The sequence below is a fragment of the Catharus ustulatus genome, chromosome 6 (assembly GCF_009819885.2).
Source record: "Catharus ustulatus isolate bCatUst1 chromosome 6, bCatUst1.pri.v2, whole genome shotgun sequence".
Classification (NCBI taxonomy): domain Eukaryota; kingdom Metazoa; phylum Chordata; class Aves; order Passeriformes; family Turdidae; genus Catharus; species Catharus ustulatus.
The window spans coordinates 1797677-1935004 of record NC_046226.1 but is presented as its reverse complement, the minus strand read 5'-3'; the positions used below and the strand labels follow the sequence as shown (position 1 = coordinate 1935004).

Genomic DNA, 137328 nt, shown 5'->3' with positions numbered 1-137328 from the left:
AGGAGCCCGGTGCTGAATAATGCATCAGGCTGCCGAGAATTGGCAAACACCGGAACCAGTTAATCCACAGATCCCTCTGCGATGCCAGCGCTCCTCCAGTGTCAACGTGATGAACCAGTTTCACTACTGGGAGCGTTTCCGGGAGCTGGAGAGCCTGGAGCTGTGGAGCCCCTTCTCCCCCATGGCAGAGCGGGGCTGAGGGGACACTGGGATGGTGAGGAGGAAAAAAGCAAGTGTGGCAGCAGAACAGGAGGTTCTGGCTTTGACCTGGAGACCTTGGGTCAGAGAAACCCACAGACAACTCCAAACAAGGTGGAAAAGCTGCAGCTCATCCTAGTGGGAAAATACATCCCCCTCCAAAAATCATAATAAGGGGCCATGATGAAATGAAAAGCTGGGAAGTTTTGGTGCTGTGGTTAAAAGTGTAACCTCACATCCAGGGGAAAATGCAGAGCAGGATTTCTCAGAGAGGCATCAGCCAAACAGGTACAGCAGGAGCTGGGATCCTGAGATTGCAGGCAGGGCTCCTTAAAGGAGAACACAGCCCTGCCCTGCTCCCTGCAATATTCCCAGCCCTCCCTAAAGAGGCCAGAACCTGCAGCCAGCGTGGCCAGGAGCAGATCCAGAGCAGAGCGGCAGGAGAGCAGCAGGAGCAGCCCGGGAGCGTGGCCAGCACCCAGAGCCCAGCCTGGACACTGACCCTGGCTCTCAAATGCCACATACTCAAAATGTTTGGAGGCAAGGGCTGGAGGACTTGGGATTCATTAACGAGTCCAAGGTTGTAAGATGAGCCAGAGATCCAGGGACAGCTCGTTGGCAGAGATTCAACTCCTTCCACAAGGCAGCGCCGGAGGCCAGCGGCTTCCACACCGGCCCTTGCTGAGCTTGGCTCTTCCTGCAGCGAGCAGATCCAGGGAAGCTCATCCCAAACCTTTGTGTCAGGCAGCAAGGAGTCACCAGCACCCCAGCAGTGTCTGTCCTGCTCCTGCCCCTCACCTCCCTACCCAAACACTTCCATTTTCAGTGCTGATGTGAAACCTGGTCCACTTAGCACAGCCCAAAAAACTCTTTATATTGAAAATAGGAGTAGCTCCAGAATATACAGGATGGAATTTGGACATTGAGCAGACATTCTTTGGAGGCAAAGGTAAAGCCAACTCCCTGCTGGCCTGCCAGAGCTCCCTCTCAGCCGTGTGAGGCAGGTGTGGGGTTGGTCACAGCCAGGGCAGCAGCCTGGAAGCCACAAGTCTGTGATAGGAAAAGCTTCCTGGAGAGCTGGGTGAGCTCCAGCCTGATCCAGCCCCTGTGGGGAAAGGCATCCTGGCAGGTTGAGCTAATGGGATAAGTGCATCCTGCTCCAGTGGTGCATGGTGGTGGGAACTCCCCAGCCTCGGGGTCGTGCTGCTCCACAGGAGCCCCCTGCTTCCTAAGGGAAAGTGTGCAAAGCTCCTCAGGGTAAAAATCACAAATATCAACAGCACAGGGACTTGGCAGTCCCACATTTCACTCACAAAGTGCAGAGTCTCCCTTGGAGCAAGCACACCAAGCCAGCAGGGCTGCTTGCTCCAGTTAGGAGCTGTCAGCACCAGGCACGGCAGAGCCTGGAACTCCCAGCCTGTGTGGAATGAGTTCCTTCCCCAATGGCAGCTTTGCAGGAATGGCAGAGGTATTTTGGGGCTGGATTGGCACTGGATGCTTCCCTCTGCTCCTCTCTGTCCCCTGCAGTGATGATCCAGGTGCCTTCCTCTGATGGACCCTCGTGGGATGAGAATTGGCTGAGCTCAGCCATAAAAAAAGCAATGTGGTCTTCTCAAAAATCCAGGATAATCCTGGGAAATGCTTCCCTTGCTTCTGAGGTCTCCCAGCCAGCCCACCCTGTGTCCTGCTCTCCTGTAACTACAGAGGCTACTTGAGGTTTTCCCCTTTTCCCCCCAAAATGTGAAATAAAAGTGCATTCTCATAAATAAAAGTGTATTCCCATAAAACAGCTGGACAGTCATTGGATGCAATGCAGCATTTGCTGCAGATTTCCACAGCTTTTCATGCCTTGCAATGATGAGAGAGAAAACCTCCCCTCCTGTTCCATCAGAAACTTCAGGATGAAGCCAGTTCCTGGTCTAGGCACTGGAAAATCAAACAAGGAATCCATTCTAGACAAGCATGGGGATAATTTTAGGAGTTCATAGAATCATAAAATTCCAGAATGGTTCGAGCAAATTCATTCAGTATCCTGGGCAGGGACACCTCCCACTGCCCCAGGCTGCTCCAAGCCCTGTCCAGCCTGGCCTTGGACATTTCCAGGGATCCAGGGGCAGCCACAGCTCCTCTGGACACCCTGTGCCAGGGCCTTCTCACCCTCACAGCCAGGAATTCAGGCTCTTTCCTACACCTTGGCTCCCTCCCCTTCTCTGTTTAACCACGAGGGAGTTTTCACTCACTGAAAGGCAGCTGGAGCTCAGATCCTGAACAGATTCAGGAGCTGGTGGTGGCACCCCTGGGGGTTGCTCTCACCTGAAAACCTCTAACAAAAACAAAGTGTTTTAAGTGTTACCAATTTCCAAGCATCACCAATTTCCATCTCACAGGACACCCATTAAACCCATTAAACTAAAGCTGTCTTGGAAGATGCAACTAAAAAAACCAGGAAGAGAGGAGTGAAGTGCAGCCTCTGGAAGGGAAAACTTGAGGCAAAGCAGGGACCAGAGCCTGTTAAACCACTGTGACACTCAGCAGTGACTCACATCTTGACTTTTTTCCCCTCCTTTCTTAAGGAGGCCAGAGATACCTGTTCTTAAGCAAGAGCTGAGCCACTTCCTGGACAACCCCCTGCACACCCCATTTCCCGCCTGTGAAAACCCTGCTGGGCTCTGACTCACCCTGCACCTTCCAGAGCTGACACAGGGTGAGAAATGACACCCTTCTGCTCTTGGGGTGCTCCCACTTTTGAAAGGGAGGTGGATTGTGGGGCTCCACCTCGGCCTGAAGCCCTGAGAGCTTTTGCTCAGACATAATTCCGAAACGCGAGCGGTGCCGGAGCGCAGGACCTCAGAAGAGGAACTGAGTCACTCAGCAGAGGTGACACTCACTCACCAACAGCCCCTGGGAGCTGATGCTTCCCCATGAGACGAGGGGAAAGTTTTTTTTTAACTTGCAGAAAGCACCAAAGCTGAGGGGATTTCAGATTCCCCACACTGAGCCCGTCAGGTTGGACAGATATTAGAAGTAAATGCAAGATAAAAAGCAAAGCTGTGTGTTAGAGGGAAGTGTGAGTCACACTGAGGCTGCTCCCACATGCACAGCAAGTTCTGTGCTCCTGAAAGTCCCTTTTTTCCCCTTCCCAAATCCCAGTGAGAGGGGAGATCACCTCAGCCCCACCAGGCTCTCACAGCCCTCGTGCCCAGCTGTTCTGACAACGCTTTTAAAGCGAGACACATTCCTTTGGAGGGACTTGCATGAGCAGGGATAATTTCCCATTAGGAATGGTGGGCACAGTTTTCCCAAGGCCTGGCTGTGAGGACAGGGCCCTGTGAGTGGGGGCAGAGCCCTGTGAGGCTGAGGCACGGCCCGGTCCCAGCTCGGGCTCAGCGCGCTCCGATGGGACGCGATAAGCGCCGGCATTTTGAAATGTGACTCAGTGCTCCAGCCAGAGAGACACCGGTTCCCCCTGCTTGCCTCCCAGCTCCGAGCAGTTTAATTAAGTCAGAGTAAGTTCATTTACACAGCCACACCCTGGACTGACAGCCAGGCAGAGCCTGAACACCCTGGAAGGGGAAGGCTCTGTGGAGAATGGTGGTTGTGGATGGATAATCATGGAATGGTTTGGGTGGGAAGGGACCACAGGCAAGGATGCTCCTGAGCATTCCCAAAGCTTTGCAGCAAGGAGACAGTTCCAGGGCTGTGCCTGGCCTGGCACCTGCAGCTGTGGGAGCAGCCTCAGAGCCCCGGCTGTGACCCTGCTGCCTGTCCCAGGGGGTGGCAGCTGTCACAGGATCCGCATCCCGCTGCTCCCCAGCCCCCCCGCAGCCCCAGCACCTGCCCAAGTCCTTTTATCGGCTCACTCGTGTCCTACTGAGGCAGCACAGAGTCCCAACGTCACATCTGTCACTCCACAAGCTCCCCTAGTCACTCATCAGCCCCTTTGTCCATCCCTGCATGTTCCATACCAGCCTCATGATTCCCTTTCCAGGGAATTCCCTCCCTAACAGGGCAGGCACAGTCCCTCCATGTCACCTTCCTGGCACTGAGGATGGAGAAACCTGGCAATAAAGTTTGCTCAAGTGGGAATATCAAAGCAGCATCCTCCTTTTCCACTTAGAGTCTCTCATCTAATTCTCCAAGGAATTCCAGCCAGGCTTCCAATCTGGGAGATCCAGACCAGAGCCCTCGTTATGGCAGCACCACATTGCCCCTCGCTGCTTCTCTCATAATTCAATATAAGCAACATACCAGGAGAGCTCCGCTGTATAATTGCTTTATTTTCTGCTTATTAGTTCTTTACCAACACTACAGCCATATTGAGAACACAAAATTCCTGGGTACTTCAGTCAGGGAGATCACAGGCCACAAACTCAGTCACTTGGTCGGACACGATTGAACGCCATTCAAAACTTACTCCATAAATTCACACGAACACAAATCGATGCACTTGCAACTCCAGACTGGTTTGTTTGGTACAGAATTCCCACTTGATCCTACTGCCAGCCCCCACCTCGTGCTGAGCTCCAGCTACAGCCTAGAAAGGACGTGTTGGATGTGAAACCTGTGGGGTTTTTTTTGGGTGGCCGCGGCTCCGCCACGCCTTCCAGTAATTTTTTCTCCCCCATCTCTTCCTCCCCACTCCCCCTCCCACCAAAAAGAAAAATTAAAAAAAAAAAAAATCCAGAAGCAGAAGCAATTTCCTTTCACCTACAAAACAGAATTACAAAGTTACTTCTAAGGGGATACAAAATTGCAAAGTCAACTTAATGCAAAGGCTGCCCCAGCGCTTGGAAACACAGGAAACCAATTCAGACAAAAACCAAGGTGTTGAAGTTTCCATGTTGACTGAGAAAACGCTTAAGAAAGTTCAAGAACCATTAATAGAGCTTCAAGTTTTCCAGTTTAGGCATTTACTTTGTGCTTGGCTATTTTATTGATGCTCCAGAAGAAAACAGTAATCATATTGTTGTAATTTGAAGTTTTTATACCACCACACCGTTCATTAAGTTACAGCAACAGGAAAAGAAAGAGAAAAGCTGGAAAATAGAGCAATGATATCCCAATGGCAAAAAGCCTTGGATTAAAATAAACTAATCTCACTTCCTCTTCTTTAGGGCTGAGATGGAAGAGTTATTTCTACATTAATTCTGCAGACTCTCTCTAATTCACAAAGTCCATCAATGCTCTATCTTCTAGCACCAAGGACCCATTCAGTCCCATTTGCAACCCACATCCAGAAAAGTCTCTTTTTTTTTTTTTTGGAACCATACTCTAAAAGGACTTTGAAGTGCTCCAAAGCATTGGATTTCAGGATTTTTATCTTCCCATACATCTTTGGTAAGAGCTCCATGTACAAGTACTCAGCATGCAGAGTCACCGCTGCAGCAATGTAGTGTAATGCCCCCAGTTCCATGTAAAACTTAGATTCTTGAAAAGAGAAAACAATTAAGGAAAAATTAAAAAAAAAAAAAGGAAAATAAAAGCCATTTTCTTCTGGTTTTGTAGCATACATTCCTAGAATTCCCCAACAGAGTTTTAACTCCTTGAGGAAATCTGAAGTTAATCCTTAAGGCTGAATAAGAACCAGCTGCTTTAACAGTTTGTGCACCCAGTGTTAATTAATACTTGATTGAGTTTTTATGCAAATACTCGCTCTGGGTGGGGTTTTTGATTGGCCAGTCCCAGCTACAGGCTGTGACATGGCTAACGAGCTGCTTTGCCCTTTAAGAACTAATTATGGAAGTTTACATTCAGCGTCGATTCTCTCTCTCTCCCCTCCCCGCTCTCATTAGCAGTTACTCAATGGGCCTCAGACATCCAACATAGTTCCCTTTCCTACAGGACTACAGCCACAGCCGGGACTCAGGGAGGCTCCAGCTGCTCGCAGGAGCTCAGGCCAGGCTTGGAAAACTAAAGCAAGGAGTGATTTCCTCAAAATGGCCATTCCTGATGTCAGAACCCCCGGGCTCGAGCACGGAACTCGCCCCTTTGCAGGCTCCAGCATGGAAAAAGAACAATAATAACAACAACAATTTCCTCCTTTCTGTTGGAAAGGATCAGGAATCCTTCCAAGGTTTAGGTGTCTCCAGCTGCCTCGAGATGGAAGTGAGAGGCAAGTCAGAGCTGGACTTTTGCCATAACATCTGATTTAAAGTCAAACTCGTTGCAACATTTTATTGCTGCATCTGCTGGAAAGAGCCTCGGCCCGGGGACCGACACCAAGTAGTCAAAAACTGCAACTAAACTTCATTTAAGACAAAAAAACTGCCCAGTGCCTACCCTGGAACTGCAGCATCGTTCATGCCTTGTTTGCTGTGTGGTGTGGGGAGCTGGTTTTGCATCCCTCCTCATGCATGATGTATGGGTCAGAACTTCCCAGCTGACATTCCAAAGCAGTTCTTACAATTCCCGGCGCCCGACACGCACTTTGAACACGTTACAGTGGAATTCCCACTCTCTGCCACTGCAGGCAAGAATTCCCCTCATTAGCCTGAGCCGTGGAGCCAGACTGAGTCACTGTTTAGTTACAGATTAACAGAACTTTAAAAAAAAAAAAAAAAAAAAAAAGTCCTTAATATAAAAAGACAGACTGCGGTTTGATTTTAAGCAACAATTTTCAGTTTACTAGATGAAGTCGACCTAGCAACATATCCTCCAGGAATGCAAAAAAGTAGCAATCTACAGCAAAGTGAGAGAAGAGAGAGAAAAAAAAATATATATAATCAAAAAAGTAGACCCAGAAAGCATACACTGAAAATGGACCCCCTCCCCCAACATCCCCCAAAATAATCAAACCAGCAAAGGGCTATCGAGAGGAAAAAGGAAAAAAAAAAAAAACAAAAAAAAAAAGTTACTTAGCAAGTCTATAATGTGTCCTTCCCCTGTTTGCTGGAAGTCTGCCATAGCATCTAGTGCCTGTGTTCGTGTCACATTCGGAGGTTAGAGCATCCTAACGCCAAGCAGGAGGAGTTAGAACAGGAATCCAGCCAAGGGTGCAGGAGGAAAGGGTGGCAACTGGAGAAAGGTGATCATAATCCTATGGATGCGGTTTTGTTTTCACTTTTCAGTAGAGAATCATTCTTCTGGAAAGCCACGTGGGTTATTTTTTTTTGTTTGTTTCTTTTATTATTTTTTTTTTGTTTAATTTTTTTTTTGTTTTGTTTCTTTAATTCTTTGTAGACTAAATAGTTCCTCTCCCATTAGGATTTATAATTGGACGTTAACCACGTCAGCCCTTCGTAGAGTCCATCCCCCGTCGTGGCACAGGAGGGCTGCACATACCAATTCCTATCCCTGATCCGGGTCAGGCCCAGTTTCTCCTGGATCTCGTGGGGTTTCATGGCGTCGGGCAGGTCCTGCTTGTTGGCGAAGATGAGGATGATGGCGTCCCGCATCTCCCGGTCGTTGATGATGCGGTGCAGCTCCTGCCGCGCCTCGTCGATGCGGTCGCGGTCGGCGCAGTCCACCACGAAGATGAGCCCCTGCGTGCCCGTGTAGTAGTGCCGCCACAGGGGCCGGATCTTGTCCTGGCCGCCCACGTCCCACACGTTGAACTTGACGTTCTTGTAGGTGACGGTCTCCACGTTGAAGCCCACGGTGGGGATCGTGGTCACCGACTGGCCCAGCTTCAGCTTGTACAGGATCGTGGTCTTGCCGGCCGCGTCCAGCCCCAGCATCAGGATCCGCATCTCCTTGTTCCCGAAGATCTTGGACAGCACCTTGCCCATCTCGGCGGCATCCAAGGGAGGGCGAGAGGGCGAGCGCCGGCCCGGCGGGGAAGGGCGGGCGGGGCTCAGCGCGGGCCGCGCATGGGGCGGCGGGGAGGCGGCTCCGCTGCTCCGCCGGGCCCGCGGCGGCGGCTCCGCCCGCTCCTGCCTCGGCTCCCGCCGCGGCGCCTCAGCTCATGGGTGCCGGCGCGGTGGCGGCGAGAGGATCCCGAGGGCCGGGGAAGCGCCGGGAAGTGCCGGGAGTGGCCGCGATGGCCCGGGAGCGTCCCGGCCGTACCTGAGGGCCCCGCGCGCCGCTCCCTCCGCCCGCGCCGCCGGAAAGGGGCCGCGCGCGCCCGCTCCCGCTTCCGCCCCGCCGCCGCCCCGCGCATGCGCCCGCGCGGCCCCGCCACGCCCCGCCGCGGCTCCGCCCTCTTTCCGCCCGCGCCTTCCCGCCCGCCCCGCGCGCCTGCGCGGACACCAAAGCCCCGCCCCCAGCACCCCCGTGGCGGGCGGGGCCTCGCCGCTGATTGGTCGGGGCGGGGCTGCGCGCGCGCGGTGCGGGGAAGGGGCGGGGCCGCGGTGGGGAGAGGCGCCACGCGATCGCGCGTCAGCGTCAGCGTCTTAAAGGGGCCGCACCCGGGGGGACGGGGTGGGAGCGGCCCCGGCAGTGAGCCCTGAGCGGAGACAAACCCGGCCTTGGGGTGGGCGGGGAGGGCCTGGCACAGGAGCCGTGGCTGCCCCTGGATCCCTGGCAGTGCCCGAGGCCAGGCTGGGCAGGGCGTGGAGCAGCCTGGGACAGGGCAAGGTGTCCGTGCCATGGCGGGGCGGGATGGGCCGGGCCGTTCGGTCCCTTCCAGCCCCGCCGTCCCGTGATTCAGCCATGCATCATCGGGTTTATGGCTGCACGTTGTCCTGGGTCACTCCCTGTGATTCCCGCGGGTGGAACTCCACGGATCAGCGCTCGGGACACGCAGCGTTCGGGGCACGTCCCTGCCCTGTGCCCGGAGCGCTGCCCCGGCACGCCCAGCGCGGCTCCTGCGCGCACAGGCCGGGCCGGGCCCGCACCCGCTCCCGGGGCTGTGCTGGGGACACGGGAGCGGTGCCAGGGCCATGGGATCGGTGCCAGAGCCATGGGGTCGGTGCCAGGGCCATGGGATAGGTGCCAGGCTGCTCCTCCGGCACGGGGTGCCCACCCAGTCACTGCTTAGAGCCTGTGCGAGTGAATGGGGGAAGCAGCACCTGGAACACAAATCCCGCAAAATCCTGGAATCACAGACTGGTTGGGGTTGGAAGGGACTGTAAAGTTCATCTCCTTCCACCCCTGCTGTGAGCAGGGACACCTCACACTGGGATGTGCTTGATGACTTTGGGATCGCCTCCTGTAGGATTGACTTCAATTCCCTTCAAAAATACCAAATTTGGGATTAGTTTATATGGCTGATGGCCTGGCCCATGGAAAGCAATCCCTCCTGGAGCTGCCAAAGGGAACACTTTGGTGTTTTAGGAGGTTTCCTACACTGCAGGATTATTAAGGGATCAAGCTGTTCTCTCTGGTGAGCAGGGCAGGAATGGCTGGAGCTGTGCAAGGAGGGTTTGGGTTGGAGATCAGGGAAAGGTTCCTCCCCCAGGGGTTGGATCCATGATCCCAGAGGGTCCCTTCCAGCTCAGGGTTTTCCACAATGCTGTGATGCCAGCAGGAGTTTTCCAGGAAGGCTTAGCTCTGCACCAGCCAGGAGGGAGGATGCCAAGGCCAACACTCCATCCACGGCCTCTCCTGGTGAGGCTGTGCCAGGGTAGGGCCTGCTGACCCCAGGGCACTGCCAGAGTTCACGCTCTGATGATTAAACCAGCAGATAATGCTGCTAATTATCATACTGGATTGGGATTTACAGCAAGCCCTGATCCTGCTGGATGCAGCTGGTTCAGTCTCCTCTCCCACTGGCATGGGATATTTATCTAAACAGAGAGCTGAATATTTGCAGGGCTAAAATTAACCTCAGGATGTGGATATTGGTGGGTTCTCACTTGGCTCTGCTCTGTGTGGCCATTTCCGTGCTGCTGAGTTCGTTAAATCAGGCAGCACGAGACCACAAGGGCTCAAAATAGCAGAGCAAGGTGATGTCAGGAGCTGTAAGGTCCTTCCCTTGGCCATGAGCTGGACTCAGTCGTTCTTCCCTCAGCCCCAGAGCAGCTCTTTGTGCTGTCAGGAAATGACTTTTGGTGCTTTTGTTCTGCCAGTGCAGAGCGTTGAGGGGAGGGTGTGACTGTGCTGAGCTTGTTCTGCTTTCCTTTTCAAGAGCTGAGAGGCTCCTCTGGGGCTTTCTCCCAGGACCCAGCAGGTGAGGAGCGAGGATCTCAGGGATTAAGTGGAAATAAAGCACAGGTGGGGGAATATGGGGCTGGGATTCTCAGCTCCTTGTGCTGTGTCACCTCTGGGTGCTGTGAAACTCCATGGAATGAGGAACTGCAGGGTGGGGAAGTGCCCTTTCCATCACCTGCTCCTTGGTTTTGTTCCTCAGGTCTCTCCTCTCAAATCTTGGCTTTGCCTTTGCCCTTTTCACCTTTCCTGAACTTTTCCTTCCTGGAAAAGTGATGGGACCTGTGCTGAGAGTTTCTCTGAGCTGTTCCTGCACTGGAGCCCTGTGGAGATCAGGGACTCAGTGACACTTTCTGCTCTGCTCCTCTCCCTCTGTAATATAGAAATGGACCAGATATTTGGGTTTTTTTATGTAGAAAGCTGCATTTTTATTTATATAGTTTATATATATAGGAATATTAGAAGGCATTTTTTAATCTAATTGGTTTATAATTGTTTTGGTTTAGTTTAGGTTTGCTAATTCTAATATATTTAATGTTTGTTGTGAGATAGGATTAGGAGCAAAAACAAGGCAGGCTTAAAAGTTAAAAGGGTATAAAGAAGAAATGTATTCACAATACAGAGAAAATGAGAAATTCAGAATAAGATTTTGTCTGTGAGGGGAAGCTTTGCCATGGCCTGGCTGTGCTTCTGAAGGAATGATTCCTGCTCTTTAGGAGGAGAGATAGCAACAAGACATTTGAGCACTCAGCACTTTGGGTAATTAAGATCTCCAATTAGTCACTAATAAACTCTGTGCACTCACTCCTGGCAGGGAATGGGGAGAAGCTGGAGAGAGAGCACCCCCTACTTTTGGAACATTTCACTGGAGAGTCCTGTTGGCTCCTGTGAGTGCACAGGAAGGAGGGTAAACAGGAAGCAAATGGAAATAACTTCAGCAAAGCAAGAAAAGGCTTTGATTTCTGAGGGATCCCACTGCTGGGTCCCTGCAGCTCAGCTGGGAGAGCCAGGACATCACACAGCCTTCAAATGGGGATTTGGTTGGGAAGACAGGTTCTTATTTTTAGGAGAGTGACTTGAGCTGCTGTGGGGTGGAAATGTGTGACCACAGATGAAGTCTGAGCAAAGCAGATTCTTCATCTCAGGATGGATATAAATCCACTCCCTGTAGAAAGAATTGGAAAGAATTGCACATCTGGGCATTACCTACTCCATACAGCTCAGTCTTACACTGCTGATTGATTTTCAAGGTAAAATATCCCCCAAAAAAACACATTTAAAATACCCTACTATGTTCTAAACTACCTGAAAAACGTGAGCTCTTAGAAAGAGTTCAGTTTCACACACCTGCTTGAGAATTAAAACTCTTCTCAGGTCCTTGGCAACCCCCAGTGGGTTACTGGGTAGCCTGCAGGAGTTAAATATTTTAAAAGTTGAGTTAAATATTTTAAAAGTGAGTTGAATGTTTTAAAAGTAAGTTGAATATTTTAAAAGTGAGGTAAATGTTTTCAAAGCGAGCGCTGGCTGCCGGGGTGTCCCATGCACCTGCTGGGATTTACAGCCCAGAGAGTAAAAAGCAATTTTGGCTGTGAAGTAATTGGGGGTTACAGCCTGGGGAGAAGGGCAGCAAATAGCTGTGGCACCTCGTGGTGGCTCAGCAGGGCCTGGCTGCTCCTTATCTTTCCTTATCTTTCCTTGTCCACGAGGAGCCTGCAGGAGGTGTAGGTACAAAGTTTGCATTTATTGTTTTCCATGGGTTTGTACAGCTGGGTTTCCATGTGCTGCCCTCCAGCAGAGGTCCAGGTGCTGTCACAGCAATGTGAAACACCAAATTAACCAGGCCTTGAGGAAGCTGATACTCATCAATCTGAGGATTTTTGATCTCTTAGAATATAAATCAAATTCCAATCGCTTTGGACCACCAGGCCAAACCTGTTTAGATGTGGTGCAGCCCATCTTCCCTTGCTTTCCTCTCGACAGAGTGGGAGAAGCCTTTGTTGCACTGATCCTTCAAAGACCTTTGTGGCTTTCCAAGGAAGGAAAAGGAATATAATAACACTCTGGGTTTAGTATCTGCGTTAGATAAATTCTCCTGTTGTGAAAACAAATGACATCCTCGATACAACAATGGCATTCCAGGGGTAGATTTGTCATGGAGATATGTGACACAATGGGCTGAGTGTGCTGTGCTGGGTGAGTCAGGGAGAGAGGCCTTTCCCAGAGCTCTTGGCTCTGGTCACTCCTGCCTGTGGGCAGGGAGGGGTGGGGATGGTTCCCAGGGATGGCTCAGCCCTTTTCCTGTGATTCTGGATGCAGCAGCAGCTGGGATTGGCAGGAAGCTGGAGCTGAAACCTCCCGAGGTGTGTGTGCTACAGGCAAAGGGAGATCAGAGATCCCTGGATCTTCCCATCCCATCACTGAAATGGAGGAGTGGAGGTGGGAGGGCAGCTGGAGAAGATCCTGGCTGCAGGAGGGCTCTGTGAGCCTCAATGTGCTGAAATGATGCCTTAAGAATTCTAAAGAATCAATAAAATCCCGCAGGGAGCATCAGGAGAAAGCCCTGTCCTGGTCTCCAGGTATTCATTCCTCCAGCTCCCTTTGGAAGTGAGGAAAGAGAATCCTCCAAAATTTTCCAGCAGGAAAACCAACCTGACAGCCTGGAGAGGAGAAGGCTCCAGGGAGAGCTGAGGGCACCTGAAGGGGCTCCAGGAGAGCTGGAGAGGGATTGGGGACAGGGATGGAGGGACAGGACACAGGGAATGGCTTCACTGCCAGAGGGCAGGGATGGATGGGAGATTGGGAAGGAATTTTTTTTATTCAGGGGGTGGTGAGGTGTTGGAACAGGTTTTCAGTACCTTTGGATGCCCCTGGCAGTGCCCAAAGCCAGGTTGGAGCAGCCTGGGACACTGAAGGTGTCCCTGCCATGGCAGGGGGTGGAGTGGGACAGGATTTAATGTCCCTTCCCACACAAACCATTCCAGAATATTTAGGGGTTTTAAATATATCTTAAGCACATCAAAATGTCTTTACAGCACTACTGGCAAACCAGCTGGGCCCTCCTTTCCCAGGGTGTTCTCAGGAGCAGAGAGAGGAAATGAAGAGGGGGGTTGAGACTGCCTGACCAAATCTCCACATGCCAAAATCCTGGATCACCACCATGGCAACACCAGCCTGAAAAATCCTGAAGCCTGAACAATAATAATCTGAGGCCCATGGTGGGATTTTGGGGTGCCAGGAGCTGGACTCGATGATCCTTCTGCATCCCTTCAGCTCAGGGTGTTCTGTGCTTCTCTTCTGGGGCTCTGCTGTGGCCTGGCCCTTGGCAGGAGGAGTTTTGGAGCTCAGTGGGGTGCAGGGCAGGATATTTGTTTTGGTTTATTTATTTTTAATGTAGAATAGTTGAATTTCTATTTATATAGTTTATATTTATAGGAATATTAGATGGTACTGTGTTAAATTTAATTGGATATTAATTTATTGAAACTTAAGTTTATGGGTTGGTAACTGTTAGTGTACCTGTTTATTAAACTTTTCTTTGTCTTGATAGTTTACATTCTTTGGTTTTTGGGAAATGAATTTTTTTATTTGGGTAGAATTTTCTTTTTTTGTAGGTGTGAGTTGTTTTTTAACAAGAATAGATTGTTATGTAAATTGATTTTTATTCTTTTTTTTTTCTCACAGAAACTTGATAGCTTAGCTTTGTTAGAATAGTAAGGTCTGAAGTATGTTCTATAAAGTTTTTTTTATTGTAAGGTTTTGCTTACATGTAACATCCACTGCCTGTGGGATGAGCTCCTGAGGGCAGGGCCCCCCTGGGCTCAGGGATGAGCTCCTGAGCTGTCCCCAGCTCATTTTCCACCTCAGCTCTGTCAGACCCTCTGTCTGCATCCTCACTGTGCCCCTCCTCAGCCTGCCAGGCCTGTTCCCATCAGATTTCCTCTGGGAAATCACAGTTTTGTGCCCCTGCTCCCTCAGATCCCTCCTGCTATGTTTTTTTCACAAGGAGGAACGTGTATGTTTGTGGCAGGGAGAAGAACCCCGTGTCAGTGGCAGCAGTGTGCTCAGGGTTATTTCTGGGGGGATGGTTTGCCTTTCTCCCCTGTCTGTGCATGCCTGGCCTCCCTCTCCTCATGCCTTGACCCCTAAATCATTATCCTAATGCCTTTAGCCAAAACTCCAGCTGTCACCAACTGCTCTTCCTTAAGGAGATAAAAAGAGCCCAGAACAAGATCTGGGATCTCTCCCATGCAGCCCTGACACCCTTAAGGCTTCAGCCTTGTGCAGCACTGGGGAAAATCTTATTTTCCTTCCCTGGGAGGGGATTGCCTGTGGACTTTAGCCATGGACTTTGCTGCAGTAGCTCGGGGCAGGCTGGAAGAAATGCTCAGACACCTCCTGAGTGCATCTGGCAGGGCAGGAGGTGCAGCCTTGCCTTGACCTCTGCACTGGAGAAACACAATTCCATGAGCCATCCATGGGGAGAGAGCAGCCTGTTCTTCCTGTGGGATACCTGGGGCAGAGACAGAGGCAAAACACCGAGTTAAGAGTTAAAATCCTCAGTGAAAGTGTCCCTAGGCAGCTGCCTGTCATGGCAGGGAATTGATAAAAGTAGGAAGGTCCCGAATTTTGCTCCTTGCCTTAGGTTTTTGTTATTTTTCTATCCTTTGCTGAGAATCATTCAGCTCATTACACCCGCAGGGAGCAAGCTGCCTCTCAGACATTCTACAAATCCTTCTGAGCTCTCTCTGGGCACAGAGCAAAACTCCAATTTTCAACTTACACCATAACCCGGCCTGCCTAAACCCCAAGCATTATGTTGGATGCTCACTTGAAGAGCTAAATTTTGCTTCCCGTGCCTGCTGCTGCAGCACTGAGGAATTCCCGAGGCTGAAGGAGCCGCTCCCGGAGTGCTGGGAGCAGCAGCCGGGCACGGTGGCTTGTGCCTGTAATCCAAGCTCCGGGGAGGCTGAGGCTGGCGGATCGCTGAGCCCGGGGGTTCTGGGCTGCGGGGCTGTGCCGAGCGGGCGTCCAGGCTAAGGGTCGGCACCGACATGGTGGCCCTGGGGGAGCCGGGGGCCACCAGGTCGCCTAAGGAGGGGTGAACCGGCCCAGGTCGGAGACGGAGCAGGTCAAAGCTCCCGTGCCGCTCGGTAGCGGGATCGCGCCTGTGAGCAGACCCTGCAGCGCAGCCCGGGTAACAGCACGGGACCCAGCCTCTTTTGGCATTTTGTCCCCAGCCCCCAGCCTCTTTTGGCATTCTGTCCCCTGCCCCCAGCCTCTTCTGGTGTCTTTTCCCCCCGCCTTTGTGAGCTCTCTCTGCCACAGCAGCAAGGAAAGGCAGAAGCGCTCCCAGGGATGCTCCTGCTGGAGATGCCGCTCCCAGCCAGGCGCGCTCAGGTTTTGGTGGGATGTGTTGGTGCTCAGGTTTTGGTGGGATGTGTTGGGATTGGGATGGGTTGTTGGGATTTGTTGGGTTTTGGTGGGATGTGTTGGGATTGGGATCCCAGCAGGTGTGATTGTTAAACTGGGAATTGCCGGGTTGGTGTGCCTGGCAGCGGGATTTCCCTGCGGGGCAGACCGAGGTGTTCCGGCTCCCAGGAATCTCTCGTTATTCTGCTCCGGTCTTTGCTGTCACAGCTCACTGGTGTCCTCGGCTCTGAGCTTTGCACTCTCAGGAAAACGCTGGCAAATCGGGAAGCTTTGTTCTAGGAGTTTTTCAAAGCAGGACATCCCTGATCCGCTCTGTCCGGAGCTGTCCCCGAGAGCTCCAGGCTGTGCCCCGCTGGAAATGGAAACAGCGTCAGGGTGCGGCTCCTCCGGCTCCAAATGAGGGCTCCGGGCTTCCTCAGCAGCTTAAACCTCCTCAAAAACCATTCTGCCTATCCAAGCGTTTTGAAACATAAACCAGAGGGAGCTCAAGGACGTTCCCTCAGTTCCCCAGTGCCACTGTGTGGCCAGGCAGAGCTCGCACAGGCAATCTGCAGAAGAGCTGGGTCTGGTGGATTGTGGGTGGGATCCGAGAGCTGGGAAAAGATTTTGGGCTGTGCTGGTGGAAGTTGAGTGTGGATATGGTGCCCTGATCCTAAATCCCACTGTTGATCTCTAGTAACAATGCCCAGATTGTGTAAGAAGTGAAGAATTTGGGTTTGTGCTAAGGATGGAGAAGGGGAGCGCTTTCCTTGGCCTGGCTGCTTCCTCAGCAGGAAAACTGAAGGGTGTGCTGGGGGTGAGACGGGCACGGAGGGAAAGGGGAAATGGGAAGGGAGGGAGACGGGGAGAGGAAAAAGGAAAAGAGAATGGGGAAGGGGAAAGGAAAAAAGAAAAGAGGATGGGGAAGGGGAAAAGGAAAAAGGAAAAGAGAATGGGGAAGGGGAAAGGAAAAAAGAAAAGAGGATGGGGAAGGGGAAGGGGAAAGAGAATGGGGAAGGGGAAAGTGAAAGAGAATGGGGAAGGGGAAAGGAAAAAGGAAAAGAGGATGGGGGAGGGGAAAGGAAAAAGTAAGAGAGAATGGGGAAGGGAAAAGGAAAAGAGAACGGGGAAGGGGAAAAGAAAAAGGAAAAGAGAATGGGGAAGGGGAAAGAGAATGGGGAAGGGGAAAGGAAAAAGGAAAAGAGAATGAGGAAAGGGAAAGAGAATGAGGAAGGGGAAAAGGAAAGAGAACGGGGAAGGAGAAGGGGTAAGGGAAAATGGGGAAGAAGGTGAAAGTGGCAAGGGGGAAAGGAGAACGAGGAAGGGGAATTGGAAGGGATAAGGAAAAGAAGGGGCAAGAAGGGGGATGGGAAGGGGAATTGGGAAAGGAGGAAAAGAAAGGGGAAAGGAGAAAAAGTGAGAGGGAGGGGAAGCAGGAATCAGAAGGGAGAAAGAAAATGGGAAAGAAAAAGGAGAAGGGTGAAAAGGATAAAGTGAAGGAAGGAGAAGAAGAAGAAGGAGGAGAAGAGGGAAAGGGAGAAGGAGAACAAGAGGGAGAAAGCGGAGGACGAGAAGGAGGAAGACGAGGAGCAGCAGATCGTGGAAGAGGAGGAGACGGAGGAGGAGCAGGGCAAACAGGAGGCGGGGCAGCAGCAGCAGGAGGAGGGCTCGGGGCGGTTCCACACGAAGCGGATCCGCTGCGGAGCGGGCAGGCAGCGCCGGGCGCGGTGGCGCGCGCCTGTAGTCCCAGCTACCGGGGAGGCTGAGCCCGACGGATCGCTTGAGCCCAGGAGTTCTGGGCTGCCGTGCGCTGTGCCGAGCGGGCGTCCAAGCTAAGGCCGCCATCAATATGGTGACCCGCGGGGAGCTGCGGGACACCAGGTTGACTAAGGAGGGGTGAACCGGCCCAGGTCGGAGACGGAGCAGGTCAAAGCTCCCGTGGCGGTCAGTAGCGGGATCGCGCCTGTGAATAGCCACGCCAGCGTAGCCTGGGCAACACAGAGACACGCGGGCTCCCCTTTTGCCAACACCAAACCCCACACGCCCCCAAACCCCCCTTTTACCCCGAAATACAACACCCCAACACCGCCTCCTACTGCACACACACCGCACCCGCACCCCGCACACTCCAACAAATCGCCAACACCACGCTGCCCACAAAGAATACCTGTTAACGTGTATTATTTACGTTGTTATTATGTATTATTAAACAAGCACGGCCGAAGGGGGTCCCGCGGGACCGACACAGACACGCGGGACCCTTCTGCCACACACCCGCCCCTTTTTGTCCTCCTCTCCTATTTTTACCTTCTTGCCGCCCTCTCCCGAGCCCCTTTGGTCATATACGGTCTCTTTTTTGTCACTCCGGAGTTTTTTTTTGTCACCCCCGGACGCTTTTCTGTCACCGCCGGGCCCCGCTCGCCGCCCGCTCCCTCAGCGCTCACAGCGCCTCCTGCTGGTCACGCGCGGCACCGCCCCGGCCCGGCCCGGCCCCTGTGCGGCCGCGGAACGCCGGGGATTGGCGCCGGGCGCGACCCGTAGCGCCTGTGTGCGCAGGCGCGGGGAGCTCTGAGGGACCGGGAATCGTGAGGGACCGGGAGCTGGGAGCCGGGATTACGGACAGGCCGGGGGCCGGGATCCCTGTGGGTCTCGGCGGGCGGTTCCGGCGCCATGAAGTCCCGCTTCAGCACCGTCGACATCCGCGCGGTGCTCGCCGAGCTGCGGCAGAGGTACCGGCACTGCCGGCCCGTGCGGCCTCGGGGAGCGGGGCCCGGCCCGGTGGGTCCTGGTTCTGTCCTGGGTCTGGTCCTGACCCTGGCTCTGGTTCTGTCCCTGCTTCTCCTTCTGGCCTGGTCCTGGTCCTGGTCCTGGCCCTGGTCCTGGTCCTGGTTCTGCCCTGGATCTGGTCCTGGTGCTGGTCCTGTTTCCCCGCCCCGCTGTTGTCTCAGTGCTGTGTGGGCTCTGCTCCTCCATCGTGTCCTGCTCTCCCAGCTCTGCCCCTCAGCACTGCCGTGTCTGGGCTCTGCAGAGCCCCCTCAGCCCCTCTCTCATCCCGTCCCACCCCTGCCATGGCAGGGACACCTCTCACTATCCCAGAGCGCTCCAAGTCCCTGTGTCCAGCCTGGCCTTGGACACTGCCAGGGATCCGCAGCTTATCCTGTGCCCGAGCCTCACCTCCCTCCCAGCCGGGAATTCCTTCCTAATATCCCATCTATCCTTTCCCTCTGAAAATGGGAAGCCATTCCCTGTGTCCTGTCCCCCCATCCCTTGTCCCCAGTCCCTCTCCAGCTCTCCTGGAGCCCCTTTAGCCCCTAGAAGGGTCTCTGAGCTCTCCCTGGAGCCTTCTCTCCTCCCATTTCCCTGGGAGAGCTCCTCCCATCCCTGTGGGGCTCTGACACATTCCTGGTGTCGAGCCCCGCTCTGCAGGGAGTGCCTGACACCCCCAGGCCAGTTCAGTGCCCATACTGGGATTACTGGTGCCCTGTGCTCCCGAGGAGCTCCGGTATAACCAGTACATTTTGCATCCCTGCCACACAGAGGAGCATGAGCAGGAGCTGGCAGCTTCCTGTATTTTATCCATTTATGAAAATTCCTCCATCTAATTTTTTTCCTGTCTTAATTGCTGTGTCTTAAGAGCAGTTTCTCCATCTCTCCATGGTTGTTGCTTTCGGATCATTCCATTACTTTTCCTTTGCTGCCCTTTTGGGTACTCCTTGGTCATTTATCATAACTTGGTAATTTATTGTATTTTACCCTTCTGTGTACTTTAATTGCCACTGGAATTTTTCCAGCCACTTGTGTTTTGGATTCTCCTTGTTTTCCTTTTGGCAGCTTGTTGGGAATGAGAGTGAACAACGTTTATGATGTGGATAACAAGACCTATCTCATTCGCCTGCAAAAGTAAGAGCTTTAAATATCTTTATTTAAAAATTCTTTAGGAATGCTGCATGAAAAATAGATTTTAAAAATTGTCTTCAATTAAAACTAAATTTAAAAAATTTTTGTCCACAGACCAGACTGCAAGGCCACACTGCTGCTGGAATCTGGGATACGGATCCACCTGACGGAGTTTGAGTGGCCAAAGAACATGATGCCATCCAGCTTTGCCATGAAGGTAAAACTCACCTGAGTCTGGTTTTTAATGAAGTGTCAGGATATCAGGAAGGAATGTTTGTGTTGTGTCCTTAGAGGCAAGAAAATAGGGAAGGATTATCCCAGTGAATCCTGATCCAACAGTGGCTGAAGACAGAGGGAAGAGCAAGTGTGGGCTTGGGGTCACATCACTGATGTTCAGTGCCTGAAAAGTGAATATTTAAATTTACAAAACCTACTGCCTGTGCCCTGGATGTCTTCTGGACCTCCCAGACCTTCTGGAGTGTTGCTCCAGCAAAATCCTTGTCATTCCAGTTGGATTGTCTGAATGTTTAGTTCTGGATGCAGCGCCTGTGGTACAGAGTCCTCTGTCCTCTGAGCTCTGGGGGTTCAGGCCTTGCTCCAGGCTCTCAGGCTGGGCTCCTGCAGGTGGATCCCTGGGTAGATCCATGGGATCCAGCCTGGGATGGCTCCCATGGATCTGTTTTATCATCTGGGTGCAGCCAGAAATGCAGCAGAGATTCCCCAGGGTGGCTTTCCACAGCAGAGATGGATGCAGGGATAATCCCAGTTTTATTTACAATAGAAACTCTCAGAATTGGAAACAGCTGCTCCAACAAACAAACAACACAGAAAAAATAAATCTAAATGTTGAGAATAGGCTCAATTATATTTATAATTTTGAAAATGAAGTCATTACTTTGGTGAGCACCAACACTTTTATTTCTGTGATATTTGAGTTAAATAGGAAGTGGTTGGTGCCAGAGGAGGCTCTATAGCCAAGCCATTCCCAGATGTTTTCAGGTGTTTCCCAGACTTTTTTCCCACCCCTCTGCTGCTTGGGCAGGGTGCCTAGAACAGAGGCTGGACTGAGTTAAAGGATAAAATGGGTGTTTATGGAAAGGCCACCAAAGGGCAGGGCAGCAGTCTTGCAGAGGCTACACCCAGGTGGGACAACAATCATGAATTTTTCAGACAGATGAGAGTTTGGTCTATTTGCATATCAGAGATTAATTGTCCAATTACAACTTCAGGTAATGAAGTCACTCCAAGTTTGCCCCCCAATTAATTCACTGTTGTTTACATTTTTCACAGCCTGAGACAGATTGAGTTTCAGGCCTAGAGAGAAAATTTTTTTTGTCTGAATAAAACAGGAGAGCAGTAGCTGACAGGCTGTGGAGCTTTAGCTTTCTACACTAAAGCAGCAGTGATTTGAAAGATAGAGCAGCTCAAACTTGAGGCCTGTCGTGCAGTGCCGGAAGCACCTGAAGACGCGGCGCCTGGCGAGCGTCAGCCAGCTGGGCATCGACCGCATCGTGGACCTGCAGTTCGGCAGCGAGCAGGCAGCCTACCACCTCATCCTGGAGCTCTATGACAGGGTGAGTGGTGCAGAGCAAAACCTGACACACTCCCAGAAATACAATTTGATAGGATTTAAAAAAGAGAGAAATAAAGTACAGGCAGTAATACAAAAGAAAAACGTTGTCAGAGTCACAATACAATCTGACACCCCGCTGGTTGGGGTGGTGGTAGCAGTCCAGATGAAGTTGTGATCTTGTAGGAAGGTTTGGTAGCTCTTGTCCTCTGGAAATCAGTGGGTAAGGGCAGCTTTGGTGTTCCAAATCTCAGATTTTATCTGGGTAGGAAATGTTTGGCTCCTCCCCCTGCTGGAGCATCTCCCAATGGGATGGTGGAATTTTATCAGTCATGCAGTGGGACTCAATGGCCATGAACAGGAGAGATCTCCTGGAGGGAGGATGGGCTGTGGAAAAGGTAAGTAACACTGCCCCACCTGGTCCACCACTGTCCACCACTGTCCACCACTGTCACTGCTGTTAAAGCCTATTTATTTACAGAATTTTTGAATGTTTACATATTCATAACAGCAGCACCTCCCATTCCCTGCTTCCTGTGGGAATTAGCTGGAATGGCTGTTAAGCATTCATGGTTTGCTCTCTTCATTGGGTCTGTGGTCTTTTTTATGGAGAGGGGCTGTGAGAAGAGGAAGGAAGGTGAGTCTTCCTCACCCTGAACTTTCAACCCCTCCCACAGATGACAACACAAATGATCTCTGGGAGAACTCCAGTTTCTTCCCTCTGTGACTCTGGAATTGGTTTTGAGATGTAAAAGATTTCCAGTTGTCTGTGTTCCTTTAGATCTATTTATCAGTTTCTCCTTTTCTCATTGCAAACCCAGCTGAGCAAACATAAAAATGACAAGCAGTTAGTTATTTAAATCTGAGATAACCATCTCAAATCCAGCTTCTTTTAATTATTATTTCCAGCAAGGCCTATCTATCTGCTTCAATCAATTCCAGCAAATCTATCTTTTAGCTAAAATCTTAACATTGTCTGAAATGAGTGTCTGACCTGTGCTGCCAGGGGAACATTGTCCTCACTGACCACGAGTACCTGATCCTGAACATCCTGAGGTTCCGCACGGACGAGGCCGACGACGTCAGGTTTGCGGTGCGGGAGCGCTACCCGGTGGACAGTGCCAAAGTTCCTGTGCCCCTGCCCACCCTGGACAGGTAACTTCGATTTTAGAGTTCATAAATTATCAGTTTATCATGGACAGTGCCAAAGTTCCTGTGCCTCTACACACCCTGGACAGGTAACTTCAGTTTTAGAGCTCATAAATTATCAATTTATCATGGACAGTGCCAAGGTTCCTGTGCCCCTGCCCACCCTGGACAGGTAATTGCAATTCCAGAACTCATAAATTATCAGTTTATCATGGGCAGTGCCAAAGTTCCTGTGTCTGTGCCCACCCTGGACAGGTAACTTCAGTTTTAGAGCTCACAAATTATCAGTTTACCATGGACAGTGCCAAAGTTCCTGTGCCTCTGCCAATCTTGGTCAGGTAATTTCAATTTTAGAGTTTATAAATTATCAATTTATCATGGACAGTGCCAAAACTCCTGTGCGTCTGCCCACCCTGGACAGGTAATTTCAGCTTTAGAGTTCATAAATTATCAATTTATCATGGACAGTGCCAAGGTTCCTGTGTCTGTGCCCACCCTGGACAGGTAATTTCAATTTTAGAGTTCATAAATTATCAATTTATCATGGACAGTGCCAAAGCTTCTGTGCCTCTGCCAATCTTGGTCAGGTAATTTCCATTTCAGAGCTCATAAATGGTGTATTTATTAAGCCACAGCTTCTCTGGGAATTCCATTTTATTGGGATAAACCCAAATTTGTCAGAGCTGTGAAAATCTTTGGTAGTTCCTCACGTATTACAGACCATTTTTAGATTCATGTTTTAAGGCTGGAAATGTTTTGTCGCTTCTGAGCAATGCAATGTTGATTTTGGAATTGCAGCTCTCCATTTTCTCTGCAGGTTAACTGAAATCATATCAAATGCACCCAAAGGGGAGCAGCTGAAGAGGGTTCTGAACCCCCTGCTTCGTGAGTACCTGGGCTTTGTCAGAGGGAAATGAGGTCATCAGTGTGTGCTCTGTCATGCTGGAAAACTTGAATAATTGATCACAGAATCCTGGAGTGCTTTGGGTTGGAGGGGAGCTTAAAGCTCCTCTCATTCCTCAAATCACACCTAAGCATTGCTTTCCCCATCTCTTGGTTCTCTTTTTCACCACCCTTTTCTCTCTCTACTCTGATCTCCTAAATAATTGCTATATAATAATGATAATATCACTGTCTAATTGCTAATTGTTGTCCCCCACTGATCCCAGTGCTGTGTCCATGCTGGAGTTTGGTGTTTCTGGTCCTGTCCTGTAGGAAACCTTGGCTGTTACTGATCCAATTACCAGGCACAGTTGCTCCACTCTAAAATCCCCACATTTTTTCATTTTGTGGGAATTTTGGCTGTTTCTCATCCCCTCCTCTTTACCCACCCATCCCCCTGCCCCTTCCCTGATTTATGGCATTTCTCACACTCTCATGTCCAGATTTGTTTGTTTAATGCAAACTGAATATTTTATGTGGATGATCCTTCTTTATTTCTTTTTTTGAAACAGCTTATGGAGCCACTCTCATTGAGCACTGCCTTATAGAAGCTGGATTTTCTGGAGCTGTCAAAATAGATCAACATCTGGAAAATAAAGGTGGAATATTTTAAAGGCTGGGCCACAAACTTGGGGATTTTTATGTCTGTGTAGAGTTTTTTTTCCCAAAGAGATGAGTGGTTCTGACCATGTGGTTTTATTTTTAATGTTTTTAACTTCAGGACCATCCTTGTTTGCATTAATACTTAATTGATTTGTGCATAAATTGGAGATAAAATATCAGATTGGTCCTGTAGTGTAAATGGTTTTATAGTGAGACACCACCTCACCCATGAGGTGAGCTCTGGTCATGCAAAGGATGTTTGACAAGAACAATTAACATCCAAGTCTTTATTTGCAGCAAACATTGGGGGTTTGATAAAGTGGCAGCTTTACATTTATTGGGAAATTAAAGATTTAGGTGAAATCAGAAAAAAAAAATTCTTCATATATTTTATATTTGCCATAGATCCAGAGGATTTTTTCCTTCCTCCTGCATTATGGTGCTGTAAAAAATAACTTCTCACAGCTTCTGGTTTATGCTTTGCCTTTGCATCTTTAGTTTCATCAAGTGCTGGTATTTGTGGGCTCTTTTTTCCTCTTGGAACTTGAATAATTATGTGCTAAAATCATCTAAGTAGATTTTTATATTAAAAATGTCCCAGATATAAACTTAGACTCCTGTTTAAAATGAGCAATAACTGCTGGACTGAAGCAGCAGGGATGAAATATTTCTGCTGTTTTCTCTTCAGAAAACCTTGAAAAGGTTCTCTCAGCTCTGGAGAAAGCAGAAGAATACATGGCCCTCACTGAGAACTTCAGTGGAAAGGTGAGTCTGCCCTGGCTTGTCAATAATTTGGAATTGCAGAGGGCAGGCAGGAATAAATAAACTGGCAAGCAGGAATTCCTCAGGATCTGCAATCCCTGCTGTTCCCAGCTGTGGATTTTATTCCTGCATGTCAGGAGCTGATGTGGAATAAAAATTGCTTCTTTCCACAGGCTGGGCAGCAATTAAATCATGCACATGCAGATTGTAGAAATGCTGGGAGATTTGCTCTTGGGTTTTAATAAGAAATTCTGCACATAAACTCTGCATTTCTGGGATGGTCCTGAGGCTTGGAAGAAGTTAATTTCTTTTTCCAGAAGAAATTGAAGTCAAGACAAGCCAGTGGGTCAGGCAAAGGCTTCCTGCTGGAATTATTTATTACTGATACCTAAACCTTTCCACAGAGTGATATTTTTGTGTTCTTTCAGGGTTATGTTATCCAGAAAAGGGAGAAAAAGCCAAGTCTGGAACCAGATAAACCAGCAGAAGATATCTACACGTAAATATTTCAAGTATTTCTTCCCTTTCTTTCTGCTAGTCTGCAGAACAGAAATCAGTTTTCAGGTGATAATATCAAATGTGTATTTTACAGATATGAGGAATTTCATCCTTTCTTGTTTTCTCAACATTCAAAATGCCCCTACTTGGAATTTGACTCATTCAATAAGGTACAGTGCTTTTGCTGATGCTGTACTTAAGTGCTTGAATTGACTGCTGCTACAAAGAGTAATTAAAACAGAGGGCAGGGGTTGTTAAAGAGGGCAGAGACCTTGGAAGGGATGATTCATTTTATGGATGAGGGTTTGATGAGAAGGCAGCTCAGGATTTTAGGCTGCAGCTGGGCAGTGCTGGCTCCTGAGCTCAGATCCTGGAGTGTGGAAGCTGGGAGGGAGGTGGAAGTTTCCAGTCAGAGGATCCCAAATGTTCTGAGCTGGGATCTCAGCTGTCTCTGGATTTATGAGTTGTGGCTGACATCACATTTACACTTTTCCTGGTACTGCTCTGAAAGCCTCAGGCCTCTTATTTGGTGTTTCCTTGGGCATTGGCCTTTCTAGTCCTCAGCTCATTAACATCTGGAGTCATTAATTGCCTCTTGTTCCTGACCTTGATCTCCAGAATTCCCATGCCATGCTGCTGCCCTGATTCCTGCCTGAATTTCTGTCACCTCCTTCTCTGATCACAGAATCCCAGACAGGTTTGGGTGGAAGGGACTCAAATCCCACCCAGTGCCAGCCCTGCCGTGGCAGGGACACCTCCCACTGTCCCAGGCTGCTCCAGCCCCAATGTCCAACCTGGCCTTGGACATTCCAGGGATCCAGGGGCAGCCACAGCTGCTCTGGGAATTCCATCCCAGCCAGGAATTCCCAGTTCCCAATATCCCTGTGGCAGTGGGAAGCCATTCCCTGTGTCCTGTCCTCCATCCCTTGTCCAGAGTCCCTCTGATGATCTGAACACCCCCAAACCTTCCTCATCTTTGCTTTAAGCACAGTTGGAACACCAGGGGCAGTTTTTAGACATTCTGGGTCTTTGTGGTTTTTTTACCTGACCCAGTGAAGCAGCAGGAATTCAGGGCAGATAAATCTGACTTTGCAACCATTTAATCTGAACCAAAGCAGCTTCTTTTCCATCATTTCTTACCAAAAAACAGGTGAGCCATTGCTTGGCATCACTTTTTATCTTCTGTGTCTGCAGTGAGACACAGCCCTGAGTGTCCTGCTGGGCTCATCCCATGGGAAGGGAAATGGAGAAAGCTCCTGGAGGTTGTTCCAGCCTCTGTCACCTCTTTTAGTACTTGGCAGCCCCTCCTCTGCAGGGAGCCTCCTGTGGCTGCTCTGGGTCAGGCCAGCCTGGCCATTCTCCAGCCTGATTCTCTCCTGCAGGCCACAGACGAGTTCTACTCCAAGCTGGAGGGGCAGAAGATTGACCTGAAGGCCTTGCAGCAGGTGTGTCCTGATCCTGGCTGGATCCTGGGCAGCTGGGATGCTCCCAGATTTCCAGAGGCTTCTCTTGCTTCTTGCACTGATTATCTGATGCCATTTGGGTTTATATTTTTTTTTTTTTTTGCCATCTTGTATTTAAAAGGAAAAACAAGCCTTGAAGAAACTTGAAAATGTCCGTAAGGACCACGAGCACAGACTGGAAGCTCTCCAGCAGGCTCAGGTAAGACAGATCTTGGGTTTTAATTAAAAAAAATGCAGAGGGGTGGTTTGGTTGGGAGGGAACTTCAATCCCAGGGACACCTTCCACTATCCCAGCTACTCCAGCCTGGCCTGGGACACTTTTCTCTGTGCCACGACTTCAATCCATTCTCAGATTTCTTCCCCACTCCTTCCATTTCTATAAAAACTCTTGCTGAGCTGTTCAGCTGCAGTGTCTCCACGCTCCTCCTTTCCCTAAGGAAGCTGATAAGCTGAAGGGGGAGCTGATAGAGATGAACCTGGAGGTGGTGGACAGGGCCATCCAGGTGGTGCGCAGCGCCTTGGCCAACCAGATCGACTGGACCGAGATCGGCGCCATCGTCAAGGAGGCCCAGGCCCAGGGGGACCCCGTGGCCACGGCAATCAAAGAGTTAAAGCTGCAGACCAACCACATCACCATGCTGCTGAGGTGAGAGCATGCTCAGTGCCTGGGAGAGCCTCATCTCACACTGCAGAGATGAAAAAATACCCCCAGATGTTTGTTTTTTATACCCAGAAGTTGTGGTGTAAAAGCTGGGATGTGGCAAAATTAATTTCTCTTTTAGAAATGTCAGTTTATAGAATAAACTTTTCAGTCAGTCCCTTGGGTTGGAAAAATTGGGCTCTTTATCTTCTGCTTTTGGTTTTTTTTTTCCCTCACTCCAAGAAAAGAGGGTTGGCACTTGCAGGCCTTCCTGTGTCTGCACAGTGAAAAGGGTTTAGAGGCTCCTTGGGCCATTCCCAGACTTCTGAGAGAATTCAATTAAGAGCACATTGCACCAAAGATTAAAAATTAATCAGTTCTCTTATCTTAATCATGTGTTTTTAGGAACCCCTATGTGTTATCTGAAGAGGAAGAGGAGGAGGATGATGCTGATGTAGAGAAGGAAGAAACAGAAGAACCAAAGGGCAAAAAGAAAAAGAATAAAACCAAACAGCTGAAGAAACCTCAGAAAAACAAACCCTTACTGGTTGATGTTGATCTCAATTTGTCTGCCTATGCCAATGCCAAAAAGTAAGATTTTTCAGTAAATGTGTCTTTTTGTAGGAGAAATTTCTCTGGGTGTGCAGTTGTTGGTGATAATATTGCAGGAGGAAGAGTTTTGGGATATCTTGTTAAAAATAAGAGTTAAAAATTGAAATAACAGCTTGTCCTGAGCTCTGGGATGGGAATTTCCCTGGTCCAGACCCACTGGTGCAGAGCAGCTGTGACTGATTGAATTTAGAGCCCAGTTCTGGGATGGAATGAAATGCAGAGGCCTGGGATGAGTGGGATTGGGATAAAGGAGTGGATTTCAGGGGTTTCAGGCATTTCAGGGATTTCAGGGGTTTCAAGGACAAACACTTGTGTCTCACAGGTACTATGATCACAAAAGACACGCAGCCAAGAAAACTCAGAAGACAGTGGAAGCTGCAGAAAAGGTAATTTTTTTTTCCCTTGGATTTTAGAAGATGTTTAAAAGGAAAATCCCTGCCAGTGTTCAGTGGGCAATCCTGACCTGCTCTGAGCAGCCCTGACAAAACATGAAAGGGAGGAACAATTCCAGAGTTGTTTTTTTTTCGTTCTTGACATTTTGAGCCCAGTGGAGGATTGCAGATCCCTGATGGATCCTCCTTTCCCACCAGTAGCATTGGGAATACTCAGAGCAGGTGGAGGTGCTGCCAGAGTGGAAAATCAGTGGAAATCCTTCCAGTGCAAGAGCTGAGCACTTCAGGGAGCAGCTCTCCAGGGTGGAGCCTGCTCTGTGATCAGATCCAGAGCTATTCCCACCAACTTTGCCAGTGTTCAGTTGGGAATTCTGTGATTCCTGGTGGTGATGGTGCTTTCTGTCCAAACAGGCTTTTAAATCAGCTGAGAAGAAGACAAAGCAAACCCTGAGGGAGGTTCAGACAGTCACCACCATCCAGAAAGCCAGGAAGGTTTATTGGCAAGTACAGCTCCTTTGTCTTTCCTGTCCCTGTCAGGATGGATCTTCCCTGGCTCAGCAGTGGAGCTATTTAGGATTTCTTTGTGTGGAGTCTCCTTAAAGGTGCTTCTCAAAGTCAGAGCATCCCAGAAGGGTTCCCAGGGAGTGTCCAAGGCCAGGCTGGAGCAGCCTGGGACAGTGGGAGGTGTGGGAGGTGTGATCCAGTGGGGCTGGATGATCTCTGAGGTCCTTTCCAACCCAAACCATTCTGGGCTTCTGTGCTTTAATCCTCAAAGCTTTTAATCACCTAATGGCTGAATTATTAAAATAAAAATAGATAGGAGGAGTGTGGTGATGGTGCTTCTTGTTCCATCTCCAAATCTCACTGCCAGTGATGCTGTCATTGTCCCATGCTTTGTTTTTATGTCCCTGTGGATCAAAGTAAAAATATTTTCAGTGTCATAAATTGTTGATGCTTGGATGGATGTTCAGAGTTTGGTATCAAAAACCACCTGTGCAATGTCCTGTTAGTTCCAGGTGTTTCTCACACCGTGGATTTGCTGGAATTTGGCAGGTTTGAGAAGTTCCTGTGGTTCATCAGCTCTGAGAATTACCTGGTGATTGCTGGCAGGGATCAGCAGCAGAACGAGCTGATCGTGAAGCGCTACCTCAGACCTGGTGAGTCCATGGAGCAATGTGTGAATTGTGGGAATTTCCCAGTTCTGGGAATGTCCAGGAGTCACATGGGAAGGTCTCTGCTTTGTCCTTGAGCTGGGCCTTGGATCAAAGGGGATTTTGGTGGTGGGAATTGCTCTGGTGCCATGAGGCGACAGCAGCTCAGGAGCAGAGGAGCTGATTCCCCTGGGACAAGGATGGATTTAAAGGCTTCTGTGTCCCCACCCTGCCCTTTGCAGCCAGAGCAGGCACTCCCAGCTAACATTAGAGACCTCCCTGGCCCCAGGGAGGCGTGGATGTGACACCTGTCCCATTTCCCAGGGGACATCTACGTGCACGCGGATCTGCACGGAGCCACCAGCTGCGTGATCAAGAACCCCTCAGGTACCTGTGGGGGACAGGAGCTGCCAGGGCCTCCCCTTGGGATGGGAATCAGCCCTTCCTGGGCAGCTCCTGGGCTGGGTTGGGGCAGGATGGAATGCATTGTGTTGCCCAGGTGAGCCCATCCCCCCGCGGACGCTGACCGAGGCCGGCACCATGGCCCTGTGCTACAGCGCTGCCTGGGACGCCCGCGTGGTCACCAGCGCCTGGTGGGTCTCCCACAGCCAGGTGAGCACCTCAGAAAGGAGCTTCCCAAGCACAGAATCCCTGTGCACACAGGGAACATCAGGGAGCTGGGATGTGAGCACAGACAGGAGCTGGTGGGTGCAGATCAGACTTGTGTGTGAGACTGTGGAGGTCACACCAAAGTCGTGCTGGGTTTATTCCCTGAATGCTCCTGGGTAAATCCTGAGGTTATTTCACCCAGCACTCCTCAAACACAGTGCTGGTAGTGGGTGATTGAATTGGAACATCCCTTAGGAAAACTCCCTGCAAAGGAGAGAAGAGCCCCTTGGATGTGGAGTCCTGCAGAGCTGCTCCCAGGAGTTCAGCTCTTGTTCAATCAATGTTTCTCTTGCTGTTGTTGTCACCTTCTGTCACAGAGATTTTTTTTACAGTTTATCCTGGTTTCCTTTTAGGTTTCTAAAACTGCCCCCACAGGAGAATATCTCACCACTGGGAGCTTCATGATCCGAGGTGAGCACAGGGAGCAGTGGGATGTGTTCCCAGAGTGCTGGGATGTGTTCCCAGGGTGCTGGGATGTGTTCCCAGAGTGCTGGGATGTGTTCCCAGAGTGCTGGGCTGTCCTGCAGTGGCAGCACATCCCTCTGTTCTCCAGAAATCTGCTGGGAATGGCTCAGTCTGAGTGTCAGGAAGCTGCAGAAGTTCATTAACTCAGCTGCTTTTGAGCTCTGCTGTTCTCATCCCAGAGATGAAATAAGCCCCAGTGTAATTTTTTAGTAGCCTAAAGCCTCTGTAAAAATGAACTTTGGGAGTACATGGCTGCTAAACCTCCCCATGAGACACTGCCTTTGTTTTTCAGGGAAAAAGAATTTCCTTCCACCTTCCTATCTGATGATGGGCTTCAGCTTCTTGTTTAAGGTACAACTTTTTCCGTGCAGCTCCTGCTGGCTTTTGTAATTTGCTTTGAGCTGCAGGAAGCTTATTTTCTGCATCTTGCTTATCAGTATATTCCCAATTAATTCTTTTCCCACTGGGACAAATCCCATAAAAGGCTTCTTGCTGATAATGACTCTGCTTTCATTTCCATCTCAGCCCAGTGTGCAGTGCCTGCATTTCAAACAGGCTCTGGAGCTTCCTGCCTCTGCAGGGTTCTTATCCCAGCTCTGTTTGGAGTTCAGGGAATGTGGGAGTGCAGCTCTGTGTGTCACCCTGACTTCTGAGGTTGGCACACTTGGCTCTGCTTTCATTTTCTTGCCTTCTGATGGCAAAAAGTGTTAAAAAGGGAAGAAGAAGCTGGGTGAGGTGTTCTGTGAGCATCAGCAGGATGACACAGAGGCTCCTGGTTTTCAGGTGGATGAAAGCTGTGTGTGGAGACACCGGGAGGAGAGGAAGGTCAAAGTCCAGGATGAGGATCTGGACACAGTTTCCAGCAGTGCCAGTGAGCTGGTGGCTGAGGAGGTGGAACTTCTAGGTACAGAGGGAGGGGCTGGGGGGATCCTCCAGGGTTTGGATCCCAGAGTTTGGATCACTGATGGGACAAAGGGGAATGGCAGGGTTAGATGGGACACTGGGAATTGGGAGTTCCTGGCTGGGATGGGATTGCCAGAGCAGCTGTGGCTGCCCCTGGATCCCTGGCAGTGCCCAAGGCCAGGTTGGACACTGGGGTTGGAGCAGCCTGGGACAATGGGAGGTGTCCCTGGGATGGCAGGGGTGGCACTGGGTGGGATTTAATGTCCCTTCCAACCCAAACCATCCTGGGCTGATGGATCAGTTTGTGTTCCTGTGTTTTCCTGCCCTGGGTGCCCCAGATGGAGGAGACAGCAGCAGTGAGGAGGAAAAAGCTGAGGCTGAGGAAGCTCCAGAGGCTGAGGAAGCTCCAGAGGCTGAGGAAGCCACAGCTGAGAGTGCCCATGAGGAGGGTGGTGCTGAGCTGGAGCAGGGAGGAGGGAACACTCCTGCTCCAGAGGCTGACTCTGAGGAGGAGGATGGAGAATCTGAGGAGGAACATCCAGAGCCAAAGAGGGAAGTGAAGGAGGAGGAGGAGGTGAATTATCCAGACACCACAATTGACCTGTCACACCTTCAGTCCCAGAGGTGAGAAAGCAGAGCTGGGGGTCCCTGAGGGTCTCCTAAAACACTGCCAGGACAAGGTGGGATGAGTTGCCATCCATGTTTCCATGCTCAGCCATGGGAATGCTGCCCCATTTTCCTTCCAGGGCTGCAGGAGGCTGTGGGATGAGCTGATCTCCCTGGTGTCCCTGACAGGGACTCCTTGGAGGGTGCAAGGAGCAGGGATTGGCTGGGTGCTGGTGGGGAGGGGAGCAGGCAGAGAGCTCAGATTGTTTTCTGAAGTGAATCTCAGCATTCCTGCCTTTCCCAGTCACCAAAGCTGGGATTGCCAAGCTCTAGAGAGTCACAGCCAAGCTGCCCAAATTTGGGCTGTGGTTGGTGTGTCCATGCTGAGCTGCCCTGCAGCTGCTGATGAGCTCCTTTTCCATGTCCCCACAGATCCCTGCAGAAAATCATCCCCAAAGAGGAAGAGCCCAGCTTGGTAAGGTCCCAGCTCTGATGGGAGCAGTGGGAGCTGCTGGGCAGGATCTGCCCTAAACTGCCTTTCCCTCCTCAGAGTGACAGCAGGGCCCAGGGCCGGAGGCACCTCTCTGCCAAGGAGAGGAGGTGAGAGCCACTGGGAATTCCAGGGGATCCAGGGTGCTTTGGGTTGGAAGGGACCTTCAATCCCATCCCATTCCACTGTCCCAGGCTGCTCCAAGCCCTGTCCAACCTGGGATCCAGGGGCAGCCACAGCTGCTCTGGGCAAATTCCCCATTCCCTCCCCAAGCCCTGGGCACAGCCACTCCCAGCCTGGGCTGATCCATGCCCATTGTCCATCCTGCATTTCCAGGTGAGGTGCTGCTCCTGTCCTTTGGGAATGCTGCCTGGGAACACTTTTACTCCTGGCTGGAGAGGTTTTGTTTCCCTGAGGCAGGGAAGCAGGGTGGGAATGCTGTCAGGAGAGCAGCAGCCTCTCTCATCACAACAAATGAGGCCATTGTGATTGTTCTCCTTAGAGAAATGAAGAAGAAGAAGCAGCAGAACTGTGAGAACTCAGAGCTGTCAGAAGAGAAGCAGAAGGAGACAGAGGCAGAGACCCAAGCTCCAGCTGCTCCCAACAGCCACAAGGCTGCTCCAGCCCCTCAGCCCATCAAGAGGGGCCAGAAGGTGGGCAGGGACCAGGGGGATCCCTGGGCTGGGCTCTTGGCATGGAAGTGTGGACAGAAATCCCAGATTTCCCAGACTCCCATGGCTGCCTGGTGGCTTTGGGCTCGTGGTTGATGCTTTCAGGATGATGGAGGTGGGGGTTAGCACAGAGCTCACTGGAACCAGTCCCTTGAACTGCTCTGAAAGAGTTTGGGATACTGGGAAGGAATTGGATCATGGGGTCAGCATCTGTGTTTGCAGAACTGCTCAAAGTTGTCATTTCTGAAGCTGGTGGTGTTTCCTCCTGCAGAGTAAAATGAAGAAGATGAAGGAGAAGTACAGGGACCAGGACGAGGAGGACCGGGAGCTCATCATGAAGCTGCTGGGGGTGAGGGGGCAGCTGTGCCTTCCCCAGGCTGTGGTGGCTCCAGCCCCCAGCCCTGACCACCTGTGCCCCCACAGTCTGCAGGCTCCAACAGGGAGGACAAAGGGAAAAAAGGGAAGAAGGGGAAGACAAAAGAAGAAGCAGCCAAGAAGCAACAGCAGAAAAGCAAACCTGTGCGTCGTGCGGCCGGAGCGGGCAAGGAGAGCCTGGCAGGAATTCTGCACGAGGCACAGGAGCTGGGCCTGGAGGAGCTGCAGGAGGAGAAGGTGAGGAACAGGGTGATAAGGTGAGCAGCAGGAGGGGAAGGTGAGCAGCTCTCTCTCCTTCTCCTTCTTCTCCTTCTTCTCCTTCTTCTCCTTCTTCTCCTTCTTCTCCTTCTTCTCCTTCTTCTTCTTCTCCTTCTTCTCCTTCTTCTCCTCTGTCCCTGCTGGCTCTCCTGGCTCTGTGCAGCTCTCCCACCTGGAGGCTGAGCAGTTCCCCACGGATTTTTGGCACTGTGGAGAGCTCTGGCTGTTGCCAGGACTCAGGGTTCCAGAGCAGCCCAAAGCCCCGCAGCAATCCCTGTGCTCATCCTGTTCCCAGCACAGCCAGAGCTGTCCCGAGGATCCCGTTCATCCAACACCTCCCCCGAGCCGGGCTGGGACCGAGCTGCCAGGCCTGGGTGGAGCTGCCAGCCCTGGGTGGGGTTTGGTATCTCTGAGCCTCATCTGCCTCCTCCCAGCTCGGCGTGTGCCAGGCAAATTAGAGCTTGGGAAGAAACACTCCACCCTCCCACCCACGGCAAAGTGCTGCTCTCACCTTGGTTAAAAATGAGTTCAGTTCTCTTTGCAGGGAGAATGGGGAGTTCTGGGGCCTGCTGATTAAAGATTCATTGGGGACAGGGGAGGGAGCAGCAGCTCTGTGGTTCTGCAGCCCTGATGTGTCTGTCCTCTGTTTGTGTGTGCAGGAGGAGCAGGACCAGGAGCAGCCAGGACTGGAGGTAAAGAAATGCTCAGTTCTGGAAGTGCTGAGCTGGGGCTGTGTTCCTGCTGGGACTGGGACATTGGGAGCCCTCCAGGACTGCTTGAACCCACCTTAATTGTATTTTTAAAAAATTAACTTCCTTTTCTGCCTGCCCTGCTCATCTCCACATCCTCCATAAACCCAGGGCTGCCCCATGGATGTTTGCCCTGGGTTTTGGGTTTTTGGTGGCTCTGGGCTGGAGGATGACACAGAGAGCAGGGCAGGTTCTTTAGTTTAGAAGTTTATTTACATATAAAATTACTTCAAACTTTTTTGTAATTACTTTTGTGTAATTACAGGCTGTGGGTATTGCCCAGGGCTGGGAATAAGTGAATTCCTTGGAATTCCTCAATGCAGGAGGATAACGGTGTCTGCTGGGGGAAGCCTTGGGTGACCCTGTAACTCCACTGGGGGGCCCAAAACCAAGATCCAGCAAAGGCTGGGAGTGTAGAGATGGAACAGGCTCAGTCAGGAATCCTGGCTTGGGAGTTCCATGTCCAGGGAACCCTGGAGTGGTTGGGGGTGGAAGGGCTGGTCCCAGTGCAGCTCTGTGTGTCCCAGGACAGCCAGGCCCTGCTGGACTCCCTGACTGGGCAGCCCCACCCCGAGGACATCCTGCTCTTTGCTGTGCCCATCTGTGCTCCCTACACAGCCATGACCAACTACAAGTGAGTGGCAGCTCCTTCCTGGGAGGGGATGGCCTGAGTTTGTTCTGTTTACAGAAACCTTTCCTTTGGGCAGGTATAAAGTGAAGCTCACTCCAGGCACGCAGAAGAAGGGCAAAGGTAAGGTCTGAGAGCCCTGAGTCCTTTGCTGGGCTCTGCCTGTTGAATCCAACGTGCTTTTCCAGCCTGTTCCACCCTTGCCTGTGTTTTTGCAGCTGCCAAGATTGCCTTGCACAATTTCATGCAGTCCAAAGAAGCCAGTGCACGGGAGAAGGATCTGTTCCGGAGTGTCAAGGTGAGGCTGTCCTGCCCTGTCCTCTGCAAAGCCACAGCAGCAGCCACATGGCCACAGTGCCATTGGGGGAGGAAAAGCTGCCAAAACTCTGTGTGCTGCTGGGTTTAACAGTGGGGTTTGTCAGAACTGCTGAGTCCTGCAATGGTTTGGGGTAGAAAGGATTTTAAAACCCACCCCAGTCCATGGCAGGGACAGCTCTCCGTGTCCCAGGCTGCTCCAAGCCCTGTCCAGCCTGGCCTTGGACAATTCCCAGCTCCTCTGGAAAGCTGAGCCCAGCTGGGCAGGACCAGGAGGGACTGAGCTCAGAGGGAGCACTGGGCCTTTTGTGTCTGCATTGTCTGACAAAAGCAGCATCTCCCAGGAACCCTCTGGGTTTGGAAATTCCTGGGCCAGGAGTTGGAGTTGAGGTTGGAGGTGTCCTGTGCCCCTCTGTCCCAGCCAAGGGAAGGGATCATCTCTGTGCTCCAGAAAAGTTTTTTTTTTCCCTGCTGTGCTCACATTCTCCTCTCCCGTGTTTCCTAGGACACAGATTTGTCAAGAAATATTCCTGGGAAGGTGAAAGTGTCTGCACCTCACCTGCAGAACATGAAGAAGAAGTGAAGAGCTGGGGGCTCTCACCCTCAATCCAGAGCTGGGCCTGGGACAGACGGACACAGCCCCACAGCAGGACTGACCCCAGCACCCAGGGCCTGCACTCCTGGTGCTTCAGCTGGACTCTGATACAAATTGCAGATAAACGTGGAAGTAAATTGCTGGCATTTGGTCAGGAATGTCCTCCCCTGCTGCTGCTTCTCTGTTCCTGGGGGAATGTTTCCTTTGGGAAGTGGGATTGTGTTTTTCTCCCAGACATTCCCTGGCTGTGCAGAGAGGAAGGTGCAGCCCCAGCTCCCCCAGAACCCTGTGGAGGGGAGGAACATCAGGAAAAACCCCGGGGATCTGAGGAATTACAGCACAGGAATTGTTCTAGAAGTCAACGTTTTTAATTGGTTGTTGAAGACAGCTTAAAACATGATCCCCCCCTTCCCCACAGCAGCACGGCCTGGCCCTGTCCCCCTGTCCCCACAGAGCTCCTGAGCCTGGGGACAGCCCTGGGGCTGGGAACAGGCACAGGCACTCCCAGTTACACTTGCAGGGCAGAATATCTGCTACCTAAGGTTCACAATTGAAGTTCCACAACATAAAAATTCCAAAAAAAACCAAACTACAGCCAAGCAGAGAGTAGTGGTGCTTTAACATCTCAAGGTTTACGACAGTTTTATCGACCAACAACGGGACAACTTCCAGATCCTGCCTCTACAACTTCCAGATCCTGCTGCTCTGACCTTAACCATCTGTGGCAAAACGTGAAGCTGTGGACTAAACACGACCTGCAGCCTCCACTGAATGTGCTCAGCATTCCCCTCCTGTCCCCACTGCCATCTCCCGGGGTCAGCCTCACCCCTCGGGGTGCACAGCCCCAGACCTCGCAGCTTAAGCTCAGGCTCATCTCCTCTGGCATTAAATACATTTATTGGAACATCTCACACAAAAATAGGTTCTCTCTAGGCCATTCACATGCACGGGAGGGTGAGAAGCGACTAGCTAGACACAAGGGTGGAGCACACACCCCCCGGGCTGCCCCGGGGCTCAGGAGCCCGAGGTGTTGTTGCTGCCGAAGCGCTGGTTCACGCTGTGCAGGAGGTGCTTGGGCAGGCAGTGCCACGAGCTGGCCAACATCTCCTTGAAACAAATCACAGCCTCGAGGCACAGCCTGGGAACACAGGGCTGCTGTCAGCACGGCCAGAGTGCTGAGGGGGTCAATCCTCCACCCTCACACCCCTGGCTGCTGCTCTGGCAGCTTTGGTAGAGGCAGAAATGTTTTGCAGTATTTCAGGAACATGAACAGGCCTAATGGTAATCCTGCCCTACTTGTCTTAGAATCCCAGAACGGTTTGGGTTGGAAGGATCTTAAATCCCATCCCATCTCATCCTACCTTTCTTCCACCATCCCAGAGTGCTCCAAGGCCTGTCCAGCCTGGCCTGGGACACTTCCAGGATCCAGGGGCAGCCACAGCCATGCCAGGGCCTCCCCACCCTCCCAGGAATTTCCTGCTGCCAGCTGAGCTGGGACACAACAGCTCCATGCTGAAGTCCTGCTCTCTTACCTGACAAGGGATCTTGGTTGTAGGGAGAACACGAGGATTTCATTACTGTGAGCCTGGAGGGTGACACAGACAGAGACAGAATTGGTTCTGTGGGTTCTCACCAGGAGCCAGAGCAGCCCAGCTCACACAAAAACAGGGAATCCCAGAATGGCCTGGGCTGGAAGGAGCTTAAAGCTCATCCCATTCCAACCTGCCCTGGCCAGGGACACTGCAGGAAGCCTGGAAGTTTCCAAGGCCTGAAACATCTGCACTCAGGGACTTTGGACAGGAGCAAAGCATTTCCCCCTCAGGCTTTGTCTGTGCTCCTTTGTGATCCCCAGATCAGGACTGGAGTGATCCAGCCCTGCAGATCCCATGGGAAAGGGGAGCTCAAACCCAACTCACAGCTTTGGAATGGGCCAGAAGGTTGTTGGCACAGCCCCCAAAGATGATCACCTCGCCCTCCTCGCTGGCACAGGCCGTGTGCCACAGCCTGGAACAGAAAGCAGCACTGCATTAACCCAAAACCCCAAATCTGGGAACATCCCCCCTCATCCCAGCCAGGCCAAAGGGAGAAAAGCAGGAAACATCAGTGCTTTAACTCCTTAACCTGGCTCAGATCACTTCCCAAAGCAGAGGGAGGAAGACTCGTGTTTGGGGTTTAAACTGCAGGAAACCAACTCCTGTTTGCTCAGCAGGAAGCCAAGAACAGCCCTGGCTGTGCACAGGATGAGCTTCTGGCAGGACCTGGGTGACACCAGCCCCTGCCTGTGGTGGCACAGCAAGGACACTGGCTCTGGTTAGCTCTGGTGCTGGCACTCACAGGTCAGAGTCCTCTGCAGCCAGATCAAACCCTAAATCCCAGCATCAAACCCTAAATCCTGAGATCAAACCCTAAATCCTGAGATCAAACTCTAAATTCTGTTTCCTGTTCAGGGAACACACAACCACCTGCACCTCTGGGACACAAGAGAAAGGAAAAACCCAGTGTCCTCTGCCAGCCACCACCAGGTGCTTCCACAGCCCTTCTGTACCAGATTTCCAGGGAATTTCTGCCATACCTTGGTTTTTCAGAGTAGTTATGCTCAAATGGTACCCACTCGTTCTTGCTGATACAATAAATCCAGGCATCACCTGAAAAGAAACAAAATCCCAGATAAAAGCAGGATTCTGTCAGTTCTGGGAGCTGCTGCACTAGACATACTCTGGTGTAGCACATCCCATTTCTGTTCTCAGATAAATATTTTAGGAAAAATCTTATAAAAATTGGCTCCTGTTTGCCAACAGGTGTTTAATGTAGCAGAGCTTTATAGGGGTGAAGGTGGTGAATTGTAAAGCTGTCATTAATTGCAGTTTGCACTTTTAGATACATTTTAGAATCGCTGAAGTTGTGTTGTCTCCACACCCTCAGCAACTCCTGCTCTGCAGAATGAGGAGTTGGAGCACATGGGTGGAATTTAGAAGGAATTCAAGGCAATCATTCCAGCTCCTGTGCAGAGCTGTTCCAGAGCACAAAGCCACCAGCAAATCCCTCTGGAATGACTTACTCAGGGGCTGCTTGTCCGTGGTGAAGCCTCCAAAGAGGAAGAGGTGATCGGAGGAAATCGGCGTTAAGGAATGCCACGATCGGCCCACGGGGCACAGGCCTTGGGTGAGTCTGCATTGCAACAAAAACACCCCAATCACCACCAGGACAGCAAAATCCTGCTGCTCTTTCCTGCCCTGCTTACTGTCAGGGATCTGCAGGATACTGCAGTGACACAAGGACAACTTTAACTCCAAAGGAGGGATGTGGGATTTCAGGCGGCTCTTTAAAATCTGTTTATTGTACCTAGCTGGTACAGTAATTTATGGGTCTGTGGATTGTATTTAGATTATATAGTAATTTATGGGTCTGTGGATTGAATTTAACAGTAATTTATGGGTCTGTGGATTATATTTAGATTATATAGTAATTTATGGGTCTGTGGATTGAATTTAACAGTAATTTATGGGTCTGTGGATTGTATTTAGATGATACAGGAATTTATGGGTCTGTTTGTTGTACCCAGAGGATGCAGCAATTCAGGGGTCCTGGGTGACAGAGCCCAGCTCACAGATATTTCAGCCTCAGCTGTGGGTTCCTCTCAATCCTCTCTAGTTCTGGTTACAATGCATTAATTACTTTTAATTCATAACAACCAATCAATACCTTTACTATTACCCATAACCTATCATAACCACTAACATTGCCACATTCATGTTACTGTTTTCCAATCACTAAAAGTTTGTGTGTTACAGTTTAAGCTACAAGTTGGTTTTCAGTTTTCTTGCAGTGGAAAATTTTGAGATCTTTCTACTTGCAACATTGGCATTTTTGTTTGCCTGTGGAAATTTTTTTGCTTGGTAAAAACATTTTCTGTTTGAGGTAGATTTATCCTTTGCTCTGAGTTATAAAAACCCTTCCAACTCATTTTACCTTTTGGCTTCTCAGTTACCCAGCAAGATTAGCTTAGCAATTCTTTTCTTCTATATCAAAACTTGTTTCATTTATATTCCTTCTTCAGATTCTACATTTTCTGTTATACACACACATGTGTGAGCCCTTGCTGTAAATCCCTGTCCTTCCCAGCACCTTCAGACACAGAGGATTTTACCCAGATCGATCTGAGCACGCACATTTCGTTCCACTCCCAGGTGTCCAGGTTCAGGTAGTAGAAGTCGTTCATTCTGGACTCCTACAAGAGAACAGAGTGAGGTTCAAACCTCCTGGCAGCTCTGGGCAGGAAGGCTCAGGGGGCTGGGCTTACCCTGTATCTGCCTCCAAACACAAATCCCCTGTTCCCAACCGTGGCACAGGCGTGGGCGGCTCGAGGGGACGGGGTCTTGCCCTGGGGAAGGGACAGGGACAGGGACAGCACAGATCAGTGACCAGAGCACAGCACAGCCTCAGCACAACTCACACTTAGGGCCAGCAAGGAGCAGAGTGAGAAAACACAGCCTGTAAATCATCCTGTGTGCACACTGGGGTTTTCTGATGGATGGAAGAGCAGAGAACTCACTAAAAATGGGGTTTATTTTTCCCTCTTGAAGTGGATAAATTCTGTTTTTAGCACAGGGTTCAGCCACAAATGGAACAGTGCCATAATAAATCCTGGCATTCACAAATCATCAAGTGTTCCAGGCCAGGTTGGATATTGGAGCAGCCTGGGGCAGTGGAAGGTGTCCCTGCTGTGGAACTGGATGAGTTTTAAGGTCCCTTCCCACCCAAACCATTCTGGGATTCCATGAAACCATTAAACCATTTTTCTTGAGTTTCTGAACTACCTGAGACCTGTATGAAGCAATCAGAGCAATTCTTTGGCAATCTGCAGTTCCTTGTCTGATATTTCTTCTCCTCCAACCCCTGTGGCAACACCAGCCCATTTCCCTGTTCCTGCACACCCCTGGCACACTCCAAATGTGCAATTTGCAATTAGCAGTGTTTAATTGTCTCCTGACCACAATCCAGCACCCCAGGGACAGGCACAACCCCCCCTGGCAGTGAGGGTGACAGCAAACACACACTGCCCTGCCCTGCAGCTGAAGCACCAACCAAAGCAAGCCACAGGAAAAAAACAGATCAAGACAGATCAAAAGAAAAAGCAAATTTCCTCTTTTTGCAGAGTGGATCTGTCTAAATGAATGGTTTAAATCCAGTGGAAATGGCTCCAAGAACACTCCTAAATAACATTACTGAGCTGTGACTTAATTAACTGACAGCAAACCATTAATTACCATGGTTATAGGCTGGCTCCAAGTGAAAGTTTCAAGATCCAGAATGTGCACATGGTCATTCCACCCTCTAGGAAGACCTGAATTCTTGAAAAGAAAACCCAAAAAGAAGCAAGTTTTAACAAGCACTGATTAAATATTAAAAGCTGAAACAGAAATGGTTTCCAGGGTTCCTTACCCAAAAAGAGGTTTCATCAAATTCAAATGTTCCACGTTGTTTCCCTTCAGGAAAATAGCCATAGCCTCCAAAAAATATCAGCCTGCAGGAAAACATGGATACAGAGCTGAGAAATTCTGTCACATCCCTTACTAGAAATATAAATTTAATCATAAATTATAAATTATAAAGGTAGTGCTCAGAAAACAAGGGAAGCTGCTTTGGTTTTCCAGGTGTGGGGCTCTGTTTGGTGCCTCCCCCCTGCACCAAATCCCTCTGGAGCTGTTTCAGCCTCAGGCTCCCAAACTCTGCTCCACTTCCAGATCTGTGAGGCTGCCAGGGTGTGCTGGTCACTGCACTTTGGCCTTTGCCACAGTTTAAATGGGAATTACCTCCAGGTTTGATCTCTGGGCTTTAGCCTGTGTTAGGAACTGCCATGGCTTTGCCAGAAATTCCTCCAGGATTATGGAGTGCCAGAAATCTGCAGCACCTCATTAACCACCCACAAGTGCAGCCCTGCACAGACCCACATCTGAGCTGATCCTATCAGCTGTGCTAAAGAGGAGCTCCCTCCCCACAGCAAGGACCTGGAAAAGCAGCACTGTGGGCAATCCCACACAACCACTGAGCTGGAAGGGACACACAGGGATGTTCCCACCTTTCCTGAGTCTCTGCAGCAAATCCCACAGCAAATATCCCAGCTGGGAGCTGTGTCAGAGTGGTTTGGGTTGGAAAGGACCTTGAATCCCACCCAGTGCCACCCCTGCCATGGCAGGGACCCCTCCCACTGTCCCCAATGTCCAACCTGGCCTTGGGCACTGCCAGGGATCCAGGGGCAGCCACAGCTGCTCTGGGAATTCCAGCCCAGCCAGGAATTCCCAATTTCCAATCTCCCACCCATCCCTGCCCTCTGACAGTGAAGCCATTCCCTGTGTCCTGTCCCTCCATCCCTTGTCCAGCTCTCCTGGAGCCCCTTTAGGTCCTGGCAGGGGCTCTGAGCTCTCCCTGGATCCTCCTCTGCCCTCCCTGGGGCCTCACCTGTTCTTGTGCACCCACACCCCCAGTTTGTCCTTGGATGAGGGGGGCACCCCCTGGCACTCCACTCTCACCCACTGCAGCACCTTGTCCGTGGATCTGGCATTTAACATGTAGAACTGGGAAAATAAAGAGATTTTTTTAAACTCATGGTCAGCTTAAAGCTTAAGTCTGCTGTTAAAATAGCAACTTAAAATTAACACATGTTGGTATAGAAATAGGAATAAATTAAAAGTTCCTTTCCTAGCTGAAAAGTAGAGCACTGAAAATATTTACAACAAAATATGGATTCACAAATCCTGACCTTTTTGCAGACTCAAATACCTTTGACCCCACTGACAGGGTTATGGACACTGAGTTTCAGCATCCAAAAGCTGTTGTGGGATACAATGAAGCTGTGTGCAGAGCACAATTGTCTTACAACTAAAAAATGGTTAAAAAGTTTACAAAGTGACTTTTTTAATAGTATTACCCCTTCTCTGCATGTCCAGGAAGAGAAGCAGCTGCCACACTTCCATACAAGAACTGAAATGTAAGAATGCCACAGCAGGAAGGGAACAAATCCCACCTTACAAATGAGGTTTGTTTCCAAGGGTGAAAAACTCCTTGAAACTCCTTCTAGTTTACAGTTACATATGAAATATATGATCTTATATGTGATTATATAAATTATGCTTTTATATAACCAGAGCTATTTAATTTAAATCACATTGCCAGACTATCAGAAAATATCATTCATTAATTCTAGCTGAAGTGGTGGTGGTCAGTCAGTGATCTTGGAGGACTTTTCCAACCTCAGTGATTTTGGGATTCTGGGATTACCACAGACTCCAGGGAGCAGAAACACTTCCAACCACACCAGCCCAGCTCCAGATCAGCTCCTGATATTATTCACACAACTCTGGCAATTCCCATCTTTTAAAATGAGCAGACTCAGAGGCAGGGACACAATCCAAGTGCTAAGGGGGATTGCACAAGGACAGGAGTGCTGCCAGCTGGGGCTGCTGCAGGGCTCTGAGGTTTGCTGGGAAAGGAAGGGATTGAGGAATTCCTCACCTTGTTGGTGTTGCCCCGGGCGTGGTGCCCCCCGAAGAGATAAACCACTCTGTCCACACACACAGCACAGCTGCCAGACATGGAGGGGGGAACATCTCCCTCTGTCTTGCTCTTCTTCCTGCAAAACCAGGCTGGAATATTTCATTGCTCCCAGTGAACAGGGAGGGCTTGGCTGGCAGGGTTTGAATTACAACAGTTCACATGCAGATCTGTTCTTCCCACCTTTTCAGGTGGAACAATTCACAACTTCATACCCTGTTATGATGGAGGGGTGGGGGAAAGGCAGTTTAGTTAATACATGGGTTTTTGGGGGGTAAGGAATCCCATCTGCCCAGTTCAGGAGTTTGGAATGCTCAGAATCCTCAGGCAAAGAGGATTCACCTGTGTAAAGTGCAGGTTTCCACTCTGCTCCTGGATTTTTCCTGTTTGTAAACATGAAAACCACAGAGAGGAGATTCCAGCCTGTGCCCAAGGTTGTCCCTGACCCCAGGGAGGGCTGAGATCCACTTCCTGCAAAGTGGGATTCTTTGGCTGCATCAACCTTTAAAAACAACTCCTGCAAAGGCCAAAACCCCAACAGGGGTTCCCTGACCATCACTGGCACCAAAAGTGGTACCCACACAATTTCCAGCTGCTCCTATCCCAGGAATCCCAAAACACCTCACACACTCCTATCCAGGCTGCCTCTCCTGCTTCATCCTGGAAAAAACATCCTGGATACAGAAAAAACCCACCAAACCTGAAATATTTTACACATTTTGGTGACAGTTTGATAGGTGGGAACAAAGAGATCAGGGAATTCTCTCCCTGCTCAGTCCTTCAGTGTGCTTTGCACACCATTTTAAGGATTTCTCCAATTTTTCCCCCAAATGAATTATTTACTGTACCATCTTCCAGTTTCCATGTTGTAGATCCATATTTCATCCCTAGGCAGGTAGAAGTCATAAAATCCCCGGACCTGGGCGTTCTGCAGGACAGGTGAGAGAAGGAAAAGCAGTGTTAGAAGGGTGTTTGACACATGGAATTACAGACTCTGGGAATGTTCACACCCCCTCTGACACCTAATCACAGCACAGATGACAGCAGGAGCAGTGCCTGTGCTTCCCACACTCCTGTGCCTCCCACCTGCACACAGAGCAGGAATCAACCTCACTGAGTCCCTGCTGGGACAGCCAGCTCCCAGCACAGCCAGATGGAGTTAAACCTTTGCTTTATGGCCTGAGCCAGGGAGCAGAAATGAGCCAAAAGCTCATTTTTCATTCCCCCAACCCTTCCAAGACAAGAGTTTATTTACTGAGTTCACTGGCAATGGTTTTGTCACTGCAATGATTTTGTGGTGCTGCAGCACATGCACCCCCCAGCGTGACAACAACAAACCTGGGAGAGTTGTGCAAATAAAACCACCACTCCCAGGGTGCACAACTCCAATCAGACAATATTCCCTTCACCCTCTGCCAAAGGCAAACAACACCCCAAAAACCCGTGTATCTGCCAAGCTTCAACACCCGCGATTTATTTATTTCAACGTTGCAAAACGCCGTGTTACAAATTGTTGCGGGGGAGGAATAAATTCCCGCAGAGCCGCTCCGGGATGGAAGGGACACGGTTCCCAGCGCGGGGAGCTGTACCTTGTATCCTCCCCAGACGTACATGCAGCGCCCGTCGGTGACGGCCACGTGCCCGCTGCGCTCGGCGGGGCTGTCGTTCTCCAGCTGCTCAAAGCCGTCCTCGGCCGGCGCGGGCAGCTCCTCGTCCGCCGGCAGCTCCTCGTTCTCCTCGGCCATCTCCGGGTGTGCTGCACGCACAGGGACACGGGATTCCCGCAGCGGGATCAGCCACAGCAGCTCCTGGCCCTGCACAGACACACACCAAGAATTCCACGCTGTGCATCCTGGAGCTCTGGAATGTCACCCCTAAAAGACTGGGCAGTGCCCAGCACCCTCTGGATGAAAAACCTTTCTTGGCACAGCGTGGGGCTTGGAAAAACAGAGGGAAAAGCCAGGAGAAACGACACAGGGTTGGAGTAAAATGTTGCAGGTGGGGATTCAGTGGTGCACGTTTATAATGGTCTCGGTTGCCAATGTGACTCAAAGTACCCAGTTAAAAAGATATTATAAATATCATCTATAAATACTTTAATTTGCCCAGAGAAGCTGTGGCTGGCCCTGATCCCTGCTCCAAGGCCAGGTTTGGAGCAGCCTGGGATAGTGGAAGGTGTCCCTGCACATGGACAAGATGAGCATTAAAGTCCCTTCCAACCTGCACCATCCCACGATGTAAAAAAACCCAAAACAAACCAACCAAAAAAACCCCCAAAAAAACCCCCAAAACAACCTCCCTCACCAAAACAATAAGAACAATAAGAAGGGGAATAAACTTGACAGCTTTACCTACAACAGCAACAAATCCTGGAGTTTTCAGTGTCCCCCACAAACCTTCCCACAGCGGCTCAGTGCAGCACAGTGTCACCCACCCCACACAAAATCCCACAAAATCCCCGCTCCAAACCCACACAAAGCCAAACCCGGACTGTCCTGGCAAGACAAAATCCAAAGCTCAGGGAAGCCAAATCAGCCCAAATTTGTGCACCCAGAGCCAGGGAGAAGGATCTCAGTGGGACAATCACAGGGCTGGATGCTGTGCCTCTGATACTCCCATACACCGCTCCTGAGGGATTTTTGCTGTTTAATTTTAATCACTCCCGCCACGGAGACGCCGCACCACCTCCGGGGGGTTATCTGTGAGCTTTAATTACGATTTCTAATTTAGATTAGCGAGCCTTGCCCACAGCTCCGTGAAACCTGCCTGCTTCCAGCTAGCGGTGTCTTCACCGCCTCGGAGAAATAGCACACATATAATATTTATGTATAATATGTAATATTCTGTTATTCATTTTACCCCTCAGACGCGCCGGGCCGTGTCCCTTCAGCCATTTCCCCCGCAGCCCCCGAGCCCACCCCCCTCACACACCGCTCAGGCAGGCGGCGGCTCCTCACTAAACGTTCTTCTGTCGCGACATGCCCGAGCGCAGGGCGGGCTCCTCACGACACGCTCGACTGTCGCGACATCGCGGCCGCCCGAGCGCTGCCCGGCGCCGTTACCGGCCCGGCCCGAGCCCGCCCCGCGTCCCCCCGGGCCCGTCCCGCTCCGCTCCTACCGCGGCCCCGGCGCTGCCGCTCCGCCGTCCCTCCCTCACCGCGGCCGCGCCGCAACATCCGCCGGGCCCGCGGCGCCTTCCGGCCCCAGCGCGCAGGCGCGGGGGGAGCGCCACAGCCACCGGGAGGGGAGCGGAGCGGGAATCACTCTGGGGGGAGCTGGGCACCCCAAAAATCACCCTCTGGGGAGTCCGGGAATCACCATGAGGGCACTCCAGAAATCACCCTGAGGGGAGCCCGGGAATCACCCGTTGGGGAGGGGCGGGCACCCCGGGAATCACCCTGAGGGCAACCGGGCACCCCAAAAATCACCCTGAGGGGACCCCGGGAATCGCCCTGGGGGGAGCCGGGCACCTCGAAAATCACCCTGAGGGGAGCCGGACACCCCAAAAATCATCCTCAGGGGACCCCGAAAATCACCCTGAGGGCAACCGGGCACCCCAAAAATCACCCCCAGGGGATCCCGGGAATCACCCTGAGGGGACCCCGGAATCACCCTGAGGGGAGCCTGGGAATCACCATGAGGGCACCCCGAAAATAATCCTGAGGGGAACAGGGCATCCTAAAAGTCACCCTCAGAGCACTCCGGGAATCACCCTGAGGGGAGCCAGGCACCCCAGAAATCACCCTCAGGGCATCCCGGGAATCACCCTGGGGGGATCCCGAAAATCACCCTGAGGGAACCCCGAGAATCGCCCTGAGGGGACCCGGGCACCCCAAAAATCATCCTCAGGGCATCCCGGGAATCATCCTGAGGGGAGCCCGGAAATCACCCTCAGGGCAACTGGGCACCCCAGAAATTAACACTGGGTCACTGGGCACCCCAAAAATCACTCTCAGGGCACCCCAAAAATCACCCTGAGGGGACCCAGGCACCCCGAAAATCACCCTGAGGTGACCCTGGGAGTCACCTTGAGGGGAGCCGGGGACCCCAAAAATCACCCTGAGGGCACCTGAGCCACCCCAAATTAACACTGGGGTACCTGAGCTGCCACAGAATTCACCCTGGAGTACCCAAAATTCAACCTGAGAGTACCCAAACCACCCCAAAATTAACAGTGGGGTATCTGAACTGTACCAAAATTAACACTGGAGTACCCCAAATTCACCCTGAGGGCACCTGAACCACCCCAAAATTAACCCTGGGGCACCTGAACCACTCCAAAATTAACCCTGGGGGCACTTGAACCCAATAAAATGAACTCTGGGGGGCATCTTGGAGGCATCTGAATGCACCAAGTTGATCCCAAACCCCCAAAATCAAACCTTGAGGGGCACCTGAGCCCACCAAAATCAAACTTTGGGGCTCAGGGAGGCATCTGAACTCCCCCTCCCCAAAAAGGAAAGAAGAGAGTTCAGCACATAAAATCAGGTTGTTAAAATAACCAGTCACAAAACTTCCTTTTTGAAACAAATTTGCTCCCCTCATACCTATTTTTTCTCCAAATAATTACTTTTTACAGATTTTAAAATTATCAAAAATGTGTCCAAATGCCTCAAATGATGCAACTCTCTATAAAATTTTAATGACTGTGCTCCTGGTAACTAAGTATTTGAAACAGAAAAATAACCAGAACTACATTTGCTTTTTTTTTTTTTTAAACAATAAATAAGCAACTTTGTTGTTGGTTTTTTCAAACAAGAATGAAATATAAACTTTGCACATCCAAAATACAATATACAACTTATTTCCAAAAGGATTTCCTGATGACAGAAACAGTAAAACCAAGTGATGAACTCAAGTTTTCCTATGGAGACCAGGTGATATTGCTCATTGCAGCTTTTTCTTCCAAATTCCACAATTCCCTGATGGATTTTCCTACTTGGAGAGTGAGGTGTGGGGCTCCAGGGTTGGATTTTGCTCAGAGCCTGGTGGAATCAACATTTGGTGGTGGTGGTGGGAAATTTGTTACCTTTAAGACTGACAAAGTGTGAACGTCCCCAAGACACCCAGCTGAATTTATCTTTTTGGGAAGGCTGGTGGGGTAAGGCCAAGGAGGATTTTTAGGTTTTTATCCAGCTGAAATGGCTCCCCTTCCGAAAGAACAAAAAGTTGTGAGGGCTGTGTGGTCAAAACCACAAACAATAATCTAGAAATGAAGTTGTATCAGTTTTCCATAGTGCAGGAAACAAGGGATTCCCAGAAAAAGGATTTGTTGCCAAACTTCACTCAGAAACCCAGCTGAACTCAGAGCTGCAGTGGAACAGCAGCAAAGTCCATGAACAAACACTCTGAGTGTCCCAGCAGCTCCTGCCCTGCTTCATGTGGAGTGCAGCTGGCTTTGTCTCTCAGTCTCAGCTTTCCTCTCCTGCCTGTGGGTCATGGCAGCCCAAAATGTGATTTTTTTCAGCACTTCCTGCAGAAGTTTGGATGGCAAGCAGGGGATTTGGTTCTCCAGCAGAGCTGCATTCTTCCCAATGCAGTCAAGACACAGCCTGGGGAAGGGAGAGAGAGAAAAAAATAAAATTGGAGGAGTGGTTTATATTCTAACAAATGACACCTAATAGGAGCTGGTGATGTGCATTAATTACAGGTGTGCATTAATTACCAGTGATTCACACACTGAAGGGTTCAGCTATTTCCTGGGGAGGTCATTGGGTATTTCACCCAATTTCTGCAGGAAATGGCTGAGACATTTTTAAATGTTCCCATTTCTAAAACAACAGCTGGGGCAGTCAGTGGGAGGTGTCCCTGCCCCATGGATGGGATTTAAGGTCCCTCCCAGCCCCAATCACTCTGGGATTCTGTGACTCTGACTCACCTGAGCAGGGAATAAGGCTGAGTCTGAAATATCAACAAGTCACTGCAGTGACCCTGATCAGGAGAAAAAAAAAGAATCATTAGAATGGCAAACAACTTCTCTACCTCAGCAGTTTTCTCCATTAATGTCACATTTGTTACCATGTGCATAATTTTAATTTTATTAATCTTGATCAGGTATTTACAAGGAATCTGAATTACAAATTCCTTTTTATTTTGTTGCTCAAGAATCAGGTGGGGATTCCTCAGTGGAATCAGTGCTGTGTAAATTATAATTAATTTATAATCTGTGCTGTGTAAATTATAACCATTTCCTCAGTGATGTGTAATTTGTAATGGTTTCAGTTACCAATTGAACAAATTGTTTGAGCCAAACTCAATCTGTTTTTTTTTTTTTTAATTAAAATCCTATATAAAAATATATTTATTAATTTATTTGCTCAGAGGTTTTGGACTCCCCATTTGTGGAAGTGTCCAATGCTTGGAGCAATGTGGGACAGTGGGAGGTGTCCCTGCCAGATTAAACTTGAAATATTCCATGATTTTGTAGCAATTATCCCAGTGATGGGATTTGCTGTTCAGCTTACTGACCGTGTCCATATAGATCAAATCATCCTTGCTGCCCCCAAACACCATCACTTCTCCCTCCTGCCCAAGGCAGGCTGTGTGCCACAACCTGCAAATCAAACCACAGACACAATGAGTGCTCAGGAAAAGGACTTGTGTGTTATCAGCAAGACAAGGACATTTGACAGGTAAAAAATACACTTAAAATCTATTACTTGTTTTTTTTTTAATAATATAAAATAAGAGAGCAATGTGACTCCCCACCTCATAAAAATTATTTTCATACAGACCAATATATTTTATCATTATTTGACTTTTCTGTACTCTGGCCATATAAACTTTGTTTCATTTATCACCACAGTGGAAAATTTTTAAGCCACTCTACCAACCAAGCTTTTCCTTTTGCAATTTCCCACTTTCTTTGGTTCAGAAGGACAATTTTCTCATGGCTGTCAGCCTGGGGGGCTCTCAGTGCTGACTCAGATCCCTGAGCACTTGGATCTCCAGTTATCCTTCCCCCAGGGAGTCCTGGTATCAGTAATTTCACGATTATAAGCCGCACTGATTATAAACCGCACGTTACAACACAGGGTGTGATCAAAGGTTTCTGTTCTGTCACCATCTGTTGAGGGTGGGGCAGTGATCCTGATCTCTGTGGGAGATATTCTGCTAATGGGCATCCATTGAAACCAGCTGGGGCAGTGTTCTTTATCTCATGGGATATCTCCTGTTCATGGCCATGGTTTATAAACCAGCTGGGGCAGTGTTCTTTATCTCATGGGATATCTCCTGTTCATGACCATGGTTTATAAACCAGCTGGGGCAGTGTTCTTTATCTCATGGGATATCTCCTGTTCATGGCCATGGTTTATAAACCAGCTGGGGCAGTGTTCTTTATCTCATGGGATATCTCCTGTTCATGGCCATGGTTTATAAACCAGCTGGGGCAGTGTTCTTTATCTTTTCACAACCCATCCTTCCTCCAGCCAGTCATTTTCTGCTCATGCCCATTGAGTCCCACTGTGGCACTGATAAAATTACTGCATCCCATTGGGAGTTGCTCCAGCCAGGGGGAAGAGCCCAACATTTCTTACCAAGATAAAAACAGAGGTTTGGGACACTAAGGGAGCCCCTTTCTCCACTGGACTCCAGAGGAAAACCGGATTTCTCCACATCCCCACTGGAGCTCCGGAGGGAAACTGCACCTTGTCCAGGAGCACTGCTCCAGCTGAGCCACATCTGTCACTGCAGGAGGATGCAGCCACCATGGGATGGGACTGCTGCCAACACCCTGCCTGACGGGTGTCAGGCTGTACTCTGACTGTGTCAGGGTTTGGGGTTTGTTCTTTGTAGTGCTGTATTTCTATTTTAATTTCCCTAGTAAAGAACTGTTATTCCTAATTCCCATATCTTTGCCTGAGAGCCCCTTGATTTCAAAATTATAATAATTTGGAGGGAGGGGGTTTACATTCTCCATTTCAAAGAGAGGCTCCTGCCTTTCTCAGCACACACCTGTCCTCCAAACTAAAACAGCAACATTTTGTTCTTTGTCCATACAGAAGCCACACCTGATTATAAGCTGCACTTTGGGTTCAGACCAAAATTTTAGTCAAAATGGTGCGGCTTATAATGGTGAAATTACTGTAAGTTACACCCAAGACCCCACAAAAGCAAAGCCTGACTTCAGAATCTTCCAGAAAGACCCTGCCCCTTCAGCAGCCACCCCTTGTGGGCTTTATTCTTCATGATCACATTTTTCTGGTCTATCACCACTCCTGATGGACTTTAGAACCAAAACCAAATGCACCACTCGAGTTTCATACAAAAAAAATCAATGTCCCCATTTTCCTTTGTCCCTTCACATCAGTCCTTAGGAGGTTCCTCACCTTTTCCCTTCCTCGTACCTGCGGACAGATCTGATCTGCATAAGGAAAATTCTGGCCTTGGTCACGGAGAACACTGAGAAGCCTTTCCTGCCTGGACTCTGCTGACATCCTAGCTTGCAACCTGAGGCTTTTCCTACAGCCTGAGAGTTCCTGTCCTCCCATGGGCTGCTCTAACTTATCACCTAAACATTCTAACAAAGCACGTTATTGAAATCACACAGGGCTCTGGCAGCTACAGCAACAGCATCACATGGGAATGAAACATTGGGATGCAGGGCTTGAACAGTTTGTTCTCTGCTCAAACCCAGCAGGTAAAACTGATGGACAGAGAGAGGAACAGTGTTTTCTACCAGTTCAGGATCACCTGAAGGCCATTTTTTGGAAACTGCTGGAACTGGAGATTGAAGGAAGTTGTTCTCTACAGAATTTAGGGAGACACTCATGAATTTTATCATAAAATAAAAGAAATATGTAAAAGTACACCTAGATGTATCACTGCTGTGCATTTTAAGTTTTAAGAACAACTGAACTGATTGAAAGCTTTTCCAGCTGCAGAGATCCTGCAGAAAATAAAATTCTGGTACAAATACTTGACATGGAACCAGTTCAATGTAGGGCCAGGCTTTGGGTGTGGCTCCTTTTATCCCAACCCCCATGGCCACATCCCTGTGCCACCTGCTCCAGGTGACCCTGCCTTGGCAGGGGGTTGGACTGGAGGATCTCCAGGGGTCCCTTCCAACCCTGAGATTCTGAGAATTCCTGAAAAAGTCAATGAGGTTTTGGGGTTTGGCTGAAGGAAAGGAGTTCTATAAAGATTTAGGTTCAGGAAAGGTCCTCAGCCCTACAACCCAAATCCCCAAATCCCCTGGAAGGGCCTGGGAACCCCTGGGGCTCAGGAATCCCTGATCCTCACAGCCAGAGCAGGCACAGAGGTTATTCCAACTGAGCTGCTGCTCCCAGCACATCCCAGGAAAAATCCCACCACAGGGAAGTTTGGGAGACTCAAGAACTGAGCACAGACCCCTGGCTGCTCCTGCTGTGCTGTGTTTAAAGATCCTCAGTCCTTAAAGTTCATAAAAATATCACTGATCATAAAATGAAAATCTTTGGTGAGGCTGAGGTCTGAGTTTATTTGGGTTTGAAAGAGTTTGAAGGGTAAAAAGACAGAAAAGTTGGTTTAGCTGTGCCTGTTGTGTTTAAAAGACAGCCCAGAATAGGATAAAACAGGAAAAAAATAATTAAAGATATTTTAGTAACAAGGCAGGCAGCAGAGCAGAACTGGACAATTTTGTATCAGGAAGAATTGATATAAAATTGTGCTGGGAGTTCCTGGGTGAATGCAGGGAATGAATTCAATGAAAATCTGAATATTTACTATCTACAGCAAATCAGTTCAATAGTTTTTAACTCAGAAACACAGAAAATGCTTCAAGCACTGGGTTAACACTCAATTTTGCTTTGGAACCCTGAAAGAGGCATCAACTTTTGCATGGTTCTCTCCTCCCCTGTTTGTAATAATGTATAAATATTACTGAGCTTTTATGATTCTCCTTGGTTAATTCTTCTAATTTTAATGATTTTTTTTTTTTTGTATATCAATAATTTGGCTACAGAGCACCAGGTCAGTTGGACACCCAGATCCTTCACCTCAAAAACATCTTTTCATGTAAATAAGCATCAAATACACAAATTTAAAATGAGGTATGAAGGCAGAAAAAGGTGTTAAAGCAAAGTATTCAACCACACTGCATTAATATTCTAAAATATTCTTTTAAAATACTGTTCAAGAATTTTGAAATGGCTTCATTTGGAAGAATGATTCCATTCCAGCACACAGGGTTTATGTTTCTCTACCTGGGCCTGCTCTTGGGCAGATGGGTGAGCTGCTTCCATCCATTTGTTGCAATGCTGTGGATCCAACCATCACCTGCAATGTGAGAACACTCATTAATGGGGGTTTAGGAAAGAAAAAAATTAAATTTGAATTCACACAAGCAGCTCTAACAGCATGTTTATTTAGGCAGCAGTAACATCAGCTCTTCACAAAGCTGCAATTTTTCACTCTGTAATTTAATGTTGTCCCAGAACCCTCAATGCACTGAAATCTGGAATTAAAACAAATCCAATCCCCTTTTTTTGAGGGTAAATCAGGAAAATCATCTCCTCCCAGTGGATTTATCTGTGAAATTATTATTTATCTTAAAATAATTTTGGCTAATTTCAGCTTTTTTCATGGAAACAAGCTGCCTCTTCTACAAAAGCAGCTCCTCTGAACTACCCCACACCCTGTTTGTGTGATCTGAAATGCACAACAGAATTACAATGAATTAGATTGCTCTCAATTACTTACTCAAAGGGACATTATCAGAGCTTAGGCCACCAAAAAGGAAAAGTCTGTCATCCCCTATGGGGGTCAGCGTGTGCCACGAGCGATCTCTGGGCTTCTCTCCACTGATATTAATCCTGGGTGAAACAAAAGAAAACCCCAAATTTTCCAACAATGCTGCAAATTCATTTGGTAGAAAATTTCTGTTTGTCCTAGAACCACTTTGGGTATTTTCCCAGTGAAAAAACAGATTCAATACCCAAATAAATGCCATGTACATGCAGGGAAAGAGATAAAATTGGATCAGTCCTGAGGGGCTACAGGCTCCACAAGGAAAATGATTTTAAATGACACAAGGATTGTGGCTTTACCTCTGCTCCAAAAGCTACCACCTCTCTAACCTGGTGCTCACCCAGAATTTGAAATAAATATTAGTGAAGAGGGGATTTTCCTAAGTACAAAACAGATGGGAGGTTTATTATTGATAAAATCTCATGTTAAAAAATAAGAGTTGAAATTTGTTTCAGCTGAGCTGCATTGAAATTAACTTTAATGTAGCAGGGTTTGCTTGAGAATGTGAACAATAAAGATCCTGATATCCCAAAAAAACAGTTTATCAGAGATAATTAAACAGGGATTGCAAAAGTGCCCTGCTAAACTTGGCACTCAAGGCCAAGCTGCAATATTTGTTTGAATCCAAGTGAAGAGGCTTCTAAGATTGGCCAAGGTGCTTTGATCATTAAAAAAAAAATCAAACAGATGTTTATAATTGATAAAATATCAATTTTCATGCACAAGGAATGATCCCAGTACCAGAAATGAAATATTGAATGAAAATTTAGTAGAGCTCAAGGTAGGGAAAGCAACTTCTGGGCAGTGGCAGCTGAAATGGATTTTGCAATCTCCTGCTGGAAGATAATCCTGGGTTAGCAGGTCCCTGTGATGTAATTCCTTAAGAAAGCTGTGTAGAGTTGAGTAAGAAAAAAAACTTGACTGGTTAGTAAATAAAATCATTCTTTATTAATAAATAATTATTGGCTCCTTTTGTGATTAGGAGATGAAATAAATAATGAATAAATAAATATGAACAAAGGTGCCAACAGCAGCAGATTTTGTGAAATCTCTTTTTTTTTCCCTAATATCTTAAGTTTTTTCTTTTTTTTAGTCTTAAATCTCTTTTTTCAGTCTCTCAAGGATTCTTTGCAGAGGTGCTGCAACAGCTGAGCAGAAGATTCCTAAATTCACAGTGATCCAATATATAAGTATTTATATATGCTATATTAAATCATGGATAAGTCTTAGGAGCTATTCTTGGATCACAATATAGAAATAATTTGGATTTTGGAAAAATCTTCATTTTTTAGGATTTCATGGTCTTTTATGGTCTTTTCCCAATTTGTGCTGTAATTAGCCCAAATACAGACAACAAACCCAGCCCTAAAAGCTGGAATTCCATATGGAGAAATGGAGCCAGGCTGGAAATGAGAATGTTAAATCACTCCATGCTGAGCTTTAAACAGCACCACCAATGCTCTGGTGCAGAGCAGGGAAAGTTTAGTAACCACTATCAAATTCAATTCCACTGAAATCACAATCCAGCAGCTGTCACAAGTCCCCAAACCCTCATTCTCCTCCTGGAAAAGCTGCAGGAATAGCTCTGGAACTATTTAACAGTATGTTTCCATCTTCTAAATTCAGTTTGAAGTGTTACAAAGGCAAACTTACCTTCCAGACCAAGTCCAAGTGTCTAAATTGAGGCAGTGCAAATCATTCATTCTGGTTTGCTAAAACAAAGAAATAAAATCCCACTTGGGTTATTTGAAGCAAACAATAAACAAAGTATTTCAGTGAGGCCTTCCTGGGACAGAATATTCCAAGTACCAATAGTTTGAAGAAATCTGTACCCACGTGCCTTAATATAAATCTGAATTATGTGGCAGATGAAAAGCTCTTCTCCTCACAAAAACCATGCAACTCTCAGGAAAGTGCTTGGCAGAAATATTTCCAGTCATGCACCAGCACTATGGGGCAATTTTAGCTTCTAAAAGTGAAGAACTTTGTGGTATTTATCCAGTTCCTGCAAATGTTTTTAACTTCCATCCACAGAAGTGCTGGCAGGGAAATGCAGAAGGTGTTTTACTCTCTACTGTTGGCTCTGTTATTCTCCTTGACACTGGGATCAGAAGTTTGTATCCTCCTGTCTCTCACTACTCCTCTGAGTATCCTGTGCTGTACTCTGTGAATTCCCAAAGTCCATGATTTGTGCTTTTCCCTCTTTTCCTTTCACAAAGTGACACCAGCAAGGTTTTAGGACCCTTTAGCACTTGCCATAAAAATGGGAAATCCTTCCACTTGCTTATCTGCCTGGGATTTGGATGGAGGGAGTCTCTGACTGCCTTGGGGCGGTGGAGAAGCTGATAAAAGAATTTCTTTGCTTGGCTGGGAGCTGTGATTCCCCTGGGCAGCTACAAAAACCATCTGGGAAGTAGGGAAATGTTTCTTGCCTTACCTTCCAACTCCTTTTCTCCCTGGGCAGTCCATAGATCTATTAGAAAAAGCCTTTCTCCAGCTTGCAGATCCTCTGAGGCACAGCTAGGCTGAAAGGAGGGGTTGTACCCCTGGGAGTCAGGCTGAGGGACTCCAGAGCTGTCCAGCAGAGCTCTGGGAAGTCTCTCAGGGATTTCAGGGAACAGCAAGGTTTTCTGGAATGCTCTGGAAAGCTCCTCTGCCAAGCAGTGCTAACCCTGCTGTCCTGGGAAGGGAATGGGAACCAGCATTTTGGGGAGGGCAGCAGGAGAAAGACAAGCAGAGGGTTTGGGGCACTGAGCCATTCTATCCCTCAAGAGGGTGAACTAAAAACAACCCAGTGTGGTCCAGCTGCCAGCCAGGGAACAGATCTGTCTTCCATGCCAGCTCTGTCCAGCCTCCTGCTCCTTCTGGTGCCTTTGAAGGGGATGAGGGGATCAAATCATCCAAGCAAAAAGCAAAATGCAGTTGGGATCCTCTGTACACTTGGGGCAAACCCGACATCCTGGCCTGTACAACTGGAAATATCCAATCATGTTGCAGTAACACAATTTGGAGTGAAGGATACCTAGCAAACAAAGTTGCTGTTCTGTTGAAAATTAAGGTTGCAAGAGGATCCTGTTCCAGACCTTGCTGACTCTGCTTCCCTAGGCATTAGGCAGAAGATGGAGTTCTCTGTTTGCTGCTCCCTGGGAAATCAATGTGTTACAATCTTTGCAATCTCAGCATTCAGCAGCTGGACAGATGCAGCAATATTACAGCAACCTAACTGTGAATTCCAAACAGCACCAGCTGTCCAAGACTCAGGCCTTTAACAAATAACATCACCTTTCTACCCAACCCTTCTTTGGGAAGCTGGAACCACACAGGTTTATAGGATCATCACTTGCCACACACTTCTCCTTTCATTTCTCATGGATTTCTGCTCTCTGTCATCATTTTGCTGCCAATCCTAAAATGATTTTTAACTGCCTTAAGAGCACCAAGCCTTCTAAGAGGGTTGGCATTTCCCTTGGAGCTCCAAGGGCTCCTGAGACTCTGCTCATCTCTGGCAGGTTCATTTCTGTGCAGCCCAGTGCATGTTAAGCAGGACTTGCTTTGTCTCAGGATTAGCACCATGAAAGGTTTTAAGGGTGGCATCATTCCCAGCTCACAGCTGGCACAGGGAATTCTGCAGCTCTCCCTTCCTGCATTTCCAATCCAAAGCTATTCCAGCTCCAAGTTTTGCCAAGAGAAGGATTGCAGCTCCATGGATCTTCTGAGCTTTGCTGCCAGGAGGGGTGACAGGAAATATCAACATGCTTACATTAAGGCACCAGATGTGTGAGGAGCTGCTGCAAAGACTTGGGTTCATTTTACTTCATTCTCAACATGAAATTTTTCCACTTAAATCAAACACAAGACTGGCATCAACTTCTGGACTAACTCTCCTTCCTTCCCACTTTGTCCCATGTCTGTTTTTCCAGGGGCTTACCTGAAGGAACTGAGTCCACATAACACTTCTGAGCCTGCTTTCAAATGATTCCTGGTACAACTGATTCTCATCATCATCACCATCATCATCTTCTTTTACCAGTTCTAGCTCCAAGTTTGGAAAAAGGTGCCCTTTCCTCCCAGAAAGATGAATAGGAGAAGCCTCATGACACTTCCTGGCCCTTTCTGGTTCCTTGCAGAGCCTTTTCCCTGGGAAGATTTGTATTATGGTGAACTAGAAGGAGAAGGAGGAGCAGAGCAACCCCGTGTTTGCTCCTTCATTGCTGGAGAAAAGCAAAACTTCATCCTTTGGGGAGGAATTATTCCTGGTGTCAGGAAATTTACTGGTTTTCTGCTGTCTTTAGCTTTTTCTGTTCATGACTTACATTAATTCCTCAAGCCCCACTGAATGTTCCCTCACCTTTTTATGTTTCCTTCCATTTATTTCTAGGATAGAAAATGGATCAATAATAATCACCAAGGTGAAAATTACACTTGCTGCTCTCCTACAGAATTAAACACAGCTTTCCACAATTTCACTCTTCTCTGACACAGGCTCCCAAGTGGTTTCACTGAAATTTAGCAAGTTTTTAAGGAAGCTGAAGAGAAAAACCTTTTGAGATCAGAATGCTGTAGTCAAACAGAGTTAAACAGAAACCTGAGGGCAAATCCTCTGAGGGCAGTGGAGGAACGACAGGTGAGCTGCAGCTAAATCAGAATTTCAGTGGCAGAGGCTGCATGAAGCCCCAGCTGGAGTCAGAGCAGTTCAGAGCAACCCCAGGGTGAGCACAGAGCCCTCAGAGCCAGAGCCCTGAGGGAAGGAGCTCTGGAGGTGCTCAGCAGTAACTGGCAGGGCAGGACCATCCAAAGGACTTTTACATCTCCACATTTGGGTTTTTTCCCTCTCAGCTCCATGAGGGAGGAGAGTAGGGCTTGGCTTTGGTCAGCAAGGATTCAGTGTGAGCACACAGCACAGAGGCACAGGGCTCACTCAGGGCATGGATAACTCTGATTTTCCAATCTCCTTAAATATCTTTATTTCCTTCAGTTATTTGCAAACCCAGTTTGTCCAAGCTTGCAGCCCTGGGAGGTGCTGAGTGCAGCTCTCTCAACCTCCAGGAACAATTCCAGAGATCCTGAATCAAAGGTCACATTGTGGCAAGAACAAACAGGATCAATCTTAATTATTTTCTTTTCTGTTTGCTCTGGAGAGGAACTGCAATAAAAACTTCCTGCAGGTGTGGGAGGCAATTGAGAGTGGGAAGTGGCAGGACATGGGGTGGCCACTCTGGGGCTGCTTTCTGTCTGGAAGGAGGGAAGATTTGTCCAAGGAATGTTCCAGCAGGAAAATCAGGGAATGGGGAACAAAGTTCTACACTGCTTTGTTAGCCAGGATTTGGGAATACAGGGGTGAGGCTGTGGCAGCTTTCCAAGGTAGAGCTGGAATCTGTTCATTCCCAAACTAATTCCTTCTCTTTTTTAGACCAGAACTACAGGAACACAGCACTGGGGGCTCTCAGAAGCTTCTTCACTGTCACTTTTTGGAGATAGAAAACATCCAGGCTCATCCTCTAGCTGAGTAGGATTAAAGGTTCTAAATCAGCTGTAGTGAAAAGAGCTAAAAACTTCAATTAAAAATAAACCACAAGAGTGCACAGTCACTGAAATTGGGAGGGTTTTTAACTTGCCTTACAGGATCTGTTTCTTACATCAATGCTCCAGCAGAGAGGAACTGAGTAGAAAAATCTTTAATTAGCACTGGAGAAATTCCAAGTGTTGCTGAGAGGTTTGAGGATCTCCCTGCTTACCAGTGGTGGCTTCATGGATTTTAGGTACAGATAATCAGGGGGGTGGTGCCAATGGCTTTTTTAAGTTAAAAAAAAAAGTCAGGAAGAGTTAAAATTACACAGCCACAACCCAACCCTGCATTAAATATGCACAGATTGCATCCTTTTGTGTATTACCTCTTCCAGACATCTGTATTTCAGTCATTCATGTGCAAAAAATGGCAAAATTCAATTATAAAATCTGTTATTTACCAGAGAACCATCTGTGTTTTACCTTTTTTTGGGACAATCATTAATATTACAGACAGAAATATTCTTCTTTTTGTAGAGGCTGATGACAAGCAGCATCCTGGATTCAGAGCCCTGAACATCCAGGTAAGGCCAAAGATATTTGGGATTTTTTTTTCCTATTACAAAATGACAAAAAAACAAAAAAAAAAACTGCCAGGAAAATAATACGACTGACAAGAAAATATTGAATTACCAGCACTCGTCCTCCAAAGATGTAACCTTTATTTCCCAGCACAGCACATGTGTGAGCTGCTCGAGGCTGAGGTGGATCTCCACCCTGAAAGAACAAAATAATCCTTCAGAACACCAGCAAATCTCCTGCACACTTTTATTTTCTGATCTACAAATCATCAGGAACTGCTGCTAAAACTTGTGCAGATCACATCTTAAAACCTGATGTTATATCCACGTGCCAAAAATTCCTCCCTGCATAAATCAGAACTAAAGGTGAATTTTACTAAAGTGGTAATTTTAGATTTTGCATTTGGTTTTATAGGGATTTTAGAACACCTTGTAAAGACCATAAAATGCTGCCAGACACTCTTTAAAATGTACAACTTCTGCTGAGTTCTTACATAAACTCACCTGGATTTTATGAACTTTATTGAATATTTTAATCTCAATAAGGCAGAGCTCTCCTGTTATGTGTGTCAGGTTATTAATGGGAATTGTACATGGAGTTTTATCTGTGCCAGGTTATCCATGGGAATTACACATTGGGGCTTGGAGCAGCCTGGGACAGTGGAATTTTTTGGAATTTGTCCCCAATTTCTAGAGCAAAATAATTCTTCAAATCTCAGTAAAATCCCCATTGTGTCAAGCTGTGAGATTAAAAACCACTCACTCGAATTGTTGGTTGAGACCAGGTCTGTGTGGTTGTATCAAAAACATGAACATCATTGTGCCATCCCCAGAATATCTGTCCTTCCTAAAAAAAAGAATAATATTTAAAAAAACATATTTTATTTAAAAATCTTTCTGCTTATTGAAGGATACAAACCTGGAAGGGGTTTACCCAAAGAGAAAATACACTAAAATAAGCAATTTCATGAAAAGATGTGATATTTTTAATGCTGCAGCAGCTTAGATTCAGTTGAAGGCCAGCAGCACTCAGGGATGCTCAGCCTGGTGACACCTTGAAAATCTCACCTTCTACATTTTATTGTACCACACTGAGAAATAAATAATTGTAAAAAACCAATTCTTGTGTGTCAATCTTGAACATTTGATGTCAGGAGCTTCCTGTCCATACTCTGCTCAGTCATCTTTGTATTAATTATAAGAAATTACTGTAGGAAAGTTGATAATCCAGGAATCTTTGTGAGAATAAATTCAATAAATTAACTCCGAGTATTTGGCAGACTTTGGAAGCTTTGAATTCCCTAATGTTACTTGAAATAAATAAGTTATAAAATGTTTTGGGAGTTTCAGCTTTAAAATATGCCCTCAGATGAAAATCCTGCCTTTTTCCTGCTTTGACAGCATTTCATTCATTGCACTCCAAGCCCAGCTCTGAACTTGGAATATGTGGAACAACCACTCCCAATGTGCAATAGCTGGAATTTCAAACCTTAAAAAGATTCCAAATTTGCATTTCTGCTGATGCTAGAAATAAAAGAAAAATCAGATTTTCATGCTCATCAAGGATGATAAAAAGGATCTTTTTTTTTTTTTTTTTTTTTTTTCAGAAAGCCCAAATCAGTGGCAATGGGGACAAAGCTCTTACCCAAAATGCATCGTGGACATCGAAACAATCACTGAGCTCATTGTGCTTCCTGCAGCCATAACCTCCAAAATAAATCAGCCTGGAACAACAAAACCAGCTCACTGAGAAATGGGATTTAAATGAACAAGCTCTAATAATGACTATTTTGGGTTATTACTGCACTAGAAAATGAGAATATTTTTTGTTGCACCTGCTGGTGCAAACCCAACAAGTTTAAGGTCACAGCCAAACCCTCAACAAACCTGACAAACCCAGGAAATGATTCAAGACACCTCAAAGTCTCTGTTCCTCTCCCCAAAAGTTTATTCCCAGGGTTGTTTTCAGGCAAAGTGGGAAATAACAGCCAGGACAGTGAAGTGCCTCCTTCTCTGCCCTTCCCTGGTGAAATTCCTGTGTCCTGCTGCAATTTTGGCTTTCAGTGTCCAACTTCTGGCAAGAAATCTTCTCAAGGTTTGTCCCACAGGACACAAAAAGTCCCTTTTTGGTTTAAAATATTTTTTTTTCAACCAAGCACTACTGAATCATCCATTGCAAGGATCCTCAAACACCTCCCAGCCAGGAAAGGGCCATTTACAAATTATCTTTTTTACATAAATATTCCATTCTATCATCTACAACAGGTGATTAGCTCAGCATGCAGATAGCACAATACTCTGAATAAATTCATTTAGTTTTTAATAGCTAGAGAGATGTTCAGAAATCTGTCTTTTCCTATCTCCTGCAGTTAAATTAGAATTACAAAACCAAGATGTGGCATTGCACAGCTTATGCAAAACCTCTTCAGATGTGGAGTCCAGAAAGAGATAAATCATTTCCAACTGATATAAATCACATTCTGACTTATTTGATAATAAATCACTGACAGGGCACCTGCTTGTGACCACTTCTGCCTCATTCTCCAGACATTTCCCATAATAAACACAAAATCTGGAATATTTTTGTTCAGCCAAGTCTGTTTTCTAAACACACTTAGTCACTTTTCCAACACAAATGTCCAGGCTGACTCAGCCCTTGCAGGATAAAAACCATCCCTGCAATGCCTTTGCAGCTGTCAGCTGTTCAAATCCTTGGAAATAAAATTTGAATGCTTAAAATAAGGAATAGAAGAGAAAAAGTAATTTTATTCTGTTTTTTGATGTGCTAAAATCATGCAATAGATGCATAATAGCATTCCACAAACCTTCCCTAAATATCTCACCCCTCTCCTGAAGTGGGGTTTTATTTACATTAGTTCAGCTCACATGGGAGGAAACTCTGCTACAAAGCTGTTACAAAATTCCCCAGCAAGTCAAGCTAAAAATCAGAGTTTTCTCCATCCCAAACCCAAATTCTCTTCACTTTTTAAACACTTTCTCCCTGCAATGAACACAAATTAAATATTTCTAACGTGTTACCTGTTTTTGTACACCCAGCAGGAAAGTTTATCACGAGGTGTGGGAGGTTGACCTTTAAAATTTGTGATTTTTTTCCACCTGTAGGTTCCGGTTTTTGTTCTCAAATTGACGTAATAGAGCTTGAGAGGAAAAAAAAAAATCACAATGTTTTCAGTATAAAGCACAAATCAGCACCCCCAGAAGCCTGGAAGTAAAAGAGGAACTGAGTTTCCAATGGCAAATAACCACAAAAACAAAATCAAAGTGGGAGAATTGGGAGAAAGTTTAAGAGAGGCTTCATTTCACTGATTTTCTAGTTAGGAGTCAACTCTGACTTTATTTCTATTTCATTATTTTATTTATATTTCATCTGGTTTGTTAATTCAGATTTCAGTTCCAAGGAAAGCTGGTAGCTCTGTTTTAATCCTAATTATTACCTGATTATTTAAAGCAGTGAATTGCTATCAAAGAGGAAAAATAAAAGTGATATTCAGAGATTAGTCTCAATTAAAGTTGCCAAAATATTTTTAAAAACCACTTAGGAAAGCACTGCCATAAATACAGGAAGTTTTAGAAAAATAAAACTTTTCCTCAACTTTCTCTTTAATTCAAATATAGATTCACCAGATAAACAGCAAGGTTTATTAAAATACTCATTAAAATACAATGTAATGTAAAAAAAGACTGCAATACCCGATTGCTGTATCCTTTATCATCAAATCCCCCAAAAATGTACAGCTTCCCATTGATGCTGGCCCCACAGCTGCCTGACATGGAGGTGGGTAACTCCCCTTCCATCAGGTGCATTGTCCTGCAATTTAAAAAAAAAAAAATACATTAAGGCCATTCAAATCTACCAACCCAAACAGATTTATTTGGAATTTTTACAGTTAAAAGGTGAAAATACAGTTTGGGCCATAAAAAGGATTAGGTGAGGGTGAAGTGGAAAGAATTTCCAAGTGGATATTTTGTGTTTATAAAGTATCTCGATTTTTCTGCACATTAGAAGAGCTTTAGTAGAGCTGAAATATTAATTATTTGAAATCTGGCCATGCTATTAACTCCAGGAATTCCTGAAATGAGAATCTGGCATTGCTGGGATGTCAGAAATGGAAAACTGAGGCTCCTGCTGTGCCCTGGAGAGCTCAGCCAGCTCAGGAGCAGATCCTGCTTAAATAAAACCCTGGGAAAAAAATTCTGTTTGACCCAGATCACCTTCCTGATCCCTGGGAGCACAAACTGCTGCACTGGGACAGCAGGGAAAACCCAGGGGTGAGGGAGTTTGGGGAAAGGAACTGCAAATCATGGTCTGGAGGGGAAAGAAATGGGAAAAAGAGGGGAAAAATGGGGCAAAAAAATTGGGGGTGGGGAGAGGAGAGGGAAACAAAAAGGGGAGGAAAAAATAAAGTAGAGAGAAAGAGAAAAAGGGGAAGATGTGAGTTATTTTTCCATATTGTATATGGAATTAATACCAAAAATATTAAATACTTAACTGTAACTAGCTCAAGAGTTGAACTGTTCTAGCATCAAAATTAAAATAAACTGCCCAGTAAATGCACCTGTGTTACCAGGGCCTGCAGCCAAGCACTCCCAACATTCCCTTGCACACAATAATTAAGATTTCAGCAAGGATTGTGTTTCCTGGAGTGAATTTGCCAGCACAGTTTGTCCTTCAGTGTTTACATTAAACACCTGCTATTTGACATGACCCTGAAGCCTCTTCCCTGCAGCTTTAGGTACTAATTCACCAAAAATGAATATAAATTCAATATAAATGCCACTTGCCATAGCCCACTGTCCATGTCATAGATCCACAGCTCGTCACTGGGCAGATAAACTTCATTTTCTTCAATGGACTGGAAGGGGAATGTGCACAAGTTAAATCAGTTCTGCTTTTTGTGTTTTTGAAATGCCAAAGCCACATTACTTAGCAACACTGAATGATCTTAAGGAAATCAGAGCAGAAGTCACACCCCAGTTACTGCTCTGATCATAAAACTGAGTAATTTTAAAAATAAACAACTTCATCCCTCCTCAGAACTGCTCAGTAAAGGCACAGATTGACCAACTTCATGTTTTACCAAGAAAAGATGTGGAATAATATCACCCAGAGCTGAAGTTCCTGAATTAAAACTAATTTTAGATACTTCAAATCAAGAGCTGTTTCCATTGGCACAGTGTAAAAATGCAGAGTAAAAAACAGAACATAAAAAGTGGACTGAAAACACAAAAAGTTATTTGCAGCAGTAACTTGAAAGACCAAGATGTCAAATATAAAGGAGAAAATTAATTTTTCAGTGGAAAAAAAGATTTATGGAGACTCCTGAACAGAGGTCACTAGGAAAGAAAAATATTTTGGAAAATAATGATGAGGAAAAACAACAAACAGGAGAAGGAAGCCCAAAAAAATGCAGTACTCACAGTGAGTAACAACTACAGCATTAATTATTGCCTTGGCACTAGAAAGAAATTAAAGCCTGGCAGTGAGTAAGCAGCCAGAGTCAGTAAATAAATAAAAACTGGCTCAAAATTCAATGAATGTGAAGTTAAATACAAAACTGAAATCTAATTAGTGACAGTATCAATACTGCTATCAATGCCTTCAAATGATGTTTTCTGATGACTTTCTCACTCTGGAAGGTGCCAAGCAGGCAGGTAATTCCTGTTTTTGGTATATTTATTTTGCTCTGTGTTACACACTCCTGGCAGCTCCTGCCACGTGCACAAGGCGACTCAATTTAATCTGGATACGTCAGGGGTTGAGCACTTGCCCCAGACCAGCTCTGAGCAAACTCTGCTGCCATAAATAAAATTTGCTGGGCAGGAGTCCACCAGCAACACGTGAAAAATGATTTATCTGTGCAAAGGGCTGCTTACAGAGCTACAGTTTTCATAGTATTTTCAGCAGATAAATACATGAAACTGCTAAGAACAATTGCAAAATTTATCTGCTAAACTTCACATAGTCTGTTTTGAATGTGCCACAAATGCACAATTTTTTATTAAAAACAATGTGCTAATTAGTTCAACCTCAATTTTAAAGACCAGAGCATAAAAACAACTGAGATTTAGGGGATATATAGTTATACAGAATATTATGGAGCTTAAATCCAGGAGTCTCCCACTGTAGTTCTTTGCTTGAGAATGGAAGGACAAGCTTTGAACATTTTAAAGTTATCTTAGCCTAGAAAAACACAGATAGAATATGAAATATCTTCAGAGAAATAACAGCTGCCACCTGATCAAAACAATTACACCAAGCACAGGTATTTTCAATTTTATACAATGTGCTCGACAGACAAGACAAACAGATAAACATAAACAGAAAAATAACATGTAAAACTAAGTGGATGTATTTAATGTAGTATCATCCTTGGTTGAATTCATAGTTAAAAGACACAATGATTTACTCATGACTGAACCAGAAGTATTCTTTTTTATGAAAAAAAAATTGTGGGTTTATCATGCCACCAACTTGTTTTTGAGGTGACAGCAGAAGGATTTACTTGACAGCACCAGAAGTATTCTTTTTTATTAAAAAAGTAGGTTTTAGCCTGTCACAAACTTGTTTTTGAGGTGACAGCAGAAGGATTTATTTATGACAGAACCAGAAGTGCTCTTTAAAAAAAAAAAAAAAAAAAAAAAAAAAGCTGTGGGTTTTAGCCTGCCACAGGTGACAGCAGTGCTTTCTACAGGAGGAAAACACATTGTAAGCACCACACAACTAATAAATTAAAAACGCGGGGACTCGGCAGCGAGAACATGAATTACACCCTGGAAAAACTGAGGCACAAATTGCAGCCACTGAGGCTGGAAGGGAGACGCGCTGAGGAGCCAAGGGCGAGGGGGAAAGGGACGGGAGCGAACGGGGCAGGACAGGAGGAGGGCGCTGATGGCGGAGGGCCCGAGCAGGGAAAGGACGGCGGGACGAGCGCTCGGAGCGGCCCCCACTGTCCCCTCAGCGGTGCCCCCTCAGCGGTGTCCCCTCAGCGGTGTCCCCTCAGCGCCGTCCCCGCCGTCCCCTCAGCGGTGTCCCCTCAGCCGTGTCCCCGCCGTCCCCTCAGCCGTGTCCCCTCAGCGCCATCCCTGCCGTGCCCTCAGCCGTGTCCCCTCAACTGAGTCCCCTCAGCGCCATTCCCGCTGTCCCCGCCGTTCCCTCAGCGCTGACCCCTCAGCGCCGTCATCCCCGTCCCCTGAGCGCTGTCCCCTCAGCCGGGTCCCCTCCCTCCCCTCAGCGCCTCCCGCCGCCATTCGAACGGCGCGCGGCCGCCGCAGCCAATCAGCGCCCGCGCCGCGGCCCCAGCGCCCGCCGAGGGCGGAGGGGCGGCGGGGGGACCCCCCTGCCCCGCCCGGGGCTCCGCTCCCCGCGCCCCGGGCTCCGCTCCCCGCCAGCCTTACCACGTATCCTCCCCACACGTAGAGAAAGTTCCCGTCCACCACGGCGCAGTGGCCGCTGCGCTCCTCGGCCACGCAGAACTGATCCGCGGGCTCCGCCGCCATCTTGGGGGGGAGGAAGAGGAGGAGGAGGAGGGAGGAGGAGGAAGCGGCTCGGCTGCCTCAGGGCTCGCGTCCCGCCACCGCCTCCTCCGGGTGAAGCTGCGGCTCCGCCGCCGGTCGCTCCCCCTGGGGCGGACGGGAAGCGAGGAGGGTCCAAAGTGTGGGGCGGCACCCGGTGCGCTTCGGGAGGGGAGCAGCGCAGCGCCCCCGGTCCCGGGCAGCAGTGCGGGGCTGAGGCGTGAGGCGGAATAAACCGTGCGGGAGGATGTGAATAATGCGGGAGGATGTGAATAATGTGCGCGAGAGGAGGAAAGAAGCACCGGGAGTAGGGGAGCTGAACACAAACCACAGGGCAAGAAGGGAGGGAGGAGCTGGGTCCCAAAGCGGGATGGGTTTAAGGCTTCGGGCAAGGGCATGGGGTGATGGACAAGGGGGAATGGCTTCAAAGGGCCAGAGGGCAGGGAGGGATGGGATACAGGGAAGGAATTCCTGGCTGGGAGGGTGGGGAGGCCCTGGAATAGAATTCCCAGAGAAGCTGTGGCTGCCCCTGGATCTCTGGAAGTGTACAAGCCAGGCGGGACAGGGTTTGGAGCAGCCCTGCCCATGACGAGATGGGCTTTAATGTCCCTTCCATCCCAAAGCATTCCATGAGCCTGTGGATTCTGTGATGAGACAAGCACAGAACTCCCTGTCTCTCTGAAGGACAGACAAGCCAGGCTCCTGCCAGAAACAGCAGCTATGAAAGAGTAGCTGATATTAATGAAACATTGGACAGTTCCAGTTCTTACTCTGTTTTATCCACAACTGAGTCAGTTCCAGCTGAACTCTGTGTCTGGCTGGAATTAATGGAATTCAATATAGGGCAGGTACAGCTCTTCAGAAATAGTAGAGTAGAATTTGGGAGAAATGTTCACTTTAACATTGTATAAAAGGGCACCAGAAAGTAATTGTAAAGATTTTCTTGTGAAGGTAGGACATACATTTCCTGTCTTGGATCTAGGAGGGAAGATGTTAATCATTCACATTGATAAACTGGTAATCATAATCACAGAATATCCTGAGCTGGAAGGGACCCACAGGAATCATCCAGTCCCATTCCTGTCCCTGCACCCCAACAATCCCACCCTGGGCATCCCTGGTGCCCAAACACTCCTGGAGCTCTGGAATGTCACCATTCCCTGGGGAGCCTGGGCAGTGCCCAGCACCTCTAGGGAAGAACCTTTCCTGAAATCCAACCTAACTCTCCCTGGCACAGCTCCAGGTGTTCTCTCAGTGGTGACACAGAGATCAGCACCTGTCCTGAACTCTTAAAATGAGGTCATCGACCACTGGGCTCTCTCCAGCTGCTCTGATGTCCAGCAAAGCCACAGAAGGTGACAGAGACACAGATCTGGGCATGGCTTGCAGAGCTGCAGATGGCTCAGTGAAACACAAGGCTGCAGCTCACACTGGAATACTTTTATATCTCTGGTGGGAGGCTCCAGGCAACCTCAGAGAGCCCCCAAATCCAGCAGGATGCTGTAGGAGTGTGCTTTACAGAAAACTATTTTTGGATGAGAGGCACATCCCTTCTCCAGGTGCACCTTCCTTCATGTGGCGAGACAGGAGCTGAATGGCAAGACCAGGTTTTCTTAGAAGGAGAATAAGTGGTAATTTTAGCAAATAAAGGTACTTATGTAAGAATTGGGCTTATAATTTGCACCTAGCTGCATGCCTGCGACGAGAAATGAATCACATTTCCTGCCAAAATAGCTGAGACCTGTCAGGTGGCAGCTCTTTGTCTGAAGAGAGCAGCAGCAGCTTCACCCATGAGCTCACTCCCCGATGAGGAGCGATTATAAATTATGCAGTTGAGAATGGGCTATAGAAAATAGCTGACATTTTCTGTCTGTCTTTAAATCCCTGCAGTCTTTTGATCAAACTCTTTCAAGAGTTGCTTTGTGAGCCTTCTGTGGAATCAAGCTGTACTTTGAGAGATGAGTGTTTGAATGAAATATCAGGTATTTTCCATCTGGAGAGAAGGCAGCTACCCCACCATCCTGGAAATGTGACTGTCCCTGGATTCCTGGAGTGTCCAAGGCCAGGCTGGATGAGGCTTGGAGCAACCTGGGATAGTGGAAAGTGCCCCTGCCCATCACAGGGGGTGGAATTAAATGAGTTTGAAGGTTTCTTGCCATCCAAAACCATTATGGGATGGTGTGATTATGTAAAAACAGCCTTGGAGAGCATCCTATGCTCACAGGACCAATTCACAGTCAGATGTATTTGATGGATGTTTCATGGCAGGAGAATCTGAAGTGAGAGAGACTCTGGAGTGCTGGAGACACAGAGGAACTTGTGCTGGGCCTACAGGGAAAGAGCAAAGTCAAATACTGTGAGCTACACTACCTGTAAAGGAACAAAGTGGATAATTGTATTGGGTAACTCGTGTCAGTCACAGCAAGTGTTTTTTATGGAATCAGGGAATTGTTTGGGTTGGAAAAGCCTTCTATGAACGTGGAATCTGCCAAGGCCACCACTGCCCCATGTCCCCATATGCCACATCCTGGAAGCCTGTACCAGGGATGGACAACCCTTTCCATGAAGAAATTCCTCCTGATCCAACCTAAACCTCTCCTGCCCAGCCTGAGGCCGTTCCCTCTGCTCCTGTCCCTGTTCCTGCAGCAGATCCCAAATCCCCCCGGTGTCCCCTCCTGGCAGGGACTTGTGCAGAGCCACAAGGGCCCCCTGAGCCTCCTTTTCTCCAGGCTGAGCCCTCCCAGCTCCCTCAGGGATTCTCCAGCCCCTTCCCAGCTCCCTCAGGAATTCTCCAGCCCCTTCCCATCTCCCTCAGCCTCTCCTGGTATTTCAAACCAATCCCAGCTCCGTTCCCTTCTCCGGACACGCTCCAGCCCCTCAGTGTCTCCCATCACGAATGTCCCGACGCTGCCCTCAGGACTGGAGCGCCCCAGCAGCGCCAGCTCAGGGGACAATCCCGGCCCTGTGGCTGCCCCAGCCCGGGTCCCGCACCCGCGCTGTCCCCGCCGGGGCCGTGCCGGGCTGAGGGGGGCCGTGCCGGGCTGTGAGGGGCCGTGCCGGGATGTGAGGGGCCGTGCCGGGCTGTGAGGGGCCGTGCCGGGCTGAGAGGGGCTGGCCCGGGCTGTGAGGGGCCGTGCCGGGCTGAGAGGGGCTGGCCCGGGCTGTGAGGGGCCGTGCCGGGCTGTGAGGGGCCGATCCGGGCTGAGAGGGGCTGGCCCGGGCTGTGAGGGGCCGTGCCGGGCTGTGAGGGGCCGTGCCGGGATGTGAGGGGCCGGTCCGGGCTGTGAGGGGCCGTGCCGGGCTGTGAGGGGCCGGCCCGGGCGCTTTTGGCGCCATCGCCGCCATGGAGCCGGAGCGGCTGCGGCGCCGCCTCAGCTCCGCGTTCCGGCTGCGGGGGCTCGTCCTGCGCCCGTGAGTAGCGCTGGGCCCGGACCCGGACCCGGACCCGGACCCGGACCCCGACCCGGACCCCGACCCGGACCCCGACCCCGACCCGGACCCTGCTCCCGAGCCGCGGGGATCGGTCCCGGGCGGGCCTCTGGATGGGCCGGGGCCGCTCCGCATCCCCTCACGATGTGGAGCCGCCTCTCCCTCTTCTTCCTCCTTTCCCCGCCTCGGGGTCTCTGGAGGCTCCTCCAAAGCTTTAGCCTGTCCTGCTGCTTTTGGCGCTTCCTTCCATCTCTCCGTCCATCCCTCCCTCTCATGACCGGGGGTGTCACCGAAAGCTGCCCATGGTGTCCCCCCGATCCTGGTGCCGATGTTTGGTTGAGTTTTTTTGTCTGTCTCTGAGCCTGACAACTCTGGGATCTCTTTCTGAGTTCCACGTACCAGTCTTGTGCTCAGCATTTTCTGCTAGAGGAAGAGATGGCATTTCCAAAGATATGAATGGTGTTTATATATGTATTATATTTCCAAATATAATAGGATGTATTATTTCGAGATGCCAAGGGCAATAGAAAGGGATTCCTCCTTGCAGCAGAAGGTGTCATGATTTATAAGAGACTCGGTCTCCCATCACTCTTATTTTCCCTTTCTTTCCTGTGTGTTAATACCAATTAAATTCCCTTTCTGTCGTGGGTGGGATGTGATTATTTTGGACAGTGCCCTGATACTTTCATTAGAGAGGAACACAAATCCAGAATCCCTGACTCCACAATTCCATGAGCTGGGACATTCTGAAGGTCAGGCTGACACCAAAACGTTTGGTTGGCCAACAGATGACATTAATAAGAAAATTGTTAACTTTAATTGTCTAAGGTTGAAGGAAGAGCTGGATTGGTAAATCTTGTGTTATAGAGAATTAAAATAACTCCAGTTTCAGAGATGTTGATAGTGGGAGGTGTCCCTGCCCAGGGCAGGCAGTTGGAATGGGATGAGCTTTAAGGTCCCTTTCAAACCCAAACCCTTCTGGGATTCTGTGATTTGAGTGTCAGAGAAGCTGACATGGAGAGGATGAGAAGGATTTGGGGTTATTTAGCTTCAAGAAGGGAAGATCCATGAGGAGCTGATCCCAGTCTTCCTGAAAGTCAGAAATGTTGTCAAGGGTGCACAGTGACAGGGCAAGAGACACAAGCTTAATTTAATTCTTCATTGTAGCAGTAATTAAACTTTGAAGTTGATGGAGTAGAGGAGTGCTGGAATCTCCCTCCCTGGAAATACTCAAGGCTTGGCTCCACAGAGCCCTGGACAAAAAACTCAAAAAAACTTCTACTTTCAGGAGAAGGCTGGACCACACTGTCTCCAGAATTCCCTTCCAAAAATGGGATTTTTTTGTGTGAAATTCAGGTTCTCCGTATCTTTTCCTGGATATTTTCAGTCCCAATGATTTTTTCCTTTTTCCTTTTGCATGCTATTATGCAGTACTAATTATTTCTGCTTTTTAACCACAAACCATGTGGTGATGATGTGCACACCTGCCAAAATCAGCACAGTTTGTGTAAACTATTGAATATTAATTGCTTTTTGTGCTTTCTCATCTGGGATTAGGGATGCCCTGAAGTATCTCACTGAAGCTTTCCAGTCCACCAGTGAGGGAGAACTCGATGATATAATTGAAAATGTCATTGATGCAGTTGAAAAACAGCCTTGTAAGTAAACAATTTCTTTTTCTTGAGCCAGTTTTCCTGGCATTTCTGATGTTATCAAGACAGTTACTGGCAGCAGAGGCACTGAGGTGTCATTGTAGTATAAAGGGTTGATGGAGATAAATGTGTTTTTTGGCCTTTTATTTTGGTTAAACACTGAAGTTTGCAATGTCAGCAGAAGACATTTGTGCCATTCAAAGAGTTTGCAGTGCAGAATATCCTGACTTTTCCAAGAGTGGTAACATTTTACAGTGACAGTTACTAAAAGTTTGTCTGGGCATCTTTGTACCTGAAACTGTGATTTTAAATATTAAAATGGAGAGAGGGAATATTTACACATGGAGTGACAGGACGCAGGGTTAGATGGAATATTTGTATTTTTGTAATATTTTTATAATAATATTTTTGATGGAATACCTCTGAGGGTGGAGAGGCCTTCAAACTAATTTCCATTATCAGTTTAAATCCATGAAAACAACAATGTGCCTGTCTCCAGAACTGTGTTGGAATATTTACAGCAGCAGTCCATGTGATCATGTTCTGGAACCAAATTAACCTCCAGAATGTGAAAGCTCAGCTCTTAACACATTTGTGATATATTTGGCAGCTTTGCATCAGCTATAATTGTCCTGTTCTCCATGTTTGGGGAATTCAGGGTGGGCACAGTGTGTTTGGGATATTTTTTTTCCCTAGGAATGTGTCCTTTTGGTGGCAATATTAATATCTGTGTGTCATGACAGAAAACATGGTGTGTATTCCTGTGAGGAGACTCAGCCATTTGCTGTGAATATTGCAGCCCCACTTCCCTGCTTGCTGCAGGTTTAACCCTTGGGATTTTTCTCTGCAGTGTCATCCAACATGATTGAGCAGCCCCTGGTGGAAGCAGCTGTCCAGGAATGCAGCCGGGACCCGGATGAGGCCATGTAGGTGGCATTAAAAGTGACAAATTGGCTTGGAACTTCTGGGAGCTGCTGGCATTTCCTTCTTCCTCCTGGGGGAAATGAATGCCAGGAATTTTCTGCACTCACTGCTCTGTGCTTTACCTTCCTGGTGCTCCAGGTTGCTCCTTGGATGCAGTCTGGCATTCTGGAATTCAGCTGCTGGGGCTGTGTGTGCTCCAGGTTAAATATTAACCAATATTCTCTCCATGCTTTATTTGCTCTGCTCTACATGAAAGTTATCTCAGGTTGCTTCTGTTCCTTTCTTTTCTGAAAGCACTTTGGGAGAGTTTTCCTTTGGGGTGCCTGCTCCTGCTTTTCTGTTTAGTTTTTTGAAGCCCTGATTGATTTCCCTTCTGTGATGACAAAGTGTGGAGCAGATTCTGGAGTTTCTGAGAGCTGTGTGATCCTGATGGATGTGTTTCCTTTGGTGTTCACATCGTGATGCAAAGCATGAAGGGATGGTTTGCTGGGCATGTCAATTAGATCCTGTCATCCCACAGCCTCTCAGGAGGGAGAAAATTGGAGTTTAACTTTGCTCCTTGCCGTTGGAATCTTTATGATGCAGATGGTTTGAGTGGGACTTTTCTTTTAGTGCTTTTTTATACTTAAAGTCGTTTTGTCTTTGCTCCAGAAGTGAGGAGAAATCCATATGTACAGATTCTCACTGCAGAGTCCTGAAGGGAAAAGCTCTACACATCACAGGGCCAGTCTTTTAAATTATTTAACTAGAGAAAATAGAATAGAAAACAGAATATAAAATAAGAGAAATGGTGATGGTAGTGAACAAAACAAATGTCATTTTATCCACCATATTTGTTAATTTGTTTCATCCACTTCATGGAATCACAGAATGGTTGTGGTTGGAAGGTGACATTCAGTTCATGCTGTAACTGTTCTTATTTCAGAGAAAATGTTTTCAACATCATTGGAGCCTTTGACATTCCACGTTTTATTTATAATTCTGAAAGAAAGAAGTTTCTGCCGTAAGTCTCCCATATTTTAAGTTACAAACACTTGCTGTTCTAAGAACAAAGCCTCTGTTTCTATAGGAGAAGTCTGGTTTTAATCTTTCCCTCTTGGGTCTGTTCAGCTGAAGCCTGAGTGAGAAAAGTAATAAATGTTTAAGACCATAAACCAAGTTTATGCCACCTAATGAATAAAAAAGACAGTAAGGCTAAGGACATACATCACTAAAGGTAGTCTGGGGTTATTTTTTTTCCTCACTTTGGGCTGTTTAAATTTATTTTTTTAATAAATTTGATCTGTCTGTTGCCTGTATTTATTTCTTAGTCTGTATCTTGCAGCTCCCTGAAGCCCTGGGGGGTTTCTAAGGAGAGTTCCAAACAGTAAAAAAGAAAAATTAGGAGCAGCTGGTGAGAAACTGGAGGAATAATGCTTTTGTTCACAGCTGCTTAAAGGCATAACTGCTTTTTTTAAAATGGATTTCTGCAGAGGTCTCTTTGGGTGGAAGGATAAATCTCCAGGCCTGTGAGTTAGAGGGGAGTGAAATGGATGCAGAAATACAGAAACACAGGAATGTCCCTCATGGAATACCGAAATCATGGTGTGCCTTCTGCACCCTCCATGAGCTTTTAGCTCAATAAATGATTTTTATGTGTGCAATATCCCTTTTTGAAATTGTGATTGTGTTCATTCCCTGCAGCCTGTCCATGACTGACCTGCCTGGGCCGAGTTTGTTTGGGACTGCCAGGGACAAGGCAGAGCTGTACCGGGAGCGCTACTCCATCCTCCAGCAGGTCAGGAGCTCTGCAGGATGCATCCCACATGTCCTTCCAAAAATACATCCTGCCACATAAACCCTCTGCCTTCCAGCTTGTCACAAATGACTTCTTTCAGCAGCCTTACACATGATTTCATGACACTTTTTTAGGCTCAATTTTATGATCTGGTGTTATTGGTCATCTGTTTGTTGGAAGCCAATTCTTGTCAAAAGAGCTGAATTATTAAAAGTTGCTGGATGAAATAGAGTAAGAACTTTCTGAAGTGTTTTGTGTAGTGCTTGCAGCAAACTGCCTTTTTGACAGTGCTCATTTGTTTTTAAACTGAATCACTTCAATTTTGGTTTCTGCAGAGGACTCACAGACATGAGCTGTTCACTCCTTCACCAGTTGTTGCTCATCCTGATGACAGCAAGAGCAAATTCCAGGTAAAAAATGGAATTTTTTCCAGCTTTAATCCCAATAATCACAGCAGTTCTTTATGCTAGCAGCATAAAGGGAATCTTTTCCTAAGGCACATTCAGAAATATGGCTCTGATTTTTGTAATTTTTGTACTCCTCTGGCTCATTTATTTATGTAAAGCCCTGTCCTGTGTGGGGCTTTGTCTTGCTTGGGAAAAGGCACCTGGAGAGTTTGGTTTGATTCTGATGGGATTCTTTGCCTTTGGTTCCAGCTGAAGACAGTGGAAACTCTCTTGGGCAATACAGCTAAAGTGGGAGAAGTGATTGTGCTTGGGATGATCACTCAGCTCAAGGAGGTGAGTTCCCTTTTGTTGTGGGGTCTGATCACTGCTCATTCAGTGCTATAATACACTGAAAATGAGAGACCTTAAATATCCCACACTTGACCCAGTATGTGTGGGGAAAATGTGTTTCTTTCTCTTCCCACTATAAATTTTTTATGTCAGCAACCAGAAGCAGTTAGGATTTTCTGACATGTCCTTTCTTGAGAGGCTGGAGCTTGCAGTGACTGAGTTTGGACTTGCCAATGCCCTGAACTGTGATTTTGGGAGGGCAGCACCAGCAATCCCAACTGCAGCAGCTCCCAGGGAAGTTCTGAGATACATTTACTATAAACTACATTATTTTCAGTTCTTGCCAGCTTAAAACATTAAACCCAGCCCAATTATTTCTAAATAACTGACTGATAGATGATTCTGATTGAAGCATTTGTGTGTTTGGTGTATTTTGCTTTATTCATGAATCCTGTTTTTTAGGGGAAGTTTTTCCTAGAAGACCCCACAGGAGTGGTCCAGCTAGACCTCAGTAAAGCAATATCCTTTTGTTGTGATGGAAGAGCTGGAGGAATTTCCTGTAGCCCTGCAGGATTTGAAATTGAACAGTAAATCATTAATAATTAAAAATTACATATTGAGAGTTGCAGCTCTGCCTTCCTGCCTCATTTCCAATTCCTTGGCTGCTGCAGCTCCTGCCTGTCTCTTGGACATGGTCACTTCTCCCCAGTTCCTGGGCTCTCTCTGCACTTACCTTCTCAGATACCAGGGAATTTCCAGGCTCTTCAGGCAGCCTGGGAACTTTCAGTGCTGTCCAAATCTATTACACCAGCTGGAAAGCAAATTTTGGTTAAAAAAACCTACTTTAAATCTAAGAAAAATACATTCCTTAACCTTCCTGCACCAGTTCCACAGTGGGTTGTACACTGAATCCTGCTTTGTCCTGGCAGAAGGTAAAGCAGACTGAATTATTTTTTAGCTTGGAATAAATTATTCTGTTAAAGCTGTGGCTGAGCACAGAAGTTTCATTTTTGGTGACCATCAGTGAGTTTGTGACTGAGATTTTTGCTTTCAGCTTTTGCTGTGACCTCGTGGGCTCTGGAGGCAGAGAGGAGGAATTTGAGGGTTTGGGGGATGTGAGAGTCTGGAGCAGCTTTGAGGATTGGCCCCAGCATGCTTGGAGAGTTAGGACTGGATTAGGAAGACAGCCTAGAATAACCAAAGGGATGATTTAACAATCTGAAAATGCTGCTTTGTGCTGGCAAAGCTTCGAGCCTTTAATGAGGCTTCTCATTAGGATGATGTAAGAGCTTGCAGTTTTGGAGCCTTGTTTTAGCAAAAAAAAAAAAAAAAAAAAAGCTATTTCTGTATGTGGAATGTTCCTCTGTGCAAGATCCACGATCTCAGTCTGTTCTCTAGTGTGTTTTATGTTTGTAATAAGTTGGGAGCAGAAATGAGAGGGGGGGTGGATAAAAATTCTCGATTTGAGAATTTCTTTGTTCTTGATTTGAGACAAGGAGCAGTTGGATGGGGACCCTTCCAGCAAAATGATTCCAGTTCCCCTGCATTGCTCCTCGTTGCCTTGAGGGGGTTGTTCATGTTCTGTGCAGCAAATCCATTCACAGAAGTGGCTGGGGTTTAAAATAAAGTTGATTTTTACTCAGCCCCTTTTTCCGTGCGGATCATTCCCTGCTCTGGTTCTGTGGAGCTGCCACAAGAGAGGGATTGATGGAGGCTGGGGCTGGCAGTGCAGCACAGCTGCCAGCTCTGACTAATGTCTAGGACATGATGCTGTTAGGAAAACTGAAGGGTTATTTTGCTGTTCCAAAACCTCCTAGGCTGGTATGAAGATGAAGTTTTCCATGTGAACGCTTTTGGATTTCCGCCCACTGAGCCTTCTGCTACCACGAGGTACAAAAGTGACTTTTGGCAGCCTCCCTCCATGTTTTCCTATGGGTTTCTAAGTAAGATCATTGTTATTTCATAATTTCTCTGACATTCAAGTATGTTATTCTTCCTCCCCAAATGCTTTCAAATAAATATAATTTTAAGGAAGCAATTCTGGGACTTGCAGGCACTAAAACCTGAAATGTTGGCAGAAAAACCCCTCAAAGGCCTTTGAGTTCTGCACATTAATGGGAATTGGGATGTAAGCCCTTCTCAATTGCAAAGCCAGCTAACATAGGAATAATAAATTCCTTGCTGCTGAGAGAATGGATCCCTGGGGTGGTGGAAGGTGTCCCTGCCATGGCAGGGGAATGGGGTGAGCTTTAATGTCCTTTCCAACCCAAACCACTCTGGGATTCTAACTGGAGCATTTTAATGATGCAGAGCCTTCTATGGCAATATCAACTTCTTTGGAGGACCTTCCTCATCCTCAGTAAAGGCTTCTGCAAAGCTGAAGCAGCTGGAAGAGGAGAATGAAGATGCCATGTTTGTGTTTGTGTCTGATGTGTGGCTGGACCAAGCAGAAGTGCTGGAAAAGCTTCACATGATGTTTGCAGGTAGGTGAGAACTGCTTTAAAGACCAGAATTTATTTTTATTTTAAACTCCTTAGTTCAGAGAGATGAACATTGCTTCCCACTGCCAGAGGGCAGGGATGGGTGGGATATTGGGAATTCCTGGTGGGAGGGTGGGGAGGCCCTGGAATAGAATTTCCAGAGAAGCTGTGGCTGCCCCTGAATCTGTGGAAGTGTCCAAGGTCAGGCTGGATGGGATTGGAGCAGCCTGGGACAGGGGCAGTATCCCTGGTACACCCCTGGGATGGGATTTAAGGTCCTTTCCAACAAAACCCATTCCAGGATTCTGGGATCAGTAATGTGGGGAAAACAAGCATTTATGAATTGCTGCTTTGTACTGCAGCAGCTCTGAACAGCTTGTCCCTCCTGCCTCGGGCAGAATGAAGTGTGACAGAGAGACTGGTTTAAAAACAACACAGAATTCAGGGTGGGGAAGTGCTCCACACCAAAAGGGAGCTGGACACAAATGAGCACAGTCCTGCAGGAGTTCCAAAACCAGTTCAGGATCTTTGGGCCTGAGCAGGATTGCAGGTGCTGAGGGCAGGAAGGGACTTTGGTCAGTGAGGTTGGTGCTGAACCCACCTGGCAGAGATGCACACCTTGCATTTGCTATTTTCAGACTTTACTAGGCAAGTGATAACCTTCTGAATTCTAAATAAATGAGCAGCTGAGGGGCAGAGCAAAGAAAAACATTGATGAGCCATTTCTCTGGGATAAGCAATTCTGATGTATTTACCAGCCCCTTTGAAAACCAGTGAAGTAAATCCAAGTGTGATTCTGTGTGTCAGGAGAATGGAGAGGAGCTGGGATGTGAGATGAATGCCTGAGTAGCTGTTTCTATTTTTATTTCAGGGATGGGAATCAGGTTTCTTTTTCCCCTTTTGCTCTGAAGAGGGTGATGGGTGAGGTTGTGAGCACTCAAACTGCTCAGGCAATTCCAGTTACTGTTGCTTTATAATGCCAAGGGGGGAATTGGATGTTGGGACAGCCCTTAAATTGAAATGATCACGGAGGTTAATAGCAATCCACTGCTGCCTGCTTGCTCTTTTCCTCTTGGAGGCAATAATACATTTTAAAATGGCATTATTTATTGTAATTGCATTTTGTATAATTCTCTGGCTGGGTCAGGAGTTGGATATACACAAACACTGCTGGAACTGAGCCTGTAAATACCAGAGGGCTCCCTCAAAGTGACATTTGTACGTTGCCATCACCTTTTGGAGCTAAAACCAGCCAGGTGTATTAATAGCAGCAGTTCTGCTTTTCCTGGAATGGCTGAGTGCTGGAAGATGCTGCAGTGAATGGATGCACTCACAGATCCTCTCTTTTCCCAGGTTATTCCTCTGCACCTCCCACCTGCTTTTTCTTCTGTGGAAATTTTTCATCGGCGCCATATGGCAAAAATCAAATCCAGTCCCTGAAAGGTGGGAAAGAGCCAGACATGTGCATTGAATTCAAATAATGATGGCAAACAAATGAAGAGAACAGGGAATAATCCCTCATTTCTAAAGGGGGGATTCACCCAAGGTGTGTTTATTTCTAACCACTGTTGTGTCCTGTTTTTCCCAGGTTCTTTGAAAGCTCTGGCAGATATTATCTGTGAACATCCCAGCATCCATAAAAGGTACAGAGCAAAGGAAAATCTGGTTATTTAGTGAAGCTTTTAATTACTTGCAGAAGCTGAGAGTTACCCTATTTTCTCTGTCCTGTGAGGCAGCTGTGATCAGATAAAAAGCTGCTTTTGTAACAGGCCTGCAGGTTTGTTTGGGAGCAGGAGAAGTTTGATTTTATCTAAAACAGCTTGGGCATGGAAACTGCTAATGAGGGAGCCAAGGTCTCTCCCTGGGATTCTTTCCTCTCTGAATTCAGAACATCAGACCTAGTTTTTAGGATCAGGTTATACAAAAGAGATTTTTTTTTTTTTTTTTGCAGTAGTCGGTTTGTGTTTGTCCCTGGTCCTGAAGATCCTGGGCCTGGTTCTATTTTACCAAGGTCAGTTTGTTTCTCTTCCCCAAATCTTGGGATTTTGAGTGGAATTGGAGTTAAAGATGGTCAGAGTCTTTGTTGATACCTCTGGTGTTTTATTTTAGGCCTCCCCTGGCTGAAAATATCACTCAGGAATTCAGACAGCTGGTGCCATTTTCATTTTTCACCACAAATCCCTGCAGGTAACCATGTAGCTGCTAATTTTTAAAAACTAAATTATGTGCATATATAATTTTCAAAACCTACAGATTTGGGGGAAAATTTGCCTTAAATTTTTCAAATGAATAGAATTCTTCACTTGTATGGATTGTAACTTGTTTTTAATACATTAAGACATAAAAATCAGTGAAGAAATGAGGTAGTGGTAAAAAAAATTGATACTGAATCTAAAAATCCTGCTCAAAAGCATCATGTTTATTCTGAATCAGAAGTTATTTTTATTCAATTGTCTGTATTAGAGGGAGATCAAGTTTATAATTAACCTTAATTAATTTCACTGCTGTTCTCCACTCAGGATTCAATACTGCACCCAAGAAATCATTATTTTTCGGGAGGATTTGATCAACAAAATGTGCAGGAACTGTGTTCGCTTCCCCAACAGCAACATGGACATTCCCAGCCATGTGAGTGAGTGCACTTCACCATTTCTGCCAAGATTTTTGATTTTATTCATCAGCAGGGCTGGATTCTGGGAGCTCTGATCCCTCATTCTCACCTCACATGAGTAACCCAGAGGGGTTGTAAGGAGGATTTCTACATTTGGTGTTCTTATTTTTCTTTACATTTTGACAGCAAAATAATTCAAACCATGATAGTTCAGGGTGGGATTGAGTCATTCTGTCACACTGTGCCACAGAAACACTGATTCCTAAAGGCAATTTTTAATCCAAATTATCATTTTTTAAAAGATTTGATCAGTCACCCAAGCAAAGCAGCAAGTCACTGCCTCTAAAATTCATCTGCTTGTTTTGTCTCCTCACTTGGAGTTGAAATTGTGCTTCTCACCCATCAGTGTGCTCTGGGCTGTGGCTGCAGCTAATGAATCCCCAGCAGGGCTGGGATGTGCTGAGATAATTGGGGGAGAAGGATCCAGGCACTCCTGGCTCCTTGCAGTGATGGATGGAGCCTGCTTTGATTTATTCACAGGAGTTTTTTGTGTGTGCTTGCCTCACAAAGTTGTTTCAGCTCAGTGTCTCTGTGAACACCCCGTGGACACTGAGGTTTTATGGGCACATTTTTCCCTGTCCCCATCCAGGGCTTTCCAGGCAGGAACCATGAAGGAAATGTAGAATTGCAGCACTTTTTGCAGGTTGTTTGTTTTTTTTTTGCCTATTTTAATTCAGCCATCAGTGTGGAAAAAAAGAGGGAAATTAAGAAATTACGTCACTAAGAAAGGAAAATCATCTGGGAATTAAATAATTTATCAGTTCTTAAGTGTGGGTCTTGTGATTAACTGGGAAGCAATAAGGGAAATAAAAACTGAAAACTGAGAGTTGTGGCAGTGTTGGTATTTGCTGGGCTGTAGGAACAGGTGAGTAGATTCTTCTGCTTGGTGAGGTAATTTTGACATCTTCAGATACTGACTGAGGTGCTTTAAAAAGGCCTTTGTGTATTAATTCAGGAAAGGAAAGAGCAGCTCAGTGCTGGAGGAGAGTCACTGCTTTACTCTAGAAATCATTCATAAGCAGAAGGAACAAGATACAAAAAACCCCAAAAATTTCCAAGTTCAAAAATTTCTTTATTAACACACTCTGCCATGTGCAGGGATGAGCTGAGATAGCAGCAAATAAAAATTCCAAAAAGCCTTTACAAGCCACCACATTACTGCAAATGTTTCAAACCAAACGTTTGTGGGGTTTTCTTTTGCAGTTTCTAAGGACCATTTTATCCCAGGGGTTAAATACTCGAGATGTTTCAATCTAAGTGTTTGTGGCTTTTTTCTTTTTTTTTTTTTCATTTTGCAGTTATATGGACCATTTTATCACAGGGGATAAATACTCCACGTGTTTCAAACCAAGTTTTTGTGGTTTGTTTTGGTAGTTTTTGTTTGTTTGTTTGTTTATTTTTTTTGGTTTTTTTTTCAGTTTGTGAAGACCATTTTATTCCAGGGGTTAAATACTCCAAATGCTTCAAACCAAGTGTTTGTGGCTTTTCTTCTTTTTTTTTTATTTTTGCAGTTTGTAAAGACCATTTTATTCCAGGGGAATAAATGTTTCAAACCAAGTTATGGGGTTTTTTAAAATTTTTTTAAGTTTTGCAGTTTGTAAAGACCATTTTATCCCAGGGGTTAAATACTCCAAGTGTTTCAAACCAAGGTTTTGTGGTTTGTTTTGGTGGTTTTTGTTTGTTTGCTTGTTTACTGGGGTTTTTTTTGGTTTTTTTTCAGTTTGTGAAAACCATTTTATTCCAGGGGTTAAATACTCAAACCAAGTGTTTCTGTTTTTTGGGGTTTTTTTTGGGTTTTTTTTTTTTTGTAAAGACCATTTTATCATAGGGTGGAGAAATACTTCAAATGTTTCAAACTAAGTGTTTGTGGCATTTTTTTTTTTCTTTTTGCAGTTTGTGAAGACCATTTTCTCCCTATTCCAAATGTTTCAAACCAAGTGTTTGTAATTTTTTTTTTCATTTTGTGAAGATCATTTTATCCCTATTCCAAATGTTTCAAACCAAGTGTTTGTGTTTTCTTTTACCTTTTGTAATTAGTGAAGATCATTTAATCCCTATTCCAAATGTTTCAAACCAAGTATTTCTGTTCTTTTTTTCTTTTTGCAGTTTGTGAAGACCATTTTCTCTCTATTCCAACTATTTCAAACCAAGTATTTCTGTTTTCTTATCTTTTTGCAGTTTGTGAAGATCATTTTATGTCTATTCCAAACAAATGTTTCAAACCAAGTATTTGTTGTTTTTTTTTTCTTTTGCAGTTAGTGAAGATAATTTTCTCCCTATTCCAAATATTTCAAACTGAGTATTTCTGGTTTTTTTTTTTCCTTTTTCAGTTTGTGAAGACCATTTTATCGCAGGGCCACCTGACCCCGCTGCCCCTGTACGTCAGCCCCGTGTTCTGGGCCTATGATTATTCCCTGAGGGTTTATCCCCTGCCAGACCTGCTGATCACTGCTGACAAACACGACCCCTTCACCATCACCAACACTGACTGCCTCTGCATCAACCCTGTAAGAGCCTCAGACCTCACATCCCTTCTTAATGGCTGAATTCTTCTTTTTGTTCTGCCTTTTCTCAGGCTTGAAGCACCAGAGATGGATTTTCGTGTTGTTTATTAATTCTTATCTCTAGTGTTACAGTCTGTGAGTCAGAGACCTCTCTGAATTTTTCAGAGAGAAATCAGAGAGCAAAGATTGAATGAAAACCTTTAGATAGATTAAAATATATTAAATGAAGTAGAGTTGTAAGTTGAAATTTTAGATACTTCAACTTACTTATTTACTTAAGTAAATATATGTTTAAGTAAAAATATGTTTTAAGTACTTTAAAAAGTAAAAGTCTTAAATACCAATGTAAAAGAACAGGTTCTCATCAAAGTTAAAAAACATAATCCTAAATACTAAAATCAAATTTCCATGTAAGCTCCAAGAACATAGTTTTAACTGTCATAAAAATATTGTTTAAATTTTTAAATAGAACAAAATAGATGATATATGTAATTTATAATAAAATGAAATTCTAGTAAGTTAAAAATGTTCATGTTTTTAGCTTATTAAGTAATTTGTATATAAGAATCTATAAATTGAAAAGAAACTCTGTCTTTCTTCTCTCCCAAAAAAATAAAAGCAGCAACATCAGCCTGGGGCCTCAACAAAAACAACTTCTAATTCAAACTTTATTATTTAAAACTCTATACCAAAAACTTCTAACATAAACTCTAACACTTATAACTCTTTACCTTTCAAAACTAATGTACCTTTACAATAAAAACTTTATAGTAATTAGTAACTGCTCAACTCTTAAAAATTAAAAATAAACAGCCCAACACTATAGTACAGTGAGTTTTACAGCACTTCCAAGCTAAAAGCAAGAAAATGGAGCTGGATCTTGCTTGTTACAAGGGGTTTTTTTAAGGCCTAACTATCCAATAATTAATATCCAATTATATTATTTATACTTTTGACCCAATGACCAAACACCTGTGAAAAAATCATCAATTTAAAAAGTACCACCTAAATCCATGAAGGAACAAGAAGGAAGAAGAGCTAATGCCCAAGAACTTCCATCTTGTCCTATACCTATTACTTTATTCTAAAAATTCAGATTTCAAACTCTTCACCATGTGATATGACACACTTTTATTCAAACTACACATCCCTGATTTTAACTCCATCACCCAAATGGTTTTTTTCCCCCTTTTCCATCCCAGGGTTCATTTCCCAGAAGTGGATTTTCCTTCAAGGTGTACTACCCCTCCAACAAGACAGTTGAAGACAGGTAAATACATTTTTCTTGTGTGCTGAGTTGCTGATTAGCAGGCTAAAAACCACAGAAAATTGGTAATATTTGAATGTTCCAGCAGCTGAACTTACACTTTAGGTAGTGTAATAAATCCAAATGCTCTGAACTAAAGCAATAAACTTAGAAATTACAAATATCAATGATTGGAATCACAATCCAAAAGTAAAAATAGTGATGACTGCACTGCCTGATTTTCAGTGATGAGAGTCCTAATTGGGAAGCAGATTTGTGTCTGGTGATGATGGTTGTTACATAAATTAAATTTAGGAACAATTTTTGCTTCATTTTGTGATAATCATCAAGCCCAGAAGCTACTGTCAGGCTTTGATTTCACATATTTTTAAATCTGAACTTGTTCATTCCATTTCCCCTGACTGAAAAAACCAAAAAAAGTACTAAAATGTTTCAAATGGCTTAAAATGGATGAAAATGTACCTGTTTAAAATAATTATGGTATAACCCATCAGGAAAAGCATAAATTTATCTTCTTACTGGAAAGGCCTTCCCAGGGAATTAATAATGGGTCAGCACATTTAACTTGTACTTGAATATAAAAATACCACACCATGAGATACTTTTAAGTCTTTTAATAGTTGAAAACATCACCAAGTCTTTCCTAGATAAAGAAATAGAATAGCATTGTGAATTATTTTTAAAAGAAACCTTCTAAATACTGTTTTTCTTTGGTATTTTCAGCAAGCTTCAAGGACTCTGAATTTCTGTGGCAGTGAAGCCATGTGAAGCCAACTGCAGCTCTCATTTTTTACGTGCCTCAGTTTCATGATGTATTATGGACTTTTTATAATAAATGTCAAAGTCAAAACCGATTTGTTTTGCACACAGATAAACTTTTACAGGAAAAGACACTGGTGTCAGTTTAGATAAATTCTGAAGTCAGAGTGAAAAATAATTGGCAAAGCATAAAAAAGTAAGTGGAGGAACCATCTGTATCAAACAGGAAAGGAATTTTTAAAAAAAATCTTAAAAAAAAAAAAAGATAAGGAGGAACTAGCTGTATCAAACAGGAAAGGAATTTTAAAAAAATATTTTAAAAAATGAACCAGCTATGCAAGTTCTCCTTATCTTTATTTGCAAGAGAGTCTGGAAATGGGAGTAGGATTTTTCTTTGAGAAATTTCTGTGAGCTGTTTTATAATGGCAGCAACGATTTGAAGATGGTGTTACACAGACAGGACAAGGAGTGATAAAAACAAGGACATGATCCTTTAGAACTGGAGAAGGCTGGGAGGACGAAATCTTGATGGAAAAAAATGGGAAAAGTGAAACTAAACCAAAACCTGCTCCAGGTGCTGGCGGGCACAGAGAGCAGAGGTGGCTACCCCAGGGCTGTGACTGAGGGACCCTGGGGACAGGAATGTCCCCAGCATGGCCCAGGACAGGAACGAGGGACACGGGACACGGCTGAGGGGACAGTGATGGAAGCAGGGTCTGGAAGCAGAGGTGTGAGCTGGACTGCTGAGTTAACTCTGTGAGGGAATGGCAGTGCAACTCAGAGCTGCGGGGCGGGGAGGAACATAAACTTTGCAGGATGAGGAGGTGACGGTGGAAGACCAGCCCTGAAGCCGCTGAGGGGAGGGAAAAGGCGAGGCCGGGGTGGAGAGGCCTCGGCCCTGAGGGGCAGCCCGCCATGTTGTTTGGCGTCTCCATAGTAACGGCCGTGCCGGCGCCGCCATGTTGTTTACCGTCACCACGGCAACGCCGCCATCTTGTTTGGCGTCCCCACAGCAGCGCTCCGGGCCGGGCCGGGGCCATGGCGGGCACGGGGCGGCTGCACGACCTGGACCTCAGCGCCGAGGAGGCGGAGCGGCTCCAGCGCGCCTTCCGCGACGAGCGGTTCCGCGAGCTCTTCGCAGAGTTCGCGGCCGAGCTCAATGACCCCGAGCAACGCCGGCTGTACGAGGAGGAGGTGGCGGCGCTGGAGCGGGAGCGCGGCGTGGAGGTGCGCTTCGTGCACCCGACACCGGGCTTCGTGCTGCGGACCAGCCAGGAGGGCTCCCGCCGCTGCTACATCAATGTCTGCAGCAACGCGCTGATGGGAGAGCCGCGGGCCCGCGCCGAGCGCGGCGGGCAGCGCTGGGAGCTGCCCTACAGCCTGGCCCCGGGCCGCGAGGAGCTGCGCCCCGCCGGCCGCCGCCGCCTCCTGTACGACGTGGTGTTCCACCCCGCCGCGCTGCGCCTGGCCGCCCGCAGCGCCCGCTTCCGCCGCCTGCTCTGCGACACGGCGCTGGAGGCCGTGGAGAACAACTGCGGGGTGCGGCTGGACCGCAACAACGCCACCGTCCTGCGGGGAGTCTCCTACAAGGGCGTCCCGCAGGCGCCCGTCATCCGCTCCCCGCTGCCCGGCGGCGCCCCAAAGCCGCCCGACGACGGCGAGTCCCCGCTGCCGCCCTTCCCCTTCCCGCCCGCCGCCCCTCCAAAGCCGCCCGCCGCCGGAGCCTCCCCGCCCGCCGCGGCCCCGCCGCCCTCCGGCCCCACCACGCCGCGCTGGAGCATCCGCCACCGCTCCTACGTGGACCTGCAGGACTACCGGCACTGCCGCGACTCAGCGCCCAGCCCGGTGCCGCGGGAGCTGGTGGTGACGGTGGAGCTGCCGCTGCTGCGCTCCGCCGAGCAGGCGGAGCTGGAGATCCGCGGGCGGGAACTGCGGCTGGACTCGCAGCGTCCCGCCTACCGCCTGCGGCTCCGCCTTCCTTACGACGTGGACGAGAGCGGCGGGCGGGCGGCCTTCAACCGGGCCCAGCGGCAGCTGCAGGTCACGCTGCCCGTGCTGCTGCCCCGGGAACCGGCGGCCCCGGGCGGGGAGCGGCTGGAGGGGGCCGAGCCCGCTGCCGAGGGTCCGGCGGAGGCGGGGCCGGCGGGGGCACGGCCGGCAGAGGCGGGCGGCGGAGCGGCTCCTCCCCCGGAACTCGGCCCTGGCGGCGCGGCCCGGAGCACGTGTGAGCCACTGGCCGAACCCCTCGGTGACCCACGGTGTGATCCTCCTGTAGAACCACTCTGTGATCCGCCCGCTGATCCCCTCACTGCACCCTCGGGTGAACCCCCGGTTGATCCAACCTCTGAACCCTTTGCTGAACCCCCCGCTGAAGCTGCCACTGATCCAACCTCCGAACCCCCTGCTGGTCCAATCACTGCCCCCCCCTCCGAACCCGTTGATCCACCCGCAGAACCACCCACCGAGCCCCCCGACCCGCCTTTTCCCCGCTCCGGTGCCATCTCCGAGCCAGCCATGCCCACCGGGGACACCCCTCCGCTGCCCTCCGAGGGCCACCCCCTCCAGACGGCCACATGCCCTCCCTTCCGTGCCCGGCAGGACGAGGCATCCCTCACCCTGCTCCTGCAGGTGCCCGGGATCCAGCCCCAGAGCTTCCACGGGGATGTGGGCACCCAGCACTACCGCCTCCGCTTCTGCACGGCCAGCGCCGCCTTCGCGCTGTTCGTGCGGGTCCCTCCCGGGGCCGCGCTGCTGTGCCCCGAGAGCAGCGTCAGCGTCTCTGCCCACAGCGCCGTGGTGCGGCTCGCCAAGGCCCCCGGCAGCACCGGCCTCTGGGACAAGTTCAGCTTCGGCCTGGAGCCCTCGGCTCTGCAGGTAACGGCGGCACGTTCGGGTGTCACCTGGCCGAGGTGGCACCGCTGCTGGGCGTGGCTGTGCCGTTTGGTGAGAGGTGTCTCAGGGAGGGGTTGGTGAGAGGTATCTCAGGGAGGTGTTCTTTGGTGAGAGGTGTCTCAGGGAGGTGTTCGGTGAGAGGTGTCTCAGGGGTGTTTGGTGAGAGGTGTCTCAGGGAGGTCCCGTTTGGTGAGAGGTGTCTCAGGGAGGTGTTTGGTGAGAGGTGTCTCAGGGAGGTGTGAGTGGAAGTTGGAAGTTGCTGCTTCCTCCCAGAGCTGCTCCCGGATGTCAGTGCTGTGACCTGGTTTGTACAAGCAGCGCCAAGGTCACACCATGGAGCTGACACCTTCATCCTTTGGGATGACTTCTGCCTCTTACACAGATTTTTTTCAAAGGGAAATTCTGGTGATGAATGAAAAGGGCGCCTATGTCCTTTATGTCCTTTACAGGACTTTTAAAGTCCTGTGAATTGCTCGTGCAGCCTGTTCACACAAAGAAAGCTCTTTATGATACACCACACTTACATTCACGGTCATGAAGTGCAGGGGGAGTGTCCCTGTGCCTGTGTTTTGGGACAGAATTCCCCTTTACAGCCACAGGAACACCCATTAGTTCAACCAGAGCAGAACAGCAAGCAGCAGCTGTGAACTGTCCCAGTTTGCTGGGGTAAATCTTCACCTGCTCTGCCTCAATATGATTCTAGTTTAGTATTTTCTAATTTTGTGGGTTGTTGGGGAGTGATGCTCCCATGGTGGGAGAAGGTGGGGTGGCTGCATCCAGTGTCCCCAAAGGGATGCCCACCTTGTGACACTCTGTCCAGACCCTCTCACACGAGTTTTGTAGAGAACCACGTTCCTCTGTGAGCTCAGACTCTCAGACAGTTTCTCATGAGCGGGGATTAAAGCTGCTCAGTTCTTGTGTAACCTTCCAGCCATGGGATTTGGAGTTTGGCTGGAGTTGAGAGCAATAAAATCCTCTGCAGTTTGGATCACGTGCCCTGGGAGTGCAAGTCCAGGAAGCTGGCAGGCTTCAAGTGGATCCACTGGGATAGACTTGGCTTGGAGCAGCTTAATTGCTCCATCCCTACAACTAGAAATGATGTCTGGATGATTTTGAAAGATATTTATCCAATTAGTGTTTGTGCAGCTGAAACCACGTTGGATTTCCCATTTAGCAGCCACACACCTTTTACAACAGCAATTCCTGAGAAGGAGGAGCTGATCATTTCGGGGAAGCATCAAAGATGATGAATTTATGGAGAGCCACCCACGCTGAGCTGTTTGCAGAGCATTTCCTTTGCTTTTACCAGAGCAGGAGCCTGCAAGTCTGTGCAAGTGGGGCCACAGAACACTCAGTGCTGCTGTTCACTGCTGTGATCTGGCACTGCCTGCTGCTGCCACGTCAAAAAAGCCACTGTGTAAACTCCTGCCTGTTTCCTGTGCAGGTACAGAGGCTGCCCAGGGCACTGGTGGAGTCCCCATCCCTGGAAATGCTCAAAAAAATCCAGTGGATGTGGCACTTGGGAATGTGGTTTAGTGGTGGACATGGCTGCACTAATGGTTGGAAGTTTGGTACATGGATTTGTTACTGCAGTTGGAGGAACATTTTGTGATTGAAAGTTGTTAAAGGGCCACCCAGTAATGAAATTTTTCTTTGTGAGTTACAAAAAACCCCTTGAATGTGCTGATTTTATTATATATTGCAAAATGTTTTGGGTGGAGTAGGAGAAAGAGGTTGGGCATTAGTCATCAGCTTCCTGGCCATTCATTCACAGCAGACTCCAAGAGATTCTCCTGGCCTCCAGTTGTTTTGGACACTGGGCCTGCAATCTGAAGCAGGAGAAATAAACTGAAGGCATTTGTCCTGTTTGCTTTTTTTAAAATCTGCTATTTCCCCAAAGTGCCTGAGAGCTGCACTCGCTCAGAGTGAAGGGAGAAAAATGAATATTTAATTAGAGCCACTATTACATGCTGCCTTCTGACCATTAACCATTCGTTCCTGGTCGCTTTTCTTCTACTTAGGTTGATTTCTTCAATTTATCTGATGCCACCTTGGGGGTTTTTCTGCCTTGAGTCTCATTCTATAAATCAGAGCTGTGGTTCTTGCAGTAACGAGTGCCATCAGTCACTGCAGAGTGCAGAGCAGTGCCCTGTTAGTGCCTTCAGGGAGCTTTTGGGGCTGAGGGGAGCAGGGATTTTATCCTGCTATCCTGGAGCAGGAATTTTTATCCTGCACCTCCCAATCTGCTTTTTGATCATCTCCTCTTGCACAGCAGGATGGTGCCTGACTAAAGCGAATCATGGAATGGTTTGGGTTGGGAAGGATCTTAAAACTCAACCAGTTCCACCTGGGACACCTTCCCTATCCCAGGGTGCTCCAAGCCCTGGCCAGTTTTTCAGACAGCTATGGAATTCCTGCTGTGCTCTGAGAAGTTCATGCTGGAGGCTGAGGTTGCTGTGTTATTTTATGGCACAGATTCCTCAGAGTGTGCCCCTGGCTGTGCCTCTGCTCTGTGCCCTGTGAGGCTGCCTGCCCAAATCATCCCCATTCACTGCCAGGTCCTTCTTGGAAGTTGTGCTGAGCCACATATTGGTAAGGATCAGTTGAGCTCATCCTTAGAGCACCATGCTTGAAACACAACATCAAGAGCTGCTTTTGCTTTTGTAGTCAGCTGTGGCTGAATCCCTGTGCTGGAAGAGGATCTATTTACAGCTCAGTTTCCATAGATGCTGAGCAGTTGGAATTCCCACTCCAGCAAATGCCTCTTTTCAGGAAACTTCACAGTGCCCTGCTCCTCTCTGGACTTTAACTGGAGGAGTTTCACTCCTTGGCCAAACCAGAATGTCCTCACTGCAGTTGGACTTGCTGATCTTGGAGGTCTTTTCCACCTTATTGATTCTATGGCTTGTTATGGTGACCAGAAACCCTATAGAAATAAAAATTCCATAACTTTGGATGTTGTGGGCTTAGGGTCACATATTTCAGGGGATTAAAAGCCACCTTTTGTCACCACAGTGCTGCTCCTTCTGCAGGGCTTGCTCCAGGCCCTGTTTTTCCAGGGAATAATCTCATGACCTGAGGAAGCTGCCTGATTTCCCTACAGCCAAAATCTGCTTTTTGTCTTGAAATCCCAGCCATGGGCTGTGCTCTCTCCATTACTCCTCATTGCAGTTCACCCTCTATAACCTTCTACACCTTTTGCTTGATCCTGGGAATTCAGGCCTGGGAAACTCCTGCTTCAGAGAGTTCTCCTTCATTTCCACACACCACAGCCTGGGGAGTAAATGATGAAGGAAGAGCAGTTGGGAGTTAAATAACCATTAATAAAACTTGTAAGCCTGCCAGGCAGGGTTTCTGAGAACATGTCCCAGTGTGTCCTGGTTTATGGTAGTGCTGGAGCTGGGCAATTACAGAAATTGTGCCTTTGGAAAGCACTTGGGATGTCTTGGAATGTTTGGCTTCCTGGGGTTAAATGCTTGATTCCTAACAGAAATAAAAATCAGTTTTCTAGAGGTGTGTTGAGCTGCTGAGACTTGGGGGTTCAGTTCTCAGAGCATGTGGAAAACATTTGGCAGGTAATTAATTCTGCCAGCAGTTTTGGGGTCGTGCCTGCTCATTTTCATGGGATTAGAAAAGGACTGGTTCATGCAGGAATTCCCTTTCAGGCTGATCCCCACCCTTCCTGCCCTTCTCAGAGGCCTGCAGTGGGTTTGTTCAGAGGATGTGTGCTCAGCCCTCTGCTCAGCCCCCCCTGGGTACCCCTCACTGGGCAGGGAATTGCAGCCAGCCCAGCCCTTTCCTAAAAGACCCCTCAGATCTTCTGGAGAGGATCAGGATTTAACTCACACAAACCCCCACGGGGCTCCACACAACAGCAGGGAGCAGAGGAAAACAGAGGAAATATTTCCTCTGCTTCCCTATGCATTGCTTTTTTTTTTTTTTTTTAACATTTGCAGGCTGAAAAAGATTATACTGAACATTCCTGTGGAGTTCATGGCTGGAGCTGAGTTTGAGTTACACTGTGTGTGAAGGATCCAAATGGGAATTTTTCAGAGATAGGAAAGTTTTGTTTAACTTTTCTGGGAGTGTTGAGGCCTCCATGCAGGGTGTTCTACATGGATGTGATTTTTCTGCTTGGCCTTGTGGAGGAGACCCTTTGGAACCTGATGGTGCAGTGAGGAGCTGGTAAAAAAAAAGATGTGGAGCTGTTGGAGCAAGTGCAGAGCTGCTCCCAGGGCTGGAGCCCCTCTAGAGCCAGGCTGGGAGAGCTGGGAATGTTCACCTGGAGAGGAGAAGGATCCAGGGAGAGCTCAGAGCCTGAAGGGGCTCCAGGAGAGCTGGACAGGGATGGAGGGACAGGACACAGGGAATGGCTTCACTGCCAGAGGGCAGGGATGGGTGGGATGTTGGGAACTGGGAATTCCTGGCTGGGCTGGAATTGCCAGAGAAGCTGTGGCTGCCCCTGGATCCCTGGAATGCCCAAGGCCAGGTTGGACATTGGGGCTGGAGCAGCAGTGGGAGGTGTCCCTGCCATGGCAGGGGTGGCACTGGGTGGGATTTAAGGTCCCTTCCAGTCCAAACCATTCTGGGATTCTGGGATGATTAAATACCCCCTAGAAGAGGCTGGATAAGGTGATCTGGGCTGATCCAGCCTGGCCTTGGGCACTTCCAGGGATCCAGGGGCAGCCACAGCTTCTCTGGGTACCCTGTGCCAGGGCCAGGAATTCCTTCCCAATCTCCCATCTAAATTTCCCTGCATCACTTGTGTGGAGCTGGAGGTGACAGTTTTGTTTCTCCTGGCACAGGGCCCGTGGGGAAAAGGCCAAGGGCTGGAAGTGTCCCCATGGGCTGTGCTGGGCTCTCCTGGTGCTCTCTGAGCTCAGAATTAGGGCTCTTGTGGAGAAATGTTTTCCTTGGTTGGAGAGTTCAACCAAGCATGAAACCTTGAGAGCTGTGTGGGGAAGTACAAGATGTGGATGTTTTAAACCTTTGCCGCCTTTCATGGAGAAATCCATCCTGAAAGCTGCTCTGCCCTCATTTCCGAGCTGTTTGGAGTTGTTACACAGTTTCTTTGAAAGTCAGGGATAATTTTCAGTTTCCAAGCTGCTATAAAGACTTATTGTAATAGTCAGGGGTTACTTCTAAGACGGTGCTGCTGGAAACTGGGGCTGTTGAATGTAATCCTACAACAGTTTATTTTTGGTTCAGTTAATTCTGTGCTCAGCATTTCAAGGCTCTTGCAAGTTTTTTGGGAGGTCAGAGAAGGACAAAGAAGGAGAGCACAACAAACTTATTATTTCACATTTTTCAAAGTAATCTCTTTCCCAAGCTACATTAAGGACCATAATTAGTTTGCTTCTGCTATAAAACAAACTAATTTCTGGATGGTCTTTAATTGGTAGCTGCATTTTGGGAATTACGTGACTACACGAGACAGTTATGTCAGGAAACATTATTAACCTCCTGATGGAGCTCAGCAAAGCTGCTTTGGAGCTGTTTCATCTTTGCACTCATGAGCACCTCAGAAAAGTTTTCATTTTGCTACAGGTACCAAAATTTGAGCTTCAAATTCTCAAGTCTCAGAGCTGGTTTGTGCTGAGACCTCACAAAGGCAGAGGTCAGGAAATCGAGATCCTTTTCAATATTTGCATGAATTGTTGGGTTTTGATGAGGGAGGTTGTGGCTGCCCCATCCCTGGAATTGTCCAAGGCCAGTTTGGATGGGCTTTGGAGCAGCCTGGAATTGTGGAAGGGATTTCAATCCCCTCCCAACCCAAACCATCCTGAGATTCCCTGATCCTCTCATTACACCAGCCACAAAAATAATTTAAGCCTGAAATCTGTCCTGCTTTTCAAACTTACAGCCTGTGTGGGAGGTAACTCTGGATGGAAACTGTCTTCAGTTTGGAGAGATGAAGGCAGAAGGAATCCATGTGAGAGCCGAGGGCAGCGGGAGGGGCCCGGCCCTGCGCTCCCGGGGCTGCCAGACACAAGGACGGGTTTGAATGATGAAGTGTTCCAGAAACCAAAGTCATCCCTGCTAACGTTTATGTTAATTTGCTCTCAGTTTAGTCACAGGGAAAAATGAATGTGTACCAAACAGCAGATGACAGTGTGTGCGGGGAAAAACAAATTAAATTCGAAGTTGCTAAGAGAGCATCATAAATACCAGAAAATAAACGGCTTAAACCAAAGAATTATTTTACAGGGTCATTGAAATCAGCTGCAGATGGTTGTCCTCTGTTTGCTCTGGCTTGGAAGGCAGAGCAGGCTTTAGAATAAATTCCTGAATCATTTTTTTCTGAGGTCTGTGCTCTGATAACATCTGCAGTAATATAAATGCCTCGGTGTGTGCTCCCCGTGAATGCAAAGTCTGAGTTGCAGTGGCTGGTGGAACAGGCTAATGAAAATCACCTTATTGACAACAACCCCATCCCAGGTGCATGATTTATGGCAGGCCATGGGATAAAATGGTAAATACTTGTGGGAATTCAGCACTGGGCTGGGATGAAACTTGGTGAAATTGGTTTGCAGTAATGAGTCAGAGTAACGGAGCAACATCACAAGTTTACTTTTTATCCTCATTTGAAATACTGATTAATCATAAAATTATAGAATATCCTGAGCTGGAAGGGACCCACAGGGATCACCCAGAGCAGCTCCTGGCCCTGCACAGACACCCCAACATTCCCACCCTGGGAGTGTTTTCCAAACTCTCCTGGAGCTCTGGAATGTCACCATTCCCTGGGGAGCCTGGGCAGTGCCCAGCACCTCTGGGGGAAGAACCTTTCCTGATAATAAACCTCTCATTCAGTTTTTAAACAATATTTTCTGTGAAGAAAACAAATTCTTTTGCTCTCCATCAGGAAGAAATTCTCCAGAAGGGTTCAGTGGGTTTGTTGCCAAATGGCAAAGTCCTGATTGCTGTGAGGAGGAGCGAGCGTCCCTCACACAGCCACGGGTGCCAAATGCAGATTCAAAGGGCAATGAGATTATTTTCCTCATTTTATGGAGGAAAAGTAGGATGGGACTTGGAGCAACCTGGTCTAGTGGGAGGTAATTAAAGGTCCTGAAATAAATCCCCTGGCAGGGAGCTGGAATGGGATGAGCTGGAAGGTCCCTTCCAACCCAAACCACGATGTGATCCCTGATTTTTATTTTTCAGCAGGGTTGTGCTTTGCTCTCCTTGGAAGTGCAGGCAGGGCACCAAAATCCCAAATCCCCTCCAGGGGAGGCTGAGCTGTCTGTGCTCTGTGGGCTGAGCAATCTGGGAATTGTGCTCTGAGCCACCCAAGGATGCAGTTCAGGAGCTTGTGGGAGTTGTGGTGCCGCACAGATTTTGTGTCTGCAGCCCCTGCCTTGTTCCTGTACTCTGACACCTTCCCCTGAACTCTGCAGAGCATTCCCACAGCCTAAAGCTCTGGCAGATCCCTCTCTGGCAGGCAGGAATGGATGCAGCACGAGGGAATTAGAATTTTAGGCTTTGCATGCAGAAATGCAAGAAGTAGGGATGTTCTGAGAGGGTTTTCAGTCAGGGCAGCTCTGCTGCACTTTAATCTCTCCCCAAACCATCCCAGCAGCCAGGGCTGGCTCTTTGCCTGGATTGTAATCTTTCTGGATAGAAAATGAATCCAATCCTCTGCCTTGGAAAACCAACAGTATGGATGTTATGACTTTCCATATTGTGATTTCTAATTTAACTAGTGGAAAAAATAGGACTCTGGGTTATTTTTCCTATCCTGGTTTGTTTTTGGTTTTTTTCAAGATGACAGTTAAATTTTGTACCTCAGACACAGTGTGACATCTGGCTGTGCATAAGGCTCCATCCACAGGGGGCCAAAAATGTGCAGAATTGCCTTTTTGCTTCTCAGTCTGCAAGATGTCAGTGATAATTGAATTTAACTTTCATTGGATTGACAAGAGGGTTGAACTGGACCGAGAAATTGAAAAGTGTGACTTGATGTGGAAGGTTTGCAACTTGTCCCTGTTATTTCCAATTAAATGAGGAAGGTAATTCCCAGAACCTAAACTGCTCCTCTAGGTGAGAGCATTTTTATTGTGTGTGTCCTTAGCCTCAGCCTACACAGATGATGTAGGAATAACACAAGGACAGGGAAAGCTCTGCAGCTCCTATGAAACTGCCCCTGCAGGATATTATTTTAGGACCTTTAATTACCTGCAACTGATTTAAATCTCTAAACCTGTAGCAACATGTTTCAGGTTGTTTATGAACAGCCTGCAAACACACCCCAGGCTGTGTCTCTGCCTGTGGATACCTCTCCTTTGGTTTTTTGGGGTTTTTTTTTTTTTTTTTTTTCCAACTGGCTTGTCTGCCTGGAGATCAGAGCAGCCTCAGTGGTTGGGTGTGAAATGGATCCAGCCCTGAGTGTTCCAGATCTGATCTTGGAGTGAAGCTCCTGCAGTGCCTCTGCCAGGAGGTGTTTGTGTTTTCCTGAGCACAGACAGGAGACAAACCCACAACAGTCTCACACCCTCCTGGTGTTAGACAGGGGAGAATGGTAAAATGAGATTGGTACAAATCATTTTTCAGAGAGAGTCTAAATCTATGTATTTGTCACCCATCCAAAGAGAGAAATAATATTTCTCTTTTATTTTATATGATGCAGACTTGTACTTTCAAGCAAAATTAACTAAGCACTGGTCTTAATTAATTCCACCTCATTCTTTGAATGTCTGGCTTAGAATTTCTCTGTCGAGACATGAGTGTGCTGTGAACCTTGGGAATTGCTGTCCTGGCTTTCTTTGCAGGGAGTTTTTAGCCCCAGCACCCCTGAAGTTTAGCAGAAAAAGAACATAACCTGCTGTTTTCTCTCTTTTTCTGTAGGAAAGATTGTTTGTCAGTGAGGAGAACGTTGATGGATTTCTAGGCACTGCTTTGTGCCCTTCCCCTTGCTCCCAATCAGCACTGGAAAGGCAGCCATTAATTGAAGTGCTGGATGTTACTGAGGACAGAATTCAAATCAGGGTGGAGGTAAGGATCCAGGAGCAGCACAGGCTGATTTATGTTCTTCAGCAAGATCCTATCAAATCCCACTGAAACAGCTTTGTTCCTGTTTTGTCCCGAGGAAGCAGGGCAAACCCAGGACTGGGGTTATTTGCAAGTGTAAATGTCACTTTTCAGAAGTGAATCTTGTGTTTGAGCCTGTTAATGTGACCAAAGGATTGAAACCTACTCTGTTTCATTAGGAAGATGCAGAACTGTGATCCAATCATTTTTAAAAAGTGCTTTTTCCTTGCAGGAATAGCTCACTCACTCAGCCTTGTACAGGTAGAGAAATCCTAGAGGGTTTTGTCTGGGAAGAATCCTGCCTCATCTTTATTCAGTCCATGTATTGGAATACTTGGTGGGTTCCTGTTGTGTAGATAATTAAACATGAGGCTATTAATCTTAAACACTGGTCTCAAATTCAATCCTTGTAGTTTCAGCCTCATTCAGGCTCTTCTTCCTCTGTCTAGAGCAAGGCAGGCTGTTTCTGGGATCTGCCACGGGATTAAATTGTCCTCCCTTGGCAGAATAGATGGACAGATGAAGAAATCAAAAGGTTCATTTTGTAAGGAGGAAAATGTGAAGCAAAGCCCCCACGTTCACTGGGATTTCTGGGTAGGCACTGCATCCAAAATTCAGATGAAACTTTTCTTAAGGGAAACAAAAAGCAGGAACAAGCAGGTCACTGCTGTGGCCATGAACTGGGGTTAATGTGTAGCTGGTATCTTGGGAGGCAAGTTCAGATGAAGCACATGACCTTTGGAACTGGGCTGGAGGCCTGAGGAGTGTCCCAAAGATAAAGGATCCAGCTTAACTTCCCCAGCTGCTGTGAGCTGGATGTAAAAAAAAATAAATTCTAATGAAATGAGTCTGTTTTGGGACCTAAGGGCAGCTGAGATACCTGAAATCATCACACTGCTGCTCCTGTGTGGGGCCAGGAGCTGGAGCTGATGATCCCTGAGGGTCCCTTCCAGCCCAGGGTATTCCATGATCCTGCTCATGTGGGAGAATTGTCCAGTTTGGAAAGGACTGACTGGTGTTCCTCAGGGTGAGCAGTGGTGTGGGGGTGTGAGAGAGAGACTGTCTCTGAATCCATGAATCCAGCTGCTCCTGGATAGATCCCCACTGATCTGACTCTCCACTGACAGGGACCTCTGAATTTCCAGCAGGTTTGGCCAAAACTCCCACAAAGGTTGGGCCAGCACCTCTCCCTGTTCCTCCTGTCCTGAGGCCAAGGGCAATTCCCAGATTAACTCTGCAGCTCAGTAATTCCCCCAATTGCAAAATCCCAACCTTGCAGCAAGAGCTGGGATCCCCTGGCTGATCCTGTGGCCGCTGGGATTTGGAGATTTGGGAATCAGGCTGGGTGTGGTGAGTGGCTGCTGCTGCATTTCCTAGAGCAGAGGAAACCCTGGGGGAGCAGAACCACCTCCCTGCCACTCATTCCCAGGTGCCAGGCAAGAGCAGGAAAACCTCAGCACTCGCTGCCTTGGCTTCTAGAAGGAGAATCATGGAATCACAACCTGAGCTGGAAACTCAAGGATCATCTGCTTCCAACCCCCTGCCATGGGCAGGGCCACTTTCCACTACCCCAGTGCAGCTGAGCTGTTGGAGAAACAAACCTCTCCTGTCTTTGTGTGCACAGTTTGCTCCAGCTATAAAATAATTCATTTATTTCCTTGGCAGCCACCGGAACGCGATGGAGAAGAAACACTTGGCAGCTCAGGGGAAGCCCTTGCTGGAAAGTCCGACAGCAACTACCCCGAAACAAAGACAGAAACAAAGTGTCCTGCAGCCGAGGGACGTGCTGCAGGATCCAGCCCAGCTCCCACAGCTGGAACAATAGGAAAAGCAGGCCGGGGTTCACACCATTGTTTGCAGCGCGAACCTCCTGCCACCAGTTCAGCGATTCCTGGCGGGTCTGGGAGAAAGGAGCCCGATTTAGAAAGTGCTGCTGCAGCAGGAGACACAGCCCCAGCCCCAGGAGAACCAGAAGGGCCAGGGGGTGAGGATGGGGAGGCTGGGCCGGGGCTCAGCAGGGCAGGATCCCCGGTCCTGCGGGAGGTGAACCCCGAGGACGGCAGCGTGCGGATCCTGCGCGACCACCGAACGCGCTGCCCCGTCCAGTTCCACAACCCCCTGCTCTATCAGCTGGATTAGTTCCATTGTTTTAGGATTTCCTTCTGTTGTTTGGTGCTTGCTCTGACTTCCACGTGCTGCTGGATGACTTCAGGGCTCAGAGCAGGCCGTGGGTTCCCCCTAAAAACGGTGCAACACCAAAACTTTCCGTTGTTAACAGTTTAACAATTTCCTAATCACATCTAGGGTAAGAATTTTACTTACAAGGAAAAGTTGCAGTTGGAGGTGACTCTGAGCTCCTGGAAAAAATGTATCTTTATTGTTTACATAAATTTTTTATTCTCTTCCCACGTTCCAGGGATTATTTGTATATATCCTCAGTCTAATGACTCCCTCAAGAATTGAGCAGTACTCATCATTTTCCAAACCTTTCATTTTGTGATAACTGCAGGATTAGACTCGCAGTGATTCTTAGCAATCAAATGAAATTTCTAATTACCCAGAGAAGTTCTAATTAGTCTCATAGAAATAATCAACATTTATACCCCGTATTCCATTCCAGTGCTGTGCTTCAGAAGTGCAGCACCCAGATATCCCCCAGCTGAACAAATTCCACTGCACAAGAGCATCCTCTGGGTGCACCTCTGCTCTGAAGTATTTACACTTGGTGAAATGGATTTTTTTATCCAGATTATTTTTCTCAGTTTCCCTCGAGTTTCAGCGTTTCTCACCTCCCCAAACCACAATAAACACATCTAATAATAAACTTCCTGTTCCCCTTTCTCACTGCTGCTGAACCAACTTCTGTTTTCGTTTGAGAGGCGCTTTAGAGCAGAGTTAAATTTACCTCCTTTCAGGGCTGCCCTGGCATTGCTGTCACATTTCTCTGTGAAACACCAGTTTGGGTGGCTGGTTTCAGGGGCCACAGCTGCCCAAAGCACCTGCCCTACCCTCCCTGGTGGCACATCCTGCTGGAGCTTTGCTGGGCTCAGCTTAACCCCCATCAGCTTTTTGGGAGAGGTCTCCAAGGGTGAGGCACCAACACAGCTTCAGCACCAGTGGAACACAACACGGAAAATTGTGGTTAAATAACCCCTGGAAAAAATAAAAAAACCCAGCATTTTCTTTCTCTGACACATTTCTGTGTTCTACAAAAGCTGCTGAGGTGCTTCTGCCCCAGCAGAGTTCAGAGGAGTGGCACTAAAGCTGCTGCAGCATTCACAGATGGCTCCGTGGCCCCAGCTCAGCCCCTTCTCACCACACAGCAGCAGTTTCTACACAGCTCATTTGGAACAACTTTTTTTTATTTTGAAATCCAAACAAAAGAGGTGTTGTGCCACCAATTTGCTACTCTCTTCTGCCTCAATTAATGAGTATCATTAAAACTTTAATGAAGTTAAATGCACACTGCTAGAAGGGGTGATGGCACGTGTCCAGCCCTCGGGATTAAAGAAGAGAAACTCCCCCCTCCTTCCCATCCTGACTTTTTAGGAACACAAGATGACATAATCCTTTTTGCTGACAATCAAGAACTTCTCTAGGCTTACAAAACAATGGAATTTTTATTTCGGCAGAACTAAAAAAATCATATATTTATCTACATCGTAGTAAAAACAATGAAATTTATTTTTTTTTAATTTCATCCTTCATATATTCATCGACACAGCGCAACCAAACCGGGACTCAGGGATCAGGTGTGAGGTGGGACCCCAGGCACCACCAGAGCTTTGAAGCACCAAAAAAGATGCACTTAAAAGTGTTCTCCTCCTCCTCCTCCTCCTCCTCCTCCCAGCAAACACAGCAGCAGGTCACTTTTTGCGTAGGGGCTGCAGCACGTCACCCGTTTCCAAAAAGTGGTTGCCAAACATGAGAGATTACTATTTTGGGACACCTTTAACAAGAATGTTTATTCATATTAAAGCAGAAACCAACTCATAAATGCTGTTTATACACGTGTGTGTGCCTGGAAAAGACACAATGGAACAACTCAAGGAGAAAAGGCGGCGGCGAGGAGGATCCTCACTGGAGTCTGCGGTAGCTCTTACAGAGTTCGTGGTCCCTGATGTCTCCCCAGCCTCCGTTCTTGACGTGAGGGGACAGGGGAGCCATGGAGTACCTTTTACTGACACTCATCACCTCGGGAAACAGGTACTGCTGGTTGCTGTTCAACAGAGAATCGATTTTGGCACTCTGGGTGGACGGTCTGCAGGATTTCTTGTGGTGCATGCCACAGTCCCCCGTGTGAAAAATCCTGGGGATTTCGGGGACCAGCACTTTCCAGAACTTTGGAAGACAAGAGACAGTCAAGTGCTGCAGAGTCCAGTCCCAGTTGTAATCATCGTAGGTGCAGAAGGCGTCCGTGCACTCGATGAGCTTCTGGTAGGTGTCTCTGCCGAAGGCCATGCCCATGTTGTGCTCCGTGGACTTCCACGTCTTCATCTCCACCTTGTCGGCGCGGCCGGCGAAGCCGCCCCGCACGGGGCTGTAGGTGCCCAGCGACACGAGCTGGCACTCGGGGCACTCCCGCTGGCGCAGCGCCCAGAGCCGCTTGAGGACGTGGTAGAAGTCGGGCGCCAGGTAATGATCCTCCTCCAGGAACAGCACGGGCCCCGCGTGCTCCCGCAGCGCCCGCACGCGCTCCCACACGAAGTGCAGCTTCCACCACCAGTGGTGCTTGGTCTGCGCGAACCGCGCCTCGCGGTAGTGCCCGAACGAGTCCGGGAACTCGGCGTTGATGCAGCCCAGGCGCAGCGCCGCCGCCTTGCCCACGTCGCGGGGGCAGTCGCGGGGGTCGTGGCCCGGGAACTCGCGCGGGTACAGCTGGATGCTGAACGGGAAGAACACCTGCAGCACCGGGCAGAAGTCCACGCCGGCCGCCAGCCGGTTCAGCTCCTCGGCCCACAGGTCGTGGCTCAGCACCAGCAGCACGTTCTCCACGCCCGCCGCCCGCCGCAGCGACTCGAGCAGCAGCCGCAGGTGCTCGGCGCGATCGTGCACCTGCACCACGAGCACCGCGTCGGGCCGCGCCGGGAAGCGCCCGGCGTTCCGCACCGGCTGGTCGAAGTTCAGGCGGTACACGAGCGAGCGGTAACTCAGCGTCTGGTTCTCGGACAGCACCTCCGCCGCCACGGCGGCCGACGCGTTGCCGGCGGGGCGGCGCGGTACCGGCGGTGCGGGCTCGCTGACCCGCGGCGGCTCCCCGGTGCTACCGGGACCGCCCCGCTGCTGCTGCGGCAGCAGCTGCTGCTGTCGCCGCCGCCCGCCGCCGCCGGTGCCCCAGAGCGCCAGGGCGCAGAGCGCCAGCGCCAGCGCCAGCAGCAGCACCTTGCGCTTGTAGACGCGCAGCCGCATCGTCCCGGCGGCGGCGGCCCCGCTCCGCCGCTCCCGCCGCCGCCGCCGCCGCCGCTCCCGCTCCCAGCGCGCGCGCGCCGCCGCCGCCCCGCGCGCACACGTCGCCGCTCCCCATTGGCCGCCGCTCCTGCGGCTGCGGCCTCGCCATTGGTCAGGAGAGCCGTCAATCAACTCCGCCGCGCTTCCGCCGCGCAGGGGGGGCCGCGCAGCCGCCGCTGCCGCACCGCGCTCTGATTGGGCGGCGCCGGGAGGGGGCGGGGCCAGGGCGTGACGGGCAGGGCGGGAAAGGGCAGCGGGATCCTTCGGGATCGGGGAAAAAAAGGCGAAAAGAAATGGAAATTCTCTTTTATGTGCAAGGAGAACACACGGGAACCATCCGGGATTCGCGGGAGTAACGTAAAACATAAGTGAATACTAGGTTTGAAAAATAGCACGTTAAAAATCATTCTGCAATGACAAGAATAAGATGAGAAATCATCAGGATTAAGATAAAATGATTGTAGGACTGAAAGGATAAAGTAATTCTAAGATTGAAGGAAAAAAATTCTAAGATTTACAGAATAAAATAAAATAATTTTGGATTTGAAAGATTAGGATTATAAATCCATTCTGAATCATAAGAATTAAAAAATTCAGATTAATTAATTCTAGAATTGCAAGTATGAAATTACTCCAAAGTTTTCAACATTAATATAACAGTAAAACAATTCCAGAATTACAAGAACAAGACAAGGAAACCATCCTAGATCGGTAAGTATAATATAGAATGATAAAATAATTCCAGAATTGTAAGGAAAAAGGTAAGAAAACCATCCTGGGTTGGCAAAAAAAACAAACAAAAAAACCAAAAAACAAAAAACAAAAAAACCCCCAAACAAACCAGAAAAACCCAAATCAAACCCAAACTATTCTGGGATTGCAAGAATGACAAAATAAAATTGTTCTAGAATGGCAGGAAATAAAAGAAATCTGTTCCAGAGTAGTAAGAACAAGAGAAAATATAGATTTGAAAGAGTAAGAGAAAATCTAAAATGGTAACAACAAGAAGTTTGTTCTAGGATTGCAAGAATCATTTATTCAAGATGTGCAAGAAAATATGAATAAAACAGTTCTAGAAAGGCAAGAAAACAAGAGGAAAAAAAATCCAGAGCTGCAAGAATGATGCATTTAAAATCACTGGAATGGCAAGAACGTGAGAAAATAATTTGGAAATTGTGAGAACAAGGTAAGAAAATAAAAAAGAAAATGTTTCAGAACTGCAAGAATAAGGTAAGGACGTGATTCTAAAAATTCAAGAATAATAAATAATCAAATAATTCTGTTTACAGGGATAACACCTCCTAAACCCAGAATTTCAGGAATTTAAGGCATCCTAGAATGAGGAGAATAATCCATAAAATATTGTGAAATTATGACGATGTGTTGAAATAAATCTCTTAATAACAGCAAGAATTGCTCTGCTGATTTTCCTGGCACAGCTGGATAAAACCATCCAGGGACAGGACACAGGGAATGTGACACAGGGACAGAGGGATGGATGGGATTTCCTGGGAATTCCTGGCTGGGCTGGAATTGCCAGAGCAGCTGGGGCTGCCCCTGGATCCTGGAATGTCCAGGTTGGACACTGGGACATGGGAGGGGTCCCTGCCTTGGCACTGGATGGGATTTGGGATCTTTTCCAACTCAGTCCTGGGATTCTGTGGTGGCTGGGAAGCAAACAGGGCTCCAGCAGCCTCCTGCCCCTCTCTGCCATTCCAGGGGGATCAGGTTTAGTTTCTTGTTTTCCAGACTCTGAATTGTTCCAGGCTCTCTCCCAGCTCAGCACACACAACAATCCTTTCCCAGCCCCAAAAATGCAACCAGGGAATGGAGGAGAGAATCTGGGAGGGTGGGACTGCAGAGCTGGGGCTGGGATTGGACAATGAACCCAAGGTGGGGATGGAACAGAACTGATCAAAGTGTGAAACTCCTGGCTCTGGTTCCACCTTGGGTGCTGGCACAGCCGGGCTCTGGCACTGCCCAAGGTGATCCTGGGAAGGGTTTGAATCAATCCCAGCTTTATTCCTTTAACCCTGCCCAGCCCCTGCTCCAGTTTAGCCTCTCCAGGCATCACAGACAGGGAAAACCTCTCCAAGTGACTCTGCAGTGCCATTCCCACAGGGAGGCACAGCTGGCTGCCCTGGGAGCTTCTGGCTCACTGCACAGGCACTGCCAGAGCTGCATCCAACATTCCTGGAGTCCCACAGGAGCTTTGGGCCTGCCCCAATTCCCTCCCCTGCTCATGTGCACCACCCAAATTCCAGGAGGAATCCCTGCAGTGGGAATCCCTCTCCCTTGAGGAGCAGCCTGGGGTCAGCTCTGCTTACAAGGGAAGGGTGTAATTCACAGGATCATGGAATCATTAAAATTGGGAAAAACCTCCAAAACTGAGTCCAACCATCCCCAGCACTGCTCAGGCCACCCCTGCCCCTGTCCCCAAGTGCCACATCCACAGGGATTTGAAATCCCTGCAGGGATGGGGACTCCATCAGTGCCAGACCCCCCTTTCCATGAAGAAATTTTCCCAATATCCAAATGAAACCTCCCCCTGCTGGCACTCAAAGCCACTTCAGTGTGCTGCCTCCAAGCCATCACATGTTCCAGGGAATGGGATTCCTAAAAAATTCTGAAGGGATCTTTGTTCCCTGCTGTTCCATCTCCAGTCATGGAGCAGCTGACAAGACAGGAAATAAGAGTTTGTGGATATGCTCAATTTTGGTGTCTTCCCCAGAAAAATACCAGCAGTTAATTCCTGGAATGCACTGGATGGAAAACTGCTCAGACAGAACACAATCCACACGAGCACAGAAAGGTTTCAAAATTTAATAAGTCAACACAGTGAAACAAATTCAAGAATCGTTAAAACAGGAGGATTAAGAAACAAAGTTTCAGGCACATATTTAGAAAAAAGACATTTCTGCTATCACAAAGAGAGAAACCCCCCCAAAAAAAAAAACATTTGCTCTGGTAAAAACCCAGCAATGCTGGTCCCTGCTCCAAGTGGGAATGTTGTAACACAACCTTTATAAAAAGAAGCACCTGGAATTCTGGAATTGGTCTGGATGTGGTTTCTCCTCCCTTGGGAAGAGTGGAGTGCAGTCCTTGCCCCTGGGCAGAGCTCAGAGCCTCACCTGGGTACCTTTGGGATAAACTCACTTTGTCCTTCCAACAAGGAACCACCGACCCCACAGAACACAGAAAACTCCCAGCAAAGCCCCGGGAACAGCAAAGAGGAAATACATTCTAGGGAAGGTTCTCTCCAGCTAAACACTGCTCTGTGCTCCAACCAGAGATTGCAGAGGGGCAGCAGAGCCAGGCCAGGCCAGGCCGTGTCCCCTCGCTCCCACAGGGATTTGTCTCCGTTCAGGACAAGCAGGAAACCCCCTCAGGCTCTGGTGTCACCCATTGCTCTGCAGGTGCCTGTCCAGGAACTGGGAGTAGCAGCTCAAGGAGCAGAAGTAGCAGAGCACAGGAGCCTCAGTGCCCCCCATGTTGTCCACGAGCACCACGGTGTGAGCCACGTGGTGCAGGTTCATGGTCACCGTGATCTGGATGAAGCTGCTCAGGCAGGCGCTCCCACAGCGACACGTCTTGGCCACTTCCAGGTCCTTGCACAGGTGGGAAGGGAGGAGGTGGCAGCCATAAGGGATTCTGTGGGGTGACAGCAGTGAGGGGAGGTCACCACAGCTTCCTGTGGCACTCCAGGCAGGACACAGATGCCATTCCCAGGGCACATCATACCCTGGGTTTTAGTTTGTATTTCCCAGACTCTGCACTAGGATATAACTCTGAACTCCACACAAAGTGTTCCAGGTTCTCCTCCCAGCTCAGCACACACAACAATCCTTTTCCAGCCCCAAAAATGCAACCAGGGAATGGAGGAGAGAATCTGGGAGGGTGGGACTGCAGAGCTGGGGCTGGGATTGGACAGTGAACCCAAGGTGGGGATGGAACTGATCAAAGTGTGAAACTCCTGACTCTGGTTCCACCTTGGGTGCTGGCACTGCCCAAGGTGATCCTGAGAAGGGTTTGAATCAATCCCAGCTTTATTCCTTTAACCCCTGCTCCACCTCAGCTTTCCAGGCATCACAGACAGGGAAAACCAGAGATTTGGGACTGCTCAGGAATGAAATGCCACTTCCCAAGGCAGTCCCTAAGGACATGAATTCTGGGAGACACCAGAGCAGGGAGCTCACAGCAATCCTGGCAGCCACAACCAGTTAGGGAGTTAGGAAGATTAAGAGTAATGAGAATTAGAGAATTAAAGGAAGATTAAGAATAATGAGACAACTGGGCACATTCTGTTCTTCCCTCACGTTCCCTGTGTGTCACCCTGGAGCACTAAAACACAACTCAGAGCAAGCAGGAGATAAACTGAGCCTTTTGCAGCAAGCATGAAATGAAAAGTTCTGCTGCTCCACAGCTCTCTCCATCCACTGTGCCAGCAATGACATCCAGAGTTGGGAATGGGAATTGCTCCTTTTGGAACTTACAGTGAGCAGAGTCTGGGGTACAGAATAAATAATCCCCAGAGGAATTGTGCTGGTAGCTGAGTGTGGGTCTCAGCAGTGCCCAGCTGGCATCCAAACCCAGCCCAGATCCCACTGACTCACATCCTGCCTCCACCTACACATTCCCAAATCTCTCCACACACCATCACTCACTCAGCTCAGGCTCCACTGGGGTTTTGTTATTTCACCACTTTAATTTCAGAACACCCTTTTTTTTTTTTTTCTGGGAAAAGCATCATCAAGAACTCTGGTGCTTTCCCAGAATGAAGACTGATTTCCAAATATTATTTTTGCATCTTCTCCTTCTGTTTTGTCCCTTTCTCAAGGTTTTTACAATAACTGAAATCTGAACGCTGCTGAGGGATTAAATCCTCTAAAAAAAAAAAAAAAACCCTTCATATTTACATCCAACCCACTGCAGTTGAGATAAAGTTGGGAAAGGAGACATGTGGTGTTTAATTATAAAATCAGCAAGGTCAGAAGTGGGTGATTAGGCCCAGAACATGTGGTGGCTCAGCTCTCTTCAGGGTGTGCCCCTGGATGCTTTGGGTGCAAATTTCTGCACAATTAGCCCGGGTTTGTGGGGCACTCCCCACCCTCGAGGCAGGAACAGGCACAGGATGCAGATTAGGGACACTTCCAGCCTCTCTCTCCCCTCTTTCTGTGCCAAATTTCTGTCTCAGTGCTCCCTTCCCACCCAGAGCAGCTGCTGGTACCTGGAGGCTCCTGGCAGCTGCAGGATGAGGGGTGGAGTGATGGAAGTGGTGTGGGGGAAAAGGAGGGAGCTGATGACAAACAGCAGCCTGCAGGGTGGTATTTACTTGGTGAAATCATATTTTTTTTTAATTACCTCAGAGCTGGGCTTCTCTGAATGAGCCAGAACACCAAGGGAAATGGGGAGCTTAAGGAAAACCTACAGCAGAAGTGGCTCAGGGTTGTAGAATTGATTCTCTTTTCCCAAAATTGGCCAAAAATATCCTGGTGGATGAATACACTCCAATCTCTGTCTTTCCTTAAATACTCCCAAAGGCACCAACTCCCTGCCTTATCCTGATGGCTTGACAAGAGGAATTGGAACCTTATGAAGGTAATAGGTGAGAAAAGAGGCACTGAGGGGACAGGAGAGCAGCAGGTGAGGTGAGGAGCAGCAGGGGAGGTGAGCAGCAGCAGGGGAGGAGAGGAGCAGCAGGGGAGGTGAGGAGCAGCAGGGGAGGTGAGCAGCAGCAGGTGAGGAGAGGAGCAGCAGGGGAGGTGAGCAGCAGCAGTGCCAGCTGTGCCCTTACCTGTGGTTGACGGTGGCCCTGGCAGCGCACTCCAGCAGCGTCAAGGGGATTTTCAGCTGGATGTTGGGAACCAGCGGGTTGGGCTGCTCAAAAGGATTCCCAAAGAGATCCAAGTTCTCCAGAGAGAGCCTCCTGAAGTCGGAGGGCAGGAAGGGCAGCTTGTTCCTGGCTGCTGAGAGGAAGCGCAGGCGGCTCAGCTGCCCGATCCTGCAGGGCAGGCGCAGCAGGGCGTTGTCGTCCAGCCGCAGCTGCACCAGGCCCCGCAGCTGGCAGAACTCCAGGGGCAGCGCCTGGATCTGGTTCTGGCTCAGGTCCAGCAGCTGCAGGGATTTCTGCAGGCCTGAGCTGCACAGGGCAGCACTGAAGGCCTCCAGGTGGTTGTCGTGCAGGTCGAGCTCCTGCAGGCACACCAGGTCCCCCAGCGTGGCCGGCAGCTGCTTGATGTGGTTGTGGCTCAGGTCCAGCTTGCGCAGCTTCCTCAGGCACAGCACCCTGCTGTCCACCCTGGCCAGCTTGCAGTACGAGGTCTGCAGGTGCTCCAGGGAGAAAGGGAAGCTCTTGGTGAGGGGATAATCCCTCCTGGAAGTGATGATCATTTTGGTTTTGGGTTTCTCCACGTCGGAGTTCTTGGCTGGGACCAGAGGTGAGAGCGGGAGGACGCCGGCGTCGCTGCCTTGGTGAGCCAGTCTCACGGCTGAAAGGAAAGTCTTTAAATTGATCACATTTGCCTGCAGGGGAACACAAGGCTGGAGTTAAACGTTCATTACCCTGCTTATTAACACTTTGTGAGCAGGTCTGTGTGTGTCACTCAGCAGAGGGAACACCTCTGCTGTGACTGCACCCAAGGAAGGAACAAAGCACAGAACCCACAGCTGGAAATAAAGCACAGAAAAAAAAAAACCATTCACTGAGGGAAACTCCCTAAAATCCACCAGGACAAGGAACAAATACAAATGGGGAAATCAGAGCTCTAAAAGCTGGCAGTAATTCCTGGAAGGCAGTGCTTGTGGTCACTCACAGCTCTGGCTGTGCCAGCAGCAAACCAGAGGAAAATTCTTTGCAAAGACCAAACAATGCTTGAGGTGGGATACGATGTTTTGGCAGCAAATCCCAGGGTGGTTTGGGTTGGAAGAGACCCTAAATCCCATCCTCTTCAACCCCTGCCATGGCAGGGACACCTCCCACTGTCCCACTGCTCCAACCTGGCCTTGGACACTTCCAGGGATCCAGGGGCAGCCACAGTTGCTCTGGGAATTCTATTCCAGGGCCTCCCCACCCTCCCAGAGAACAATTCCTTCCCAAATCCCACCTGCTGCTGCCCTCTGGCATTAAAGGCTCTCACTGACTCTCAGTACCACAGTATCAAGTGATTTCCATTTTAATTCCAGATCCAGAAAGCTCTGATACATCTGTAGCACTGATTTAATTCACTTCCATGAACCAAATACTTCTCTTCCAGATTTTTCAGAAAGTCTCTGCTCAAGCTGACATGCTAAAAAGTGAATTGTAAAATAAACACCACATTGCAACATAGAAGGAAAAGGAAACTCCCCAATTTAGAGTTCTGAGAGCCCAGAGGATGTCCTTGTGTCCCCAGCTGTCACTTTTCCAAGCCCAGAACACGTTTTGTACCTCAAGGACAATTCTGCTCCTCAATGTGTTTGTTTAGACCAAATTTGAGAAAGTTCAGGACTAGAGCACATCATGTGCTATAAGCACCCAGCACAAGGAAACAGAGATATTGGAGATAATCCTGGGTGGAAATGTGAGAGAAATAAAGACACTCAAGGTCAGACTGAATTGACTGCATCTGCAAACTGAAATTCTCATTTTCCTTAAGCTGTGACATTTCCAGAGGTGGGGAGGATGCACAACAAACACTTTTGCACAAAGCACAATTCCCTCCACAACACCCCCTAAGGGCCATGTCAGATCTCCAAACCTCTTGTTGGGAAACCCTGAATGTGCTGAGGAAAACACTCACACATCTAAGATTAAAAATTTTAAAACGCACCAATAATTATTTGGAAGAGCTCAGGATGCAATTTCAGCCCCAAGCCCAAAGTCCCAGCCCAAGAGGTGATGTTAAGAAGTTTTTCTGTAATGAAGTAATAAAAATCTGGCAGAAAACTAGGGAAAAGTGATGAAGCATCTCAAATTTGGGTTCTGGATTTGGAGAGCTTAAGAATAATCTGTAATATTTTGAGATAAACTTTTTGATTTCTCATTCTTCAGCAGAAAAATTCAGAGTAATGGAAGCAGAAGTTATTCTGAATCTAACATAAAAGTTTTAATTCTTCCAAAATACAGAGCACACTGGCTTCTAACAGGAAAAAAACCTGGGTTTGGTGCCCTCCCTTCCTATTTAACTCTTTAATAGGTTTATAAAATTAAGGCTGCTTTCCTCAGATTCAGACAACAGGAGGGAAAAAGGATTTTCTAAACCAGCAATCAACAATATTTGCTTTCATTTACACAGCCTGACTCTAAAGTTTTAGGTAAGAACTCAGAGCTTTTAGAAAATCTGTCCCACTCTTCTCTCCTATGGGGCTACAAAAGATTCCTGCAACAGGCACAGAAGAAATGACATGAGAATTTAGTGATGACATGTGATTTTTTGGTGAGTTTAGACCTGTTAAAAACATTTCACAAATCCTCTGGGAACTGAATAAATACAGGGTGTTTGAAATAAGGTGAGGTGGTGCCTGTGCCTTGTTCTGTGCATGCTTTGAGAGTCACACTGGCGTTTTTGTCCACGAAAACAAGAGGACTCTCCGTTTCTTTTCCCATGAGAAACAGGAAAAAGGAACAATAATTTCATGGAATTTAAGGCCAAAGACCAACATTACATCAGAGAGTTGAAAAAGTTTTTTCTAAAGAAGCTTTGATGCAAAGCATGAAAATGGAATTCTGAAGCAGAAGAGGAAGAACACAGCCGAGAAAAGAGGCAAAGGCTCCACTGCCAGAGATGGATGAGATATCGGGAATTGGGAATTGCTGGCTGGGCTGGAAGTGCCAGAGCAGCTGTGGCTGCACCTGGATCCCTGGAATGTCCAAGGCCAGGCTGGACATTGGGGACAGGGGGAGGTGTCCCTGCCATGGCAGGGCTGGGATGAGTTGGGATTTAATGTCCCCAACAACCCAAACACCCCGGCAGTGAGAGCCGGTCGAGCCGCGGCTCTGTGGCCGTGCCCGGTACCGTTCCCGTTCCCACCTTGCTGAGGCACAGATCCACCGCGGGCTCCCTCAGCCGCACCGTGGCCTTTCCCTCCTCCACGAATCGCGTGAAGAGCCGCTCCACGTTCTGCTGCACCTGCGGGCACAGTGGGCTCAGCGGCCGCCCGGGGCACCCCCGCCAGCTCCCGCCCGCCGCCGCCGGCCCCACCTTGTAGCGAGCCCCGCCGCGGTCCCGCGCCGTGCACACCATCAGGTAAACCCCGGCCCCGGCAGCGCCGGGCGGCCGCCCGAGCGACACCAGCGCCCGCGCCGCGCGGCCGCGGCCCCGCAGCCCGCAGGTGGGCAGGAGCCGGCTGAGCACCTCCACCTCGCACTGCAGCCGCATCCCGGTCCCGATCCCGGCCGCGATCCCGGCACCGACCCCGATCCCGGTACCGGCCGCGATCCCGGTACCGGCCCCGGCCCGCGCACGGCGGGCGGCGCCGCCGGGGGCCTCCCGTGCTGTGCGCGCACAGGCGCCCGCTGTGCTGCCTGCCCGCTGTGCTGCCCGCCCGCTGCGCTGCCTGCCCGCTGTGCTGCCTGCCCGCCGCTCTGCCCGGGCCGCCCGGTGAGGGGCGCGGGGCCGCCCGGCCAGAGAAGGGACGGCGGCGGCCCCGGTGGTGGCCCCGGCAGTACCGGCGGCGGCAGCGGCCGCACCGGCAGCAGCGGGGCAGCCCCAGCGCGGGCCCTCAGCGCTGCGCCCGCCGGGCCGCGGGCACCTCCTGCTGGAGGCGGCTGGTGCGGCTGGGCGGGAACGGGCGAGAGGGGAGACGGCAGTGACGGGGAGTGAGGGGACATGGAGTGTGAGAGGACGTGGAGTATGAGGGGACATGGAGTGTGAGGGGACGGGGAGTGTGAGGAGACACAGTGTGAGGGGACTCAGTGTGAGGGGACTCGGGGTGTGAAAGGATACGGAGTGTGAGGGGACATGGAGTGTGAGGAGACAGTGTGAGGGGACTCAGAGTGTGAGGGGATATGGAGTGACGGAACATGGAGTGTGAGGGGACAGTGTGAGGGGACTCAGGGTGTGAAGGGACACGGAGTGTGAGGGGACAGGGAGTGAGGGGACATGGAATATGAGGGGACGCGGTGTGAGGGGACACGGAATGAGGGGACAGGGAGTGTGAGGAGACACGGAGTGTGAGGGGACTCAGGGTGTGAAGGGACATGGAGGGTGTGAAGGGACATGGAGTGTGTGAAGGGACACGGGGAGTTGTGGGAGGTCACGGAGGAGCTGAGGGTGTTGCCGAATCTTAGGGACTCTAAACACGAACGACGAGTCAGATTAGAAAGGAGACATTATTCTGCGCAAGGTGGAAATTGTCCACAAATCTGGCACGCCAGGGAATAAAAAGCAAAATTATTTATACACTAAAGTTTACTTAAACTCACCCATCTAATCCCCAGTTCCCGCCTACCCAATTCACAGCCATGGCCAAGCCGGACATGAAATACCAAGTTTTCCATAAACATCAAGTGAGGTGTAACACACCTGGTTATATGTGCTGGCATTGAAATGAGGGGGTAGAGGGGACAATGGTGTCACCGGCAACAGGGAGCAAAGGAAGGGACAGAAAATTCTTTGTAAGGACATCGAGGGGACAGCAGGTGTGAGGGAGGGGACACGGAGGAGTTGAAGGGATGGCGGGTGTGAGGGGACACGGGGAGCTGAGGGGACACAGGAGCTGAGGGGACAGAGAAAGCTGATGGGACACAGGAGCTGAGGGGACACGGGGAGTTGAGGGGACACAGAGAGAGCTGAAGGGACGCAAAGGACCTGACGGGACACACAGCTGAGGGCAGGTGGGTGTGAGGGGCCATGGAGGAGCTGCGGGCAGGTGGGTGTGATCCAGCAGCTCAGGCTCCATACGCGGCACGAAGGCGCAGTGAGGGCTCGGTGTCGGCGCCCTGAGCCGGCTTTCACATTAACCACCATCGGGAGGAAAAAAAAATAAATCGGGAACGCCTTCAAGCTCCGTTTGTGCAGATGTCTTATTTGTGGGCAGCGTGGTGTTGGAGATTTGTTGGAGTGCGCGGCGGTGCGGGTGCGGTGTGTGTGCAGTAGGAGGCGGTGTTGGGGTGTTGTATTTAGGGGTAAAAGGGGGGTTTGGGGGCGTGTGGGGTTTGGTGTTGGCAAAAGGGGAGCCCGCGTGTCTCTGTGTTGCCCAGGCTACGCTGGCGTGGCTATTCACAGGCGCGATCCCGCTACTGACCGCCACGGGAGCTTTGACCTGCTCCGTCTCCGACCTGGGCCGGTTCACCCCTCCTTAGTCAACCTGGTGTCCCGCAGCTCCCCGCGGGTCACCATATTGATGGCGGCCTTAGCTTGGACGCCCGCTCGGCACAGCGCACGGCAGCCCAGAACTCCTGGGCTCAAGCGATCCGTCGGGCTCAGCCTCCCCGGTAGCTGGGACTACAGGCGCGCGCCACCGCGCCCGGCGCTGCCTGCCCGCTCTGCAGCAAACACGAGCTTTCTACAGCGGTGACGTCACGGGCTGGGCGGAGGGGCCCCGCCCCATTGCGTGACGTCACGACGTGGGGGCTCCACCCACGCCAAGGCGGGAAGAGGGGGCCGCGCGGTGCACGCCGGGAGCGCCGGGAGGGGTATAAGGGCAGGCGGCCGCCGCCATCTTTCTCTCGGCACCGCGCAGCCATGGGACACCAGCAGCTCTACTGGAGCCACCCCAGGAAGTTCGGGCAGGGCTCCCGCTCTTGGTCAGTGCTGCTTCTTGTGCTCCCCGGGTTGTAGCTGCCGTCTCACCCTTCCTTTTTCTCTCGCATCCCCCCTCTCCTCCCCGGCGCTATTCCCCGCCCTCACCCGCCTCTCTCTGTTCCCCTCACAGCCGCGTGTGCTCCAACCGCCACGGCCTCATCCGCAAATACGGGCTGAACATGTGCCGGCAGTGCTTCCGCCAGTACGCCAAGGACATCGGGTTCATCAAGGTGAGCCCTGTGGCTGTGGGAAGGGGCTCGGGGGTGCCGGATCCCGCTCACTGCCCTCATCTCTCGCTCTCTTACAGCTGGACTGAGCGCCGGGAGGATGAGGCCATAGCCGGGAGCTCCCAGGGCCTCCCTGACACATCTGCAGCGTCTCGGCTCAGCCTTGCTTAATAAATGATCTCCCAACCCAGCTGATCTGTGCGTGTTTCCCTTCTGTACGGGTACGAAGTGTGGGGGCTTCCCAACCTTCCTGGGCTGCTCCGAGCCCTGACCAGCCTGGCCTTGGACACTTCAGGGATCCAGTGCCTTGCTCTGAGGGGACTGAGCAGGAACATGCTCTGCTCGCCCCTGGGATGTGAGCAAATGCTCACATCCCAGGGGTGAGCCGAGCATGTTCCTGCTGCAGAACCTTTGGGAATGCCCAGGAGCTTTTATTTTGTCCTGCTGGTTATGAAATCAATGAGATGAGGTGATGAGAGAATGGGAGCAAACCCAGCTGTACCCATAGCAAAAGCTGAAGGGCTGTGGGATTATCACAGTTTGGGTTGGAAGGGAGCTTAAAGCCCATCCAGTCCTTGCACTAGATGGGGAGGAAGCAGCTCCTTCCACCTTTAAATCTATCCATGTGGCACAGGGATGAGGATTTGGATCTGGGAGCCCTGGGGAAGGGTTGGGTTCCTCACCAGGAGGAGGTTGTGCCTCTCATTTTGGGTGAGAAATGGTTAAATCCTGGTTTTTTTTTACCAGGAAACTTCAGTGTGTAGGTTCTACAAAATAATAAATAAATAAATAAAAAATGAAAATACTCAGTTGCTCTGGTGATGGTTTTTTTTCTTCCTGGTTTTTGTTGATGTGGGCAGGGAAGGGAATCCTGTGGGATGTGTTTGTTTGGCTTCAGTGTCGGTCTGAAAAAACAAAACCCTTTTTAACCAAAATATCGAATTTCTGGGGGGATTTCAACAGATGTAGAACTTCAGTGAGGTTGCAAAATGTGAAGAGGGAGGGTCTCTGCAGTTCCACTGCTGTGTCCAACTTTCCTCCTGCTGCCTCTCAGGTGTTTGAGGCACTTCCCAGTGGGAAATCCATGTTTTTCCCAACAAATAGCAGCAGGATTGGAAGTTTTTGAATTCTCAGAGCTGCAGGAGCTGTTCAAGCCAGGCAGGGAATTGTGGATATTTGTCCCTCTTTGCTGAGCAAAGCTCCTTCCTGATGGTAAGAGGGATTTGGGATAATTTTCCCTGAGGATCTGGGCCCCAAATCTCTGCCAGAACATTTTTTTTCCTCATAATGGAAAACAAAATAGCTGGGGATGGTAATTGCAAAGCAAATCCCTATTTGAAACCAAAGCTAAAATATTTTTAAAATTACCTTGTAAACATCCAAACACCTCTGTTGGCACCTAATTTTGTAAAATTGCAAAATTGTGATTGCCTTTTCCCTGTTCTGTTGCTCCCATCTTCCAAACCTGAGGAGAAAGTGTTGTAGGACAAGCTGTAATTCCTTTTTACCTCATTGCTGCCTTAACCAGGTATTTATTGCCCAATCTACAACCAAGCTGAGGTGCCAAAACCTCGAATTTCCTGAGCTCAGCCTGAAAATTGCATTTTGTTTCTGGTGGCTCCAGCCTCTGGAGGTTCATGGATGTGAAGCTGGAACTTATTTGGATGCAAAGTGATTTTTATAAAGAGCTGCTGATTCCCCTGAAGATCAGGTGAAATCAAAATCCACTTCAAGGACTTTGCATTAATAATGAACAACTAATAAATGTTTTCCTGTAGGGAAATAAAATGTCCTGCTTGGAGCCAAGGAAAAGTTAGTGATGCCTTGGCTCTGGGAGAGAGGAGCTTCCAACTGCTGGAATTGAATTTGTAGGGGATTTGCATTGCTGAAACAACACCAAAATGCATTTGATTATTCACTAAATAAAATCTGTGCTTGTCACAGGCTCTGGCAGGAATTCCAAAGGCTTTGGGGAGAACTTTGGGCTCTCAGCTCAGCCTGGGGCTGGAAAAGGAAGCTGAGAGTGCTCTGTGGGGCAGCAGTCCTGTTCCTGCTGGGAATCCTGTGGTTGTGGCTCCAGGCTGGGGGTGAAATTTGGGCTCTTTTCCTTCTCCCAGAGAGATCCTGGAGCAGGAGTTCCCCAGCTGTGAGACTGGGATGAGTTTTCAGCTCAGTACCTCCAGTCTGACATTGCCAAATTCCACCTGGGATGCTGCTTGGGGTGACACTGATTTTAGGGCTGTCCTAAAATCCACCATTCCAGAGCCGAGCTGAGGGAAAGGGACAAACCCAGACATGGAAAGGAGGGAAGGAAGGGTGGGAGCAGGGCCAGGCAGCCTGAGAGGATACAGGGAATTTATCCAAGCATGCAGGAATTGGGAAGGATAAACCCTGAGAGAAATAAATGTGGCCAGGGAACATCGAGGGTGACAAAAACACTTCTAAAGTACCTCAGTGATCAAAGGAAGAGCAGGGAAAATGTGGATCCTCCAGGAGAGCTGGAGAGGGGCTGGGGACAGGGATGGAGGGACAGGACCCAGGGAATGGCTTCACTGCCAGGTGAGTGCAGCATTCCCAGAGCAGCATTCCCGCTCCAGGAGCAGCAGCTAGATGGCACCGTCAGCCTGCAATTCCTTCTCCTTGCTGTGTCCGTGGATCCCAGTTTCCCTCTGTGAGCTTCAGTGTACAGGAATTTGTCCTGCAGACTCCCTGTCCTTGCTTCTGGTTGAAAAATCCCAATATTTTGTATCCTTGCTGCTGCACAGCAGGATTGGGGCAGAGCTGAGCTCCCCTTGCTCCCACTTGAGTCTGTGTGATGCTGGAAGCAAAATTCCAGATCTTTTCCTTTTTCTCCTTTCCTTTCCTTTCCTTTCCTTTCCTTTCCTTTCCTTTCCTTTCCTTTCCTTTCCTTTCCTTTCCTTTCCTTTCCTTTCCTTTCCTTTCCATTTCCTTTCCCTTTCCTTCCCTTTCCTTTCCGACAAAAAGTTTAAAATCCCAGCCAAACCAGGCAGGCTCTCTTTATCCCTGCTCAGGTTATCCCTGATTTTCTCCTGCTTCTCCACCAGCCCATGCTGAGCTCTCCTCATCCTCACTGGGACCACAAATATTCCTGACCTGAGGGCTTTTATCCATAAATTCATTTTAGAAGAGTCAAAGTCAGTCAGGGACATTTGGGTGTCACTTCAAAGCTGTGCTGAGCTCGAGGGAAGCATTGCTGCTGCATCCAGCACCAGAGATTTGGGTAAATCCCATGGATTTGGGTAAATCCCATGGATTTCTCCCTGCTGATTTCCAGCACCAAGCTGGAACTGCAGTGATGCTCACATATCCCAAACTCCTGCTTTATAATTTGATTTATTCCTTCAGCACAATCCCTTGCTGAACTTTCCCCATCCCTGCACAGGAGGTGGTGACTGCTGAGCAGGAGAATTTTTCAGGAAAAATTTCTCCATGGAAAAAATGTTCAGGCCTTGGAAGGGGCTGCCCAGGGAGGTTTGGAGTTCCCAGCCCTGGAGGTGTCCCAGGAATTCCTGGATGTGGCTCTCAGAGCTCTGAGCTGGGGACAAGGTGGGGATCTGGCACAGCTCAGACTTGGTGATCCCAAAGATTTTTTCCAACTCGATGATTCCATGATCCTGCTCCAAATTTTGAACAATGTGATGGGATAAACACCCAGGAAAATCCAGGCAGATGGGATCAGGCTGTGTGGTGAGCAGAAGAGCTTCTAAATAAAACATTCCCAAGGGCTGGCATGAGGCACCAGTGGCTCTAATTCACGCCTCTTGTTGGGAGTGTGTTCCTTGCAGACAATGTTTATTTATGGCACGGAAAAATCTATTTCCATCCAATCATTTCCATAACTGAATATTTATGCCAACAGCCACTGAATGCTCCTTGACTAAACTGAAAAGTATTTATTCAGTTACAAATGTTTACTTGTTTAGTGGTAAAACTGCTTTAAACAAACTTAAAAAATCAAATTGGTGTCTTCCCTGTTCACAGGATTTCCGTGGTTTTCCAGAAGTGGATGATATTGGAATTATCAGTCCAGCTCAACTGGATTCTCCAGCCCTTTCCCAGCTCCCTCAGGAATTCTCCAGCCCCTTCCCAGCTCCCTCAGGAATTCTCCAGCCCCTTCCCATCTCCTTCAGGGAATTCTCCAGTCCCTTCCCAACTCCCTCAGGAATTCTCCAACCCTTTCCTATCTCCCTCAGGAATTCTCCAGCCCTTTCCCAGCTCCCTCAGCCCCTCCTCACATTTTCCATATGTAAAATACGAATTCTATAAGAAAAGATGTGGAGATTTGCATAAAAACCTGGAATTTTCGCTCCACTCCGAGTTCAGGCCATGGGATGGGTTTGGCATCACTGCTCTGTGTGAGCCCTTCCCAAACCTCAGGGAACATCCAGAGACCCCTGAAAACCGAGGTTGGGATTGGACTCCGTGATCTTGGAGTCTTTCCCACCAAAAACTGTTGTGTAACCTCATCCATGTGGGGAAAAGCCCCACGAACACCCAGCCCAGCTTTCAGAGCTCCATCCAGGCTGAAAATCCAGACTTGTGCCCCAAACCATCATTTCCCAGCCCAGCTGGCCTTTGGCAGGCTGTGATTTCAGCTGCAGCTCCCGAAATGTCACTGCTGCTCCTCACCCCGTGCTCCATCCATCATTCCCCCCCTGATCCAAGGGGAAGGGAGCACAGCCCCTCTCAGTGATCCCAGTTATTAATTCCTCATTACTCCCCTTGTTCCAAGCCTCTGCTTCTCCATCCAGCTCTAAACCTGAGCCCCTCATTCCAGCCTGTCCTTTCCCTGTCCCTGCTTTAGGCCTGGAATCAATTAGGCAGGACCCAGCCCAGTGGCTCGGAGAGCGGCTTAGAGCAGCTTTAATTTTGATTAATATCTCCTCCTGCCTTTAAAACCATCTAGGCACGACTCCCTGCCCAGCCAGGCTTGTTAAAATCATAAATCAATCCATTCCCTTCCCTCCAGACGCTCCAAGACCTTTCCAGTTGCAGCCATCCAGCTCCTGCTGCCACGGACTTTTATTTACTGGGTTTGCTCTGCCTCTGCAGAGAGGAATATCCACTCATCAAAGCCAAGAAAAAAAAAAATCCTGGAATTTGGATTTATTTGAAAGGAATTTAAGTTACCTGGTGAGGGCAGGACACTTTGGACAGCTCTATCCAGGCTGGGAGCAAAGTCACCCAAGGACTCATTTCCTGAGATTTTGCCCATCTTTGGAATGTGCCTGGATGAAAAAACACACACCTGGACATGTGCTCATTTATTTATCTGATCAAGATTCCCTCAGCTTTAATCACCAGCCAGTTCAGGTCCTCAAAATCCCATTTCAGAGCCCCAAACCAGCCCCTTTTATCCCTTCTTGATGCTCAGAGCCCTTCCCATCCCAATCCCAGCCCTGGGGGAAATTAAATTACTGTTCCTTTCACTTTTTTTGGTCTTTTATTCCCTTTTCTGGCACTCAAGGAAAAATTTGGGGTTTGGAGCTCAGAGTAGATCCCAGGCTGGGGCTGGGGGAATCCCAGTTTGGGCAGACTGCAGCTGCTCTGTGGGGCTTTGGGATCTGCAGTCCCCCCAAAAGGAGAAGGGGACACTCTTGGAGGGCAGAAACCTCCAGCTGGGAGAGTCCCTGAGGTGACACTTCCAGGGAAAGGTGGGGAGAGAGAGCAAAAAGCAGCCAAAATTCTGCATCCAAAGGAGAAGGAGCCAAAAATGGGGAAGGGGAATTTGGTGCCTTTTGGGGTGTGGGGTGTCTGTGCCAGCCCTAGGGTAGAGAAGGGATGAGGGCTGGTTTGTCCCACAGCACTGATTTTATTTGTGGGATGGATGGATGGATGGATGGATGATGGATGGATGGATGGATGGATGATGGATGGATGGATGGAAGGAAAAAAGGAAGGAAGGTCTGACCTCTTCTTCCTGGAAGTTTTTAAGACAGCTCAGCCCAGGATCTCCTGGGAATGCCAGGGTGGACTCGTTCGTGGCTGGTGCAGTGGATGAGCTCCAGAATTCCTCCATCACTCTCAGTGCTGGGGATGTCTCCAGTTTTTCCTGACGTTTGCAGCACAGCTCCACTCCCAAGGCTGAAATCCTTGAACACTTGATTCACTTCCAATAACTCTTTCTCCTGGCTGGCACAGGTTAAAATCCCCCTTTTCCTTCCCAGCTGATGTGTGGGGGCTGTTTCCCAGCATGGTTGGGAGCCCCTTGTTGTGGTTTGGAGCTTGGCTTTGGATCTGAACCCTCAAAATTGGGAATTGGGGCTTGGATTTCACGTGGATAAATTATTTTGGACCATCAGAGACCAGGAGAGGCTTTGTCGGGGATCCAACCTTTCTTTCCAGGTGGTTTAGGACAGGGATAATTCCATTTTCCATGCAAATGGTGTCAAAGCGGCAATGTCAGAGCAGAGCTTTGACTTAAAGCCACGAAGGGTCTAGGCTGGTTTTTCCAGTAATTTCCATGGAAAAAAGGGGCCATTCCCATGGAAATCCCTGAGCTCAAAGCAGGAGGTGCCTTGGGGGTCTCAGCCCTGTTCGAGGTGGTCCCTGTGGCCAGGGCAGTGTTTGTGTGCAGGGATCAGCACTCCAGGGGCTCTCCCAGTTTTCCCAAATCCAGGAGCTGGCTGTGAACAGACATTTGCTCTCCCTTTGGGAAACGATCTGAGTTTCCCTGATTGGATTCCTCAGAAAATGAAACAATTGCTGAGTTTTCTCTTCATTCTCAGGCTTGCTGCTGATTCCCTGCTTGCCAGAGGGGCAGGGCCCACTGGAGGTGTTAAATTCCCAATTTTTCTGAGGATAACAGAGGACAGAGACCTTTAAAGGACATTCCTGTGCATGAAGGGTGAGCAAAGCCCTTCCTGGGCAGCAAAACTTCCCAGAACCTCCAAGGCCACCAGGAAGGCAGAAAATCCCAGATTTTTAAGGTTTTGCAGCTCCAAGCTGTGAGAGGGATGAGCTCAGATGTGGGAATGGCAGGAGAAAATGGGGAATGCTCCTTCTCAGGGATTCTTTGGGAATGGACACCTCCAACAGGGACCTGGAGCTCTCCCACCCCAGCACTGGGATTAGGGGATTTTTTTGGGGATAAATGGCCAGGATCTCCTCCAGGGATTTTGCATCACTGTGGGTCATGCTCTCCACAGAGCCTGGGATGTTTCATTCCCTAAAAACCATGGAATGGGTTTGGAAGGGACATTCCACCTCATTCCACCCCTGTCCTGGACAGGGACACCTCCCACTGTCCCAGGTGGCTCCAAGCCCCATTTCCTGCTCTCCTGTGTGTAAAATCCCAGTTATTCCTGCTTGTGAGGTTTATCCATCCCTCTCCAGCTGCTCCAGGAACATCTGGATGAACCCAGCCCACATCCCTGCCATGATTTAAATCCTGATTTCCCTCCTTGCAGAACCAGCTGCTTTTCTCTTTGCATTTCACCATTTCCTTGGATTGCAGCCATTTCATCCAAACTCCCTCTCGCTGCTGCTGGAGCAGGAATATCCAACAATTTACTTGGAAATGGCTCTGCCTTGAAAAGTTCCAGCTCAGCAGAGAGGTGGGGGATTGTTGGGATGGTTCAGGGCCGGTTTGGATGCCTTGGCAGCATTTGGAGTGATTTAATTCACTCCCCACAGCAGAAAAAGAGTTTATTTCTTTATTTCTCCCTTTTAAAATCCCACATTTCAATCCCTTCTCTCCCAGATGTGAGTTTACTCACAAAATGCTTGTTCTGTTCCCAGAATTTAAAACATTTTATGGGGATAATGCACAGACAGGGGATGTGTGTGTGCAACATCCAAGGATGGGAAAGGTGGTGGGAAAAAATCAGGATCCCTTGGATAGGGTGGGACCTGAGCTTGGCATAAATAATGTGGAATAAAGGGTGGAGAAAGTGTGGCTTGGGATGGGAGAAACTCAATTTTCTTCCTAAAGCTGCTGTGGGCATTCTGATCTGTGGGGAAGGGGGAATGAAATCCTTGTTCGGTTTTTCCTTTCCCTATTGAAGTGTCTTCACCTGGCGATTTTCTCCCCCATCCCATGGGATTGTGAGGGGCTGTGCTGGGATAAAAACCCTGCTGGGCTCGGCCCCTCTGGGTGCTGAATCCCTCCCCGGGGTTTGGCAGGGCAGGGATCAGTAGATGGAGCTGTTTGTTAACTCTTCTCAGTGATTTACAGCACAGCAGGATGCGATTCCCAGCCTCTGGAAAGACCCCGTGTCCTGGAATGTTTCATCCCTGTGCCATTCCCTCTTGCAAAGGCATTTAGGAAATAATTCAGACTGGTCCCAGCTAGACAAAGTTCCAGGACGGATGAGATCCCAAGATTTTGGGAGTTGAATGAATTTTTCAGGGAGGTGCTGTGCCCCTCCTGCTGCTGGATCCGTGTGGTTTGGATTTTCCAGGGATGGGCGAGGGGCTGGAGCTTCCCCTGAAAAGGTTTCCTGTGGAAATTCAAGGATTTTTCCTTGGCTTTTCCTGCTTCCAGCATGGGAGGATGTGGAGCTGCTGCAGAGGAAGCGCTAGGTCCAAGGGATGGAGAAGCTCTGGCGGGCGGAAAGGCTGGGAAAACCGGGAATTTTCACCCGGAGAGAAGATTTGGAATAGTCTGGAAGAACTCCAGGGAAGATGAGGAGAGGGTCTGTAGGGATGGAGGGACAGGACAAGGAGGAATGGATTCTGAAATAAATGGATCAGGAGACCAGCTCCTTTGTAAAACCTTTATAGAAAGTTCAGCTTGGGTGGGGAGCTCGAGGGGTCGCGCATGCCACCGCGGCTCCCAATGGATGAGCCAGAGGAGGAGAAAGAGGAGCAATGCAGCTTTGTCTTCTCAGGCAGAGCTGGGGCTTCTGTCCTTGTGAGAATCTCAAAAAAACAGATTTTGTGTCATAGTCCAGGAATATCATGTAGGTAGAGTGCTATTAGGTCATGGTGATTGAACAAAGCAGCTCAGGATGATAAATTCGTGTTCTGCACTGTTTTCCCAACCTGGGAACACTATTCCTAGTTCCAGATATCATTTGGGCTCATTGTTTTAAGGGGTTTTTAACTCCGAATGGTGTCCCAGTGTCCTTTGCACCCCTCTCATTTGCATACAGATCAATGACATCACCCTCCTCACCGGCGCCATTTCAGGGGAGCAGCAGAGGCGTTACCCGACAGAAGGGAAAGGGCACAGAGGTGAGAGCTAGGGACTGGAACAGAATGAGGCCAATAATTTAACATTAACAATTAACATTAATTAGGAATCAGAACAAAGAAAGGCTTGGAATTTAACATTAACAATTAACATGGAAACTGAACAAACTTAGGAACTCGTTCCTAACAGATTCAAAGTGGCAGAGAACAGATTTAGATGGGATTTTGGGAAAGAATTCCTCCCTGTGAGGGTGGGGAGGCCCTGGAATAGAATTCCAGAGAAGCTGTGGCTGCTCCTGGATCCCTGAAGTGTCCAAGGCCAGGCTGGACATTGGGGTTGGAGCAATGGGACAGTGGAGGTGGAGCTGGCTCAGCTTTAAGGTCCCTTCCAACCCAACCCAGTCTGGAATTCCATGATTTTCCAAGCTGAATTTTTACTCCTTCTAGTGCAGAAGGACAAGGATTTACAGGAAGGGCTCATAGATGTGTGTGTATAACAGAAAGATCTTGGAATGTAGAATCTGAAGAAGGAAGAGAAATAAAAGCAAGTTTTGATATAGAGAAAAAGAATTGCTGAGCCAGTCTTACTGGGTAACTAAGAAAGCAAAGAGCAAATGAGTTGGAAGGAGCATTTATGGTTTTGAGCAAAGGATAAATCCACCTCATACAAAAAATGTTTTTACCAAGCGAAAGGATTTTCACAGACAAAACAAAAACACCTCAGAATTTTCCACTACAAAGAAATTGAAAAACAACTTCTAGCTTAAACTATAACACACAAACTTTTTGTGATTGGAAAATAGTAACATGAATATGGCAATGTTAGTGGCTATGATGGGCTACAGGTAATAGTAAAGGTATTAATTAGTTGTCATGTATTAAGATGATCTACAATGAAAAGTAAATAATGCATTGTAACCAGAACTAGAAGAAGCTTTCAGGTGAACCCACAGCTGTGGCTGTCAGGCTGTGGGCTGGGCTCTGTCACCCACGACCCATAAATTACTGCATCATTTAGATACAATAAACAGCATTTTAAATAATAAATAAATAAATTACCTTGTCGTTTAGACACAATAATCAGCATTTTAAATAATAAATAAATAAATTACCGCATTGTTTAGACACAATAAATAGCATTTAAAAGAGCCAGTCTGAAGTTCCACTTCCCTCATTTTAAGCTCTTACAGTGCAGCACTGGGAGTTCTGGAAAACATCAAAAATCCATTTTCCCACAAACTTTCCTTCCTCTTTCTCCATTCACTCCCAAACGACATCACCCCACTGAAGCTGTTTCGGGTTTTTCTCTGGGGCACAGCCACAGATGTTTTTTGCCTGATCCATGTTTTAGCAGCCCCTGGAAAAAACTGGATGCTGCTAATTCCATTTTATGGGATTATGATGAACTCCTCTGAATTAATGGTGCTTACAAATGTGGTCCCTCTGAAATCCTGGACACCGAGTGTTAACCTGGGAGCTGAGCCATAAAATCCAATCCACATTAAAAACCAGTGGTCTGTGCTCTCAGGGCATTCAAAAAGCCACTTTTTGTGTGATAAATAGGGTGAGAAAGGCTTCCAAAAATCCTGCAGGAGCGCTTTTATGGTGTGGGAAATGCTCTTAAGGCTTTAGGGTTGGGTGGATTTAAAAGGTGCTGCTCTTTAGTTCCAGGCTTTGCACGTGTTTAAGAGAAACTGGAATATTTTGGTTGATTTTCAAAGTGGTTCCCCAGGCCTGGCAGATTCTGCACCTGTTTATTTATTTATTTAAAGCTTGGATATTTTTTTTCTCCAGCAAATAATCTGAGGATGGTCACTGATCCTCAGGATCAAGCTCCAACCTGGTTTTCTGTCATCCTAATTCAATGTCTTGAATATTTTGGAAGGTTTTTTTTACAGTTTAAGTTTGTCCCCACATCAGTGGTGAGCAGGACAGATGGAACAAACCCTCATCCCCGCGGGAATTGTCTCTCCCTGGCCACAGGGTTGGAATAAACCCCTTTAAAGCTGTTTTTTACCATGTCCTGAACCTCCTTGAATTTTAGGATTTTAGGATTGAGTTCTTTTAATCTTGTTTAAAACACTCTGTTCATTCCCTGCTTTTTTCCCCCTCAAATCCCTTTCCTGGGATTGTTTTCCTTGAGGGATCTGGTGATGCTTTGCCCACTCCTGGTTAAATTACTGAGTGACATCTACAGTATTTGCATCCTTAATTATTACCCTTAATGCTAATTAAGCTCCTTGCTGTCACTCATCAGAGTCTGTCACAAAGATGGATGGGATGCACCCAAAATATCCCAATGAACATTCCTCCTTTCCCATTTTGGAACTGTTCCTTGCTGGTTCCGTTTGCACTTTTGGGTTTGGGCTGTCAGGAACAACAGAACCTTTGGCAGAAGGGGAGGTTTTTTGTTTTATTTTTTTTTTGAGGGGGTTGTTGTCACAGCCAGGAGAAAAAAATTTCATGGAATTTTTTCCAAGAGCTGCCACTGGAGATGGGGAGGGAAGTGTGCATGGATGGAAATGTTCTTGCAGGAATAAAATGCTTTTTACTCCTGAGCCTTTCTCTTTCTTAAGCCAGGTGCTGCCTGAAGGTTGTTCCCATATCCCAAAAGTGTTTTTGGGATGATTTCCTTGTGCCTGGGTACCTGGGATGGTGGGAGGTGTCCCTGCCCATGGCAGGGGTTGGAATGGGATGGGTTTAGGGTCCTTTCCAACCCAAACCATTGGTGTGGGACTTATTTTGCTTCACTGCTGGACTCAGAAATCCCTCCAGGGCCTGAGGTTATTCCTGTAAATATTGCAGGAGCAGCTCCCAAACCTTCCCCTGTTTTTTTCTGGGAGGAAATGGTCTCAGGAATACATTCTGGGCTGAGTAAATGATTAATTAACCTGTGCTCATGCAGATATTCCAAGCCTGGCTCTGCTCTGGGTCTGGGATGTGCTGCAGCTTCTCCTGAGCAGTTACTAAAACCAGAATTGGGCATTTTATAAAAAAACCTGTTTAATTATTGAACATTTCCTTCTTTTCATGAGAACCATGGAACCTGCAGGGAGGGAAAGGCTCCTCCTTTGGGATGGGGATGGAGCTGGGATGAGATGAAGGGAATTTGGGGGGACCTGCTGCTTGCTCTGGACCAGGCTGATCCCAGCTGGAAGTTGTGGATTTTCCATCACTCCAGGTCTTCCATTTCTCCTTTTTTTTATTTTTATTTTTATTTTTTTTTTAATTTTTTTTTCCCATCTTGCCTTCAGTACTGGTATTTATTTTACTCCCCATCAAACAAATCCATGCCATGGATGCTATAATTAGCATTAGGATACAGGAATTTTTCTTCAGGCACAATAAGGTTTCTTTAATTTTGGGATAATCCTAAAGCTATCCTATTTTATGGCTCATTTGTGGAAGATGCCTGGGAAGCTCTCGCTGCTTTATCACCCCTTATCAATGGGTAAAGAGTGTCAGTCCCAACTAAAATCCCAATTTTCCCAAATCCTGCTCACTGAGCACCTTCCTTGAGAGTTTTCCCTTCCTAATGAGCCCAAATTAATCACCCTCCATGGGTTCTTGATGGACCAGGGCACTTTCATCGCTCTTCTTCCTCCTCACTGACCTCCAGGGCAGGACAGGAGGGGTGTTGGTAGCCAAAATCCAGAAATGCTGGCCCAGCGAGGTTTGGGAAAGAGTTGGAGCACCAGGAGAGGTTGGGAGAGCTGGGAAGGGGCTGGAGAATTCCTGAGGGAGCTGGGAGGGCTCAGCCTGGAGAAAAGGAGGCTCAGGGGTGACCTTATCACCCTCTACAATTCCCCAAAAGGTGGCTGTGTCTGCTGGGGTTGTTCTCCTTCTCCAGGCAGCACTGACAGAACCAGAGCACACAGCCTTGATACTGGTTGGATTTAGGAAAAAGTTTTTTATGGAAAGAATAATAAATACTGGGATGGTCTGCCCAGGGAGGGGCTGGAGTCAGCAGCCCTGGGTGTGTTTAAAAAAGCCTGGATGTGGCACTGGGTGCCCTGGGTTAGTGAGGGGTTGGGCTGGGCTGGACTCCATGGGCTGGGGGGTCTCTTCCAACCCAGAGATTCTGTGATTGATCTGGGATTGATTCTGTGATTGGTTCTGTGATTGATTGTGTGATTGGTTCTGTGATTGGTTTTGTGATTCTGTGATTGATCTGAGATTGATTGTGTGATTGGTTCTGTGATTGATTGTGTGATTGGTTCTGTGATTGGTTCTGTGATTGGTTTTGTGATTCTGTGATTGATTCTGTGATTGGTTCTGTGATTCTGTGATTGATTCTGTTATTCTATGCTTGATTCTGTGATAGATTCTGTGATTGGTTCTGTGATTCTGTGATTGATTCTTTTATTGATTGTGTGATTGATTGTGTGATTGGTTCTGTGATTGATTCTGTGATTGATTGATTCTGTGACTCTGTGTGGGAGGGAATGGCCTCAAGCTGAGCCAGGGAACGCTTGGATTGGATATTGGGAACGTTTCTTCATGGAAAAGTTGCCCAGGGCAGTGCTGGAGTCCCCATCCCTGCAGGGATTTAAACTCTGTGAGGATGTGGGAAAGGTTGGGCTCGATCCTGGAGGGTTTTTCCAGCCTCAGGGACTCTGATTCCCTGTGCTGGGATGGAGCAGCTGCCTGGGTCTGGTTCCCAGGGAGCAGAATCAGCTCCTGGGCTGGGTTTGCTGTGGAGCTCCTTCGTGGGGGTTTTGCAGAGGTTTGAGCTGCTGACTTTACCTCAAATGTTTTTCAGTCCCTGCATCACCGTGGGTGAGTCCTGCTGCTGCATCCTGCCAGTCCAGCCCTGGGTTTGCAAGGAATGCATTCACAGATCCAGGAATTTGCTCCTGGACCCTCTGGAGATCCCTGCTGGCTCTGTGTGCCCCAGGAGGCTTCTGCAGGGGCTCTTTGCTGAGAACACTTCTGGCTTTGGAAGTTTTTCCAGGAAAGAGATCTGAGTTGTATAAACTTCTAATTTTTTTTTTTTTCTTGATGCTATTCTGACTTCAGCAGAGATTTAGGAAATGCTGAGGCCTTGGCAAAGATGAATGGATACCCTGTTAAAGAAAGAGTCTAAATTTGGTGTTTGGATGATTTCAGGGGGAAAAATAGAGTTTGAAAAGTTTAATTTACTATTGAGCTAAGCTTCATCATAAGGAGGGAAAAACCTCCATCTCAAATGAGAGAAACCTTTTGTTTCTTTTTCCTGAAGCCTTTAATTAAAACCCTGAATAATTACATTTGTCTTACTCAGTGGAATATTAGAGCAGAGGGTGGGAAGCTCCAGGTCTCTGCTATTCCAAAAAACCCAACAGACACCTCTGTCTCTCTTATTCTTCCTTTCAAAGCTCCTCCAGACTTCTTCTTCATTTTCCAGTGTTTGGGACCAGCTTATCCTGATATTTCTCCCTTGCTAAGATTATTTTTGAACATAAAGAATTATTTTCCAGCCCCTCTTGGCTGCCTTTTGCCGAGCACAGAGAAGAGCAATCCTGTTTTACCTCTCTGGAAATAACCAAGGCAGAAACATTTTCTCCTTCTCGCTGGTTTAAATTTACAGAAGTGAACAATCATTTCTGCAGCCTCTGAGAGTGAAATGTGGGGGAAACAAACCGATCTTATCGACTTTTCCAGCTGGAGCAGCGCAGGGAACATTACTTAGAGCTCCACCACGCTCAGCTCTAATCCCATGAGATGTCTTTGTTGATGCATAAGCTGTGACCTAAAATATTGACTTTATAAAGTAATTGAATCCCCGAATCATGTTTCAGATGAAAAGCACTTGACAAATGGTTCCAGGAAGGAGCTGAGCCCAAAGGCCTCGGTGTGGCTGGGATGGGATTTACTCCACTTGACTCCTGTCAGCCTCTCCAGAGCAGCTCTGCTCCAGCTCTGGGGGAGTTCCAGGGCAAGAAGAGCTTCTCTCATTTTTTTCCCCATTTTTTACCTCAGAGGAAGGAGGATGATAAATCCTTCAGGCCCTCCAGAGGAGGGGAACAGAGCTCTTGTTGTGGGGGAACATTTTGGCACAGGGTGACGTGGTGGGGCTTTGTGGGTGCTGAACTGGTTTGCTTTCAGTCCAAGGGGAGATAATCTCCAATTCCTGCACCAAACTTGAGTTTCAGAGGCTCCAAATCCCTGCCTGGCCTTTCTGTATGACCCAGTTCATCCCAAGTCATCCCAGTGCTCCAGGCAGGGAGGAAACGCAGAGATGGAAACGGGGAAATGATGAAAAGCCAAAGGACCATGGTGAGACTCTGCTGGGGAGCAGATCTCATCCCTGAGCCATTTCTCTGCACCGTGGGGACAGCTGGGGCTGAGGGGATGAAGGTGAGGGGCTGGAGGAAGACTCTGGGTGAGAAATGATTTCACCCCAGCCCTGCTGCCCAGCGGCCGCTCCCTCCTCCCTCCGCTCCTCACAACGAATTCCCCCAATAATTTAGGAGGGCATAATTATCTCATTATCCCAAATGGCTCCATTTATCCAAAGTTTATTTCTGACTCCTAAATTGTTACCTTGCTCATCCCACAATGACTGTTTTGCTTCCCAGCACGTTAACTCCGCCGCTTTCGTTCCTCTGCTCTTTTGCATAATGTTGTAACAAGCATTTAAATAACTCTAAAGGTTCCATCAGCTCTTGCTTTCATATCTTGCTGTCTCCATGGCAACTGGCTACACTTCCCTGTCTACTTTCTGGGTTTTTTTTGGGTTTGAGTCCCTCAGTCCATAGCTGGAAGATGGAGTTGGGTTCTCCACTCGTTTTGGATTCTCCCTTTTTTTGTGTTGAAGCATTGCCCAAATGTTGGTTTTGCTGCTGTGCCATGATTGTGATTTTTGGCCACTAGTGAGGACACTTGGAGCTGGGAGATGGAAATTTGTTTTTCCATTTGTATGATGTGCTGCAGGATGGGGAAATAGGCAGAGGTAATTACTGGGATTTGGAATTCCCGGCTGAAATTGGGATGGGTTAAGTCGAGTTCAACTCAACTTTTCTTATCAGAGTGCTCTCCTCCTGTGCCCCTCATTTGGGGCATGAAATCTCTGGCAGAAAATTTGATAATCTTTTTGCCCAAGCACTAGTTTAAATTGAACCTTAACATCCCATATCCCCATTAAAAACATAAATAATAACCCTGCTGCAGGCTGGCTTGTATGGATGTGACAGACCCAGAAACAAACTGCAAATTGCTGGGATGACCCTGGGAAGCCCTAATCCCGTGGGACTGTCTGCCACTGGCACGAATCCCAGCCTGTCTGGGGCTGGAGCCCGTCCTGGCAGAGCAGCAGGGAGCAGAAGGCAGCAGGGGCAGCTCTCCCTGCCTGCCAGTCTGCATCTCCATCTGCAGGGATCTGCTCCTGATGGAACCAGAGGGGCAAAGGGAACAATTCCTGCTCAATTCCCTTCCCCCAAACCCCACGTGCTGACCCTGCAGTTGGTGATGCAGATGGAGCTCAAAGCTCTGAACAAAAAGGACAGCGAAAGCTGCTGGTGTTTTATTTCTATTTATTGCTGAGAAATGAGCAGTTGGAGGGTCCTGGTCACTCCCAGGATTGGGGAATCATGGAATGGTTTGGGTTGGAAGGAACCTCCAATATCCCAGGCAGCTCCAAGCCCTGTCCAACCTGACCCTGGGCATCCCATCCTGTAGGAACAGGCAAACCCTGATTTCATTATTTGTTGGGTATCCCATCCTGCAGGAACAGACAAACCCTGATTTCATTATTTGTTGGGTATCCTACACTGTAGGAATAAACAAACCCTGGATTTCATTATTTGTTGGGTATCCCATCCTGCAGGAACAGACATTCATTATTTCTTGGGTGCCCCATCCTGTAGGAACAAACAAACCCTGATTTCATTATTTGTTGGGTATCCCATTCTGTAGGAACAGACAAACCCTGATTTTATTATTTGTTGGGTGTCCCATCCTGTAGGAACTGACAAACCCTGATTTCATTATTTGTTGGGTATCCCATCCTGCAGGAACAGACAAACCCTGGATTTCATTATTAGTTGGGTATCCCATGCTGCAGGAACAGACATTTTATTCATTATTTTTTAGCCCTCAGTCTCAGGAATATTGGCATTACTGGATTGAGGAACACAAACAATCCCACTGGAGGAAGGAATCACCAGCAGGAGAAAAGAACCATTAAAGCAGCTGGAGCTGAGTCTGTTCAGGCCTCTGAGGTTTTCCTTGACCCCAGAAAACTCCTGATGTTTTTTTCCTTCTCTGGTTGATGCCCCTGGGGCATCCTCCTCGTGTCTGGGGCTGTTTCGGACACAGTTGTGCTAGTTGGCAAATGCATTTTTTTATGTTGAAGGGAGATTTCAAAGAACCCTCCCAAGTCCTGGCTCACCCCTGGCTGGGGCTGTCACCCCCTCATGGAGAAAGAAGCTGAAGCAGACAAAAATGTGAAGAAAAATCCTTCTCCTCAAGGAGCACTGGGGAGGAAAATGCCAGGTTCAGCCAGCCCTCATCTCTCTGTTTCTCTGCTGGAATCTGATTCATCGATTTGGCTGAACGTGGAACCTGACAAATGCTTTTCAAAGCAAATTTAGGAGGATCTTTGCAGCTCTGCTCCTGAGGAGGAATGGGAATGCTCTGAGTGTGCAGCTTGCAGCTGATCCTGCAGCACTTCTCTGCAGAGAGTGGGGCAGCTCTGCCAGGGGGGAAACACTGAGAGCAGCACCAAAAAATTGTCAGGGATTGATCCCATTTTCACTGCTGGGTGAGCAGAGGAGCTGGAGAGGGACTGGGGACAAGGGATGGAGGGACAGGACACAGGGAATGGCTTCACTGCCAGAGGGCAGGGATGGGTGGGATACTGGGAATAAATTCCTGGCTGGGTTGGAATTTCCAGAGCAGCTGTGGCTACCCCTGGATCCCTGGAATGTCCAAGGCCAGGTTGGACATTGGAGCAGCCTGGGGCAGTGGGAGGTGTCCCTGCCATGGAGGGGATTTAATGTCCCTTTAACCCAAATCCTTCTGGGGTTCCCCTCCAACAGCACAAACATAATAAAATAATGCTATAAAAGGCACATCACTAAGTTTTTCCCCCATCTCTCCTCACCCTGCAGGAAGCTGGGGCATTAATTCACAGCACTTTGTGCTCTGTGTCCATTCCACACCTCCCTGCAAAGCTGAAGACTCTTGAAAAATGCTCCTCTCACATCTGGGGAAAAACAGCCAGTGTGTCTGCAGCTGCTCTGCCATCCATTCCTCCTGCTCTCCTTCCATTCCTCCTGCTCTCATTTTCATTTCTCCTGCTCTCCATCCATTCCTCCTGCTCTCCTTCCATTCCTCCTGCTCTCCTTCCATTCCTCCTGCTCTCATTTTCATTCCTCCTGCTCTCCTTCCATTCCTCCCGCTCTCCTTCCATTCCTCCTGCTCTCATTTTCATTCCTCCTGCTCTCCTTCCATTCCTCCTGCTCTCCTTCCATTCCTCCTGCTCTCCTTCCATTCCTCCTGCTCTCATTTTCATTCCTCCTGCTCTCCTTCCATTCCTTCTGCTCTCCTTCCATTCCTCCTGCTCTCCTTCCATTCCTCCTGCTCTCCTTCCATTCCTCCTGCTCTCCTTCCATTTCTCCCTCTCTCCCTTCCATTTCTCCCTGCCCAGGTGTCCCTTCTGGCTCGTTGGAGCCTCCAGAGCAGTGCCAGGAGCTTTTCCAGGCTCCTCATCCTCGTTTGTGCCTCCCCCAGGTCCTGGCAGGAAGGTGCAATCACAGCCCAGGCTGGGTGAATAGAGAAGGACACTCAAGTTTTCCATCTGTGATTTCCCATGGGAATTCTGGCTCGGGACAGAGCAGCTTCCCCAGCACACCCTGCTGGTGCTCTCTGCAGTTGTGTTTAACGTGGATAATTGGAATTGCATCATTTGTTAAATCAAATGCTGTCCTGCCTTTGAGCTCGGTTTAAACCAGGAGCAAAGGATGTGCTGGTGGTTTGGGCCAGGCCTAAAGGCTGTGGCTCTGCATTTGTTAATCCTTTTCCTAGGAAATCTGTTCCCAAAATCCAGCCTAACCCTCCCCTGGCACAGCTCCACCCACTCCCTGTGATGCATTAGGATTTTAGCTTTTATGTTTTTCATGTATTTGTAATCCTGCAATTCTTCAGTGCATTACCCTAAACTCCACATCCAGTTTTGGCTGCTGCTCTCCCATTTTAGTCACACACCACAATTCCCTCTCCAGGCTGGGAATCAAGGACACCTCACTGCCTCAGGCCCTGGGAAATGTAAACAGAAGTGAGCTGAGAGGATAAATGGCTTCGGGATAAATGACTTCATCACCTGGAGCTGTAATTAGAATTTTAACCCCCAATGTGCAAATGGACCAAAAGTGTGAAAACCCATGGTCTATTCTGGGCTTTGTCTGCCCTAAATGTACCTGAAGGCCCTTCAGTGGATGTAATCCCTTTTATTCCCTTAATTCTGTCTGGCCTCTGTTTTTGGGGAGCCCCAAAGGGTCCTGTCCCTGGTCACAGACTGGTGTTACAGACCCTGATGAGTCTCCCCTCAGCCCCCTCTTCTTGTTTTGAACAAACCAAGTGACTCCTTGGCTGCTCTGTCACCTCCTGGGGAGTATTTTCCTGTTTATTTTTGATTTTTAATTTCCACAAAGTACCAGCTCCCTTTTCTAGGGAGGGCACAGGGAATTATGCAGTGATTCTTGGAGCAGACCCTGCCACCATCCCTGCTGAAACATCACATCCTGCCCTGATGGATCCCTCAAGAATTATCAGAACACTCTGAGCAGTTTTAGTTCCTGAACGTTCTCCCTGATCTGCCTGAGGATCTGGAAAATTTCCTTTTTTTCTTCCCCCAGAGGTGCTGGGCACTGGGAATGGTGACATTCCCAAGGCTGCCAGAGCTCCAGGTGTGTTTGGAAAACGCTCCCAGGGTGGGATTGTTGGGGTGTCTGTGCAGGAGTTGGATCACTGATCCTGATGGATCCTTTCCAGCCCAGGATATTCCATGATTCTCCTTCTTGGGAGCTGCAAAACCATTTCCCATCCTGGCTTTGTGTCCATTTTGTGTGAGAACTGATGTCATCCCACAAATTAAACTGGTAATTAAATTAAATTAAAGGCAATGAAGACACTCTGCAGCCTTATATTTGCAGGTAGGAAGGACCAAGCAGGGCATGGATGAGAATTTGGCCCATCTGAAGCAAAAATAGCCAGAAATGTTGTTATTTGTGACAAAGTGATGTGGATCTGGCTCCAGGTTGGGTGATGGAATTAAAATCACAGGTGTGCAGTTAAATAGAAGTGATTTCACACAGGGTTTGGAATTTGAAGGTTTTAGAATATAGTAATGGGTATGGGACAAGGTGGAGGATTTTGGGTGGTGTCTTTTTCTATCTACTTCCTTCTTCTTCATGGTTTAAGGGTGTAATTTTTGGTTGGACAGTCAGTGCTGCACTGAGGGTCACAGGAGTTTGGTTATTGGGTCAAAAATATAAAATATATAGGTGTTAATTCTCTATTGGACTGTTTAGCTTTAAAATACCTTGTAATCAGCTCAATTCACCTCCATTCTGATCTCTTTTAGCTGGTGGCTGGAAGTGCTGCAGAACTCTCTGTACTTTAAATAAGATTTAATAAACAACCAAGCCCAAACACAAGAAATTCGTCTCCTTTGTGTTTTTAATCCTGGCTCTGAGTGAAGACAGAAGAAAATGAAGACAGGGCACTGATTAGGTGGTGCAGTTACCCCATTGCACCTCAGTGCTGGACAGGCACATCCCTGCCCTTCCCTCCCTGGTGACCCCGGATCAGGGTTGGTATTTCTGGGAATGCCCAAAATTCAATTTTTTTTCTTGGTATGTGAATGCAACTCAGCTCAGCAGCAGCAGGTGCAGCTCCTGGAATGATCATGGGGAAAAAAGCAGCAGGAGATGTTTGGGGAAAAGAAACAGAAAAAAAAAAATATAACCACAGTTTAAAGAAAACTGTCTTCCATTTGTTATCATTCTTTTCAGTGTCTACATTTTAATTTTTTTTGTTTGTTTTTTTTTTTTTGGTTTTGTTTTGTTTTCCTGACAGCTGCTGCAAGGAGCACCACTCTTCTCCTCATGGAATCTGCCTGTTTGGGAAGCTGGAGCTTTCCCTTGTGGAGCTTTTTATCCTTTTAATGCTATTTTCCTTTCCCTGTGATTCTGTCAGAGCTCTGCAGATTCCCCCACATCCCTCACACAACGGAAATGATAAATTCAGGAGTGGAAAAAGTTGAGATTTCCACCTGAAACTGTCTATTTGAAGGAGCTGCTCACTCCAAATATCCAAATTTAGAGATCTGATGGAGGAGAATAAGTTGGGAAGAGGTTTGAGCAAGAAATTGGGAATATAAAGCTGTGGAGAAGCATCTGTGGAAGGAGGAGCTGGATTTTCCTTGGCAGATGGAGGAGCTGAGCTGGGGCTGTGTTTTCCAGCTTCTGGCTGGGTGCAGGTGCTCCAGGGATTAATTCTTCCCTAAAATTTGAAATCTTCATCCCACAGCTCCCTGCTGGCAGCGATTTCTGCTCCTGGATTCCCTCTCCCATTGCTTCTGCAGGGGAGTGAGAGGTCAGCTCGCAACGCTGATGGGAAAACCATGCATTTTTATTTTTTTCTTGCAACAAATTAAAGCTGTGGAGTAATTTAAATAACTCCCAAATCTGCAGATCAGCAAATGGAGCTCGTTAGTGCTCCCACGAGCTGCACACAC

General features: G+C 48.2%; 9 protein-coding genes across 13 annotated transcripts; 4 read left to right on the top strand and 5 right to left on the bottom strand.

Annotated features, from left to right (window-relative positions):
- Positions 1 to 4455: 4455 nt before the first annotated feature.
- On the bottom strand, positions 4456 to 8344 carry ARF6 (ADP ribosylation factor 6). Its single transcript, XM_033063577.1, has one exon. It carries the CDS (start codon positions 7923 to 7925, stop codon positions 7398 to 7400), a length of 528 nt encoding a protein of 175 aa, XP_032919468.1. The 5' UTR covers positions 7926 to 8344; the 3' UTR covers positions 4456 to 7397.
- Positions 8345 to 18184: 9840 nt separating this feature from the next.
- On the top strand, positions 18185 to 36198 carry NEMF (nuclear export mediator factor). The gene is made up of 33 exons (XM_033062601.1): positions 18185 to 18362; positions 19465 to 19533; positions 19645 to 19747; positions 20979 to 21104; positions 22107 to 22255; positions 23067 to 23134; positions 23704 to 23790; positions 24483 to 24559; positions 24985 to 25055; positions 25149 to 25224; positions 26437 to 26499; positions 26639 to 26716; positions 26955 to 27163; positions 27563 to 27748; positions 28092 to 28155; positions 28573 to 28661; positions 29215 to 29318; positions 29637 to 29699; positions 29812 to 29924; positions 30335 to 30392; positions 30739 to 30797; positions 31230 to 31350; positions 31688 to 31973; positions 32388 to 32430; positions 32506 to 32555; positions 32948 to 33098; positions 33388 to 33465; positions 33540 to 33728; positions 34409 to 34441; positions 35026 to 35132; positions 35206 to 35249; positions 35345 to 35424; positions 35947 to 36198. The coding sequence occupies exons 1-33, from the start codon at positions 18304 to 18306 to the stop codon at positions 36022 to 36024; spliced, it is 3231 nt and encodes a 1076-aa protein (XP_032918492.1). The 5' UTR covers positions 18185 to 18303; the 3' UTR covers positions 36025 to 36198.
- Positions 36199 to 36382: 184 nt separating this feature from the next.
- KLHDC2 (kelch domain containing 2) lies at positions 36383 to 46775 on the bottom strand. 2 transcript variants are annotated; one of them, XM_033062602.2, is made up of 14 exons: positions 46706 to 46775; positions 45177 to 45401; positions 44436 to 44515; positions 43549 to 43666; positions 42496 to 42611; positions 41479 to 41560; positions 41304 to 41387; positions 40337 to 40417; positions 40206 to 40264; positions 39095 to 39204; positions 38609 to 38681; positions 37953 to 38040; positions 37569 to 37621; positions 36383 to 37174 (listed from the first exon to the last, which is right to left on the bottom strand). In XM_033062602.2, exons 2-14 carry the CDS (start codon positions 45330 to 45332, stop codon positions 37051 to 37053), a joined length of 1224 nt encoding a protein of 407 aa, XP_032918493.1. In that variant the 5' UTR covers positions 45333 to 45401; positions 46706 to 46775; the 3' UTR covers positions 36383 to 37050. The 2 variants fall into 2 exon arrangements, with proteins under 2 accessions (XP_032918493.1, XP_032918494.1); XM_033062603.2 differs by lacking the exon at positions 46706 to 46775 and adding an exon at positions 46519 to 46625.
- A 1420-nt stretch (positions 46776 to 48195) lies between these two features.
- Positions 48196 to 68273, bottom strand: KLHDC1 (kelch domain containing 1). The gene is made up of 13 exons (XM_033062766.2): positions 67818 to 68273; positions 65205 to 65275; positions 64113 to 64230; positions 63441 to 63559; positions 62047 to 62125; positions 61165 to 61248; positions 60514 to 60597; positions 55969 to 56027; positions 54268 to 54380; positions 53772 to 53844; positions 50056 to 50140; positions 49466 to 49518; positions 48196 to 49139 (listed from the first exon to the last, which is right to left on the bottom strand). The coding sequence occupies exons 1-13, from the start codon at positions 67917 to 67919 to the stop codon at positions 48965 to 48967; spliced, it is 1215 nt and encodes a 404-aa protein (XP_032918657.1). The 5' UTR covers positions 67920 to 68273; the 3' UTR covers positions 48196 to 48964.
- Positions 68274 to 71238: 2965 nt separating this feature from the next.
- On the top strand, positions 71239 to 86229 carry POLE2 (DNA polymerase epsilon 2, accessory subunit). Of its 4 annotated transcripts, XM_033062482.1 has the most exons (19): positions 71240 to 71345; positions 72921 to 73021; positions 73866 to 73941; positions 74865 to 74942; positions 75623 to 75716; positions 76052 to 76126; positions 76373 to 76456; positions 76916 to 76972; positions 77337 to 77385; positions 78271 to 78343; positions 78764 to 78936; positions 80287 to 80376; positions 80522 to 80576; positions 80885 to 80944; positions 81043 to 81120; positions 81453 to 81561; positions 83935 to 84111; positions 85311 to 85378; positions 86099 to 86229. In XM_033062482.1, the coding sequence occupies exons 1-19, from the start codon at positions 71278 to 71280 to the stop codon at positions 86115 to 86117; spliced, it is 1584 nt and encodes a 527-aa protein (XP_032918373.1). In that variant the 5' UTR covers positions 71240 to 71277; the 3' UTR covers positions 86118 to 86229. The 4 variants fall into 4 exon arrangements, with proteins under 4 accessions (XP_032918374.1, XP_032918375.1, XP_032918373.1 ...); XM_033062483.1 differs by lacking the exons at positions 83935 to 84111; positions 85311 to 85378; positions 86099 to 86229 and adding an exon at positions 83023 to 83926 and having other exon boundaries at positions 71239 to 71345; XM_033062484.1 differs by lacking the exons at positions 83935 to 84111; positions 85311 to 85378; positions 86099 to 86229 and adding an exon at positions 83023 to 83926 and having other exon boundaries at positions 71239 to 71345; positions 81453 to 81565.
- Positions 86230 to 86702: 473 nt separating this feature from the next.
- DNAAF2 (dynein axonemal assembly factor 2) lies at positions 86703 to 100877 on the top strand. Its single transcript, XM_033062481.1, has 3 exons — positions 86703 to 89008; positions 97871 to 98017; positions 99719 to 100877. The coding sequence occupies exons 1-3, from the start codon at positions 87050 to 87052 to the stop codon at positions 100190 to 100192; spliced, it is 2580 nt and encodes an 859-aa protein (XP_032918372.1). The 5' UTR covers positions 86703 to 87049; the 3' UTR covers positions 100193 to 100877.
- An 839-nt stretch (positions 100878 to 101716) lies between these two features.
- Positions 101717 to 103462, bottom strand: MGAT2 (alpha-1,6-mannosyl-glycoprotein 2-beta-N-acetylglucosaminyltransferase). The gene has a single exon (XM_033062486.2). It carries the CDS (start codon positions 103460 to 103462, stop codon positions 102131 to 102133), a length of 1332 nt encoding a protein of 443 aa, XP_032918377.1. The 3' UTR covers positions 101717 to 102130.
- A 2846-nt stretch (positions 103463 to 106308) lies between these two features.
- LRR1 (leucine rich repeat protein 1) lies at positions 106309 to 112902 on the bottom strand. Its single transcript, XM_033063715.1, has 4 exons — positions 112681 to 112902; positions 112510 to 112608; positions 109296 to 110023; positions 106309 to 107152 (listed from the first exon to the last, which is right to left on the bottom strand). The coding sequence occupies exons 1-4, from the start codon at positions 112855 to 112857 to the stop codon at positions 106900 to 106902; spliced, it is 1257 nt and encodes a 418-aa protein (XP_032919606.1). The 5' UTR covers positions 112858 to 112902; the 3' UTR covers positions 106309 to 106899.
- A 2210-nt stretch (positions 112903 to 115112) lies between these two features.
- RPS29 (ribosomal protein S29) lies at positions 115113 to 115641 on the top strand. The gene is made up of 3 exons (XM_033062880.2): positions 115113 to 115226; positions 115355 to 115454; positions 115532 to 115641. The coding sequence occupies exons 1-3, from the start codon at positions 115165 to 115167 to the stop codon at positions 115538 to 115540; spliced, it is 171 nt and encodes a 56-aa protein (XP_032918771.1). The 5' UTR covers positions 115113 to 115164; the 3' UTR covers positions 115541 to 115641.
- The last annotated feature ends 21687 nt before the right edge of the window (positions 115642 to 137328 follow it).

Bases quoted from the DNA above. Each gene is read 5' to 3' on its own strand.
- ARF6 (XM_033063577.1), bottom strand. From the start codon at position 7,925: ATGGGCAAGGTGCTGTCCAAGATCTTCGGGAACAAGGAGATGCGGATC.
- NEMF (XM_033062601.1), top strand. From the start codon at position 18,304: ATGAAGTCCCGCTTCAGCACCGTCGACATCCGCGCGGTGCTCGCCGAG. The intron at 28,156-28,572 runs GTAATTTTTTTT...CTGTCCAAACAG, and splicing joins CAGTGGAAGCTGCAGAAAAG to GCTTTTAAATCAGCTGAGAA. The intron at 28,662-29,214 runs GCAAGTACAGCT...GGAATTTGGCAG, and splicing joins AAAGCCAGGAAGGTTTATTG to GTTTGAGAAGTTCCTGTGGT.
- KLHDC2 (XM_033062602.2), bottom strand. From the start codon at position 45,332: ATGGCCGAGGAGAACGAGGAGCTGCCGGCGGACGAGGAGCTGCCCGCG. The intron at 40,265-40,336 runs GTAAGCCCAGCC...GTTCTCTTGTAG, and splicing joins TGTTTGGAGGCAGATACAGG to GAGTCCAGAATGAACGACTT. The intron at 38,682-39,094 runs GTAAGTCATTCC...GTTTCTTTTCAG, and splicing joins CACGGACAAGCAGCCCCTGA to GTGATGCCTGGATTTATTGT.
- KLHDC1 (XM_033062766.2), bottom strand. From the start codon at position 67,919: ATGGCGGCGGAGCCCGCGGATCAGTTCTGCGTGGCCGAGGAGCGCAGC. The intron at 53,845-54,267 runs GTAAGTAATTGA...CTCACATTGCAG, and splicing joins CTCTGATAATGTCCCTTTGA to GTGATGGTTGGATCCACAGC. The intron at 49,140-49,465 runs GTGAGTCAGAGT...TCCCTTCCCCAG, and splicing joins CAGCCTTATTCCCTGCTCAG to GCTGTGTCTTGACTGCATTG.
- POLE2 (XM_033062482.1), top strand. From the start codon at position 71,278: ATGGAGCCGGAGCGGCTGCGGCGCCGCCTCAGCTCCGCGTTCCGGCTG. The intron at 75,717-76,051 runs GTCAGGAGCTCT...TGGTTTCTGCAG, and splicing joins GCTACTCCATCCTCCAGCAG to AGGACTCACAGACATGAGCT. The intron at 76,973-77,336 runs ATATCCTTTTGT...ACCTTCCTGCAC, and splicing joins AGCTAGACCTCAGTAAAGCA to CAGTTCCACAGTGGGTTGTA.
- DNAAF2 (XM_033062481.1), top strand. From the start codon at position 87,050: ATGTTGTTTGGCGTCTCCATAGTAACGGCCGTGCCGGCGCCGCCATGT. The intron at 89,009-97,870 runs GTAACGGCGGCA...CTTTTTCTGTAG, and splicing joins TGGAGCCCTCGGCTCTGCAG to GAAAGATTGTTTGTCAGTGA. The intron at 98,018-99,718 runs GTAAGGATCCAG...TTTCCTTGGCAG, and splicing joins GAATTCAAATCAGGGTGGAG to CCACCGGAACGCGATGGAGA.
- MGAT2 (XM_033062486.2), bottom strand. From the start codon at position 103,462: ATGCGGCTGCGCGTCTACAAGCGCAAGGTGCTGCTGCTGGCGCTGGCG.
- LRR1 (XM_033063715.1), bottom strand. From the start codon at position 112,857: ATGCGGCTGCAGTGCGAGGTGGAGGTGCTCAGCCGGCTCCTGCCCACC. The intron at 112,609-112,680 runs GTGGGGCCGGCG...CTGTGCCCGCAG, and splicing joins GCGGCGGGGCTCGCTACAAG to GTGCAGCAGAACGTGGAGCG. The intron at 107,153-109,295 runs GTAAGGGCACAG...GTCACCCCACAG, and splicing joins AGGGCCACCGTCAACCACAG to AATCCCTTATGGCTGCCACC.
- RPS29 (XM_033062880.2), top strand. From the start codon at position 115,165: ATGGGACACCAGCAGCTCTACTGGAGCCACCCCAGGAAGTTCGGGCAG. The intron at 115,227-115,354 runs GTCAGTGCTGCT...TTCCCCTCACAG, and splicing joins GGGCAGGGCTCCCGCTCTTG to CCGCGTGTGCTCCAACCGCC.